Source organism: Stegostoma tigrinum, chromosome 15 (genome assembly GCF_030684315.1).
Source record: "Stegostoma tigrinum isolate sSteTig4 chromosome 15, sSteTig4.hap1, whole genome shotgun sequence".
Taxonomy (NCBI): Eukaryota; Metazoa; Chordata; class Chondrichthyes; order Orectolobiformes; family Stegostomatidae; genus Stegostoma; species Stegostoma tigrinum.
The window spans coordinates 72,003,086-72,131,499 of record NC_081368.1 but is presented as its reverse complement, the minus strand read 5'-3'; the positions used below and the strand labels follow the sequence as shown (position 1 = coordinate 72,131,499).

General features: G+C 43.1%; 4 protein-coding genes across 7 annotated transcripts in view; 1 reads left to right on the top strand and 3 right to left on the bottom strand.

Moving 5' to 3' along the window:
• Positions 1–8,076: 8,076 nt before the first annotated feature.
• On the bottom strand, positions 8,077–41,776 carry taf7 (TAF7 RNA polymerase II, TATA box binding protein (TBP)-associated factor). The gene is made up of 12 exons (XM_048544144.1): positions 41,422–41,776; positions 36,189–36,271; positions 32,572–32,650; positions 27,903–28,036; positions 26,303–26,423; positions 18,308–18,366; positions 17,714–17,786; positions 16,031–16,147; positions 15,379–15,573; positions 14,685–14,797; positions 14,001–14,060; positions 8,077–8,296 (listed from the first exon to the last, which is right to left on the bottom strand). The coding sequence occupies exons 1-12, from the start codon at positions 41,459–41,461 to the stop codon at positions 8,252–8,254; spliced, it is 1,119 nt and encodes a 372-aa protein (XP_048400101.1). The 5' UTR covers positions 41,462–41,776; the 3' UTR covers positions 8,077–8,251.
• zgc:101583 (uncharacterized protein LOC494104 homolog) lies at positions 41,775–64,834 on the top strand. Of its 2 annotated transcripts, none has more exons than XM_048544148.2 (6): positions 41,775–42,146; positions 48,045–48,192; positions 54,012–54,068; positions 55,358–55,448; positions 59,989–60,149; positions 61,427–64,834. In XM_048544148.2, exons 1-6 carry the CDS (start codon positions 42,126–42,128, stop codon positions 61,987–61,989), a joined length of 1,041 nt encoding a protein of 346 aa, XP_048400105.1. In that variant the 5' UTR covers positions 41,775–42,125; the 3' UTR covers positions 61,990–64,834. The 2 variants fall into 2 exon arrangements, with proteins under 2 accessions (XP_048400105.1, XP_048400103.1); XM_048544146.2 differs by having other exon boundaries at positions 61,370–64,834.
• timm8a (translocase of inner mitochondrial membrane 8 homolog A (yeast)) lies at positions 64,284–70,105 on the bottom strand. Its single transcript, XM_048544149.2, has 2 exons — positions 69,851–70,105; positions 64,284–64,685 (listed from the first exon to the last, which is right to left on the bottom strand). Exons 1-2 carry the CDS (start codon positions 69,965–69,967, stop codon positions 64,527–64,529), a joined length of 276 nt encoding a protein of 91 aa, XP_048400106.1. The 5' UTR covers positions 69,968–70,105; the 3' UTR covers positions 64,284–64,526.
• A 7,384-nt stretch (positions 70,106–77,489) lies between these two features.
• btk (Bruton agammaglobulinemia tyrosine kinase) overlaps positions 77,490–128,414 on the bottom strand; it is a 124,805-nt gene continuing 73,880 nt past the window's right edge. For 2 of the 3 annotated variants that reach the window (XM_048544452.2, XM_059651516.1), the window contains 14 exons: positions 127,781–127,909; positions 126,498–126,571; positions 121,271–121,443; positions 114,096–114,158; positions 111,215–111,269; positions 108,545–108,624; positions 95,772–95,899; positions 91,779–91,853; positions 86,988–87,159; positions 85,900–86,116; positions 84,842–84,906; positions 83,790–83,908; positions 82,866–83,023; positions 77,490–77,798 (listed from right to left, as the gene is read on the bottom strand). In XM_048544452.2, the coding sequence (XP_048400409.1) occupies positions 77,721–77,798; positions 82,866–83,023; positions 83,790–83,908; positions 84,842–84,906; positions 85,900–86,116; positions 86,988–87,159; positions 91,779–91,853; positions 95,772–95,899; positions 108,545–108,624; positions 111,215–111,269; positions 114,096–114,158; positions 121,271–121,443; positions 126,498–126,571; positions 127,781–127,909 (1,586 nt within the window). In that variant the 3' untranslated portion in view covers positions 77,490–77,720. The remainder of the gene's footprint in view (positions 77,799–82,865; positions 83,024–83,789; positions 83,909–84,841; positions 84,907–85,899; positions 86,117–86,987; positions 87,160–91,778; positions 91,854–95,771; positions 95,900–108,544; positions 108,625–111,214; positions 111,270–114,095; positions 114,159–121,270; positions 121,444–126,497; positions 126,572–127,780; positions 127,910–128,414) is intronic. The other variant, XM_048544454.2, reaches the window with a different exon arrangement.

The following is a 128,414-nucleotide window of genomic DNA, read 5'->3' as shown; positions in this document are numbered from 1 at the left end:
AGGGAATAGGGATAATCCTACGAATTACAGACCAGTCAGTCTTACTTCTGTGGTGGTCAAATTAATGGAGAGGATTCTGAGATAATTTATGATTATTTGGAAAAGCACCGTTTGATTAGAAATAATCAGCATGACTTTATGAAAGGCAGGTCATGCCTCACAAGCCTTACTGAATTCTTTGAGGATCTGACAAAACAGGATGAGGATCGTGCAGCTGATGTGGTGTATATGGATTTTGACAAGACACTTGATAAGGTTCTAATGGTAGGCTCATTCAAGAAGTAAAGAGGTATGGCATTCAGCGAAGTTTAGCTGTCTCAATATAGAATTGATTGTTTAATAGAAGACAGAGAGTGATAGTAGATGGAAGGTATTCAGCCTAGAGCTCAGTGACCAGTGGTGTTTCACAGAGATCTGTTCTGGGAGCCCTGCTGTTTGTGAGCTTTGTAAATTACTTGGATGAGGAAGTGAAAGGGTGGGTTAGTAAGTTTGCTAATGACACGAAGGTTTGTGGAGTAGTAGGCAGTGTGGAGAGCTGTTGTAGCTTGCAGTGGGACATAGACAGGATGCAGAGCTGGGCAAAGAAGTGGCAGATGGAATTCGACCCGGAAAAGTGTGAAGAGATCCATTTTGGAAGGTCGAATTTGAATGTAGAATTCAAGGTTAACGGCAGGATTCTTGGCAGTGTTGTGGAGCAGAGGGATCGGGAACACGTCTATCGATCTCTCAAAGTTGCTACCCAAGTTGACAGGGTTGTTAAGAAGGCATATGGTGTGTTGGCTTTTATTGGCAGGGGAATTGAGTTTAAGAGCCGCAAGGTTTTGCTGCAGCTCTATGAAACCCTGGTTAAACTACACTTGGAATATTGTGATCACTTCTGGTTGCCTCATTATAGGAAGGACGTGGAAGCTTTAGAGAGAGTGCAGAGGAGATTTACCAGGATGTTGCCTGGGCTGGAGGGCAGGTCTTGAGGAAAGGTTGAGGGAGTGAGGGTTTTTCTCTTTGGAGTGAAGAAGGATGAGAGGTGACTTGATAGATGTGTACAAGACAATGAGAGGCATAGAGTGGCTAGCCAGAGACTTTTTCCCAGGGCAGAAATAACTATGATGAAGGAAAATAATTTAACGGTGTTTGGAGGAAGGTATAGGAGAGATGTCAGAGGCAGGTTCTTTACACAGAGAGTGGTAGGTGTGTGGAATGCGCTGCTGGCAGTGGTAGTGGAGTCAGATACATTAGGGGCATTTAAGCAACTTTTGGATAGGCACGTGGATGATAGTAAAATGTAGGGTATGCAGGATAGTTTGATCTTAGAGTAGGATAGTAGGTTGGCACAACAATATGGGCTGAAAGGCCTGTACTGTGCTGTATTGTTCTATGCTCTAAACTGCAAACCTCTCTCCGAAATTCTGTTGAGATTTTTGGGTATTCGTTAGAATTTACGAATACCGGTGCAATAAAACAATGCGATAAAGCCGGAAGGGGTGGACTCTGACCAATCCTCAACAATTTAAATTCAAGTACTACAATCAGAAACAGACAATGATCAGTAATCTGCAGTTGAAGCTGCAAGTTGCAATCTGCAGCTTCACCAACAAGAAATGCAGTCATGATAAGTTATCTTACCCTGTCATTTGTTTCCAGACCCTTTGCCTACAGTGGTTGCACTTTTTCCCTTTTTTGTTAACTAATACAATAGACAATAAGCAATGAACAATAGGTGCAGGAGTAGGCCATTTGGCCCTTCGAGCCAGCACCACCATTCATTATGATCATGGCTGATCATCCACCATCAGTATCCTGTTCCTGCCTTATCCCCATAACCCTTGATTCCACTATCTTTAAGAGTTCTATCCATCTCTTTCTTGAAAGTATCCAGAGACTTGGCCTCCACTGCCTTCTGGGGCAGAGCATTCCATATATCCTCCACTCTCTGGGTGAAGAAGCTTTTCCTTAACTCTGTTCTAAATGGCCTACCCGTTATTTTTAAACTGTGTCCTCTGGTTCTGGACTCACCCATCAGCGGAAACATGCTTCCTGCCTCCAGAGTGTTCAATCCCTTAATAATCTTATATGTCTCAATCAAATCCCCTCTCATCCTTCTAAACTCAAAGTGTATACAAGCCCAGTCACTCCAATCTTTCAACATATGATAGTCCCGCCATTCTGGGAATTGACCTCGTCAGCCTACGCTGCACTCCCTCAATAGCAAGAATGTTCTTCCTCAAATTTGGAGACCAAAACTGCACACAATACTCCACAATACCATCATCTCTACAGAGACTTGTCATCTTGTATAACAAGGTGTACAGCTGGGTGAACACAGCAGGCCAAGCAACGTCAGAGGAGCAGGAAGGCTGACGTTTCAGGCCTAGACCCTTCTTCAGAAAATGTCATCTTATCATCGTGTTGTGTTAGTGTGCTTGCAGAGAGGTTTAAGGGACATAGTTTAATTTTGATCATAGTTAACATGCTCACCAGAGTTTGCCATTCATTTTAAGAATAATTTTGTTCATAATGAACAGATCACTTTGAGTTCATTAAAGAAGCCTAGTGGATGTTATCACAAGGAATATTGAAGAGAAGCAATTGGCCATTTTGGTAACTGAGTCAACAAATTTACACTAATGATGCAGTGAACATTGATAATCAGCTGATTACTTCCTGCACCAAAGTAATGTAATCCTCTATTAATGCTAATAATATTTCCTCCAACTTCACAAACCCCTACCTTCTATATTAAACTTTGCTGTGACACCTTACAAAATGCTTTTTGGAAATCCAAGCATACTTCTATTGACTCTCCTTCATTTGCCCTTCTAATTACATCTTCAAAAATCTCAAAGTCTCCTTTTTGTAAAATCATGTTTGAGCTTGTCTGACCATACTTTAATTTTCTAAATCACTCTTAATACTTGCTTAATTAGATTCCAGGACTCAACTAACTACTAAGTACTGGGAGAAACACATAGGCCGGTTAGTCTGACAGAGTAAAATGTAAGGAAACCCAGCTAAGAATGCAGTGGTATAGTAAAGTCACAATGTACCAAAAGTATAAATGGGACTTTCTGCAGCAGACGAGCTAGGGCAAGGATAGAGTTGGCTGCTATTAAAGCCATTTTAGTTATAGGACAAATATGTGGTTGGAAGATACATGTGGAGTCAGATACATTAGGGACATTTAAGTGACTTTTGGATAGACATATAGATGATTGTAAAATGTACAGTCTGCAGGATAGTTTGATCTTAGAGTAGGATAAGGAGTTGGCATGTCTTATGGGATCCCAGCACAGAAGTGGACATAAGAAGGATGCTTCCTCGAGTGAGGGATTTCAGAATTAGGGGTCACTGTTCAGCTTTTTAGGACAGGAATGTGTTGGTACCTTTTCCTCAATGATTTGTGCGCCAGTGAATTTTAGAATCGTAGAATCACACAGCACAGTAACAGACCCTTCCGTCCAGCTCATCCGTGCAGACCAACTTTCCTAAACTAAATTAGTCCCATTTGTCTGTGTTTAGCCCGTTTCCCTGTAAACCATTCCTGTTCACGTACCTTCCAAAGGTTCCTTCAAATGTTGTAACTCTACCCACATGTACCACTTCCTCTGGCAGTTCATTCCACATCTGAATCACTGTCTGAAAAAGTTACCCCTCAAATGTTGATCCAAATGACACATTATTTTAATCCTAATAACTATCCTGAATGCTTTAATTGAACCTGCCTCCACCACGTTTCCAGGCAGTGCATTCCACACCCTACTTGTTGAGTGGAAATACTTTTTCTCATGTCACCCTTGCTTTGTTTTCAATTCACTTTAAAAATTGCACCCTCAGTTTCTTGTTTCTTTTATGAGTGAGAACAGTTTCTGCCTATCTATTCTATCCAGTCCACTCATGACTTTCAAACCCTCCATCAGATCTCCTCTCAGCCTTCTTCAGTCTTGGGGGAACAAACCAATTTTTCCCTTCTACCTATACAACTGAAGTTTCTCATTCCTGGAACCATTCTTGTACCATGTTTCTGCACAATTTCCAAAACATTCACATCTTTCCCATAATTGCAAGAATGGCTCCAGGAATGAGAAGTTTCAGTTGTTAGGATAAATTGAAGAAGTTGGGCCTGTTCTCCTTGAAGAGAAGATGACTGACAGGATATTTGAAAATTAGTTTCAAAATCATGAGTGGGCTGGTCACAGGAGAAAGGGACAAGCGGTTCTAGCTCATTCAAAAAACAAGAATGAGAGGGCATAGATTTAAAGCGAGAATCAAACAAAGCAGGAGTGATGTGAGAGAAAAACTATTTTGCTCAACAAATAGTTAGGGTATGGAATGCACTGTGTGGAAATGTGGTGGAAGCAGGTTCAATCGAGGCATTCAAGAAAGCACTGGATGATTACTTGAATAAAAATGGTGTACAGAGACATGGAAAAGGTAGGAGACCAGCACTGGGTAACAGAACTGGTGCAAGCATGATGGGCCAAATGGCCATCCTCTGCACTGCGACAATTCTGTGATTCTGTTGCACCCAGCACTGTACAAAATACTTTAACTGTGGTCTACCAAGTGTTTCATAAAAAGTTCAACATTACCTCTTTGTACTTCATGCCCCAGTAAGAGTTGGGAGCACATGTGCTTTATTTCTTGCTCTCTCCACTTGTCCTGCCACCTTCAATGTTCTGTACATATGTACACCCAGCTTGCTGATGCTGCTGTCTCCACTATAGTATTGTACCCCCTACTTTGTGGTAGCTGTCCAACCAGCCTATGCTAAACAGAATCCCAAACTAGTTCCACCTGCTCCTGGTCCATATCCTTCCAAACTTTTCCCCCTTTGCTTCTACTAAAATGCATCACGTCATATTTTTCTGCACTGAATCTCACCTGCAACCTGTCCACCCATTCCAACCTGGCAGCATCCTTTGAGTTCCACACTGATTTACAATTTACACCTCTTCCAAACATTGTGTCATCTGCAAACTTTGAAACTGTCCACTGCACAAAAAGATCTAGATTAGTGTACATCAGGAAAAGCAAGAGTTCCAATACTGACCCTGAGGAATTTAATTGCAAATTTTTCTCCAGCCTGAAAAATAGCCATTAATCATTACTGTTTCCTATCACATTACATACATGTTGTTTGGCCCATTATAGATCATGGAAATAATGTATTTTGCAAGTCTGTAGTGTGTCAGTGTATTAAATGCCTTCTGAAAATTCATGAACACCAACACCATTATTATTCCTCCACCATCAATATTGTTACCACATCAAGCCTTTCTATCGCCTCTTCAAAACAAAACTCACGTAAGTTAGCTAAACAATTTCCCCCTTTGCAATCCATGCTGATACTTCCTAATCAGAGATAACAAGGTGTCGAGCTGAATGAACACAGCAGGCCAAGCAGCATCAGAGGGGCAGGAAAGCTGACGTTTCGGGCCGAGACCCTTCTTCAGAAAACCCAGGTTTTTCCCTGTGACTTGGTTCTATCTGAATACTATTCTCTAGAACCTTATCCACCACTGAAGTTAAACTGATTAGTCTGCAATTCCATAGAATACCTTTACGACTTTTCTTGCACCATAATGCTTGAAAATTTCCAGTCCCCAGCCATCTCCCTTGAGCACACCAAAGACTGAAAGCTTAAGACCAGTGCACCTGCAGACCCAGCAGCATCACAGGAGCAGGAAAGCTGACGTTTCGGGCCTAGACCCTTCTTCAGATGGTCTAGGCCTGAAATGTCAGCCTTCCTAATCCTATGATGCTGCTTGGCCTGCTGTGTTCATCCAGTTTTACATCTTGTTATCTTAGATTCTCTAGCATCTGCAGTTCCTACTATCTCCTTCTTGGTTCCACATCAGCCCAAATCGTCCTTTCACTAGTCATGTAGTCATACAGCATGGAAACAGACTGTTCTGTCCAACCTGCCTAGGCTAAACAGAATCCCAAACTAGTCCCACCTGCTCCTGGTCCATATCCTTCCAAACCTTTCCTATTCACGTACTTATCCAAATGTCTTTTAAACACAGTAATTATACACACATCTTTACTATTTGTACACCCATTGATGGCTTTGGGGCAACATTTTTTTAATGTTTGCTGCCAGGCTTTTCTCAAATTCTCCTTGTTTCTCTTTTTGCTTTTGTTTTTGAAAAAAATCTTACTTCTGAACCTTCAATATGCCTCTTGGTACTTAACTTTATTTTCTACATGAAACTTGTCATGACCTATATTTTCTTCTCTACCTGAATTTCTATTTCCTTTGTCATCTCATTTTGTCAGGGAGCTCTGGAATTTTTATCCCATCTTTTCCCTTTGAGGGAATATACGTTGTCTGTATCTGAACCAAGTCCTCTCTGAAGATAGCTAATTGTTCAGTTAGTTTATTCTACCAACCTCGCATTCCAGTCAGTCCTGCCTAGCTCCATTCTTGTCCCCTTTGACGTTTGCTGTCTTTCAATTGGTATTTCTCACTCTGGATTAATGTTTGTCATTCCCTACCATCATCCTGAACAAAACGATACAATGATTACTGTCTTCTAAGTGTTCCTTCACTGTCATTTAATTGACTTGGCACACCTGAATTGCAACAGCCAGGTACAAAAGTGCATCCTTTCTCATTGAACTGGACCCATACTGCTGTAGAAAACTCTCTTCCACACAATCCAGGAAGGCCTAACCCTCTCTGGCTCTTACACTATCTCTGTCTCAACTTGTGTAACTGAAATTATAAGCACTCCATAACACTGGAATACACATCTGCAAGTTCCCGGCAGATTTATTCCTCTACATTCTTTTTCCAATAGTTTGTGATCTATAGATTACACCTAGAAATGTAATTCTACCCTTTTTGTTTCTTCACTCTAGCTAAATTGATTTTGTTCTTGGACTCTCTGATCTCTTTGTTCTGACTCTTTCTCCAGCACTGCAATGCTCATCTTAATCACCTTTCTTCTTTCCTTCATTTTCCATCTTTGCTGAACAATTTACAGCCAGGAATATTTAACAGGCAACCCTGCATTTCCTTGACCAGCTTTGTTATCACCACAACATCATAATTCCATATTACAATTTATGCCTGTAACTCCCCAATCCTACTTACAATATTCCCTGAATTCTCTTTTACTCTAACTCACTCAATTGATTGCTATTCTCCATGGTAGTCAGTTACATCTGTAAACATTTTGTGAAAATTGGGAGATTTCTAAGGCAGAGATAGATAGATTTTTGATACTTAAAGGAAGTAAAGGTTATTGGGACCAGATGGTAATGGGGAATTCAAAATACAAAGTAATCATGATCTAACTAAATGGCACAGAAGGCTTGAAGTGCAAAGAGTCTACATCTACTCCTCTAGGCAATGGCCTAGTGGTATTATCACTGGACTGTTGACCCAGATAACATTCTGGGGACCTGGGTTTGAATCCTGCCATGGCTGACAGCGGAATTGAATTCAATAAATATCTGGAATCAAGAATCTAATGATGACTGTGAATCCATTGTTGATTGTTGGGAAAAACCCATTTGATTCACTAATGCCCTTTATGGAAGGAAACTGCCACATTCCCTGGTCTGGCTTACATGTAACTCCAGACCTGCAGCAAATATGGTTGACTCTTAACTGCAATAAATGCTGCCCTGGCCAGGAACACCCTGCTCCCGTGAATAAACAGAGTGGAAAAAAAAAATTGTATGTTTGTAACAGTGAGGCTCAGCTTGAAAGATGAGATCAGATCAGGCAAAAGGGTCAGATGCAATAACTTCAGTCTTCCTGGTATTTAATTGGAGGACGTTTCTGCTTATCAAGTAGAAGTCACAAGCTATCAGTCTGATAATTTCAGACAACAGAGGATCGAAGGGTGGCAGTGGTATGATTCAATCAAGTGCCATCAGCTCAAGTTGGACATGAATTGCCATCCATTCAACCTCCTTGGATCACACACCTGGATTCATGACATTCATCACATAGACGTAGCCAGTCTATAAGCTTTATTCTTACCTTCTCAAAGCAAGTTTAGGAAGGACAATAAATGCCAGCTTTTTGCAGTGGTTTCCATATAAGGGTAATGACAAATGCAAACATTTACTGTTAAAAATTACTAATGGTACATTTATTGAGGTTTACATTCACATTTATGTACAAGTCACACATGGTTTGCAACACTGATTCTGATCATGGGCATGTCTAGTCATGCAAGTTGCTTGCACCCCACACAATGTGGCATTGTCCTGGTGAAAAAATTTTGTGAACAGTCCTTCATTTATTCAGCAGGTTGTCAAGCTGTGTTTGTAAAGAAGCCAACTGGAAAAGGAAAGGACAGTGTGTTACATCCACAGTCTTGATGGATATCGATTATGCTTGGATACAATGGCACATAATTGAAACAAAATCAAACTGACAGGAGCTGTCTGCACAGTGGTGACAGCTAACGTGAGATCTTATAGTTCCTGGTGCAGTGAACAGCGACACTTACTGTTCAGGAAATGGCTGCAACTAGGGATAACGTATGGACAAATCTTAAGCACCTTCCTCACACCTTTATCCACGCCATGCAGTAAGGGAGGAATGAGCAAAAGCTGGGGGAGGGTTGGGGATGGTGCGGGAAAGAGTTGGTAGTGATGGATGGTCAGTATAGAGTGGGGAAATTGTACAAGGATGATGAGAGTGAGAAACAATGAGGTGGTGATGAGGGGAGAAAGGAGGAAGCACAGAGCACCAGCAGGAATAATTGAACCGGAAGGATGATAAACACAAGGTAAGTCAGGAATCAGAGACTCTGTAAAATGGCCCGTCGCTCCTTGCTGTTTGGTTTAGAATCTGCATTACCATGCACTGGTCACCCATGCTTGAGACATTCCTAAACAATCTCAATCACCTTAAAGACCAACAGAACTTCAGAAAACAGTTTTTTTCTTCTCAGAATGTCCCAAAGCATTTCACAATTAAATATTTTTTAATTACTTATTGTCAGTGTTGCAATATCCCTAAGAAACACAGATACCAATTTGTGGATAGTAATTCCCAAAAACAGGAATGTGATAATGATTAGATAATCTATACTGGTGACGATTCTCAAATATTAAACTTTAGTCAAAGATGGACTGAATCTAACCTCTCGTGAGGGAATGCACCTACTACAATGCAGCACTGGGTCAGTCTACTTTGAATATGTGTTCTGTAGTGGAACTTGAACTATGGCCTTCTGACTCCTAGGCGAGAGCGAACACTGAGACCAAGCTGTCAAATACAGAATGCTATATGATTCAAAAATTCTATTTTGATACAAATATATTAAGCATAACAAGGGGGCCAAATTGAGCTGGTTTGGAGGATCTGCAGTTGAACTCAGTAGGAACGCTCGCACTATGGTCCCAGCGATGTCTGGGAGGATACCCACACCTTTCCCCAGGCCCAGGTGATTTCCAATACCAGTGTCCTCTGGGCCCATTAAACTCCATACCATCTCCTAGTTTCGTGTCTCCCCGTAATTTCTTTAATACCTTTCACCTCGCTATGTTCCTCCAGTAATGAGAGTGAGAGTGCGCGCAGACGGTGTACAAGAAAATTTAAATGTTCATTCTGTACAAATCTAATAACTGAGTTTAAGAATGAGTTGAAACTGTATCCTCAACAAATCAGATAGGCTTTTGTGTTAGGAACAGATAGAAAGCATCAAACTTATATGACTTGCCACTTGAGTATCACTAGGGTGCAGTGGTATTCCCTATCTTTAGGACAGGAGGTGTAGGTTCATGGTCCATTTGTCCCTGAGGTGTGTCATTAACATGTATAAACAGGTTTATTGAAATAACTACAATAGAGTGCCGTTGTCATGTCCTTCAGGGAATTACAGAGAAGGAAGGGAAAGGGTACTGTTGCTAATCGAGGGCCGAAGGGCTGTTTTGCGCTGTACTGTTCTATGTTTTATGCTTACTCTGTTACAGGAGAAGAAGCTGGTCAACTGGAGTGTCTCTGGTATATAATTAAGGTTTATTCTATTCCAAAGTTTCAAAATAGTTTAGCAGCTGGTGGCAAAGTTAATTAAATATATTAACATATATTTAAATATAAAAGCGAAGAAAATAATTAAATAGTTCCACAGAACAATTAAGGGTAGTATGACAGATTGATGCGGCACATCAGCAGCATGTCTAAGTTCCTTGATATCAGTTTGGTCCACACCAAACACTACTGCAACAAATATTGATTCATGTATGAGGATCCCCAAATCATTCTGTGCTGAATTCCATTTTCCCATTTAAAATAATATTCCGCACTACATTCTTCCCTCAAAGTGCAATAATCTCACATTTCCAAATGTTACATTCTACCTGCCAAGTTTATGCCCGCTCGCTTATCTGTCTATATCCCCCCGCAGACTTTTCCTCAGCTCTTGCCTTCCCATCTATATTTACATAATTTGCAAACTTTGCAACAGCAAATTCACTACAAAATATAGAAATAACCTAGATGATGGAAAATAATTGCGGTCCTGGCACTGTGGCATTCCACCAGTCACAGGTTGCCATCCTGAAATGTAGCCCCATACCCCAACTCTGATTTCTTTTAGTTGGCCAATTCTCTATCCATGCTAAAGCAGTAACCCTGATACCATCAGCTTTTATGTTATAAAGCAGCCTTATGAGTGGTACCTCACTGAATGCCTTTTGGACAGCAAAATATATTACATCGACTGGTTCCCCTTTATCCACTCTGTTTGTTGCCTTCTCATAGAACTCTAATAAATTTAGCAGGCACAATTTCACCTTCATGAAGCCATGCCAACTCTGCATGATTCTATTATATATTTTCACATCCTATGCTATTAGATCCTTTATCATAAACTTTAACATTTTCAGTGACAGATGTTAAGCTATCTGGCCTATTGATACCTATTCTTTGCTTCCATCTATCTTTGAATAAAGGTGTTACATTGGCAGTTTTCCAATCCTCGCGGGCTTTTCCCAAAATTTAAGGGTTCTTGTAACATTACTATCTGAGCAACCAACATCTCTAACTATTTTTTTTAAATCATAGCATGCAACCCATTAGGTATATGGTACCCAATAGCCTTTAATGTCATGAATTTCACTCATCCATTTGTCTAGCAATAGTTATTACATTTATTCCCTCACTACTCCCCTCTCCCGCATTATTTTAGACTCTTGATTTTTCAGTATTTTTGTAATACTATTACTGCTCTCTAACATGACAGCTGATAGAAAGTATTTACTCAACTCTTTTGTCTTCTCTCGCATCTGACTATTATGTTGCTAGCCTCATTCAGAGGAGCATATGTTCCCTTTGCCTCTCTTCTTTTTTATATATTAAAGAAGATTCCTACTGCCTGTTTATATTTTACTTGCTGGTTTGCTCTTGTTTTTCTTTTGGGTAAGTTTTTGTTAGCTTTTAAAACTTTCCCAATCTTTTGATTTACCACTAATCTTTCCCCATTTTATGTTTCCTCTTTCAATTTGATACTATCTTTAACTTCCATGGTTAACTATAGTCATTTTATCCCATTCCTAAGATCCTTGTTCCTTACTGGCATGGTACTTTGATATGAATCATTAGCTATTTTCTTAAATGTTCATTAACCTTCTTTGCTGCTTAACTCCTTTCCCAGTCCTCTCCAGCCAATTCAGCCCTCAATCCCATATAGTTACACTTACTTAAGTTTAGCACAGTTGTTTCAGTGTCAGGTTTCTCACTCTCAAACTGAATGCTAAATTGTACCATGTTGTGGTCAGTGCTCCTGATGGGATCTTTTATTGTGAGATTACTTATTAAACCTGCTTCATAACACATCACCAAATCCAAAACAGCCTGATCACTGACTGAACCCACAACATACTGTTCTAGGAAACGCTGAACTACACTCTGACATTCCCTTGTGGCTATCTCTGACAATATCAATTTCCCAATCTACAAGTCACACATGATTAATGTAATTTTTATATGCTCTCATTACCTTCTGGATTGTTCTCTGTCCTACAGAACAGCTAACGTTATAAGTCAAAGAGTCATATAGCACAGATACAGACCCTTTGGTCTAACTTGTCCATCCCAACGTAGCCTAGTTCCATTTGCCAGCATTTGGCCGATATTCCTCTAAGCTCTTCCTATTCATATACACATTCAGATGCCTTTTAAATGTTGTAATTATACCTGCTCAACCACCTCCTCTTGTACCTCCTTCCATACATACACCACCCTCTGCATTAAAAGGTTAACCCTCAAATCCTTTTTAAATCTTTCCCCTCTCACCTTAAACCTATGCCTTCGAGTTTTGGACTCCCCATCCTTAGTAAAACAACCTTGGCTATTCACCCTATCCATGCTCATGATCCTACAAACCTCTATGAAGTCACCTCTCAGTCTCTGATGTTCCAAGGACAAACAGCAAATCTACATGACTGCCTTGAAATTATCCAAGTGACCTGCTATAACTTCTTTAGTAATAGCTTCTAAAGTTTTCCTTATGACAGATCTGAAGTTAACTGGCATATAATTTCCTGCTTTCTATTTCTTTCCCGTTTTGAACGAAGGAGTTATACAGTCTATCATTCAATCTAATCGGACCAAATCTGAATCAAGGCAGCTTTAGCAAATTAAAACCAATGCATCAAATATTTCATTCATTATTTCTGTTCAGTGCCTACAATGAAGTCTATCATGTCTGATCAATCAATTGGAGTTCTTTGAGGATATAACATGTGCTGTGAATAAAAGGAAACTGGTGGGTGCATATTGTTTTTACTTTTCTCGGAGGTATTGCTATGATGCCACGTCAAAGGTTACTGTAGAAAATAAAAGCTCATGATGTAAGTTATAGCATAGTGGCATTGATGTAAGATTGGCTGACTGGCAGGAAACAGACAGTTGGCTCAGATTGGTAATATGTAACAAGTAGTGATGGCACATCAGCTGCTGGCAATCTATGTCAAAGACTTTGATCAAGGAATGGAAGGTAAGGTTGCCAAATTTGCTGAGGTTACAAAGATAGAAAGGAAAGTAAGTTGTGAAAAGGACACAATAGGTTACAAAAAATATGGATAGATTAAGCATATGGGTAAAGATATGGCAAATGGAGCATAATATGAAGAAAATATGAATTTGTCCATTTTGGCAGGAGTTTTTTTTTAGAAAGCATATTATTGAAATGATGAGAGATTGCAGAACTCTGGATGAAGAGGGATCTGGGTGTCCTTATTCCTGAATCATAAAAGGTTAGTACGCAGGTACAGCACAGAGTTAGGAAAACTAGTAGAATATTATCATTTATTGCAAGGTGAGCTAAATATAAAAGGAGTTATTCTTCAATTATACACAGCACTACTGAGACTGCATCTCAATTATTGGAAATAGTATAGGTCACTTTATTTCAAGAAGGATATAAACTCATTGTAGACAGTTCAGAAGAGGTTTACTAGATTAATACCTGAAGTGTGCAAGTTATCTTATGAAGAACAAAGGCTAGAAAAGCAAGAAGTAACTTGACTGAAACACCTAATTTCCCGAAGGGTCTTAAGAGGGAAGATGCGGACTGAACATTTCCTCAGAAGAGAAAACGTAAAATCAGGAACACTGTTTAAATATTTGGGCCTCCCCACTGAAATCAGAAGTGAAACAAAAACAACACTTTGAGGGTTAAGAATGTTTAAAGCTCCCTTCCTAAGAGTGGTAGGAGCAAAGTCTTTGAATATCTTTAAGGTAGAGGTAGATAGATTGTTGGTAAGAGGGTGAAAGGTTATCAGGGTAAATGGGAATACAGATTTGACTTTACAATCAGATTAATTACGATTTAATGGAATGGCCAAGCTGGCTTGAAGGGCTCAATGGCCCACTCCTGTTCCTGTTGCAATTCTAAGAGAGTCTGACTATGAGCATGAGAGTGAGGGAGAGATTATGGCAGTAAGAGCAAGGGACAGAGTTCGAGAGTGTGACAGATCATGACCTTGCAGTGGGGGGTTACAGCATGTGAGAAAGTGAGATAAGCTTTCACCTGTAATTTCTCCTTCTCCTCCTGTTGTTTGATCTCATCAACCACAGCCTGCAGACGATTCTGAAAGAGAAACACAGGCTCAGTGAACCTACCGGAAACATTTACTTGTGGTGCTCTAACATGGCTGGGATGCTAAAAGCCACACCCACTGGTCCATAACAACCAGATCTAGACTTGATTGAGAGTTAGAGGTTAGGAAGGTGCTGATTGTTTCCCAGCTTTCCCCAATCTTGCCACATCTGTAGACTCTTATTTCCCTGAAGGTGCTGAAAACACTCTCTCCCACACCGAAGGTGCTGACACTCTCTCTCTCCATCCCCCCACCGAAGGTGCCCACTCTCTCAGCCCCCGCCCCCTGAAGGTGCTGACTCTGCCTCTCCTGAAGGTAAGGGGGTTGGTTCAGCTCAGTTGGGTGGACAGCCATTTTGCGATACAGAGTGATGCTAGCAATGTTCAATTCCCACACTAGCTGAGGGTACCATAAAGGATCCTCCTTCCCAATTTCTCCCTTCCCCTTAGGCATGGTGACCCTCAGACTAAATCGCCACCAGTTGCCTCTCTCTAATGAGAACAGCCCTATGTGCTGTTAAGACTGTGGTGAATTTATGTTCACTTTTAGCTCACCTGAAGGAGGACAAGAAGTAATTTTTAACTGAGACATCTGCCTAATGTCCCTCCACTCACCTTCAGTGCCAAATTCTCAACCTTCATAATAAGGTCCTCCTGTCGCTTCCTCTTCTCCTGGGTTTTCTGCAATGTCTCTCTCAGTTTTTCAATCTCATACTGGAATTGCACCACTACCAGGAGACAAGAAGGAAGCTGTTGAAATCACACTACTCAATACACGCTCATCCCTTTGTACTCCCTTACCTCCACACCATAATCCTCATAAGAAAGAAGCCATGTTGACTCATCTCTGGTAAAAAAGAGAGTATCATGCTGTGATTCAGACAGTATACATGCACAATGAACAGAAATAACTGGTCAGATTAATCTGGAGCACAGTAAACCCAATGATATTTCACACTCACCAGGGACTAAATTGTGGGCTTGTTCCGTTTAGACCCTGTGCTTATCAGCACTGAGTGCCCCTACACAAGCAGGTGCTGGACAGGGTTAGGGTTCAGGTTAGGGTTCAGGTTAGGGTTAGTTCAAGCAATAGTAAAGGAGAGGGTCTCATCCTCCTGGTGGTGAATACTTGCCAGCCTGGCTACACAGCAACTAAGACATGCGCAAACAATTGTGTGTTCGAACTTGTGCAGCCTGCTATTCTGGCCTGACACAATGGTCTCCTTCTTGCAGGGGGAATAGAACTACAGGGCAGAAGAGTAGGTGAGTGGCCTATTGTGTGTCAGCCAGGCACATCATTTGACTTTACCCATTTGGTTGGATTCTTGCTTTGGCTGCATTTGGGCATCAGTTTCTTCCAGTTTCTGTTGCAAACGTCGGGCCAGGTCATCCTCTGAATCAATGATGTTCAGGTTCTCGTCATCATGGCGATCACCTTCATCTTCATCCTCCTCGCTGCTGCTGCTGATGTCATTGAAGATCTCACGCAGTTCATCTCTCTCCACTGTAAAACATATTGAGCGGACATGGAGCAGATGCACCAGAGCTCAGGCCTCTCCTCTTCCTCTAAGTCACTGACCAGGACTAGCCCCTTACAGGCTCTTACAACAAATCCCATCTGCTGGCCTGTCCCATTACACCACCTCTGTCCCTGCTCCCTCTGTCCTTCCTTTGCTCAGTCTTTCCCGGCTCCCAAACCCTGTTTACCTGGCCTTCTCTATCTCTTGCCTCCATTCAACTGACCATTCTCCCACCCAACTCCCCTTATATCACCTTATCACCCAATCTCACCCTAACCCATAGCCTTACCTCTCCTCCCCAAATCTCCCACCCTTCTCACTGCAACCACAACCCCAAAATCATGCTCCCATCCCAGGTTCACATCAGTTTCCAGCCCTTCCCTCTCCCCCTGGGTTCATTCCTCATTTGCTGCCTCAGTAAGACCTTTTTCATTTATGTACCTGCAGAGGTGTGGCCTGGCTTGTGCCCAGATGATCCTGGTGATAAGCTGTCGAGGTTTGGCAGTGAGCCCTGGTTCTCCACTTCCTTTGTTTCATCCTCCGCTATAACCTCCCACCCTGCCCACGGGCAGTGTTAAGGGACATAATGCAGAGGCCAATGTCAACCAGACTCGAGCATCTTCCCTCAGCAAACAATGGAGGAAATTCAAGCTGCTCAAGTGCTGCAATCTCAAGAGCAGAGGTGAGTAGACCATGAGGACTCACTCTAGCGGTGGCTGTAAAGACGTACGCAGCAGGCTACTGTTTGTGAAGGTTTGAGACATTATTCTTCCAACTGCACTGGCTGAGCTCAGTTTTCACCTCACAGCAAATGGAAGAAAAGCAAATTTTTTAAATAATTAATTTGTGGGACGTGGGCATCACTGGCTAGCCAGCATTTATTACCCGACTCTAGGTGCCCTCAAGAAGGTGATGGTGAGCTGCCTTCCTCAACCGCTGCAGTCCACCTGCTATGGGTTGCCCCACAACGCCATTTACAGGGGGGAATTCCAGGATTTTGACCTTGTGACAGTGAAGGAATAATGATATCTTTCTGAGTCAGGATGGCGAGTGGCTGGGTAGGGGAACTTGCGATGCATCTTTAGTGGTATTGCAACGTATCTGCTATTCTGGTTCTTCTAGATGGAAGTGAGTATGGATTTGGAAGGTGCTGTCTAAGGATCTTTGGTGAATTTCTGCAGTGCATCTTGTAGATAAATACACACTGCTGTTACTGAGCGATGATGGTGGAGGAACTGGATGTTTGTGGATGTGGTGATTGCGATGATTTAAAATGCCAAGGCCCGTGTTACAAAATTTAAATAAACACTCGAAAATTATCCAATCCTCCACTTGATGTTTGTCCTGTCCTTTACAAACCATCTATCAACTTTATAAATATTCAGCAGCGATCTCAACATTTCCTCTATCCTCAAATTGCCTGAGCTCTCTTCACAGAGTCATGCCCTGCACAATCAATATGCTGAAATCAAGATTCTGTGTGTTGTTCCCCACTTAACTCACTGATAAAGCAGAAACCACACAGCCCTTAATGTCACTTTGCTGCATGTGCCACATATGAGGCTTTAAGCCTTCGGTGATTACTATGTGATAACAGAAACAGCCAGTTAAATCAGAGGGAAGCTGACTAGGGTTCACTTCAGACTGGTCACTCAAGTGTGTTTTTTTCCCCCATAATGAACACTGATCAAACTATTTATGCCATTCCCTAGCCACTCAGCAGGCAATCCTTCAGGATGCTTGGAGAGATATGAAATCACTGGCTTTAATCTGAGTTGCCTACACCAAATTGGGAGAAGAACAAAAGACTCACAATAATACAGCAAAAAGGAGCTCAATGTTTACAGGGAGTGTTCAATCAGAAAAGGACAGCACCCACTATGACCAATTTTGAAGAAGGGAAGAGAAGTTCTCACTGATCTCTTAAAACACATCAGGCAAACATATGCCAGCACAACAAACAGATGACCAGCCATTTACTGCTTTACACAGCCCTGCAGGGTGGAAACTGGCTGCCATGTCTCCTACTCTGCAGATTATGAAGTGTTTTGGAAATCTCTGTTGTCACGCATGATGATACACACATCGGTAGGCACTACTTTCTGCCATAAACAGAAAGGATACGGACACTGACAGCCTCAGCATCTGTGCTCAGCAGCCTCTTCACTTCCTTTTCAACATCTGGAGACTCAATGTACTAGGAACAAAAAATAAATAAATGAGGCTTCACTGTTGCATTGTATCGGTTGAGAACAAAGTTTTAATTTCATTCTGCACAAGCCACCAAATTCATCTCGCACTGTGCGTAACCTTGTACCACATGCCACAGATTACGCTCAAAGTAAAGCTTCCTCTAAACTGAAAATGAGATCATTGTTTACACCATCCACATCAAACACTCCAAGGGTAGGTACAGCACAAGGTTAGATACTGAGTAGAGCCCACTCTACACTGTTCCCATCAAACACTCCCATAACAGGTAGAGCACAGCGTTAGATACCAAGTAACTCACCTGAAGTCAAGGTTTTAAGTCAGTCACGATATTTTTGAATGGTGGAGCTGGTTGGAGTGGCTGTAGGGCCTATTCTAGCTCCTGTTTTTTATATTGTTAGGTATACTATGAAATCAAACATCCTTAGGATTGATTTAACACAGATTAGATATACACATTATACACTCCTGCAGCTATAAGAGATTGATTGTTTTTCAAGTCCTTACCTTCTTCTTTGCAGTTTTCCTGAATCGTCTTTTCCGGACATTCTTCAGGGGGCACGTGACTGAAATCGAAGGGAAATGGCAGCAGGTCAGTCATGGTAACAAAAGATTGCCATTTGTCCCTCAGCAAGAGGTTCTACTCTCCTGTGGAACTCCAGAATGATGGTGGTCTTGATCCCTTTGTCAAAGCTATTTAAACTTTAAATCCACTAAAGATATTACACTACTCTTCTCCAGCCTCCATTTTGCTGCAGCTTCTGTACTGAACAGGATGAGGAAACAGATGTTCTGTTCTTCCTCCTACATTGCTTACACAAGATGTCAGTATAAGGACACGTTCTGGACAATAATTAGAGAGTGAGGCAGTGGAATTAGTTTTAGATTCATAGGATTGTAGAATCCCTACAGTGCAGCAAGAGGCTATTTGGCCTATCAAGTCAATACCAAATCTCCAAAGAGCATTCCACTCAGCCCCATCGCCATCGCCATCTCCCTCTCTATCCCCATAACCCCAGCATTTGCCACAGTCCACCTAGCCTGGACATCTTTGGACTGTGGATGGAAACCCACGCAGACACAGGGAGAACTTGCAAACTCCACACAGACAGTTGTCCGAGGGTGGAATCGAACGTGGTCCCTGGCAATGTGAAGTGTTGTGCTTCTTCTGTTAAAGTCTGCTGCACCTAGTATTCCCAGGTGGTATCCCATCAAGTACTAACCAGGTTTGAGTCTGCTTAGCTTCTGAGATCAGGTATTTTCAGACTATAGTGGGAAGCCAGGTAGGAGATGAACCTACAGTCATCTGATTGGTACAGGATTGAGGAGAAAAATGGGTATATAGAATTGGTTACTGGATTATTAGGTCAGTGACATAACCCCTACACTGGGGTCTAAACATCAAACAACAGCCTGGGTTACTGGATTATTAGCCCAGTGATCTTTTGAAGAAGGGTCTAGGCCCGAAACATCAGCTTTCCTCCTTCTCTGATGCTGCTTGGCCTGCTGTTTTCATCCAGTTCTCTACATATTGTTATCCCTTATTACAGAATTGGTTCCTGATTGTATAGTTCTGTTCTAAGCGAACAAGGCATTTGCATTAGTTGGGATTCAGATTGGGTTACTGAGCAAAGACGAGACAGTGGGATCACTTTGAGAATGAGAACAAGTTCGGATATATGAATTAGGTATTCTTACAGGGCTATGAAGGGACAGCAGGTTAGTGGGGTTAGTTCAGGATTGATTCAGATTTATGAATGAATCCCACTACACAGCTCATTCCTGAAATTTGATAGAGACCTATAAGGAAACAATGAGGTAGTGGAATAAATTCAGGATTGACTGAGCAGGGTAGTGGGATTACTTTGGAATTGATACAGGTCTTGAGGAGAGATTGGGGCAGTAGGCTTGATTGATCGATACAGGGCTATAGGGATTGGGTTAGTTTGGGAATGAAGCAGGGTTCTGGGGAGACAGCAGAACAGTAGAACTTTTTCAGGCTTGATGCAGTACTATAAGCACAGTGTGAGCCAGCTGAATTTGATTGGATTGTCATAGTGCTATGGGAGACAGCAAAGCAGTGCAATTAGCTCAAACTTGATTTGAGGCTACTGAGAGAGAGTAGGGCTGTGTGATTAGTTTAGGATTGATGGAGGGCTTCGGGAAGACTACAGAGAAGTAAAATGTTTGTATTTCTCCAACAAGGAACTAGCTAACAGATTGAGACAGTAAGGTGTGGAGCTGGATGAACACAGCAGGCCAAGCAGCATCTGAGGAGCAGGAAAGCTGGCATTTTGGGTCTAGACCCTTCTTCAGAAATGGGGGATGGGTAGGGGATTCGGAAATAAGTAGGGAGAGAGGGGGTGGCAGATAACGGAGAAGACAGGTGGAGAGGAGAAGACAGGTCAATAAGGCAGGGTTGAAGCCAGTAAAAGGTGAGTGTAGATGGGGAGTTAGAGAGGGGATAGGTCAGTCCAGGAAGGACAGACAGGTCAAGGAGGCGGAATGAGGCTGGTAGGTAGGAGGTGGCGGTGGGCCTTGGGAGAGGGGAGATTTTGAAGCTTGTGAAGTTCACATTGATACCAGTGGGCTGCAGACTTCCCAAGCTAATTATGAGTTGCTGTTCCTGCAACCTTCGGGTGGCATTGTTGTGGTAGTATAGGAGGCCCAGGATGGACATGTCGTCCACGAAGTGGGAGAGGGAGTTGAAATGGTTGGCACCTGGGAGGTGCTGTCGTTTATTGCGAACCGAGCGTTGGTGTTCCACAAAGTGGTCAGCGAGACTCCGCTTAGTTTCCCTGATGTACAGGAGGCCACATCGGGAACAGCCGATACAGTATACCATATTAGCAGATGTGCAGGTGAACATCTGCTTGATGTGGAATGTCTTCTTGGGGCCTGGGATGTGGGTGACGAGGGAGGTGTAGCTCTTCCTGCAGTTGCATGGAAAAGTGCTGGGGTGGTGGGGCTGGTGGGGAGGGTGGGGCAGACAAGGCAGTCACGGAGAGACTGGTCCCTTCAGAAAGCAAATAAGGGTGGGGAGGGAAAAATGTCTTTGGTAGTGGGGTCAGATTGCATTTGGCAGAAGTGCCGGAGGACGATACATCGGATCGGGAGGCTGGTGGGGTAGTATGTCAGGACGAGGAGGATTCTGCTTTGATTGTTATTGTGGGGAGGGGATGTGAGTGATGAGTTGCGGGAAATGCAAGAGACACAGTTGAGGGCGTTTTTGACTACTGTAGAAGGAACGTTGTGGTCCTTGAGAAACGAGGACATCTGGAGTGTCCGGGGAATTGGGAATAGGGGATTGCATTTTTGCAGGAAGGTGGGCGAGAGGAGGTGTATTCCAGGTAGCTGCAGGAGTCGGTAGCCTTGAAATGGATATCGGTTTCCAGGCGGTTGCCAGAGATGGAAACAGAGAGGTCCAGGAAGGAGACAAAGCTATCGGAGATGGTCCAGGTGAACTTAAGGTTGGGGTGGAAGGTGTCAGTGAAGTCAATGTACTGTTCGAGCTGTTTCCTCGAAGATGACATATCATGTTGTCGTCACTGCTCCCTTGGGCTTACTTTACCTTAAGCTCCCTAATCAAGTCTTCCTCATTGCACATCACCAAATCAAGAACTGTCTCACGAGCTCTACCACAACAGAATATATCAGGAGATAAAAAAGGCATGCAAGAAAGACACTAATACAGTAAATCATGGAGTCTTCAATAAGCAGGTGGACTGGCAAAACGTGGTTGATAGCAGATCTTAAGGAAAGGACTTCATGGAATGGCTTACCAGATTTTTTTTGGAGCACCTTGTGGTAGAGTTCATGAGACAATTCTGGATTTGGTGATGTGCAATGAAGACGACTTGATTAGGGAGCTTAAGGTAAAGAAAGACCTAGGGAGCAATGACAACATGATAGAATTCACCCTGCAATTTGAGAGCGAGAAGTTGGAATCGGATGTAACATTATTACAAATGAGTAAAGGTAATTACAAAGACACAGGGAGGAGCTTGCCAAGGGTGGATATTGGATGGCTGGAAAATGAGGGGCCAGTAGTAATGGAGTACAAAGAAATGGAGGAGAAACTGAATAGGTACTTTGGGTAATACCAATAACATACCAATAGTTCAAGAGAGTTGGGGGCTGAGGTGACTGCAGTAGCCATTGCTAAGGTGAAGGTGCTGGGAAAGCTGAAAAATCTGAAGGCGAATAAGTCACACAGGCTGGATAGACTACACTGAAGGATCTGAAGGAGATTGTAGAGGCATTAGTGGTGATCTTCAGAAATACTAGAGTCACTAATGATCCCAGAGAACTGGAAAATGGCTAATGTAATACCCCTGTTTAAGAAGGAAGGGAGGCACAAGACAGGAAAATATAGGCCAGTTAGGTCATTGACAAGATTTTATACAGTCCATTATGAAGATTGAGATTGCAGAGTATGGTTGAGAAATGCATGGTAAAATAGGATTGAGTTAGTATTGCTTCATAAAGGGAGGCTATGCTTGAATAATCTGACAAACTTCTTTGAGGTGATAATGAGCAGGTTTGACAAAGGACAGCCAGTGGACATAATCTATTTGGATTTCCAGAAGGTCCTTGACAAGGTGCCACACAGGATGCTGCTAAATTAGAGCACATTGTTTGCTTGCCCCTAACACCATATAGTGAAGATTAGTGGAAATCCGGAGGATTGGGAAGCCTTTGAAAACCAGCAGAGAGGGCAAGTGAAAAAGCAACTAGGGGAGAAGATGAAATATGACAATTGCATCGCTAGCATGGTTGGAGGTTTGGCGGACTAGCAGCATGCAGAGAATGGGTATCAAGGGGTCTTTTCTGGGTTGGCAGCCAGTGACTAGTGGAATTCCACAGGAGTCAGTGTTGGGACCACAACTATTCACATTATACATCAATGATCTGGACAAAGAGACTGAAGGCATTTTTGCTAAGTTTGCAAATGGCACAAAGAAGGTGGAAGGACAGATAGTGCAGAAGGACTTGGACAGGTTAAGTCAGTGGGCAAAAAAGTGTCAGATGGGAATGAGATGTGGGAAAGTAGGAGGTTATGCACTTTGCTGGGAGAATCGAGGCCTAGACTATTTTCTAAATGGGGAAAAGTCTTTGCAAGTTTGAAGCACAAAGGGATGTGGGAATCCTAGTGTAGGATTCTCTTAAGGTTAACATGCAGGCTCAGTTGGCAATTACAAATGCAAATGCAATTTAGCATCATTTCAAGACAACACGAATACAAGAATAAGGATGTACTGCTGAGACTCTACAAGGCTCTGATCAGACCAAATTTGGAATATTGTGAGCTGTTTTGGACCTGTATGTAAGGAGGGATGTGTTGGGCTACCAGAGGAGGTTTACAAGAGTGATTGCAGGAATGAAGGTCTTGTCATGTGAGAAGCTATTGAGAACTCTGGGTCTGTAGTCGATGGAGTTTAAAAGGATGGGCGTGGATCTGATTGAACCTGGAGGTTAGATAGACCTTAGGTTTAGGGTAAAAGTTCGGCACAACATCATAGGCCGAAGGGCCTGTACCGTGCTGTACTGCTCTATGTTCTCTGTTCTTATCAAATATTGCGATGCCTGGATAGAGTGGACATGAAGAAGATGTTTCTACCATTAGAACAGATTCAAGCCTGAAAGTGCAGCCTCAGAGTAAACAAATAACCCTCCATTACTGCAATGAGGAAGAATTTCTTCAGCCAGATGATGGTGAATCTGAGGAACCTGTTGCTGCAGAGGGTTGTGAAGGCTATATCATTGAGTTTAAAGAAAGAGAGAGATAAGTTCTTAAATAGTTAAGGGATCGTTGGTTATGGGGAAAAGGCAGGAGAATGGGATTGACATCCATGATCCAATAGCAGAGCAGCTTCAATGGGCCAAATGGCTTAATTCTGATCCTGTAAATTATCATCTTATTCTCTGCTGTGAACCGCTCACTGATTCCCCAATGCAGCAGTTCAGTCCCAGTATTTCACATTGAGAACTATTCTCCACAGACAGCCCAGGTTTAGAACAACAAAGTCTAGAATTATACTGCTGAATATCCTGAAGAAGGGTCCAGGCCTGAAACGTCAGCTTTCCTGATCCTAAGATGCTGCTTGGCCTACTGTATTCATCCAGCTCCACACCTTGTTATCTTGGATTCTCCAGCATCTGCAGTTCCTATTATCTCTTTTTGGGAAGATTTTTCTTTTATTTTCCCTGAAAACATTCTACAAATTATCCTAAATGTGTCTCCTGGTCAATGACCTCTTCACTAGGTCAAACAAGTTTTTCCTATTGACTATACTTTGGCCCCTCGGTATTTTGTACACATTGATGAAGTCACTCCTTTTCAATTCTAAGGGAAACAACACTCGCCTGCTCAGCATTTCCTCATTGTTGCCATTTTCAAGCCCTGACCACCTTATTGTAAAATTACTCTGCATTCACTCCAGAATAATTACGTCCTTTCAGTAATGCAGTGACAAGAACTGTACACAAACTCCAGCTGCAAACAAATTAATATTTTACACAGTTCTTGCATTAAGCCAAAAGGCTCACAGACACAATGGGCCAAGTGGCCTCTTTCTACACTATAATTTCTGTTTTGCATTCAGTTGAGTGGGAGAAGTAAAAAATAGAATTTAACCCAGACTACTATGAGGTTACATCGTTTTTGGTGTTTAATACATTACCAATGAACAGAAGTGTTCCACATGCTTTCTTCATCACCTTATCTAAATGTCCTGTCACCTTCATAGACCTGTGGACATGCACTCTAAGGTCTCTCACTCCCTATACTCCTCTCAATTCCGTTCCCCGCAACCCTGTTTGTTCTGTTTGCCTGCATGAATGCATAACCTCACATTTTTCTGGATGAAATTCTATCTGACACGTTTGTCTATTCACTCAAACAAATCGCCAGAATTGTTACCATGCAGGAGATGACCATTCGGTGCACTGCATCTGCACCAGCTATCTGAAAATTCTGACATAAAGCCAAACGTCTGCCTTCTCTCTATAACCACGTTTCTACTTAAATAATTATCTCATGCTCCCTCGAATGCTGCAATTGAAACTGCCTCCAACACAATGCCAAACTACTGACATCATTCTGCAATTAACAGCTATTCGTTTCACTATCAAGTACCTGGCCAATTTCAGTGTCATTTACAAATTTCCCAATTATGTCTCATACAATTAAATCAGAATCATTATTACAAATCACAAAAAACAAGAGACTCAGCACTGAAGCGTATGAAATACCACTGGAAACTATTTTCCATTCCCAAATAGATCCAACTACCATTGTTCCCTGTCACTGATCCACATTTTCTGTCTAGGCCAATGTGAGACCTTGCCAATTTCCTTTCCAAATCTACTAAATTAACTTCATCAATCCTCACTGTCACTTCCTCAAAAATGAAAGTTAGTAAGACACAAATTGCCCATAACAGAACCACGCTAACTCTCCCTAATTACTCTGTGCCTTTCTCAGTAACAGTTTATCTAACTCTCCGAATTGATTAAAATAATTTGCCGACCACAGAGTCAGACTAAATAGCACATAATTGGCCTATCCGTCAGACCCTTCTCAAATAATGGTTCAACAGTTGCAGACTTCCAACAGTCTGATATCTCAATTGTATCTATTCAGAATTGGAAAATGACCTTCAAAGGATCTATTATTTCCTTTCTGGCTTCCTTCAACAGTCTGGGATCCAAATCATCATGCCCTGGTGATATATTCTCTTCCAAGGTTAGTTCCGCCAGTACTTCCCAACTGATTACATTTCACTTATCAAAAATTTCAGACACCTCTTCTCTATTTAGAACACTTAAATTATCCTCTCCTTTGTGAAGGCAGAGACAAAGAACTAATTCAGAAGCCTACTTACATCTTCTGCAGACCATGTACATCTCTGATACCCTTTTCTTAGTTATATTCTTGCTTTTAATGTAGTGACAGAACATATATGGAATTTCTTTGACTTTATTGGCAATAGTTTTTCATGCTCTCTTTGCGCTTTCTGCATCTCATTTCTTACTTCACACCTCTGTATTTTCCATAAAAACCAAAAGAACTGCAGAAGCTATAAATCCAAGACAAAAATAGAAGTTACTGGAAAAGTTTAGCAGGTCTGGCAGCATCTGTGGACAGAAATCAGAGTTAACGTTTCGGGTCCAGTAACCCTTCCTCAGAACTGAGGTTTCTTCCAATGTTCTGCTCCTACAGAGGAAGACCTACTCAGGCCAGCTGATGACTCAATGCTATTCAAGTGGCCGTTCCCGGTGATAAAGTCAATATAAGAGCAGATATTTTGAATACGTGAGGTATCACAATCAAGCCTGGCGCTTGCCTTCATATTCACAGATGCACTGCATCGATGGAGTCACTGGAGAATAGTCAGGACTAGTAACCCTGCCTGAATATTTTCTATTCACTGCCTAAGGTACTGAGACCCACTATAATTTCTCTATTATGGCATAAACTATGAGCATAACGTGACTCACTGCTGTGGTTCCACAGGAATTTCTTCTCCCTGTCCTTGTCCTTCTTTTTGTTTTTAGGATCAGCAGGTACAGGTTCTTCCTGTGGAGGGTACAGCTCCCCATCAGTGGAACACACCAACATCTAGAGCAACAGGGACAAGAAATAATGCAGCTGAGACACATTTCAATCCATAGAATGTCGCTATGCACTTTAACACCCAATTTTCTCCTCTGACTGATTCCTTGCTTCAGCATCCCACTCACACCCTTGGCCTCCCATCCTCCATGGTTGTAGCCATCTCCTCACTCACCTTCAGCCCCCATCTTTCCTTGCCTCCTCAGCCGTGCCACCATTTATGTCATCAGCCATGTTTCCTTTGGCCCATCCACTACCCAGCAGCACCCAGAGGGTAGCCACTCAAGCACAGGGCGAACGTTCAAACTCCACACAGACCACAAACACCCAAGGCTGGAATCAAACCGGTGTCCCTAGTGCTGAAAGGCAGCAGCGCGAACCACTGAGATACTGTGCTGCCCCTATCTTTTTGTAGTAAAGGATAAGTGATGTAGTTCCAAGTCAGAATGGTGTGAGAGACTTGGAGGAGAACATGCATACGGTGGTGTTCCCACTGTTCGCATGACGCTGCTATCCATCTCTTGCTGTTAGGTGGTCACGGACTTAAAATGCATTGGCATAGGATCCTTGCTAATTTGCTGCAGTGCACCTTATAAATGAAGACAGTGCTGCCACTGGGTTTTAGTGATAAATAGCATGAATGTTGAAAGTGGTGGATGTGGCGCCAATCAAATCGTTGCTTATGCTGGATGGTACTGAGCTTCTTGAGCATTGTTGCAGCTGCACTCACCAGGCAAGCGGATTACTCAGGAGGTGGGACCTGCTGAAGTAGCCACTGTATTTAGATGTCTGGTCCAGTTCCGTCTCTAGTCAGTGGAACCCAGGATGGTGATTGTGCAGGATTCACTGATGTAATGCTACTAAATATCAAGGGATAATGGTTAGATTCCCTGTTGTGGGTGATTGTCACTGCCTGACACTATTGTAGACGCAATACTACTTGCTACTTACCAAACCAAGCCTGAATATCGTCCAAATCTGGCTGTATTTGAATATGGACTGTTTCAGTATCTGAGGAGTCACATGTGGTGCTGAACATTGCACAATCATGAGCGAACATCCCTACTTCTGACCTTATGATGGCGGGAAGGTCATTGATGAAGCAGCTGACTCCAGTTTTGTGAGGACTCTAGGATGCACACTTGGTCAAGTGCTGCCTTTTTATTAAGGGCAGTCAGTCCCATCTCACCTCTGGGGTTCATGTTTAATACCACTTTCTACTCTGGTCCCATTAACAAAGTCCAGCATGTTGTATGCTTCATTAACCACTCTCTCAGCCTGTCCTGCCAATTTCAATGATTCCTTCTCATCATACCCCTTGGAATAAAATTAACAAATGACAGAATAAATCCTATCAATAGTGGAAACAAATAATCTACTGTCTTTCAGAAAGAGGGTCCTTGCTGCTCATTATAGCTGGTTCTGATCTGAATCCAGTGTGCAGAACTTTGCTTTTTGTTGTGAAAAATAATGTGATAACCAAACCTGACACAGGTCAGCAGTTTTGTAGAACGTCTTCTTATCAATGGTCTTGAGGGATTCAATGATACATGGCAGATCAACTAACTTGGCAGCCAAGGGTTGCTTGTCGACTCGCACAATGCCATGCCGGCCATCCGCTGTGAGAGTGAGAACAGAAACCAGTCTTACACATCTGTACTACTGCACTTACACTCTCCTCCAAATACCCACCCTCAAGTTCCTCAGAGTCTCATAGTTCCACCAAGATTGAGTGAAGTTGTGGAAGTGAATCCTAAAGTGACACTGAATATTAACATGGCGTTGTTAGAGAAAGAAATTGGTTGCTATAAGCAGCTGTTGACGCAAACACTGAAACAGGATATAAAATATTCTGAAGAGTCAGACCAGACTGAAAACATTAACTGTTTCTCCCTCTACAGATGCTACCAAACCTGATGAATTTTTCAGCATTCTCTAGGTCTGAGGGCATAAAAGGGAGCTGGATAAGGATTTGTAAAGATAGAAATGGATGTGGGGCAAGATCCAGGTTATACGTCGGTGTCTTCTTTTCCCAGAGGTTAACCTGGATGAAGTTACCAGTCTGTGTGAATAGTGGTAATTCATTGTAAATGACAAACGAAAAAGACATAAGTTCTTACCCAGTGTAAAGATCTCATTTTATAAGAGGCAGATGGAAGGTCAGGTAATACGAGCGTGGGTGCAGTCATCTGGATATACTTTTGATTGCCTAGAAACTCGGAAAGGAAATTCTGAGTTTTACATCTTTGACTGGGTTTTTAATCTGCTCTCTTCTGAAGATTTGCATTGTGGCTTGGTGTAAATGCTCATTAATACACATTAGAAACCGAACCGTTGTTGACACCAATTGTGTTGCTACTAATAATGGCCATGAAACCACTGGAGTGTCATTAAAACTCATCTGGTTCACCAAGGAGCTTTGGGAAAGAAAATCTTCTGTCGTCACTTTGTCTGATCTGCACATGACCCCAACGCACAGTATTAGGGCCCTCAACTATCCTTTCGAATGACCTAGCAAACCATTCAGAGATAACCAGGTGTAGAGCTGGATAAACACAGCAGGCCAAGCAGCATCAGAGGAGCAGGAAAGCTGATGTTTCAGGCCTAGACAGTTCTTCAGAAATGAAGGGTCTAGGCCCAAAACATCAGCTTTCCTGCTCCTCTGATGCTGCTTGGCCTTCTGTGTTCATCCAACTCTACACCTGGTTATCTCAGACTCTCCAGCATCCGCAGTTCCTACTATCTCTGCAGCAAACTGTTCAGTTATATTAAGCTACTCTGATAACAAATTGTTATACAGTTGTTCAAGATGATGACTCCTCGGAGTCATTAGGGATTGGCAATGAGTGTTAAACTTGCTGGCGGTGCCCATGTCCCATTCATAAAAATGCAAGAGTGAAAGAGGACTGTTGACACTTCCTGTTCAAAGTGGGAGAGGTATAACTGTGGGAATGACAAATTTGGCAGTCAAATGTGGACGGTGGGTAAATCTTTAAGGTCGATAATTGGAGCTAAATTTAACTAAAAAGCCGAAAGAACTGCAGATACTGTAAATCATGAACAAAAGCAGGAGTTGTTGGAAAAGCTCAGCAGGTCTGCCAGCATCCGTGAAGAAAAAAATAATCAGTTAACGTTTCGGGTCCAGTGACCCTTCCTCAGAACTGTTCAGAGATTTTCTAGCAATTTCTGTTTTTGTTTGTGACAAATTTAACCGATGCTGGGAAAACACAGGTTAATAAATGATGGTGAGTAGGGATTATTTAAAGGCAAATGGTGCTTGCTGAACATGATTGGGTTCTTTAGTAAAGACAGAGACTGATGCATTGAGATTCATGTTGTTTTTGAGAATTTTCAATAAATGTGAGAAAGTGCCAGAGATTGACCTTGATAGCAAAACTGAAGCACAGATTTTCAAAGGCATAATGGTTACGTGAATATAAATATGTTCCAAAAGACACGAGCAGAAAGTAATAGTGAAGCAAACACAGAAAATGCTGGAGAAACTCAACAGTCTGGCACATCTGTGGAGAAAGAAACAAACAGAGATAACGTCTTGTATTATGCTTCCTCAGAACTCATTCTCCTTTTATTTGAGTAATGGTGAAAGGCTGTTTCCAACACAAGAGGGAAGTGTATGGGGGATGGCCTTCAGGAGTCTGCAACAGGTTCAGTTACTCCTTTTGATACCTTAAATGACCTGGGTTTGGCGGTACAAGGCACAAATTTGCATGTGATTCAAACTATGAATTGTTGTAGACAGTGAGGAGGATAGTAGCAGTCTAACCACATGTTAAACTTAACATACAGAGGTATGAAGTGATGCACTTTAGAATGACAGGCAATATCAATGACAAAATACAATTTTAAGGAGAGTACAGGAACAGAGGGACTGGAAGGTCACATACACAAAGCGATGGTCAAGCTGCAAAGCTCGTTAAAAAGGCCTTTAAGACCTTTGATATTATTAGTGGAGTGTAAAACATACAATATAAAACCAAGGACCTTATGCAAAACCTTGAGAGTACTCATTCACCCTCAGCTCCGTTACGAACATACAAACATATGATCAAGGAATGAGAGTAAATCATTCAGCTGTTCCAGCTTGCCCGGCCATTCCATGGCTGCTCTGACTTTAACCCCAACTCTATATTCCGGCACATTCCTGATAACTTTTCACTCCAATGATCATTCGTAATATAATCAACTGCTGCCTTAAAAATACTTACAGGCTTTGCATCCACAACCTTTCATGGAAGAGAATTCCAAAGACTCACAAAGAAAAACCCTTAACCCCCAGAAACAAAAAAAATCCCCACCTGTTTTAAACGGAAGGTCGCTTATTTTTAAATTTCTGAACCCTAGTGCTAAATTCTCTCAAGAGAAACATCCTTTTAACATCGACATTCAAGTCCTCTCAGAATCTTTTATGTTTCAATTAAGACATCTCTGATCTTTTTGAACTTCCATAGGATAGAGGACAAGCCTGTCCTGATAAGGCAATCTGCTCATTCCAGATATTAATTGAGTAAACCTCTAAATTGCTTCCAACATATTGGCATCTTTTTGTAAATATGCCGACCTGAACTGTACACAGTACTCCAGATTTGGTCTCACAAATGCCCTCTATAACTAAAGCATAACCTCCCTACTCTTGTATTTAATTCCCCTCACAATAAACCATAACATTTCATTAACTTTCATGATTACTTGCACTAGCCTTCTGTAATTCATGCATTAGCAAACACAGATTTCTCCAAATCTGAGCTTTGCAACCTCTCACCACTGGGATAATATCCTTCTTTTACATCCATTCTGCCAAAATGGACAATTTCACATTTTCTAACATTGTAGGCAATTTATCAATGCACTTAATCTATCCATATCCCTCTGTAAGCTCATTATTGAAATAACTCCACAGAGGCCAGGGTCCCCTCACCAGGTCACCCTTCATTTACACATTGCATAGTACTTGACACTGGTTTGGCTTCTCTCGCAGTGAGCAGAATCTGACACTACTGTTTACATCTATCAGCCAGTGCTCCCTGATTGGACCAAGTTAACAGTTCCAATCAGGGAAGTCAATTTCAATGAGGTCCACCTAGCTGACCTTATTAAATCATTACACTTATGTCCTCTTCACAACTCACTTTCCTACCTACATTTGTGTCATTAACAAATTTATCCACCGTACCTTTAATCATTTATATAAATTGTAAATAGTTGAGATCCCAACACTGACCCCTGTAGCACACCACTTGTAACATCCTGCAGCTTGAAAAAGAATCACTTAATCCTTTGTCTCTGAAATTTTCCATGCATGCCACTGCATTATCTTCTACATCATGAGCTTCTTTTTTCCACAATAACATTTGTTTTAGGCCCCTTATCAAATACATTCTGGAAATCTAAATACAATACATCCATTGATTCCCCTTTGTTGACAGCACGTATTACTTCTTCAAAGAACGCCAATAAATTAGTTACACAATTTCCCTTTGATAAAAACATGTTGGTTTTCCCTGATTGCCTTGAACTTATCCAAGTGCCCTGTTTTCATGCCATTAGTAGCATCTAATATTTTCTCTTCGACAGATGTTAAGCTAATTCCAACCACTGATGACATAGGCACAGGAGTAGACTATTCGGCCTCTCAAGCTGTTCCAGCATTCAATGAGATCATGGACAATCTATGGCTTAACTTCAGATACCTGTATTTGGCATCCCTTAATACCTTTGCTCACCAAAAAAATTATCTGTCTCACATTTAAAATTAATAACTGATCCAGCATCAAATGCCATTTGTCGAAGAGTGTACCACTGTATTTAATATTTAAATATGACCTTGATATGTCTCCAAGTCAGGCAAGCTAACTTTGATTCAGACGTACTGGAAATGCCTGAACGTTCTACCATTATTGGGTGCGCAGCTCTTGGTGGCTGAAAAGCACACGGACAATCATTGCCCCATTGGAAAGAAAGTACCAGGAGTAACACAGTAGGCACTGGAACGGGAGACTAGTAACAGCAGAGTAAACCAAGTTGGAAGAAATAAAACTTTTGCCAAGATTGAAAAAACCAGCATGAAATAGAGCACAACTTGAAAGAGGAGATAAATGGTGAGCAATTATGAACATATTCAGCCAAAAATACTTACGGTGTAATTCGATGGTCAGTCTGTCCCGAAGGTTAATATTTCCAGATTGTACAGCTCTCCGCACGGTGGCTGCGTGTTCCTGCAGGGAGAAAGCACAGACTGAAAACTACGCAGTGTGCATAATTCATAACCACATTTACACAGACACATGGAACTTCCACAAATCTTCCATCTTATTCAAACTGAAAAAAAGCATGGAACTGAAGACAACTGAACCAATAGGTTAGAGAATTCATTGTATGGTTGGAAATGCAGGTGGAACAATTAGTGAAAAATGACTAGGGGTGAGACATAGCAAGGGATGATCCACAGGGATGTGTAATGGGACTTCAAATGTTTATAAATGACTTGAATGATTATAAAAGGAAATCCACCTATGTCAATGTACTAAGTTGGTAGGAAGAGCAGACCATGACAATGGAAGTTACAAGTTGCAAAGATGGGTAGAGTAACTTGGCAAAACCGTGAAGTTCAGTTAGATGGAGTTTATTGTGGGTAAGTTTGAAATCATCCACATTGATACAGAAAACATAGATCATAATATTTTCTATAGAATGGGATGTAGAGAAGTGCAGAGGTGCACAGAGACTTCAGGGTCCAATGAAAGAAGTCATCAACACTTGATAAACAGAGAGAAAACCAAATGATATATTAATGAAATATTGGCCTGTATCTCAAAGAGATTGGAATATAAAGGGTATGAAGTGATGGCTCAGTTGAATGTAGCTTTGACTCGAGCCCATTTAGAGTACTACATGACTTCAGTTCTGAATGCTAGCAGAGTAATGAGGATGAGACCACAGCAACAAAGGTCACATATCTTTGGGCAGGTTGCATAGACTAGAACATAAAAATTAAGCAATGATCTAATTAAGATAATTAAAGGAGGTGACAGCGTACAGAGAGAAATATTTCTCATTTTGTGCCACTATCTAGAACAAGAGACTGATTGATATTACAGTTAGGCTGTTCATACGTAATGTCTAGATGTACTTCTTCACAGAGAGGGCATTAGAAATGACCAACTGTTCTGTTGTAACTGCTGGTCAGCTTTCTTATTTTCATAGGTGCAGGTGATGTTTGTAAACTTCCTAGTAAAATGTATAACCTGCCACTTACTGATGTTCACCTTAATTAATACCCAGACTGCAAGTTTTCCAGTACTGTTTATGTTATCCTGTATTCTTCCTCAAACACAAAATCCAAACTGAATTACTCTGATTACTGATGAACTCCCAGAACTAATCTTTGCGAAACATGATTTCTGCCTTCCGCTATTCTGAATAACTTTCCTTGAATTAGCTTTCTGGTTTAGCCAATTTATTATCCATTTAGGTTTTGTCCTGAACTTCCCATATATTTGCCATGAGTGTACCATGTGGTACCTTTTCCGAAGCTTTTGAAACAGATGGCATTTTCTTTACAGAGATAATGGAAACTGCAGATGCTGGAGAATCCAAGATAATAAAATGTGAGGCTGGATGAGCACAGCAGGCCCAGCAGCATCCCAGGAGCACAAAAGCTAACGTTTCGGGCCTAGGCCCTTCTTCAGAGAGGGGGATGGGGTGAGGGTTCTGGAATAAATAGGGAGACAGGGGGAGGCGGACCGAAGATGGAGAGAAAAGATGATAGGTGGAGACGAGAGTGTAGGTGGGGAGGTAGGGAGGGGATAGATCAGTCCAGGGAAGACGGACAGGTCAAGGTGGTGAGATGAGGTTAGTAGGTAGGAGATGGAGGTGCGGCTTGGAGTGGGAGGAAGGGATGGGTGAGAGGAAGAACAGGTTAGGGAGGCAGAGACAGGTTGGACTGGTTTTGGGATGCAGTTGTTAGAGGGGAAGAGCTGGGCTGGTTGTGTGGTGCAGTGGTGGGAGGGGACGAACTGGGCTGGTTTTGGGATGCGGTGGGGGAAGGGGAGATTTTGAAGCTGGTGAAGTCCACATTGATACCATTGGGCTGCAGGGTTCCCAAGCGGAATAGGAGTTGCTGTTCCTGCAACCTTCGGGTGGCATCATTGTGGCACTGCAGGAGGCCCATGATGGACATGTCATCTAAAGAATGGGAGGGGGAGTGGAAATGGTTCGCGACTGGGAGGTGCAGTTGTTTATTGCGAACCGAGCGGAGGTGTTCTGCAAAGCGGTCCCCGAGCCTCCTCTTGGTTTCCCCAATGTAGAGGAAGCCACACTGGGTACAATGGATACAGTATACCACATTGGCAGATGTGCAGGTGAATGTCTGCTTAATATGGAAAGTCATCTTGGGGCCTGGGATAGGGGTGAGGGAGGTGGTGTGGGGGCAAGTGTAGCATTTCCTGCGGTTGCAGGGGAAGGTGCCGGGTGTGTTGGGGTTGGAGGGCAGTGTGGAGTGAACAAGCGAGTCACGGAGAGAGTGGTCTCTCCGGAAAGCAGACAAGGGTGGGGATGGAAAAATGGCTTGGGTGGTGGGGTCGGATTGTAGATGGCGGAAGTGTCGGAGGATGATGCGTTGTATCCGGAGGTTGGTGGGGTGGTGTGTGAGAACGAGGGGGATCCTCTTTGGGCGAGACCAAGCGGAGGCTTGGGGACCGCTTTGCAGAAGACCTCAGTTCGGTTTGCAATAAACAACTGCACCTCCCAGTCGCGAACCATTTCCACTCCCCCTCCCATTCTTTAGATGACATGTCCATCATGGGCCTCCTGCACTGCCACAATGATGCCACCCGAAGGTTGCAGGAACAGCAACTCATATTCTGCTTGGGAACCCTGCAGCCCAATGGTATCAATGTGGACTTCACCAGCTTCAAAATCTCCCCTTCCCCCACCGCATCCCAAAACCAGCCCAGTTCGTCCCCTCCCCCCACTGCACCACACAACCAGCCCAGCTCTTCCCCTCTACCCACTGCATCCCAAAACCAGTCCAACCTGTCTCTGCCTCCCTAACCTGTTCTTCCTCTCACCCATCCCTTCCTCCCACTCCAAGCCGCACCTCCATCTCCTACCTACTAACCTCATCCCACCTCCTTGACCTGTCCGTCTTCCCTGGACTGACCTATCCCCTCCCTACCTCCCCACCTATACTCTCGTCTCCACCTATCTTCTTTTCTCTCCATCTTTGGTCCACCTCCCCCTCTCTCCCTATTTATTCCAGAACCCTCACCCCATCCCCCTCTCTGATGAAGGGTCTAGGCCCGAAACGTCAGCTTTTGTGCTCCTGAGATGCTGCTGGGCCTGCTGTGTTCATCCAACCTCACATTTTATTATCTGGCATTTTCTTTACACATTGTGATAAAATCTGGTCTGTGCTGTTCGAAAAAACAGTCGAAGTTCACTCACGAGTAATAGCAACAGTGGATTAGATAAATAGTGCAAAAGGTAAAATTTGCAGCACTGTCGGACAAGAACAAGAGAGTGGGATTACTTGGATAGTTCTTTCGAAGAGACAACACAGGAACAATGGGCCGAATGTTCTCATTATTGTGGTCAAATTCTACTATTACCGTATCTTCCGTTTAATATTTCCACAAAGCCTGCAATACTCATTTTCCTTCTTTGTTGAAGCCATTTAAACATCTGAATTGTCACTCCAAGTTTTGGCACATGAACCCATACCTCGCTTTATTGAACAGAATGTGAAACACTTACTGATGGCAGCCTCAAAATGTACTGACTCTCTAACTCATGAGGTGCATCCTCTTTGCTCTTTGAACCTTGCTTCTGTCCTTTGGCTGTAAGGAAAAAAAATAGTACAGCTAGATTAGCGAGGAATGAGATAGAAAGCAAAGCTGAGCAATTCATAATTCTGTCGACAATAAGCTCCAAACATTCCTGGAGAGACGGAGTGTGTGTGCATATATGTGAATGTGTTCGAGTGTGTGTGTCTCTGCGTGTGCCAGCTATCTCCGAGATATCACTTACTTGCTGGATACAGTTTACCTGTTTGGTCAATTGCCCTAGATCAAACATGACTAACCACTCACCCAGTACACGCATCTTCTAATTCCCCATAATCAGCTTGCAATCCCACTATGAACCCCTGCAATCCCAACCCTTTCATGAGGCTTTGAATCTTCTGCAACCTTCAGATACTGATCTTGGTCAAGATACTCAGTGCGCCAATTTTCTTTGACCCCACCTGGCTCCTCTCCACACCCCAGCTGTAGCAGTGTTATAGATCTATCTGACTGACTGCTATGCTGCCTCTCAATCTGGCTGGCTACAGCCTCAGAAGGGAGTCAGAAAGAAATGTCAGCCAGATATTGTTATTAAATTTGGTCGAACCCAAGGGAAGCCCGTCATTCTGAGTTTCCTATTTTCACAGCAATACCTTCTCCACCTCTCCACGCATACTCTGCCTGAGTTCACACTGAATAGCACTCACAGACTGAGAGAGATCGGTGAATGAGAATAAATTAAATGATGATCCACAATCATTTTCAGCCTGAAGGACTGGGGCCAATTAATAATCCAGGGTGCAGGATATTTAGTCCCAGGCACAAACTTTCTGCAAGTCCATATAGAAAAGTTAGGGGACCGAAAGAGGCCATTCAGCCTTTTGAGCTGGCAAGGAGTAAAATCTAACATATCCTCATCCATTAACCTATTCTTACCTTCTACAAGCCTCAGCATGTTTGTAAGGCATGGCCTTTCTCGGAAGCCATGCTGACAATATCAGAAGGATCCTTCCCTTTCTACTGATCATACAGCGCACCCTTCTTAGGATCATTAATATTGTCTTTACAGTAGGTAGAGGGCAGGCTGACGGCTGAATACTCCCCTGATTAAACTTACCCCATCTTCATAAAATCAGTACACAAGCTTTATTCCAAACAAATAGAAAGGTCTCTAACTCTATTGAGCTACAAATAATCGTAGAATTCCTACAACGTGGAAGCAGGCTATTTGGTCCATCGAGTCCACACTTACTCTCTGAAGGCTAACCCACCCAGACCCACCCCTCTACCCTATCCCTACAACCCTGCATTTCAGCTAGTCCACCTAGCCTGCACATCCTTGGACACTATGGGCAATTTAACATGGTCAATCCCCATAAACTGTGGGAGGAAACACATGCAGAAATGGGAAAATGTGCAAACTCCACACAGGCAGTCACCAGAGACTAGAATCAAACTTGGGTCCCTGGCATTGAGAGGCAGCAGTGAGCCACTGTGCTGCCCCATATCAAAGAGCTTGTACTTATGTAGCATCTATTGTGATTTCAGGATGTCTTACTGCAGTTAACAGTCAACGAATAACTTTTGAAGTCTTGTGGTAATGCAGGAAGCGTAACAGCTAATTTGCACACAGCAGACTCAACACGAGCAACGGACTAACAACCAAATGATCTGCTTTTCTATTTTTGCTCAAGAACCCTGCAATAACTCAAATGCCCTTCAGCCAAACAGTGCCATGAGATGACTTGCATCCATACAAGAGGGAAGACACAGGACTTAGTTTCCCATCCTGTATAAAAGACCAGTAGTGTAATAAAGCATTAGGCTTGATTTTTGTGCTTGCATGAGACCTCAACCCGTACCTTTGTGACTAAGAAACAAGCAGGCTCTCAACACAGACAATGGACCCCCGCCTTAATTGCACAGACCAATGAACAAGGCATCCAAGGGTTGGAAACAGAGTGGTTCAAGTGGTACTACAGCAGACATACAAGCTTAATGTAGAAGCTCACAGTATTTAAAGTTGTTTTCCACCCACCCCAGAACACCTGATTTCCCTTGGTGCTCAGCATTAAAACTGTGGACTAGTTATAGCATAGGTGGAGGCCATTTACCATAAAATCAACTCAGCTAATCCTGTATGCCGAGTCTTTTCCTTGTTGTTCCAAAACTGTTTATCTTCAAATAATTATTCAATTCCAATTTGAAAGCTGCAATCTGATTCCACCATATTTTCAGGTAGAGCATTCCAAATCCTGAAACCATTTTCATACTCTGATAACCCAAATTTAGCAAGGGCATGAAGGCATTGGAAAAAGTCTACATATGTTGTGTTTCCAAGAACAGTTCCAGGGATGTTGGATGTCAGTTTTGAGAATAGACTGGTGAAGCTGGAGGTGTCCTCCTTGGAGGAGAGAAGGGCATGAAAGATACAGAACGTGGGGAAATAAATAGCAACGTCTTGAAAAATATCCATATTACGGGGGATGGGGCATTTTAAAATATATAAAGATAGATAAATCTCTGGGATATGATCAGATGTACTCTAGAACACTCAGAAGCAAAGGAAGTGATTGCTGGGCACTTTGCTGAGATATTTGTAACATTGATAGCCACAGGTGAGATGCTGGAAAAGCAAAGGGTAGCCAACGTGGTGTCGCTGTTCGATAAAAGTGGTAAGGAAAAGCCAGGAAACTATAGACCGGTGAGCCTGACATCAGTGGTGGTCAAGTTGTTGGAGGGAATCCTGAGGGACAGGATTTACAGGTATTTGGAAAGGCAAGGATTGATTACGGATAATCAACATGGCTTTGTGGGAGGGAAATCATGTCTCACTAATGATTGAGTTTTTTGAAGAAGATTGATGAAAGCTGAGTGATGGACATGATCAATATGGACTTCACTAGGGCATTTGACAAAGTTCCTTATGGTAGACTGACTACCAAGGTCAGAGCATACGGAATATAGAGAGATCTAGTCATTTGGATACAGAACTGGTTCAAAGGTTGAAGACAGAGGGTGGTGCTTTTCAGACTGGAGGTCTGTGACTAGTGGTGTGCCACAAGGATTGATGCTGGGTCCACTGCTTTGTGTTATTTACATAAATGATTTGGATGTGAACTCAGGAGAAATGCATGTTCGTAAATTTGCAGATGTCACCAAAATTGGATGTGTAGTGGACAGCAAAGGAGGTAGCCTCAGAATAGAATGAGACCTTGGCTGAGTGAGCCAAAGAGCCAAGGAGTGGCAGATGGAGTTTAATTTAAATAAATATGAGGTGGGGCATTTTGGAAAGGCAAATTAGGGCAGGACGTATACACTTGATGGTAAGATCCATGGGAGTACAGCTAAACAAAGAGACTTTGGAGAGTAGGTGTATAGTTCCTTGAAATTGGAGTCATAGCCAGACAGGATAGCCAAGGAGGTATTTGGTATGTATCCCTTTATAGGTCAGTGCATTGAGTATAGGAGTTGGGAGATCAGGTCACAGCTGTACAGGATGTTGATCAGGCCACTTTTTAAAGACTGTGTGCAATTCTGGTCTCCTTGCTATAGGAAGGATTTAGTGTCTCAGAAATGATTTACAAGGATGCTGCCAGGGTTGGAGTGCTTAAGCTACAGGGAAAGGTTGAATAGGCTGACACTATTTTCTCTGGAGCATCAGAGGCTGAGGGGTGACCTTATAGAGGTGTATAAAATCATGAGGGGCATGGATAGGGTGAATAGCCAAGACCATTTCCCAGAGCGGGGGAGTCCAAAGCTAGAGGACATAGGTATAAGGTGAAAGGGAAAAGATTTCAAAGGGACCTAAGGGGGAAATTTTTCACAGAGGATCATGCAAGTACGGAATGAGCTGCCAGAGGAAGTGGAGGAGGATGGTACAATTACAACATTTAAAAGGCTTCTGGATGAGTGTATGAATAGGAAAGGTTTAGAGGGACATGGGATAACACTAGCAAATGGGACTAGATTTATTTAGGATATCTGCTATGAGTTGGACGGAAGGCTGTGTTTCCATGCTGTACAGCTCAATAAGTCTAAGAGCAAATCATGGGGAATCTGGACAGAACAGAATCAGTGAACTACTTCCCATTAGTGGAATAGTCAAGAACCGGATGACAATCAGCACTCCAAACGATCCCAATGCAGGGAATTTATTTTGCAGCAAGTGGTTAGGAGCAGGGATGTCCAAGAGTGCAGGAGGCAGTTTCAATTACGGTGTCAAGACAGAACTGGATATTTGTCTGAAATTTGCATAGCTGTAGGGAACAGGCAGGTTAGTGGGACCAAGTTGATCCTGGAGAGAGTCATCACAGAAACAATAGGTTGGATTGCCTTCTTCTATGCTATGACCATTCTTCAATTCTAAATCTTTTCTGAGTCCTGTCAAAAATTTTCTCATCCTTCCTGGATTTTGGTACTCAGACTGGGCATAAAACTCCAATTGAGGGCAGACTTTTTTTTAAAAAGGTGTCATAATATCTATGCTTTTGCACTCCAAGCCTCAATTTATAAAGCCCATTGTGCTTTTTCAGCCAGAGTTTTAAGGTGCTGTGCCACATTTAATGATCTGTGTGCATATGCCCCCTCAGGTCTCTTTGCTTCTGCAATCTCTTAGAATTGCACACTTTATTTTGCATTACATTTCCACATTCTTCATTCCAAGTTGTTCCTCTTTGCATTTGTCTGAATCAACTTCCTTCTGCTATATGTCTGCCTATTCCACCAGACTGCTATTTTTCTCACTGTTCAACCAAGAGGTTTCCAGTGGTGAAGATCACATCTCGTGAATAAATATAAGAAGAACTTGTGATATTGCATCTTGGACACCCAAGTCTAGGGTCATTAATATAGATAAAGTGACAGTCATAATAGTAACTTCGGGGAAGTACAATTTTGATCTTCAGACTGACAAAGGTTCACCACTGCACTGAGTGACCGCTGCCTTGGTCCCTTTTATGCCATAGGCATCAACCTTGTCGGTAAGCTAGTGATATGTCTCTACATGAAGTTAGTGCTACACAGTTTAGCCTAAACAAACTATTTCCGGTGTCGAGCTACCCCTTGTTATCTCAAATTCTTCAGCATCTGCAATTCCTACTATCTCATCCCCTGATTTAACCAGACTTGTGCAGCGTTTGTGGGGGCTGGCCTGGGGTGACAGAAACAGGAGGCGGCCAGGACCACAGGTTGAACTTCCTCACCTGTCATCTTCTTCCAGGACACGGAGCCTTTTTTATCCATATTCCTCAGGCCCGTCCGTCAATCCATCGGCCGCAGTGCCCAAGGCTCAGGATCACAAGAGACAGGGAGTGTCCAAAGGTCACAGCCCGTTGGAGGGGAGGAGGCATAGAGCAGCCCGGACTTGATTCTCGTCTCCTGGTACACAGCACTGCCCTCAACCTCGGAAACCTTCTCCCAGGGACAGGCCCAGCCAAGTTCCGACAACTCCGTGGGCGATGGGGAAGACTATTCCTGCTGCATTCGGTGGAGAGGATGGTTCCGGAGCGTGTGCGTGCGTTGTTAGGGGGTGAGGAGGGAAGTGGTCAAGTGACGGACCGGAAACGGAAGTTAGGGCGGAGCGGAGAGGGAGGTGGGTAAATGCAGCGAAGGTGAGAGTTAGAGTGGGCGGGAGAGACTGGAAGGAGTGTTAGTGAGCGGGTAAGGGTTAATGAAAAAGGGAGAGTTTGGTCGACGGCTAATGAGGAGAGAGAGGGTTTGACAGTGAGCCTGTAGAGGTGGGTGGGGTTAGCAGAGAGACAGTGGCAGCACAGTTTCTATTGGGTCTGTGAGGGCATGGAGGTGCTGCCTGTCAGTTTCGCTTCAAGCTCTTAGCTGGTCAGATATTGACCCTTCCTCTTAGAGTTCCTAAGATACTGCTTACAAAATCTATCCACTGCCAGGACCAATGGCTTCCTCTTTACCACGGGTAGGTGATGTGACATTGCATTACACACAGATTTAACTTATTGATATTTTCTAATTAACCTGTTCAGAGATATTATGGCACAATTTTCAAACAGGTGGAACTTGAATCCAGGCCTCCTGGCTCAGAATCCCCTATTCCTGGGCATTGTCCAAAGCCTGTCAAATTGACAGTCAGTAGTTCTGGTGAGATATATTGTTTACATTGAAACTCCTCTTGCAAAGTTTCTGATCTATTTGTTTTTGTTTTGCACAATTGAAATGTTTTCCTTTCAGTTTTATCCAAAAAATGTCACTGTAGAGTTGAAGATTGGTTTTCAAATGGTATGAGATCATAATTTTACTTATTTACAGTTACCTGATGTGTAACTTTATTGTGAAAAAGTTGAACCATGGTCTAGGGAAGAACACACTCACTATTCCGGACACTTGAGCATGCAACCCTGGCTAACACATAATGCAATTCTGACTGATGCTGCACTCTCAGGAATGCTGCCCTTCAGATGACATATTAAACCAAGGTTCTATCTACTGTCTTAGATGAATGCTAAAGAACCATGAACCTATTTTGAAGAAGTGAACACTGACAACATTTCAGTAACAGCACTGAAAACTTGTGCTCCAGAACTTGTCACTGAGTTCACCAAGTTATTCCAAGACAACTATAACACTGCTGTGTACTGGACAATGTGGAAAATTGGCCAGGTATGTCCTGTACACAGAGGCAACAAACCCTAGCAACCCCATGAGACTAATTTCAAACACCAGCAAGTTGATGGAAGAGGTTATTGACAGTTTAATCAAGCAGCTATTGCTTAGCAATACAGGCAGTCCCCAATTTAAGAATGACTAACTTATGAGTGCTTGTAGCTGTGATCACAATACCTTACAGGGGTGAATTAATATTAATTTTGAAGATCCAATATGTGAATATTATCTCGTCCTTAGGAATGGCTATTTTATATCATCCTGCATTATGTTCTGACTTGTGTACAAATCGACCTGTGACAGTATTCAAGAACAAACTCATTCGCAACCCAGGGACTGCCTGTGACTTGTTACCTGTCATTGAGTTTAGGATCATCTGGGGCCACTCAGATCCTGACCTTATTACAGCCTTCATTCTGACAGAGGCACAAGAGCTGAATTCCAGATGTGAGATGGGACTGTTTGCCCTTGACATCAAGGTTACAGTTCCCTGAGTGTTACATCAAGAACTCCTTACAAAACTAGTGTCAATGGGAATCATAGGGAAAATCTCTCACTGGTTGGAGTCATTCCTGATACAAAGAAGGGTGTTCATGGTTGTTGGAGGTCAGTCATCTCAGCTTTAGTATGTCTGTACAGTAGTTCCTCCGGGTGCTGTCCTCGGCCCAACCATCTTCATCTGCTTCACTGATGATCTTCACTCCATCGTAAAGTCAGAACTGGGGATGTCTGCTGATGTTTGCACGATGTTGAGCACTATTTGCAACTCCTCAGATACTGAAGCAGTCCATGTCTATATGCACAAAGTCCTGAATAATATCGAGGCTTGGGCTGATAAGTGGCATAGTCTGGTACTTAACTGTCATTAGCCACCAAGAAGAGCGAATCCACCTACCTCCCCTTAACTTTCATTTCTTCTACTATCAACTTCATGGGGTTACAAGTCACTGTAGAACATTACAGCACAGTACAGGCCCTTCGGCCCTCGATGTTGTGCCGACCTGTCATACCGATCTCAAGTCCATCTAACTGACGATATTCCATGTACATCCATATGCTTATCCAATGACGACTTAAATGTACCTAAAGTTGGCGAATCTACTACCGTTGCAGGCAAAGCGTTCCATTCCCTTACTACTCTCTGAGTAAAGAAACTACCTCTGACATCTGTCCTATATCTTTCACCCCTCAGTTTAAAGCTATGCCCCCTCATGCTTGCCGTCACCATCCTAGGAAAAAGGCTCTCCCTATCCACCCTATCTAACCCTCTGATTATTTTATATGTTTCAATTAAGTCACCTCTCAACTTTCTTCTCTCTAATGAAAACAGCCTCAAATCCCTCAGCCTTTCCTCATAAGACCTTCCCTCCATACCAGGCAACATCCTAGTAAATCTCCTCTGTACCCTTTCCAAAGCTTCCACGTCCTTCTTGTAATGCGGTGACCAGAACTGTACGCAATACTCCAAGTGCGGCCGCACTATAGTTTTGTACAGTTTCACCATAATTTCTTGGTACCGGAACTCGATCCCTCTATTAATAAAAGTTAAAACACTGTATGCCTTCTTAACAGCCCTGTCAATCTGTGTGGCAACTTTCAAGGATCTGTGTACATGGACACCGAGATCTCTCTGCTCATCTACACTACTAAGAATCTTACCATTAGCCCTGTACTTTGCCTTCTGGTTACTCCTACCAAAGTGCATCACCTCACACTTGTCTGCATTAAACTCCATTTGCCACCTCTCAGCCCAGCTCTGCAGCTTATCTCTGTCTCTCTGCAACCTACAGCATCCTTCGTCACTACCCACAACTCCACCGACCTTAGTGTCGTCTGCAAGTTTACTAACCCATCCTTCTACGCCCTCATCCAGGTCATTTATAAAAATGACAAACAACAGTGGACCCAACACCGACCCTTGTGGTACACCACTAGTAACTGGTCTCCAGGATGAACATTTCCCATCAACTACCACCCTCTGTCTTCTTTCAGCAAGCCAATTTCCGATCCAAACTGCTATATCTCCCACAATTCTATTCCTCTGCATTTTGTACAATAGCCTATTGTGGGGAACCTTATCGAATGCCTTGCTGAAATCCATGTACGCCACATCAACCGGTTTACTCTCATCTACCTGTTTGGTCACCTTCTCAAAGAACTAGTCACCTCTCAAAGAACTGATCGCCTTCTCAAACCAGAAATTGAACTGAACAAGTCATATAATACTGTGGCCATAAGAGCATGTGGAAGACTTGGCACCCTGTGGTATGTGGTTCGTCTTTTTAAATCCATTTGTGGGCTAGGCCAGCATTTATTACTCATCGCTAATTGCCCCAGAGTGTAGTTAAGTTCAGTCACATTGCTGTGGATCTGGAGTCACATGTAGGCCAGACCAGACAATGATGACAGATTTCCTTCCCTAAAAGGCATAGTGAACCTGATGAGTTTTTATGACAATCGACCGTGGTTTCATGGTCATCATTAGGCGCTTAATTCTATATTCTTATTGGATTCAGTTTTTGCCATCTGCCATGGGGGATTTGAACCTGTGTGAATGGAACATTGTCTGGCCTCTGGATTAACAGTTCTGCAGTTCTACCACTTGGCCATCACCTCCCCACCTAGTAACTCCTTAAAGCTTGTCCACAATCTACAAGGCGCAAGTCAGGGGTGTGAAGCAATACTGTCTACTTGCCTGGATGACTGCAGCTCTAACGCCCAAGAAGCTTAACACCACCCAGGACAAAGTTGCCCAATTGATTGGCACTAAATCCATAAACATCCATTCTCTCTCCACAGTCGATACTCAGTAGCAGCAATCTAACACTTAAAAAATGCACTGTAGAAATTCACTAAGACTCTTTAGACCACCTAGAAGGCCAAAGGCAGCAAATGCACAGGAAGATCACCATCTACAGCTTACCCTCCAAATGACTCTCTATCTGGTTTGGAAATAGATTGCTGTTCCTGCAATGTAGCTGTGTTAAAATCCTGGAACTCCTTCCCTGACAGCACTGTGGTTGTCCCTAAAGTAAATTTACTGTAGTAGTTCGAGAAAGTAGCTCATCGCCCTCTGAAGACCAATTAGAGATGGACAGTAAATCCGGCCCAGCCAGCAATGTCCACATCCGTGAATGGATTTGTAAAATCAAACGCACTTAAATAAAAAGAGAAAAAGCTGGTTACACCTAGCCAGTCTGACAGCATCTAACAGAAAGATATAATTTTCCAAAAAAAGTTACTTTCAGCTCAAAACAATAACTCTTTAACATCCATTGATGGTGGATTTAATTCACTTTAAAAGTTTACTATTACTCTTCGCTGGAAGGATGTGACTTTCTCTCACCTATGTCAGAGTTATTTGAGCACTTGCTGTTTTATTTCAGATTTCTGATATCCACAGTATTTTGTTTTTATTTCCGATGTAGTTAATCGCCTATAAAACCATCCTTTGGTTGTTTTTCATGCCACAGATTTAGTCCTCTTTCCTTCCCACTATTTGGCATAGAGCAGGTGCTCTGTTGCTTTTCATTCCAATCAAGCAGAATTTTTATCTGAACCTTCGACCACACGCTCCATCTCCAGTAGATTAGATTACCTACAATGTGGAAACAGGCCCTTTGGCCCAACAAGTCCATGCCGCCCCTTGAAGCATCCCACCCAGACCCATTCCCCTATAACCCACACACTCCTGAACACTATGGGCAATTTAGCATGGCCGATCCACCTAGCCTGCACATCTTTGGATTGTGGGAGGAAACTGGAGCACCCGGAGGAGACCCACGCAGACACGGGGAGAATATGCAAACTCCACACAGACAGTCGCCCGAGGCTGGAATCGAACCCGGGTCCCTGGTGCTGTGAGGCTGCAGTGCTAACCACTGAGCCACCGACCCACCCTAAAATTATCGTAGTTCTTCTGATTAATAATGCCATTCACTGACTTCTTCCTTTTCGCAGCTCTGTGATTTCATAGTAACAAGGACAAGTAAATTCCTAATTCTCTGTTTCTTTAAGCCAATTTGTGGCATTGCCACCACATCACAGTCACCAGTGGTAAGTTGTGCCTGCAGCTCACCCACTTCACCTACCACTAACATTGATACACATGCCTGTATATCATTTTACTCTGCTTTGAATTTTCCCTATCCAATCCTTCCCATTTCTAAGCTATTCGTTATGCTGGAACAAAAACAGAATTTGCTGGAAGTTCAGCAGGTTCTGCAGCATCTGTGAAGAAAAAATCAGAGTTAAAGTTTTGGAGATAATGGGAACTGCAGATGCTGGAGACTCCAAGACAACAAAATGTGAGGCTGGATGAACACAGCAGGCCAAGCAGCATCCCAGGAGCACAAAAGCTGACGTTTCGGGCCTATGGGTTGGGTGACCCTTCCTCAGACTCAAAACGTTAACTGATGATTTTTCTTCACAGATGCTGCCAGACCTGCTGAGCTTCCAACAACTTCGTTTTTGTTCCTGATTTATAGCATCCACAGTTCTTGCGAGTTTTATTCGTTATGCTGCTTGTCTTTGGGCCCCCTGTGTGTCTTAATTTCCCTGTCCCACAGCAGCAGATAAGCTCCTTGTGAAAACATTCATCATAGGCTTATTGCAGAAATCCCTCCTCAATCAGAATTGCTCACCTCAACAAGTGCCATTTCTCCAAGTAGGTAATAACGTTACGGACAGCAGTGAAAGAAGCCATCAATAAGCCTGAGTTGAAAGGTGAAGCAAGATGCCTGGCCCCTGTAGTATCTGCATGATACTGAGCTTTTTTATTTTAATCATTCATGAGTTGTGGGCTTTGCTACCCAGGTTAACATTTATTGCCCATCCTTAATTATCATGAGGACAGTAACAAGGCACCTGCTTTGCTGTGGGTTTGGAGTCAGGTATAAATCAGACTAGGCAAAGGCAAGGGATTTCCTTCCCTAAAGAACATTAGTGAACCAGATGGATTTTAGATGTTTGACAGTCGTTAAATGATTGCCATTATACTAGCTTCTTAATCTAAATTTCTAATGAATTCACCTTTCAGCATCTGCCATGGTAGATTTATAACACATATACTGAACTTGTTGTTCTATATTACCAGTCCAATGACTTTACCTCGATATCACTGCTTCCCCAGGCTAGATCTCCCTTTATGCATGCTGAAAGCAGTAAGTGAATGCCCTATCCTTCTGTCCTGCAGCTCCCCGCCATGGACAATGCCGCTGAAGGTTATCATTTTTACATTGGGCTTGCTCTTGCCATCAGTTCCAGCATCTTCATCGGAAACAGTTTCATCCTGAAAAAGAAGGGGCTGCTACGCCTGGCCAGCAAGGGGGTGATCAGAGCAGGTAAGAAAGCAGCAGACAACCCTGACCATCGTACAGGTACCAGCAAACAACTGGGAGAGCTGGCTCTCAGACATAGTTTTGAAGTAGAAATTTACAAATACTTTTCAGTTTCACCTTTACTCCATTCTACTGCCGTTATGCCATGACATTGACCCATTTCCCCATTCATCAGTTCCTTGGTGTTCTGGAGAACAGGTACTTGCCGTCACAAGAACATGCTGTGACTGAGTTCTCACACAGCAACATTGTAAAAGACGTAGATGCTGACCCTTTATCAGCTGACTTGCTGCATTCAGACTCTCACTGTCCCATCTCCCTGAAGGTGCTGACCCCCTCTCCCCTTATAACGAAGGTTCAATCTGTTCTGCTGCTCGCCCCTCCCTCAAATTGCTTACTCCATACCCCTTTGCTGAAGGATTTGGGACTGTGCTACTAAACCCAGGGGCCTCTCTTTGTATTTAAATTTGATAAGCTGTTCAACTTGGAAAACATTACTGTTGAGCCCAGTCCTCATTCAGCAGTGAATTCTGATAGTTAATCAGCCTGGAGACAGACCCTTTGGTTCAACTTGTCTATGTCGACCAGGTATCCTAAATTGAAGTAGTCTCATTTCCTGCATTTGGCCCATATTTCTCTCAACCTTTCCAATTTATGTATCTGTCCAAATGTCTTTTAGATGTTGTAACTGTACTCACCTTTACCACTTACACTGGCAGCTCAATTCATAAAAAGTTGCCCCTCAGGTCCCTTTTAAATTTTTCCCCTCCCACCTTAAACGTACAGTGCCCAGTTTTGGACTCCCCAAGCCTTGGAAAAAGACCCTAAGCTATTTGCCTTCTATATGCCTGTCATGATTTTATGACCCTCTATTACATCACCCCTCAGTTTCCTGTATTCCAGGGAAAAATGTCCCAGCCTATCCAGTCTTTCCTTATAAATAAAATCCCCCAGCCCTGGCAACATTCTTGCGAATATTTTCAGTACCCTTTCTACTTTAACAACATCTTTTCTATAGCAGGGCAACCAGAATTGTTTGGGATATTCTGAAAGTGGCCTCACCAATGTCCTGTACCGCCGGAACACGACATCTAAACTCCCGCACACACAGGTCTGACCAATGAAGGTAAAAGGCCTTCTTTACCACTCTGTCTACCTGCAACACCACTTATAAAGAACTATGAACTGGCACCCCTTGGTCCCTCTGTTCAACAACACTCCCCAAGGTCCTACCATTTACTGTGTAAGTCCTACCAGTGTTTGTCTTACCAAAATGCAACACCGTGCATCTATCTAAATTAAACTCCATATGCCACTTCTCAGTCCATCTAATCAAGATCTTGTTGAACTCTTAGACAACCACCTTCACAGTCCACTATACCACCAATTTTGGTGTCATCTGCAAGCTTACTAACCACACCTATGTTCTGATCCAAATTGTTGATGTAAATGACAAACAACAGTGGACCCAGAACTGATGCTGTGGCACACTGCTAATCACAGGCCTCAGTCCAAATAACAACCCTCTACCATCACACTTTTTTGTCTTCTACCATCAAGACAATTTTGTATTCAATTGACTATCTCTCTCTGGATCCCATGTGATCTAACTTTACTAACCAGTCTACCATACGGGTCCTTGTCAAAGACCTTGCTAAAGTCCATGTAGACAATGTCTACTACTGTGCCTTCATCTGTCTTCTTGGTAACCTCTTCAACATTCAGTTTCTCACACTGAAAGCCATGCTGACTATCTCGAATCAGTCCTTGCCTTCCCAAAAGAATGTAAACCCTAACTGTCAGAATTACCTCCACCAATACACCAACCACTGTCAGATTCACTGGCCTCTAGTTCCCTGGCTTTTTCTTGCAGCCTATCTCAAATAATGGCACAGCTTTAGCCACCCTCCAGTCTCCGAGAACGTAACCCATGGCTGTCGATGATACAGATATCTCTGCAATGGGCCTCACAATCTCTTCCCACATTGTTCTGCAGTACTTCTGATTGAGTAGCTGGAGCTTGGTCTGAATTCAGAGTAGTCAATCCTTTCCCAATGACATTATAACTTCAGTCGTGGCTTTCCATACCTTGATATCACAATCATGATGTGGAGTGAGGAGCTGGAAATCAAGCCCCACAAAGCCATGATTTGTCACAAGTAAGAAATATGACCAGTTTAATCTCTAGTATGTTTAATGCTTTGACTGTGACCAATGTCTGACATAAAAGAAACTTGATTAGATTCCCCTACAGTGTGGAAACAGGCCCTTCGGCCCAACAAGTCCAGACCACCCCTTGAAGTATCCCACCCAGACCCATCCCCCTATAACCCACACACCCCTGAACACTACAGGAAATTTAGCATGGCCGATCCACCTAACCTGCACATCTTTGGACTGTGGGAGGAAACCGGAGCACCCAGAGGAAACCCACGCAGACACGGGGAGAATGTGCAAACTCCACACAGACAGTCGCCCGAGGCTGGAATCGAACCCGGGTCCCTGGCGCTGTGAGGCTGCAGTGCTAACCACTGAGCCACCGTGCCGCCCCTTGCACAAGGTTTCAATAATGATTAAGAAAATCAGATACATTTATTATATCAAACTTATCATCTGATATGTGGCAAAAGATTATTAATGATTAAATGCAATCTTAAATCATATCCCCTTTAAATCTAAACACTTACTTGTGCAGACACATAGGATGGATAGACCGATGAGGCAAACCTTATTCAATAATATTGTGGTGGAAAATATAGGCAAAAAAGACAAAAAGTCGAAAGACCAAAGTCTCATCCAAATGGAGCGGAATTAGTGAATTCTCAGTTCGTTTTCTGGGGATCATATATTCGCTGTGATAAATCTTAATTCCCTAACTGGTCAGCTGAACCTAGGTCATGGCTTGAATTACAGGCTTGCTTTCTCTAACTAATCTATTAACTTTATTTTTAGTTAAAGAGAGAGAAAGATCCTGCTAGCTTTATAGGCTTTTTGTAGGTCTGAGCATCTACTGCTCCTCAGACCTGTTATAACATGCACTTAAACTAATCTACAGCTTGTTACAAAATAAGATTTTTTTCTCTTTTCAAGATAATCAATTCCAGTTCCCGTGCGAGAACACCAACACACAGTTCCACTTTCCTTCAAATTATAAATAAAACAATTAATAATCAAAGCTTCCAGTTTCTGGTTTATATTTCAAAATAAATTATCTGTAATCCATTCATTGAACTGAGGCGACTGACAATGGGGCATTGTCATGAACATGGATCATAAACCCTGATTGTCTGTAGACCCATCTAACTTCAATTACAAGATAACAAAGTGTGGAGCTGGATGAACACAGCAGGCCAAGCAGCATCTCAGGAGCACAAAAGCTTGGGTCTAGGCCCGAAACGTCAGCTTTTGTGCTCCTGAGATGCTGCTTGGCCTGCTGTGTTCATTCAGCTCCACACTTTGTTATCTTGGATTCTCCAGCATCTGCAGTTCCCATTATCACTTCAATTACAACATGCTTTTTCTTTCAAAATTAAAAGGGATATACAGGGAAGGATGTATCTCATATGTAAATTCAGTGGCTGTCAGGGGATAGAGAGAGACTGAGACTCTGGAATGCTGTTAAAGAAGCTTGAAAGGGAGAAAATGCACTGCAACCTGAACTTGTGACTATTGCTACATGGAGTAATACAACATAGAAAGAGGCCCTTCACATTGTGTCCATGCCAATCATAAAGCACTTATCTACTTGCATCCTATTTCCTAGCACTCGGTGCATATCCTTGTATTTTATAGTGCTTCAACTTTCATCTAAATATTTCTAAAACACTTCACTTTTTTTTTCTGGACCCAGAAGTGAGATGTCCAGTATGTCATGAGACATGGCCTTCCAGTCACAAAAGCAACCTTAAGTCAGCACAATCTTGCCACTAATCCATTCAGGATCCAATTTGTCATATTGACTGGATCTCACAGACCCTCACCTACTTGACCAGTCTGCCATGCAAGATCTTGCCAGATGTCTTACTGACGTCCATTTGAACCACATGCACTGCACAATCCCCATCCACATGCCTGGTCACCTCCTTAAAAAAATTCAATGAAATTTGTGAATCACGATTTTCCTCCTAGCCATGTTGACCATCTCTAATACATCCTTGTCACTCCAAGTAGAGAAACGTTCTCTCCTTCTGAATTTTTTCTTAAAGTTTCTCTCCCACTGATATTAGATATAGAACATAGAACAGTACAGCACAGAACAGGCCCTTCAGCCCACAATGTTGTGCTGACCATTGATCCTCATGTATGCACCCTCAAATTTCTGTGACCATGTGCATGTCCAGCAGTCTCTTAAATGACCCCAATGGCCTTGCTTCCCTGCAACTGCTGCTGGCAACGCATTCCATGCTCTCACAACTCTGTGTAAAGAACCCGCCTCTGACATCCCCTCTATATCACGTTAACTATATTGAAATCTTCTCGCACCTCACCCCAAACAATCTGAAAATTCATATTGGAGCCTGTTAATTTCTCTCCCCACCTCGCCCTCAATCCCCCTCGGCTCCCACAGTAATCTCCTGAAAGTCTGTCTGAACGTGATAGTAAAACAGTTGGCATTCTGAATGAGAAATATAATTGATGTTGCCTATTTTCCAGAATAAACAGGCTGCTCTAATATATGTGTGTTTGTGGTCTAACACACTCGTATGTTGATTAGTGTGCTGTGAGAGGCACACACTTATACAATAAAACACCTCTGCACTGCAGGTCAAAGATAAAGGAAGAGACTGTAGATTTTCGTGCTGCTAGCTGCTGAAAGCGAATCAGGACAATGATGTTTCAATCACCGACAAAGTTAAGAATCTTGAAATCGACTGTTGAGTTCCCAAAGTTAACACTTGCAGTTATTTCAGGAATGTTTGCTTAAATTTACTCCTCATAAAGCATAAGTTCATTTGAGTCTGGGAGAAAGGGAAGGGATTCTTTTTAAGTTAAACTTAGTTCAGTCATCTGAGGGGAGTGGTAGAGGAGCCCGTTGATTCCTCCTCAGCTGGCAACTTGGTTTTGAGGTATCGCACCTGAAATTGTGTAGTAAACTGGAGTGCCTTGCCTGAGAACTGGTCGCAACGGAATTGGATCTGGCTTCCAGTAAGCCAATGAGGAAAGCAATCTTCATAACGAAATGTGCCCTGACAGTTCCTCCTGTCGTGAAAGAAGTAAGGTGAAGACTTATTGGGGTATCAGTGTAAGTAAATGGTCGTACACTGTAACTCTATACCATTTGATCATTCGGACAAAATGTTATGAGAATAATACAGAGGGTCAGTTTTTAACTAGCTGACTGACTCATATCCTTTCTTTTAAAATTGGAATTCTTGAGATGTCCAGCCTCCTCTGTGATGACACCTCTGCCAATAACAAGATAATGATTAAGGAAAAGAAAGAAGACAAAAGGAAAGAGAAGGGAGGATGCAGCACTTGAAGCGGAGGGGGTCAGGTGCTCGAACACTACCTACCATTTTGGCACTGCCATCTAATATTCTAATCTGCTAAACTTGGCAGACAAACTGAAACTGAGCATAGTCAGGGTTCCACATTTGGAGAGGGTGGCACATCAGACACTGCCTATCTCCTGAGTGTCTCTGCTTGGCAGTGGCAGCAGATCCCTTACTCGCTGCCTTGGCAAGGGGTGTGGATGTGTACAGGAGCATATGTGTAATGTGTGACCAGGGTAGATGGTGAATGACTGGGAGTTGTAATGATGCAAGCTCTCAGGCCGTGCTGCTCTATGTGGTTTGTTTAATTATTCTGTCCTCTTCCCACAGGTCAGGGTGGCCATGCGTATCTTAAGGAGTGGTTGTGGTGGGCTGGGCTTCTCACAAGTGAGTTTTGCACATGGTCCCAGGCAAGATATTTTAAAAACACATTTGGTGACACATTTTCCTCTGCTGGGGCATGCTAAGGAGGGTCACAAACTCAGAGGTTTAGGGGTGCTGAATATGGTTCACCTTAAACAGGAGTGCCCACATATGGAAGGACCAACAGAACACGACCCATTTCTCTGTCTCCTTTATTCCAACTCCCCTTTGCATTCTCAGCTCCATCACTGCCTCCTCAATGTCTGCCTGCTTGTCTTTCTCCTTCGGTGTCTTCCTGGTCCCACCCACCTCCCTTAGTGTCTCCCTTCCCCTGTTACAAGCTTTACAAAGTCCTATTTTGAGACTGTCTTTAACCTGGTTAAAAAATGAAGTTCAGAAGTCTAATAACAGGCCTGGACAATGTAACTGTTAAAGATTAAAAGACGGCCCTGGTCATTTTGCTGAAAAATAATTTAAGGCGATCACACTTGGGAGACATTTGCAGCAGTACCTGTTGCAAAAGGTGTTGAAGATGCCAGATTGTAAAGTTATGCTTGAAATATGAAAATAAGTGGAAAATTTAAAGAGATTGTGGGGTCTTGAGAATAACTAATAACCATTTTTCCCTGAATACAAAGTCCGTGTGGGAGGTGGCATTGAGAGGATAAATCCCTGAAAACCCATAGGCACAGGCAGAAGCTAGAGGCTAAAATTTTGTATGGTTCACCATGTAGGAATGCAGGCAGAAATTCACACATGGATGTGAATTGTGAAGATTTGGAATTGAGGCTGAAAGATGTGCCTGGCTTGAGAGAAAGTGGAAATCGCCAGGTAAATCCACAGCATGGAAGATCTTTGGTTAAAAATGTCCAGGTGCAAATGCACCTGGATCCAAGAATATTGAATAACTACTTATGGTTCCATGCAAAGTATATCCATGAAGTGGATTTTTGGTTGCATTAAACATTTTTTTTTAAGTTTAATTGTTAAACTCTTAAAACATGACATTTTGTCATGGTAATTCTTTTAGCTATCAATCCAAAGTTCACATTATCCTCTGCAGAGATTGTAATACCACTTTGTATCTCCCTGCTTTTCCCCCCACCTCTGTTGTGTCTTATAGCTTTCCCTCCTCATCCCAGAGTGTCTCCCTACATATCCTGTGTATAATTTAGTGGAGCTTGTGGCTGCAGTCGGTGATATTTCCAGGCCATGTCACACCTTGTGAATCATGCTTTACCTAGTATAGGTCACTATTGCTGGTGCTCTTGGTCTCTGATTCATTCTCTAAAATTGTCTGTCCTGTTTTGCAGTGGGTTTAGGAGAAGCTGCCAATTTTGCTGCCTATGCCTTTGCTCCAGCAACTCTGGTCACTCCACTGGGAGCCCTCAGTGTCCTTGTGAGGTGAGTGACCATCTGACGTCACTTGGTTCCAGCTCCAGTATATCTCTACCTTTGCCTCCTGTCTCCCTGCCAGTCCCTCAAATATATAGTTATTTGTGGTGTTCAGATCAATGAATGCAAATGGTTGTTCTGCCATGGAAGCAATGCAGTCAAGAGTAATATCACTCAATCTTCAGATTCTTATCAGTACAGTTTACACGAGCTGGTGCTGTGCAGTCAGCACTAGGCAACTGTCTTCTCCTGCCATGACATACTCCCACTCACTCCCTCCAGTTCAGTGACAACAGGGTGTCTCAACATCTGAGAATTGAGTGACATCAGGAATAGGCTGGAATCCAGGAACATGAGAGTCACCTAGCTTTACAACATGGAAAGAGGCCCTTCAGCCCATTGTCGGAGTATGTTTTTAAACACAGCAGGGTACGTATAGCATGTGTAGAGTAAAGCTCTTTGTACCTATTAAGAAATGAAGGTAAAGCTCTCTCTTTTAAACTAAAACTATAGCTTCCTCTTTTCTAAATAGAATATCACTGACCCATCAAATACTCTTGGGATGAGTACAGCACAGTAGAGTAAAGCTGCCTATTCTTTTAAACTGGTTGTAGATCCAGGATAATAGGGAAATTAAAGGCTAGTGGGCCTTACGTCAGTGGTAGGGAAATTATTGGAGAAAGTTCTTAGGCTTAGGATTTACTCCATTGGGAAAATAAGCACTAATTAGCGATAGGCAGCATGGCTTTGTCCAGGGAACATCATGTCACACAAACTTATTTTATTTGAGGAAGTGACAAAAGATGATTGACAGACCGGTACATGTTTGCCGATATGGACTTTAGGATGATCTTTGATAAGGGCCCTCATGGCAGACTGATATAAAATGTGAAATCACATGCGATCTATGGTGATCAGGAAAGTTGGATGCAGAACTGGTTTACTCATAGAAGACAGTGGTGGCAGGGTGTTTTCAGATTGGAAATCTATGACCAGTGGTATTCTGCAGGGGTCGGTGCTAGAATGCCTTTTGTTTGTTATATAATGATTTGAAGGGACACGTAAGTGACCTAATTAATAAGCTTGCGGCAACACAAACACTGGGAAACTAAGGATAGTGAGCATGATTGCCACAGGGTAAAGCAGGATATAGATAGACTAGAGACCTGGTCAGATAAATGGCAAACGGAGTTTAATCCATTCAAACACAAGGTGTTGCATTTTAGATCTTAGAATCCCTACAGTGTGGTAACAGGCACTTCGGCCCAACAAGCCCTCACCGACCCATCCCCCAATAAGCCACTTAATTTACACATCCCTGAATACTACGGGAAATTTTGCATTGGCCAATCCACCCAGCCTGCACATCTTTGGACTGTGGGAGGAAACTGGAGCACCTGGAGGAAACCCACGCAGACATGGAGAGAACGTGCAAACTCCACACAGCTGCTCAGGGTGGAATTGAATCTGGGTCCCTGGCACTGTGAGGCAGCAGTGCTAACCACTGAGCCACAATTCTAGTATATATAATGCAGAAAGGAAGCATACATTAAATAGCAGAACCCTTAATAGCATCAAAAGACAGAAGAATCTAGGCATACAAGTCCACAGTTCACTGAAAGTGGTAACAGAACGGATAAAATAGTATCAGAGATAATGGGAACTGCAGATGCTGGAGAATTCCAAGATAATAAAATGTGAGGCTGGATGAACACAGCAGGCCAAGCAGCATCTCAGGAGCACAAAAGCTGACGTTTCGGGCCTAGACCCTTCATCAGAGAGGGGGATGGGGAGAGGGAGCTGGAATAAATAGGGAGAGAGGGGGAGGCGGACCGAAGATGGAGAGTAAAGAAGATAGGTGGAGAGAGTATAGGTGGGGAGGTAGGGAGGGGATAGGTCAGTCCAGGGAAGACGGACAGGTCAAGGAGATGGGATGAGGTTAGTAGGTAGATGGGGGTGCGGCTTGGTGTGGGAGGAAGGGATGGGTGAGAGGAAGAACCGGTTAGGGAGGCAGAGACAGGTTGGACTGGTTTTGGTCCCCCTCGTTCTCACACCCCGCCCCCGCCACAACCGCCCTAAGAGGATCCCCCTCGTTCTCACACACCACCCTACCAACCTCCGGATACAACGCATCATCCTCCGACACTTCCGCCATTTACAATCCGACCCCACCACCCAAGACATTTTTCCATCCCCTCCCCTGTCTGCTTTCCGGAGAGACCACTCTCTCCGTGACTCCCTTGTTCGCTCCACACTGCCCTCCAACCCCACCACACCCGGCACCTTCCCCTGCAACTGCAGGAAATGCTACACTTGTCCCCACACCACCTCCCTCACCCCTATCGCAGGCCCCAAGATGACATTCCACATTAAGCAGAGGTTCACCTGCACATCTGCCAATGTGGTATACTGCATCCATTGTACCCGGTGCGGCTTCCTCTACATTGGGGAAACCAAGCGGAGGCTTGGAGACCGCGTTGCAGAACACCTCCGCTCAGTTCGCAACAAACAACTGCACCTCCCAGTCGCAAACCATTTCCACTCCCCCTCCCATTCTCTAGATGACATGTCCATCATGGGCCTCCTGCACTGCCACAATGCTGCCACCCGAAGGTTGCAGGAACAGCAACTCATATTCCGCCTGGGAACCCTGCAGCCATATGATATCAATGTGGACTTCACCAGTTTCAAAATCTCCCCTTCCCCTACTGCATCCCTAAACCAGCCTAGTTCGTCCCCACCCCCCACTTCCCCCCCCCACCCACTGCATCCCAAAACCAGTCCAACCTGTCTCTGCCTCCCTAACCGGTTCTTCCTCTCTCCCATCCCTTCCTCCCACACCAAGCCGCACCCCCATCTACCTACTAACCTCATCCCACCTCCTTGACCTGTCCGTCTTCCCTGGACTGACCTATCCCCTCCCTACCTCCCCACCTATACTCTCTCCACCTATCTTCTTTACTCTCCATCTTCGGTCCGCCTCCCCCTCTCTCCCTATTTATTCCAGCTCCCTCTCCCCATCCCCCTCTCTGATGAAGGGTCTAGGCCCGAAACGTCAGCTTTTGTGCTCCTGAGATGCTGCTTGGCCTGCTGTGTTCATCCAGCCTCACATTTTATTATCACAGAATGGATAAGATGGTCAAGAAGGCATATGGCATCCTTGCCTTCATCTGTCATGGCACAAAGCATGAAAATGGGCAAGTCACATTACAGGAGTGTTGAACTTTAGATAGGCCACATCTGGAATATTGTATACAGTTTGTGTCACCAGAAGGAAGTGAATGCTTTAGAGACAATTTAGAAATCGTTTACCAAGATGTTCCCTCTAAAGTCCCTCAGAACTGTCTGTATCAAGCACTCAAGATAGGAACAGCATGGGGTTTGATGCAGAGGAAAGCTGTTTCTACTCTCTTAAACCAAAAATAAACCTTCCTTGACCCTTTTAAACTGAAAGCAAAATTCCCTCAATGATGTCCCCATCAAAAAATCCCGATAGAGACAGCACAGGATTAAATACAGAGCAAAGCCACCCTTTCTTTTAACATGAAAGTAAAACTGCTGTTATTTTTTCAATTTACCAGTGCAGTCCCAGGAGAGGTACAGGACAGAGGTAGATACAAATTACATCTCCCTCTACTATTTTAATCTGAAAGTAAACAGAAATTAAACTTCTCTTGACACCACTCCCATCAAACACTCCTGGGACAGTATGGGATTAGATACAGAGTAGAGCTACCTCTATTCTTTTAAACTGGAAGTATAGCACAGTTGACATCAAGCACTCCCAGGACAGGCATAGTACAGGGTTAACTACAGAATAAAGCTTCCTCTAAAAAGTTGTTCACGTAGCTTAAAGAGCAATTACTATCTCTGCCGTACACACAAGTGCAACCATTCAGTAGCTGCTACTGGGGAATTTGTAGTTTGACTTTAGATCTCAGGCATAGTAGTTGTTTCTGCCTCTCACTATTTTGTGTCTACAATTTAAGATAATTGGATGTAGTCACTTGAATTTCTTCCAGACCTTTTAGGCTTTTATGCTGTAACCCCAGGATCAGGTCAATTCCTAGTCAGTTGTCATTTTTATGTTTTAAATAATCAATGTACCTTGACTGTAAAAGTGAGCTGTAAGCTAGAATTCCTTCTCTAACAGTCTTGGGGTTCTAACTGCAGCACCTGAACTTTGGTGGTTCAAGAACACAGCTCACCACTACCTTCTCAAGGGCAACTAGGGATAGGCAATAAATGGTGGCCAACAAGTAACACCTGACTTCCCACAAGTGAAAAAAATAGCACGGGACATAGTGCAGTGACTTCTGCTGTCACGGATGGTGTCAAGTCCAAATTTAAAACTTTGTTGTTTGTTGGAGCACGTGAAAACTGAGAGATACAGAATTTCAGGGAAAGTGGGTCTCTGATTTTGATACAATATGCAGGGGATGAGATTAGTTAGATGTTTTGATGTTTGAGATTTTTTCTATGTTGACTGTTTCCTGCAGGGGCCTTTCATGTGCTAATCAAAAATCCTTGCTTTCTTCCCTCTCTGCAGTGCTATGTTATCCTCTTATTTTTTAAACGAGCGCCTTAACCTTCATGGGAAGATGGGCTGCATCCTGAGTATTTTGGGATCGACAGTGATGGTAATCCATGCTCCCCAAGAGGAGGAGGTTGGCACCTTGACTGAAATGGTGGAAAAGCTCAAAGATCCAGGTAGGACAAAATATTGCAAAGTAACACCTGATAGACTTTCTTTAAACAGTCGTCAGTCTGCAAAAACTGTCGAGCTTAGTTCCTCCCTGTAAAGTTGTTTTAATTATACTAAATCATGCCAATTGGCCATATATTCCTCCAAGTAGAATGCATTATATATGAACAATGAGCAGGACCAGACTATTCAGCCTCTCGAACCTGTTCTACCATTCAATAAAGTTAAATCTGATCTTAATGTAACCTCAAATCCATATTCTTTCCTACCCCTATTAGAATCCAACACCACTGGTTAATGAGAATTTACATACCTAAGCTTTAAATATGTTCAAGGACTCTGTGCTACTTTTTCTAATAGAGTTCCAGAGACCCACAACGCTGAGAGAAAAGAAATACACCTAATCTGTTTTAAATGGGTAGCCCCTTAATTTGTGAATCCTAGTTCTGGATTCTCCAATGAGAGGAAACATCCTTTCCACATTAACATGAGCATAATTCCTCAATCTTGTGTTTCAATAAAGTCACTTCTTATTCTTCTAAATTCTAACAGACATTAGCATAACCTGTCTAACCTCTCATAAGAGGACCTTGTCATTCCAGATGTTAATATGGTAAACCTTCTCTGTACAGCTTCCAGTGCATTTATACCCTTCCTTAAATAAGGTGACCAGTACGTACGCAGTACTATTATTCCCACAGAGGCAGAAGCACATGGTAATGGCACAGGACCTTTGATCCAGAATCCCAGACTCATGTTCTAGCACTACAGAAAATTTGAATTCAACAAAATATCTGGAATAACAAAATGTATAATGGCAACATATAACCATTGTCAATTGTCATAAGAAGCCATATGGTTTATTAATGTCATTTTAGACAAAGAAATCTGTCTCCTTACCTGGAGTGGCCTATGTGTTACTCCAGATCCACAGCAATATGATTGGTTGACACTTCCCTGACCTCTGGGTAATTAGGAGTGAGCAATAAATGCTGGCCTGGCCACTGATGCCCATATCCATATTAATCCCTTTTGATAGTTACCATTCAACCTGCTTCATATCCCTGATATCCTAATTAAAAACAAATACATTTCTCATCCTTCTATCTGCCTGTTTGTTCTATTTCTTAATCCTATTCACAGTGTGCTGATGTAGTTCAGTCACACGAGAGCCATCACTTAAACATTTAGTACCATGTAAACCCAACCTGTGTCTGGCTTGCAGGTTTTATTGTGTTTGCAGTATGTGTTGTCACCAGCTGCCTGACCCTCATCACTGCAGTGGCCCCCCGCTATGGACAGAAGAACGTCCTGGTCTACATCCTGATCTGTTCGATCATCGGCTCCCTCTCCGTCTCGTGTGTCAAGGGCCTGGGGATTGCCATCAAGGAACTGTTTGTGGGTCGTCCTGTGCTGGTGCAGCCAGTCACCTGGATCCTGCTGGGCTGCCTGGTAATCTGTGTGAGCATACAAATTAATTACCTAAACAAAGCCCTGGACATTTTTAACACCTCCATTGTTACACCCATCTACTATGTCCTGTTCACCACTGCTGTCATGACCTGTTCAGCCATCCTGTTTAAGGAGTGGTATCACATGACCATAGACAACATTGTGGGCACTATCAGTGGGTTTGTCATCATTGTACTTGGGATCTTCTTGCTCCATGCCTTCAAAAACATCAGCTTCACCCTCAGTACTTTACCCCCATTCCTCAGGAAGAGTAAACCTGGCACCATGTGGACCAACATCAGGGAGCAGCAGCAGTATCCAGGTCTGCCTGAGCAGGAAACTGAAATCCTCATCTGCCCAAGTGAAGCTGGGATGCTGCATGATTTCACCTGAGACTTTGTTTCAAATGAAACAGGGCTGAATGGACTATCATTGGATACGATAGGCTATGGAGTAAGTTCAGAACATGCAAGATTCCTCTGCAAAAATCCAACTCACGAATACTCACAGTTAAAGCCTGTGCAACTTGCCTTTTCTTCCAGCCAGCATGTGCCATTAACATAATTCATTTCCCTTAATTTGGGTCATAAACCCATTGCAGCTTGAATTGGTGCTGTATGAACAGCTGTGGTGCTGTTTGATCAACACCACTTCATGCAATTGCATCACTGTGCTTTGCTAATGACAGACCTTGAAGGAATGTGTTGTTTCCTGGTACTAATAAGCTGTGAGATGTAAATATGGTGATTCAAATACACAAAAAGGTGGAGCAGTGGAATCTCAGCGCAGAACCATCTTGTTCATGCTAAGCTTGTGCAAGATCCCCTATCAAAGTTCTGCAGGCTCTGCCCTACACAGTTGCATGACTTGTACACCTCATCTCTGTAATACTGTATCACAGATACAAGTTTAACAGGGCAAGAAACATTTTATTACTGTGTATTGTAACAAAAGTAATGTATCAGTCAGCAGGGCACAAATATCACAGTCTGTTGTCTTTCACCAAAGACACTGTTTACAATGTATTCCACTAAATCGGAAAGTATGAGCAAACAGGACGGTTTGAGAAATGCCACTGCTGTCATGAATTATTTTGCTACCAGTACATTTCCAGTTTATATTATTTGTCATAAACACCAGTCATCCCTAATCAGCAGCCATGGTGGTACATTCCACTAAGAGATTGTCTATCCCAACACAAACCAAACTCAGTACAGCGATTTCAGCCCAAAGCTTAAATGGAGCTGTGTGCTTTCCTCTGCAAGAAGCTATTACAGAAGATCTGCTACAGTGCAGTAGCAGTCCCAGAAGAGTTTGTTGGAACAGTGCAGAAGGAGCTTTACATTGTCCCCATCATCATTCCTTGACAGGGCCAGCATGGGGTTAGATACAGAACACAGCTCCTCTATACTGTCACCATCAACCACTCTTAGGACCTGTACAGCAAGGGGTTAGATATACGTGTAGGAAGAGCTATACTTTATATTTAACCCCAAGCTATACCTATATGAGAATGTTTGATGGGTCACTGAAGAGGCTTACTCTAACTAATCTGTACTGTACCTGCTCTGGGAGTGTCTGATTCTGATATTGTATTATACTCCTAGAATGTGTTATACGCTCATTGCTGACATCTGCCTGACCGCAATGAATAGTTTTGAGTTATCAGTCACAGGTTGTGTCCCCCTGGAGCTGGGGGCTATGGGAGTGATATGACATAAGCAGCGATGAAACGGAGGGTGATGATGCTATGCCAGAGGATCACACGAGTTATTCCAACAGTTTAATAAAACCGAGAATAACTCTGAGTAACTCCCTAAGTACACATTCCTTTGGAAACATCAAAAGATGCTTTTACCCTCTAATTACATTATCACTAAGTGAAGGCATTGTACGAATCTGATTACAAGCTCAAGTTAGCTCCCACAGTCTTGTCACTTCGTTGAAAATAGAATAAACAGCTCACCTGTGGCTAGGTTCTGAGGTTGCTCCTGATCGTTTCAGATTCCCAGCAATTGAATTTAACTTGCTTGGGCTGTGACAATTCTGCACTTACCTGCTTTAATTTCAGTTCCAATAACGCCTACTAAATTTTTAATGAAAATTGTTTGGGCAGCAGTTTCTCAACTCAATTTAATGGGGCTCTGTTATTTCAGTAGAACATTGTCTGAAGGTGTCTCTAAAGTATTCAGTTTTTTCAGCTTGTGAGCAGAATGTTTCGATTGTTATATTCAGACCATCTGGTCATGGAATGAGGAGCAAAGAGACCCTTACCTCATGACAAGTAAATCAGACACAGCACGTCGAACCTACATCTAATTCTTACATTGTGGGAAAACTACAGACATGGATTCCCTATCCCATTCTCTGACTGAAAAATCACAGGCATGGAGCCCCATCCTGTCCTGTCACCAATCACAACGTATATTCTCTCTCCCATTCATCCTTTGTGAAAATCACAGACATGGTTTCCCCAAACTAGTTTTACTGTGTAAGTCAAAGACACATGCCCTCATTTTGTTCTGTCACCATGTGAAATCAGATAAGAATTCCCCCATCCAGTTCTCTCACTGTGAAAATCATTAATCCCACTCCAGACAATTTATCTTGCATATCAAGACTCAAATTTTCATGCTGAAGACAGCATTTAGCTCACCCCCATTGTGTTTTATTGTATTGAGTGCATATTTATGTTAAAAACACCACCGTGCTTTATTTCTGGATGGTAAGACGATCATACAGGAGACTCAGAATCAAGGACATAGTTGCCTGAGTTAAGGTCCTTCCGAGAGCAGTCAGGGGCTAGCAGGTCCCATGGAGCTGTGCCCCAGCAATGCTGCCTGCCAATGCCACACTGTGCCTGACACACACCGTGATGTATGTTATGGCAAGTCCTTTGTGCTGCTGTTCCATGGTACACTCCTGCTCATTCAGTCACTCAGGCTCTCTGGTGACATCCTGCTTTTTTGTGTCTGTTCTAGTCGATTGAGGATGAACTGGCTGGTGTCGATAAAACGTTCCACACAGTTCACAAAGCAGGTTTCAGTTCTGCTGTCGAGCCGTGGACCTGGTTTATCCATACATTTATCCTGCCAAAGAAGAGGAAAATCAATTATCAGCAGGACAGGAGTGATGTGTTGGGACCTGATCAAATTTGTCATGTCAAAGGAATTGGAGGGAAATGGGGAACATTTCTGGCCAGTGGTGATTACTTTCAAATATAGACAGAATAAACTTGCTCATTACAGTTTCATTAATTATATATAAAGGAGGCATTGCAAAATCTTCAACAAAGTAATTGGAAGCAGTCGAGAGAAAGTAACAGACATGAAGTGGTACAGACCATCTGATCCCTTGGCAGTGCTTCACGTTTAAAGAGCAGAGCTGACCTTCTATCTCACCCCTTTAAAATGATCAGAGGATTAGATAGGGTGGACAGTGAGAGTCTTTTTTCTGAGGATGATGACGTCAGCTTGTACGAGGGGGCATAGCTACAAATTGAAGGTTGGTAGCTTTAAGAAAAATGTCAGAGGCAAGTTCTTTACTCAGAGTGGTAAGGGTGTGGAACGCCCTGCCTGCCAATGTAGTTAACTCTGCCACATTAGGGGCATTTAAACAGTCCCTGGATAAGCAGATGGATGATGATTGGATAGTTTAGGGGATAGGCTTAGATTAGTTCACAGGTCGGCGCAACATTGAGGGCCGAATGGCCTGTTGTGTGCTGTATTGCTCTATGTTCTATAACCCCACTTTCCTGCCATATCCCATAATCTTTAACACACAAAGCGCAAGAAAAACCATGAACAACAATCAGTGAAGAAACTCAGGAGGTCTGGTATCATCTGTGGATAGAAAGCAGAGTTAATGTTTTGATGCTGGTGACTCTTCTTCAAGATAGTTTTTTTTTGGTTTTGTTTCAGATCTTCTGCATCCACAACTGTTTTACTTAACATAAGAAAACGTTAACTTTTCACATATTTATACTTTTTTAAATATAAATCATAAGAAGAATTGACTTTAAGAGGACATGGTTAGGTAAGAGAATGGGCAGGCTCATGACAAATGTAATTTAATGCAGTGTGAGAAGTGAGGCATCTTATGAAAGAGATAGGGGAGTGTAACAGAGGGACTTGAGGTAGACAAACAGCAGGCTGGAAGAACACGGCAGGCCAGGCACCATCTGGAGGAAATGAGCAGTCAATGTTTCGGATATTACCCTTCTTCAAGACTGGATGTGGGGGTGGGGGGGAAGGGTGGAGGCAAAATGGTTGTAGGTATGACCTGGTTGATCAATGGAAGGGATGAATCCAGTTGGTGACTGAAAGGGAGGAAGGAGGGCTGGAAGGGGAGGCGGGGAATGGGTGGCAAGCTTATTTGAAATTGGAGAACTCAATGTTGAGTCCTCCGCTATGTTGGGTGCCCAGGTGGAAGACAAGGTGTTGTTTTTCAAATTTGTGTTCCTAAACGCTGCAACATTGGACGATGCCAAGGACGGACATGTCAGAGGAGGACTGGGGCAGGGTACTGAAATAGGCCGTGACCAGGAGGTTAGGTTGGCCATTACCAGCCAGGCAGAGATGCTCATCGAAATGGTCACCTAGTTATGTTTGGTTTCACCAATGTAAAGAAGACCACATCAGAAGCAACCTAATACACTAAGTTGGAGGAAATGCGAGTGAAGCCCTGTCTCATTTGGAAGGGCTACTAACAGCCTTGAATGGAAGTGAGGGAGGTGTGTGTGGGCAGGTGTTGCATCTTTTACGGTTACAGGGGAAGGTACTAAGTGGGTTGGAGTGGTTGGTGGGGAGTGTGACGCCAACTAAGGAGTGGCAAAGGGACCTCAGAGTCTACGTGCAAAATACATTGAGAGTCTGGTTAATATTGCATACTGGATCTCATCATAAATAGAGATGTTGAGTACAAAAACAGGAATTTATGCAGAACCTTCATTATGCTCTGGTTAATTCACAGGAGTATTGTGTCCATATATGGTCACGACACAAAGATCGATGTGAATATCCTCAAATGAGTGCAGAGGAGAGTTGCCAGCATGGCTGAACAGATGGATGTGATGGATGTGAGGGATCGGTGGTGCATTTTAGTTACTGGGTCAGTTTGGAGAAACTGGGTTAATTTCTTCGGAGCAGAAAAGTTTGGGGGATGATTCATGCTGGATTTTTAAGCTTTACGCAGATCATCAGGAACACTTCAACTTTTAGATTCTTTATCTCTTACCATAAAAGTATTGGATTCTTTATTTCCAATTCTACTTTTCACTGTCAGTTTAAACATCCCCTCCGAATACTGTGAATGATGTTCCTCTCCCATAAAGAGGCATCCAGCCCTACCCTGTGAATACTGATGTAAACCCAGGGCAGCCTCCCTGTGAATACTGACCAACTCCCAGACAGCCTCTGCAAATCAAGAGCCTCTCTGAGATCCCCAATAATTTTGTAACAATCCTAAAGCTTCCTTATAAAGCACAGGGTCCTGGGATCCTGCAGAAATATGGAACCCAGTCCTCCGGGAGCACATTTAACTCCGAACTCCTAGGGAGTTCTTTTGAAAATTGACATTTCCATGCAGTGTCCTGTAAGGACAAATATACTCTGGTGGAAAACCCTTTTAAACATTGATATTGCTCACAGCCAAAGAGTTCCTCTATCTATTGACACTTCAAACTCCTCACTGCTGGACAGTTCCTGACCTAACCCAATCTGACCATCCCATGCTGCTTTTGACAGAAACTCACTTTAATTCTGGAATTTGATCTTATGTTAAATATTAACCTTCACAGCTAGCAGAGCATAAAACAAACACACAACTCATTGCTTCCACTGAACACAAATTCTTCTAGACAATGCTATAACCCTGGTAGCTGGCATTTGCTGATTCAGACTGCTCAATCTTCTGATGCACTGCTGTCGCTTACAATCTGGAACAGGCTATTTGGACTCCTGCAGGAATGCAGATAAGGGCAAGATTGGCCCAACATGCCTTTGCCAGGCCACATCCACACACAAGTTCAATTCTTTCGGCTGAGGATATGGGAACATTTCAGCAATCAGGCTCAGTGTTCCATGAGGCCATGTTTTTCACCTTGTATACGTATATACCCCATATACACTCCAAACCAATCCTGTCTCCCCGGAATCCAAATCCAAGTTTCAGCACAGCCAAGATAGCAGAAAACTGCTAGTCACAATTGTTACAGTGCAGAGGTGGTAATTTGGTCCATCTTGCCTGTACTAGTTCTTCAAACAAGCATTGTTACCTAGTGCCTATCTTGTTTTTCCCCTATACCCGTGCACATTATTTTTAATCCACATCATTATCCACTGCCCTCTTGAATACTTCAATTGAAAACTGCCTCCACTACACTTTCAGGCAGTGCATTCCGTAATCTTAACTACACACTGTGTGAACAAGCTGTTTCTCGCATCACAATTTGCTTCTTTTGCAAATCATTTTATATCTATGCCATCTAGTTCTGACCACCCTGGTTAATATGGCAACCTGATGACGGCTTACTTCTCCCCCAAACCCTCCCTCTACTAGTTCTTACTCCTTTTACAAGCAGTAACAGATTTTCCCCACTTACCATATCTAGACCACTGATTTTAATAACATCTGTCGAATTTTCTCTTAGTCTCCTTCTCTCCAAGGAAAAGACACCCAACTTCTTCAATCTATCCTCAGAAGCAACATTTCTTATTTCTGGAACCATTCTTGTCAATCATTTCTGCACTCACTTCTATACATTCATTCTGAATGTAGTGCCCAAAACTGTGCAGAATATTCAAGGTGAAGTCTAACAAGTGTCTTATGGAATCATTCTGGCACTAAGGGAGGTTGGTGATTGGATTCAGTATGGTAATTTGCATTGTGCAGAATAATCATTGGAAAAGAAGAAAAAAACAAATAAGCGAAAGAAATTGAAATAAAGGAACAGTCTGCAATGAAGAATCTTTCCTCCAAACCAAAATATCTTGAACAACAAGGTGGACCCATGGAGTATCTCAACCTAGGTGAGGCAACTCCATCCAGTTTACCTTAGGCTGTGGCTCCAATCTGAGTACAAAATCATGGTGACTGACTCATTCCTGTCTCCAATCCCTTCCCAAGAGCCCATGACAGGTGGTGATTAGCACAAAACCTTACTGCTGACACCAACCCTGTCCCAGCTTGCTCCTCTTTCATCCTGCAGTCCTAGTTTAAATGGTTCTGTTCTGAAGAAATCATAACAGACTGGAAATGTTAACTTTTAACACAGCACCAGGGCGCTGGGTTTAATTCTGCTCTTGGATGACTGCCTGTACAAAGTTTCCCTCTCACAGTTCATAAGATGTTAGGTGGACTGGCCATTCTAAAACTGCACATTGTGTCCAGAGATGTGAAGGCTAGCCATGAGAAATGCAGGGTTTCCGGGGACAGGGCAGGGGGTTGGGTCTGGGTGGGATGCTCTTTGGAGGGGTCAGTGTGACCCAATCGGCCAGATGACCTTCTTCCACACTGTAGGGATTCTGTGATTCTATATTATTTTGCTTTTATTCTGACTTAAATATCATTGGTTTGCAGGTTTTCTTATACTCCCTGTATCTTGGATAGCTGCACAAAGGACACACATTCAAGTTCTGTCCAAAGCAAAGACACAAGTACTCTTGAGTGTAAGAACAGTGCTGAAGACTATGTACTGTACAGCTGATAAGTGAACTGAATGTACAGGGTCACAGGTATTCACTAAGAGTGATAAGGGCCACAAGATCACACTTTTTCTGTGAAATTCTAGCGGTTAAATCAAATAGGAAGCTGAAAGAATTGGAGAAGAGGTGAACAGCAGATATCCCTATTGTGACAGCACGAGCCTGCTTCTACCTGAGGCAGTGTTCACAGGCTGAATGGAAATCATGATAGAACATTGTGGGCCAAGGGCCAGACAGCAGCTTCTCAATGTTACAAGCTGCAGAGTCTGAATTGTGACACATCCCACAAGATACATCACAGAAACAGGGTGAGAGGTAAAAACGAGAGTCAAGCCACAGAAAGAGATACCTGGACTGATCATCGAAATATGTGTCAGCAGCTCTTCTCTCAATGAGTTGAGATTTGTGAAAGACTATGCTCTGGGTTGGATCATTAGTTAAGTACTAGTTACGTTCATCTATCAGCGTTAACCTGCCGGGTTGAGTGAGACCATGCTCTGGGTCAGTTCACTAGTTAAGTACTAGTTAGTGCTAACGATGTTGAGTCTTACCCAGCAGAGCTCCGTGAGGCCGTGAACCAGTTGCTGGAATTTCTGCTTCTGACTCTCCACCTCGATGAACTGCTGTAAGTGCGGGTCAGCGGCGAGGGCCTGAGCCTGGGACTCCATTCCCTCCGCAGCCGAGCCTGCTTGTTGTGTGTTCTGGCCTTGATCGTCCCTTCTCCTTGTTCCCGCTCCTGCTCCGACCTTCAGCCAACCCCGGGCAGGATCCCGGAACCGGAAACATCCGCTCCGCCCTCTCGCCACAACATGGCCGCGGCCAGTAGACACGTGCTACATCCGGGTTCACCTCCTCCCTCCCCCAGTACTGGGCAACCTGTCCAACGTCCCTCTAGCATCAGCAAAAACAAGTTGCTGGAAAAGCTCAGCTGGTTCTGTAGCATCAGTGATCAAAAAATTCACAGTTAACGTTTCTGGTCCAGCGACCCTTCCTCAACTCTGCAACTTCCACTCCCACCGAATGTTGATAGAATCCCTAGTGTGGAAACAGGCCATTCAGCCCAACAAGTCCACACTAACCCTCAGAACATCCCACCCAGGCACATTCCCCAAACCCACCGAATTTACACATCCCTGAACACGATGGGCAATTTAGCATGGGCAATCCATCTAGCCTGCACTTCTTTGGACTGTGGGGGGAAACCCACGCAGACACGGGGAGAGTGTACAAAGATAATATGAACTGCAGATGCTGGACAATCCTAGATAACAAGGTGTGGAGCTGGATGAACACTGGGCCAGGCAGCATCTTAGGAGCGGGAAAGCTGACGTTTCAGGCCTAGACCGTTCATCGGAAGAGGGGTAGGCAGATTGAAGATGGATAGAGGAGAAGATAGGTGGAGAGGAGACAGACAAGTTAAAGAGGCGGGGATGGAGCCAGTGAAGGTGAGTGTAGGTTGGGAGGAGATAGGTCAGTCCAGGGAGGACGGACAGGTCAAGAGGGTGGGATGAGGTTGGTAGGTAGGAAACGGGGGTGCGGCTTGAGATGGGAGTAAGGGATAGATGAGAGGAAGAACCAGTTAGGCAGGCAGGGATGAATTTGGTTGGTTTTGGGATGCGGTGGGGCAGGGGAGATTTTGAAGCTTGTGAAATCCACATTGATGCCATTGGGCTGCAGGGTTCCCAAGCGGAATATGAGTTGCTGTTCCTGCAACCTTCAGGTGGCATCGTTGTGGCATTGCAGGAGGCCCAGGATGGACATGTCGTCTGAGGAGTGGGAGGGGGGTTGAAATGGTTCGCGACTCAAAGGTGCAGCTGTTTATTGTGAACTGAGTTTGGGTGTTCTGCAAAGTGGTCCTCAAGCCTCTGCTTGGTTTCCCCGATGTAGAGGAGGCCACAATGGGTACAGCGGATATGGTATACCACAATAGGAGATGTGCAAGTAAACCTCTGCTTGATGTGGAAACTCTTCCTGAGGCCTGGGATAGGGGTGAGGGAGGAGGTGTAGGGGCAGTTGTAGCACTTCCTGCAGTTGCAGGGAAAAGTGCCAGGTGTGGTGTGGCTGGAGGGGAGTGTGGAGCGGACAAGGGAATCACGGAGAGAGTGGTCCCTCTGGAAAGCAGACAAGGGTAGGGAGGGAAAAATGTCTTTGGTGGTGGTGTCGGATTGCAGATGGTGAAAGTGTCAGAGGATGACGCATTGGATTCGGAGGTTGGTGGGGTGTTATGTGAGGTCAAGGGGGTTTCTCTTTTGGTTGTTATTGTGGGGACAGCGTGTGAGGGATAAATTGCGGGAGACACGGCTGAGGGAGTTCTCGACCACTGCGGGGGGAATGTTGTGGCTCTTGAAAAATGAGGACATCTGAGACGTACAGGAGTGGAGTGCCTCATCCTGGGAGCAGATGCGGTGGAGGCAAAGGAATTGGGAATAGGGTATGGCACTTTTGCAGGAAGGTGGGTGGGAGGACGTGTATTCTAGATAGCTGTGGGAGTTGGTGGGCTTGAAATGGATATCGGTTTCTAGGTGGTTGCCTGAGATGGAGACACGAAGGACCCAGGAAGGTGAGGGAGGTGTTAGAGATAGTCCAGGTGAACTTGAGGTTGGGGTGGAAGGTGTTGGTGAAGTGGATGAACTGTTGGAGCTCCCCGTGGGAGCATGAGGCGGTGCTGATACAGTCATCAATGTATCAGAGGAAGAGGTGGGGTTTAGGGCCAATGTAGATGCAGAAGAGGGATTGTTCCACGTAACCTACAACGAGGCAGGCATAGCTTGGGCCCTTGCGGGTGCCCACGGCCACCCTCTTTGTCTGTAGGAAGTGGGAGGAATTGAAAGAGAAGTTGTTGAGCTTGAGGACGAGTGTACAAACTCCACACAAACAATTGTCCGAGGGGGAACTGAACCTAGGCCTGTGGTGCTGTGAGGCAGCAGTGCTAACCACTGAGTCACCGTGATTACAAGGTGTGGAACTGGATGAACACAGCAGGCCAAGCAGTATAGTGAAGCCACTGTGTCACCTTCTGTTTTTGTTCCTGATTTACAGCATCCGCAGTTCTTTCGGTTTTTATACTCCAACATCACTGGGTCCTGTGGTGCAAGCCACCCCACTCCGGGGCCTAAGGTGACAGGAGACATACCAGCTCATGAGGGCAAAGATAAGGGCACTTTGGTATATAGTGGGACAGTTGTGGAGTGACCAACCATCCAATATCATCTGCGGCCACGCGCACCTGAGGTCAGTTTCTCTGGCTGTTGCACGCTCAGATGCCCAGACCCCGGACGCATGTGGCTATGGATGTGGTTGGGATGGACTCAGGACCTACCTGTTTGCCCTACTTGTGGGGAGTCACAGTAATGTGGTCTCTGGGCAGAGTATGGATGTTGCAGGTTCCAGGGTTTAGATCTTTCATTAAGGTCAGGGAAGGTGGTAAAAGAGGGGAAGGTGTGGCTTTGTTAGTCAAGGACAGTATAACGGTGGCTGAAAGAACTTTTGATGAGGACTTGTCTACTGAGGTTGCCGAAGAAGGTTTGTTGACTGAGTCAGTATGGGTGGTAGTTAGGAACAGCAAGGGAGCAGTCACCTCATTGGGGGTTTTCTACAGACCCCCAAATAGCAGTAGGGAGATCGAAGAACTCATTGGCTGGCAAATTGTTGAAAAGTGCAAACGTAGCAGGGTTGTTGTTATGGGTGACTTCAACTTTCCCAATATTGGATTGGAACCTCCTTAGTGCAGATGGTTTGAATGGAGCCATTTTTGTCAGGTGTGTTCAGGAGGGTTTCCTTACTCAGTATGTGGACAGGCCGACGAGGGGAGAGGCCATCTTGGATTTGGTGCTCAGCAATGAGCCAGGACAGGTGTCAGATGTCGTGTGGGAGAACACTTTGGTGACAGTGACCCCAACAGCCTCACATTTACCATAGCCATGGAAAGGGAAAGGATATTTAACTGGGGAAAAGGAAACTATGACACTATCAGGCAGGAGTTGGGAAGTACAGATTGGGAGCAATTGTTCCACGGAAGGGGCACAACAGACATGTGGAGACTGTTTAAGGAGCAGTTGTTGCGAGTGATGCATAAATTTGTTCCTCTGAGACAAGTAAGAAGGGGTAAGATTAAGGAGCCTTGGATGACAGGAACAAAGGTGCTCCTCGTCAAAAAGAAAAAGGCAGCTTATGTAAGGTGCAGGAAGCAAGGGTCTAGCACAGCTTTAGAGGATTACAGGCTTGCTTGGAAGGAGCTCAAAAGTGGACTGAGGAGGGCCAGGAGGGGGCACGAAAAAGGCTTGGTAGGAAGGATTAGGGAGAACCCAAAGGCATTTTACTCATACGTGAGGAAAAAGAGAATGATCAGGGAGAAGGTAGAGCCAATCAGGGATAGCGTAGGGAACTTGTGCGTGGTGTCTGAGCAGATAGGGGAAGCCCTAAATGAGTTTTTTGCTTCGGTTTTCATTAAGGAAAGGGACCTTGTTGTGAATGATAACTTTGAGGAGCAGGAAAACAGGCTTGAACAGATCGAGATTGAGGAAGTTGATGTGCTGGAAATTTTAGCGAACATTAAGATTGATAAGTCCCCAGGGCCAGACCAGATTTGTCCTAGGTTGCTCCGGGAAGCGAGAAAGGAGGTTGCTAAGCCGCTGGCGAAGATCTTTGCTTCCTCACTTTCCATGGGAGTTGTACCAGATGATTGGAGGGAGGCAAATGTTGTTCCTCTTTTCAAGATAGGGAAGAATGCAATCCCTGGAAATTACAGACCAGTCAGTCTTACGTCTGTGGTCAACAAGGTTTTGGAAAGAATTCTGAGGGATAGGATTTATGACTATTTGGAAAAGCACAGCGTGATTAAATGGAGTCAGCATGGCTTTGTGAGGGGTAGGTCATGCCTCACAAATCTTATTGAGTTCTTTGAGGAGGTCATGAGACAGGTTGACGAGGGTCGAGCAGTGGATGTAGTGTACATGGACTTCAGCAAGGCATTTGAGAAGGTTCCCCACGGCAGGCTCATTCATAAAGTCAGGAGGTATGGGATATAGGGTGATCTGGCTGTCTGGATTCAGAATTGGTTGGCTGACAGGAGGCAGAGATTGGTTGTAGATTGTAAGTATTCTGCCTGGAGGTCAGTGCTGAGTGGTGTCCCGCAGGGCTCTGCTCTTGGGCCTCTGCTCTTTGTAGATTTTAGAAATAACTTGGATGAGGAGGTTGAGGAGTGGGTTAGTATGTTTGCTGATGACACAAAGGTTGGAGGTGCCGTTGATAATATCGAGGGCTATTGCAGGCTTCAGCGAGACATTGACAGTATGCAGAGCTGGGCTGAGAAATGGCAGATGGCATTCAACCTGGATAAATGATAGGTGATGCACTTTGGAAGGTCGAACTTTAATGCTGAATATAAGATTAAAGGCAGGATTCTCGTCAGTGTGGAGGAACAGCAGGATCTTGGTGTTCACGTGCATAGCTCCCTCAAAGTTGCCACCCAAGTGGATAAGGTTGTTAAGAAAGCATATGGTGTTTTGGCTTTCATTAACAGGGGGATCAAGTTTAAGAGCCGTGAGGTTATGCTGCAGCTCTACAAAGCCCTGGTGAGACCACGCTTGGAATATTGTGTCCAGTTCTGTTCGCCCTATTATAGGAAAGATGTGGAGGCTTTGGAGAGGGTGCAAAGGAGGTTTACCAGGATGCTTCCTGGACTGGAGGGCTTGTCTTATGAGGAGAGGTTGACTGAGCTCGGACTTTTCTCTCTGCAGAGAAGGAGGCAGAGAGGTGACCTGATCGAGGTGTACAAGGTAATGAGAGGCACGGATAGAGCCGATAGCCAGAGACTTTTCCCCAGGGCAGGATTGACTGCCACGAGGGGTCATAGTTTTAAGGTGTTAGGAGAAAGGTATAGAGGAGACGTCAGAGGGAGGTTCTTCACCCAGAGAGTTGTGAGCGCATGGAGGATAGTTTGCCAGTGGTAGTTGTGGAAGCAGAGTCATGAGTGACATTTAAGCGACTGCTGGACATGCACATGGACAGCAGTGAAGTGAGGGGAATGTAGGTTAGGTTATTTTATTTTTGGGTTAGGATTATTCCACGGCACAACATCGTGGGCCGAAGGGCCTGTACTGTGCTGTACTTTTCTATGCTCTATGTTCTATAGTACTCAAGGCAAAGAAGTGCACACTCAACCATAAGACTACAGACCGCGCCCCCCCCACCCAAAACACACACACACACACACGCACAAAACAACATACAGACTGATCCAGAACTGCATACAATGTACAGTTTCTTGAAGAGATAATGGGATCTGCAGATGCTGGAGAATCTGAGATAACAAAGTGTGGAGCTGGATGAACACAGCAGGCCAAACAGAATCTTAGTTACACAAAAGCTAATGTTTGGGGCCTAGACACTTCATCAGTAAAGGGGGAATGGGGAGAGGGTTCTGAAATAAATAGGGAGGGGGGTGCGCATCGAAGGTAGATAGAGGAGAAAATAAGTGGAGAGGAGACAGACAAGTTAAAGGGACGGGGATTGAGCCTGTGTTGGTGAGTATAGGTGGGGAGGTAGGGAGGGGATAGGTCAGTCTGGGGAGGCAAAGAGGCAGGCACAGCTTGGGCTTCAAGGACCGCAACTTCCCCCCTGCAGTGGTCGCGAAAGCCCTTGACTGTGTCTCCCGCATTTCCTACAACTCATCCCTCTCACCCTGTCCCCACAATAACCGCCAAAAGAGAATCGTCCTCGTCCTGACATACCATCCTACCAACCTCTGGATACAACGCATCATCCTCCGAAACTTCCGCCATCTACAATCCGACCCCACCACCAAAGATATTTTTCTCTCCCCACCCTTGTCTGCCTTCCGGAAAGACCACACTCTCCAGGACTCCCTTGTCCGCTCCACACTCCCCTCCAACTCCACCACACTTACCCCTGCAACCGCAGGAAGTGTTACACCTGCCCCTATACCTCCCCACTCACCCCCACCCCAGGCCCCAAGATGATTTTCCACATCAAGCGGATGTTCCCCTGCACATCTGCAAATGTGGTATACTGCATCTGCTGTACCCGTTATGGCTTCCTCTACATTGGGGAAACCAAGCGGAGGCTTGGGGACTGCTTTGCAGAACACCTCCACTCGGTTTGCAACAAACAACTGCACCTCCCAGTCGCGAACCATTTCAACTCCCCCTCCCATTCCTTGGACGACATGTCCATCCTGGGCCTCCTGGAGTGCCACAACGATGCCACCCGAAGGTTCCAGGAACAGCAACTCATATTCAGCTTAGGAACTCTGCAGCCCAATGGTATCAATGTGGATTTCACAAGCTTCAAAATCTCCCCTCCCCCCACTGCATCCCAAAACCAGCCCAGCTCGTCCCCACCTCCCTAACCTGTTCTTCCTCTCACCTATTCCATCCTCCCACCTCAAGCCACACCTCCATTTCCTACCTCCTAGCCTCATCCTGCCCTCTTGTGCTGTCCATCCTTCCCAGACTGTCCTATCTCCTCCCTACCTCCCCACCTATACTCACCTCTACAGGCTCCATTCCCACCCATTTAACTTGTCTGTCGCTTCTCCACCTATCTTCTCCTCCATCCACCTTCGTTCCACCTCCGCTTCTCTCCCTGTGTATTTCAGAACCCTCTCTCCATCCCCCTTGTCTGTTGAAGGGTCTAGGCCCGAAATGCCAGCTTTTGTACTCCTAAGATGCTGCTTGGCCTGCTGTGTTCATCCAGCTCCACACTTTGTTCTTACAGTTTCTTGAAGACTAGTGCACCATGAGGAAAGACACCCCAGGTCTTTACAATGTTTTCAGAATTTCCCATATTTAACAATATGCAATCAGTTCTTGACTTCCCCACTCACTCTTGACTGTGTGCAGAACTGGGGGACTCCTGGTGGTTCTGGCTCCTCCTGGAATTCCAGATTTCCTTGATTTCCAGACTTGACCTGGTTGCAGCTCATATTCTGGAATCCCACATTTCAGTCAGATTTTTGGATGCCTGTGCCCTGATTCTCTCATCAGCTGATTCTCTTAGGATTACTGACAGTGCTGCCTCCCTGAATTCTGGATCAAGGCCCTTAAACCTTTAGTTTCTATACTTTCCTAAGTTACTAGCATGTTTCAACTCGACTAGTAGTTTTCATATAAAGAACACACTGCTCACAGTTTTAAATAAGAGAATCAAAGATTTATTTCATCTGTGCCTGTATGCATTGGTGTGCATTTGTGTATATGTGTCTGTATACATGTGGCTATATATATGTGTGTCTTTATGTATATGCATGGAGAAGAGTCCAGTTTGAAAAGCCTTTCGACATTTATTTTTAAATCACTGTGCGGGAAGTTTGCAAAAGGGAAATACATTGAATTGGCAAAGAGGGATTGTGAAATTTAAAAGCTCTTAAAGCTCAATAGGATAAGACAATGAAGACTTCCTTCATGCCTGACTGTCATCTTCCACCAGCTCCTGGATACTGCTCAGCAGCATGTTGAAAGAGGGACGATTATCTGCTTTCTGCAACAGATGGCAAGAGAAAACATGAGTCAGAAACTGCATAAAATTATGTCAAGAAAGAGCCCAGTATTACTTCAGAACATAATCGTCTTAAATGTTAAACAAGCAGCTATCACACACCATGCCTGAAAGATTTAACTGAGACCCAGCAACAAATAATCAACATTAATTGGTGCTTTGTTTTTGATACCCACATTCTAGAAAAATACTCCTTTGCAGTGCCAATGAATGCTGCTTGGTGTATGTATGGTTTCTGCCAGGCTGTCTGATCCTAGGTTACATCATACCCTGCCAGTGTGGACCCCGTTAAAACTGCTGTTTGGTGCTAGTTAATCCCCAGCTTCATGGTCATCTTCAGTCCAATGAAAATTGACAAGAATCCTGATGGGGGGAGAAATGAGTTAAACAATTCACAACTGGATCCTGCCCTCATCTGCCACTGGACAACTGGCAGCTACACTTCACCACAAACCATTTCCTTTAACCTCTCTCCCCTACCTTCTCCACCTTCACCTTCAGCAACAAATTTAAGGAGCTCATCAATCTGTTGTCGTGGAGAACGAGGTGATTTGATTGACAGTGAGGATGAAAGTTAGGGATGGCAAGATCCAGGAACCTTGGATGACAAGAAAGATGTTGAAATATTATTTAAAAAGAGAAAGGAAGTGTATGTAAAGTTTAGGAAACTGAAATCAGACAAAGCCCCAGAAGATATGAAGGAAGGAGAAATAATTTAAACAATAAATTAGAAGGGGCCTGAATGCCTTTGACATGCAGGATTATGGAGAATCCCAAGGCATTTTATACACATATTCGGAGCAAGAAGGTAGCTAGGGAAAGGGCAGGTCCACTCAAGGACAAAAGAGGGAGTTTATGTATGGAGCTGGAAGAAGTGGGTGAGGTCCTTCAGGAGTACTTTGCATTGTTTTTCACCAAGCAGAAGGACATGGATGATGGAAAGTTTAGAAAGGGGTATGTTGATCCATTGGGACATGTCGATATTGAGAAGGAAGTGGTGTTGGGCATTTTCAAAAACATTTAGATAAGTCCCAGGACCGGATAGATTCTGTTCCAGGATACTGCAAGAGGCAAGGTCACTGGGGCCTTGACAGAGATCTTTGCATCCACTTTGGCCACAGGCAAAATCTCAATGGCCTGGAGAATAGCCAATGTTTGTTCCTTTGTTCAAGGATGGCAATAGGGATAATCCAGGAAATTATAGGCTAGTGAGCCTTACATCAATGGGAGGGAAATTATTGAAGAAGATTCTTAAGGGCAGTTTTTACTCACATTTGGAAAAGCATGGAGTTATTAGGGATAGTTAGCAGGGTGTTATACTTATGGTGGAGGTTGTCTTAATAAATATGATTGAATTTTTTTGAGGAAGTGACTTAGATGATTGATAGGAGGAGGGCAGTGGATGTTGTCCACATGGACTTTACTAAAGCATTTGACAAGGTATAATAGGCTGCTCCACAGATTAAGTCACATTGCATCCATGGTGAGTTAACAAGTTGGATACAAAATTGGCTTGTTCGTAGTAGACTGGGGGGTACTTGTAGAGGGGTGTTGATTTGACTGGAGGTCTGTGATCAGTGGTGTTCCACAAGGATCAGTTCGGCAGCTATGTTGCCTGTAATATATACAAATGATTTGGATGAAAATGTAGGTGGTCTGATTACTAAGTTTGCAGATGACATGAAAATTGGTGGAGTTGTGGAAATTGGGAAGATTTTCAAAGGATGTAATAGGATGTAGATTGGCTGAAAAGTTGGGCAGAGAACTAGCAGATGGAGTTATTTAATGCGGACGAGTGTGAGGTGATGCATTTTAGGAGGTCAAATGCAAGAAGAAAGTTGGCAGTAAATGGCAGGACCTGGAGGAGCATTGAGATACAGAGGTATCTTGGAGTGCAAGTCCATACCTCCATGAAAATTGGCAACACAAGTGGATAAAGTGGTAAAGAAGAGATATGGAATGGTTACTTTCATTGATCAGGGCATTGAGTATAATAATTGGCAGGTTGAGTTGTACCTGTATAAAACTTTAGTTAGACCACATTCACAGTATTGTGTACAATTGTGGTTGCCACACTGTAGGAAGGATGTGGAGAGTGCAAAAGAGTTTTACGAGCATCTTCCTGAATTGGAGTATTTACCTATAAGTAGAGGTTGGACAAACTTGGATTGTTTTCACTCGAGCGTTGAAGACAACCTGATTGAAGTGTATTAGTCGGAATCTTTTTCACAAGGTAAAAATGTCAAATACTAGGGGGCATAGGTTTAAGATAGAAGGGGAAAAGTTTCAAGGAGATATGTAAGGTAAGTTTTTTTTTACACAGAAAGTAGTAGGTGCCTGGAATGTACTTTCAGGGGAGGTGGTAGAAGCAGGTGTGATAGCAATGTTTTACATTTAGACAGGCACATGAATAGACAGAGAACAGAGGGATATGAACCATGTGCAGGAATAATTTAGAATGGCATTGTGGATGGGACAGACATGGTAGGCTGAAGGGTCTGTTCCTCTGCTGTACTGTTCTATGTGATATGACTGCTTCTGCCACTTCCTTCTCTTCACCTAGAGGTCAAATTAGCCCCAGGTTTGAAGAGCTGGAGAATTGTCCCTCTCCTATTCTGTCTGTGAACTTCCTTTACTTTCCTATTTCCCTTCTCTGAACTGGTCATGTATATGAAACATATCTCCGATTCTCTCACACTTATTGCTCACCCCCATTCAGTTTCCTTGTTAAGCCCTGTATTAGCTCTTATGGTTTATGGTCACCTTCCGTTCTTCTTTCCTTACTCCCTTCACAAAAAAATACCCTTCATCCCATATTCTTGCAAATTACACAAACTCCAGCCTTTCCAGCCATTCTTCTTGGAGATTGCCACTTCCTGCCATGCCCCTTTTTTCCATGTTTCCATGTTTCACCCTCTCCAAACAGATTTCTGCATCTGCCCCTGCCCTGAAATAATGTCACTAAGAAACAAACTGTACTCCATCAACTCTTCCTTTGTTGATTGGAGTGGGTTCTGTACCTAGTTTTGCACTTAATTATCCAGTTATGAACTGACAAATTGTACACCATCTGCCAAACTTTTGTCCACTCACTCAACCTATACATATCAATCTGAAACCTCCCCAAGCCAATTTCACAACATACCTTCAATCCCCTCATCTAAGTCATTGCTATAAATTGTAAAAGGTTTACAGCCCAGCATGGATCCCTGTGGGACCCCACTTGTCAAATGCTGCCATTCTGAAAAAGACCTATTCAGGAATATTCTGTTTTCTGCCAGCCAGCCAATTGCCTAGTTAGGCAAACATGTCACCCTCTGCAGCATGAGTTCTACACTGTAAATGTGGAACCTTGGTCTTTCTGGAAATCCAAGTATACCCCACTTCAATGGACTCCCGTTAATCCACAGCATTTGTTGCTCCTTCAAAGAATCACAATAAATTGGCTAAACAGGACTTCTCTTTCGCAATGCTGACTATTCTTGATTACCTTGAGTTTTTCCCCGTATGCCATCAGTACCTCCTTAATGAATGATTCTAATAGATTTCCCATGACTGACATCAAGGCCTATTGTTTTGTGTATTCTGCCTCCTCAGAGGGGTTAAATTTGCTGTAAAGAAACCTTTGCAAATTCTAACCAATTTTGGAAAACTAACACAAACGTATCTAACACCTCATGAACTACCTCTTTTTAAACCCTACAATGAAGTCCATCAGGACCCATTTCCTTAGTCATTGTAATTTCACCAAGCCTCTTCTTCCTTCAACCTTCTGATATACACCGATTATTGCAATTCTTTTTGTATCCTCAAAATTGAAAATAGAAGAAAAATATTGATTCACAGTAAACATCTTTTTTATTATCTAAATAACTCTCCTGTCTCACCTTCCAGAGGACCAACACTCGCTCTACCTCTTCTTTACCTTGTACCTGTAGCAATATAGGTCTAGAGATTCCAAGAAATGGAAATGTGGATTGCCACTCCCCTCATCCTCTTTCTACAAGAACTGAGCTCCATATTTCTAGCCAGGAATTCTGATCCCAGCTCCTTATCACTAAGTAAAGCTGTCACCCATTTTGTACTGTAACACTTTTCTATTTACATCTGTACATATTGGTTCTTCAATACAGCTCTCCAGTGTGGTGCCTATACACATTCAGTCTGGTTTCTTCTCTTACTGATGCCAGAATCTCGTGATCAGATCATTATGATTTCCATGAATCTCACTGTACCACACAAAAGCTGATGAGGAGCGGAGAAAGCAGAGACAGGAGTTACAGGGTACAGGGAGATAAAGAGGGCGATAATGTTGGAGTGGATGTAGGGAGGTTTGGATGGGAAGGCACTCCTTATTCCTTCAGCGGGGCACATGCACCATTAAGCAGAAAGGCAGACAGCTCAACTCTTGCCCAGTCAACCTGATCCTTGCTTGCCATTCAATCCACCCAGTGGCAGGGTGCAGAAGCCAAATCCATCATTTTTATCCCTACTTCTCTTGGTGGCTCAATCTGGTGATCAGGGGATCAGCTCATTTCCAAACATATATCCCATCCAATCTACTGATGTTTTGGGCCTAGACCCTTCTTCAGAAATGTTAGGGTCTAGGCCCGAAATGTCAGCTTTCCTGCTCCTCTGTTGCTACTTGGCCTGCTGTGTTCATCCAGCTTTACACCTTGTTATCTCAGATTCTCCAGCATCTGCAGTTCCTACTATCTCTGAACCAAGTTGTGCAAGCTGGTTTAGGGACAACTACAGGCTTGGCTACTGGGCAAACTCACCTTGTTCTGCAAGGGTCTTTGTAGCCACCTGATAGGGCAGAGGGCCTTCACTTTAATTGTACCTCCAACAGTGCAGTGTTCCCTCAGGAATGTGCCAATCTATAATTTGTGGTTAAGTGTTGGGGGTGGGATTTGACCTCATGATATCTACCTCAGGACTGAGATGAACCAAAGTAGCAATAGTTGATGAGGGGTGATTTCTCAATACTCTGATGATCACCAGCTTCCTTTTCTAAGAAGTTAATTGATAAATATGTTGGAGACTTACATCATCCCAGCAGCTGTACATGATGCTGTAGACACTCTCAGAGGCCTGTTGAGGTCTGTACAGCCGGCGACCCTGGAGTATGTGATCTACCACATCAGCATTGCTGAATCTTTCATAAGGCGTTTTCCCCAAAGCAAAGGTCTCCCACATCAGGACCCCTGTGTTGAGGAGCAAAATCATCAATAAAGATGTGAATATTAAAACACTAGAGACACAAAACACACAGGAGCAGGAACAGCTACAGGAAAACTAGTAACACTTAAAGAACCACTTCCGTCTGTCCTCATTCAAGTACAGTGTCCTTTCATTTTTACCACAACCCCTGATGGAATTAATAATGTGCTAGCAACAGGCTATTAGCCCATCAGTATCTCTCCACATGAAGGACCCAAAGTAATTCCACATTACCTCTCAGCTCTCACATCCTTTAATGTATCCTTTAAAGGATACAGGAAGTGGATTAATGCATTAATCCACTTCCTGTATCCTTTAATATCCCACCTAGTGTAATCCCATTCTTTCTTCACCTTTGCTAAGGTTGAATTTGAAACCATGTCCTACAGAGAATTAGGGCGTCTGGATTATTCATCCAGTGATGTTACCACAATGCTGACATTTCTGCCTCTGAGAATGGATTTTTGTCTGCTGCAGTTGTCAGATTTTCTTACTGAAACACAGATGTCTCAAAAAGTTGTTAATGAGAAGGATCAGGTGATTTGTGACCACACCGGCTAATATGGCAACCTGATGAGGCCTTCCTTCTCCCGCTGACCCTCCCTCTTACACTGCATTTCCCTGCTCTCTTTGACCTTTCCTCATTAAAGCAGAAATGCCCAATCTCTCTGTCTATCCAAACCAAAGGCACTTGTGCCAGTCTTAGCTAAGAGCTCACAGTGTTGGCTCCAGAAGAGGTTACATACTCACCAAAGGCCCACACATCAGACTTGCTGCTGAATCGGGCAAAATTGAGAACCTCAGGAGGAGACCATCGCACAGGAAACTTAGAACCTTGTGAACTTGTGTATTCATCATCAAGGACGTACCTAATAGAAATCAAATATAGTCTGGGGTTCTGACTTGACCTTCACACATGTTTACAGTATAAATAGACCTCAAATAAAGAACCATTTGCAGTTTGATAGGATCTGTTACAATATCAGGATGTTTTCAAATGCTTAAAAACCAATGAGTTGTGTGTGAAATGTAGGAAACATGGTAGTCCGTTTATATACAGCAAGCTCCCACAAACAGCAACATGATAATTTTGCTGTTTCAGTTGAGTGATAAACATTGGCCAGGATATTAAGGAGAACATACTAGGTATACTTCAAATAATGCAATGGAATCATTTACCTCACCCAGAGGAGCTAGACATGGTCTCAGTTTGACATTCATCTTAATAAGGATTTCACTTACAGTGCTGCATCCCTCAGTACTATGCTGGAGTTCTAGCTGAGAGCTCCAATCACAGATTTCCTGTAGTGCACTATCCTGCAATTATCTCTCCCAGTTTGTTTGTGCAAAGTCTTAACCTAAGCACCTCCCAAAACACTCAAACTCTGCCCACAAATAAGTCCCACCCCGCCTACACCAACACATGGACCATTCAAACCCTACCCAACCTCCATTCACATTTGCACCAGTCCCCATCCAGATCATTCAAACACTACACAATCTTATCCCAAACTCCATCATCACCTAGCCCTACTCCCCAGCTCCACCCACATTTGAGTCCACACATAAATGAAACCCCACCCAATCCATGAAACACCTACAAAACCTTACCCCAAACCCTGTCCTACTTCTCTGAGTCAGGATGAGTGACTATGCCAAACTAGAGTAATCGAGGATGAATAAGATATTGTCTCAGTCTCTTATAGAGAAGTTTCCATTCTGCTGCAACTGATCATTTCCCAATGATATTAACTGTCTCAGCACCAAGGTCATGATTTATGGAAGTGGACGTGACAACTCACCTGCTTAGACCAAAGTCTGATACCTTCACAGTTCCCGCCTCATCAACCAAGCAGTTCCTGGCAGCCTGAGATAACCAAACAGCAGACAGGGTGAGTTAGAAACTTTGACTGTTTGTGCTAGTTTAATCAGTTTCTGCACATGTTTCAGACTCCTGCACCAGTAATCAAGAGGTTTGTTCTAGTAATCCTGACCTGGTAAATCAGGGGTTTATCCTAGTAATCTTGGTTTAGTAATCCTGAAACCTGACCTGTTATCCAGAAGGAATTTGGTTCAGATTGCAAACTGACCGTGAAGCTGTTGGATTGTAAAAACCAAACTTTTGTTTGGTCCTTTGCAAAAAGAAATCTTATCTGATCTATATGTTGACTCGGACCTAGTCCAACATGGTTGACTCATCCTGCTCTGTTTAAGGGGAATAGCAGGCCACTGAGATATTTAGAGCTCCTCAGCTGTTTAAATAAAAAGGGCCAGCAGTCAGCCATGATTTTCAGGGATTGTCATTGACGTTAACAGTCTTGCCATTGACATCTGAAAATTAGCTTTCATTATCTAAATTTGGCTTTAGGAAGCTGAGTTCTTGCTCTGTCTGCCAGCAGTACAGGCTGTCAGCAAGGTGCCCTCGAGGCTGTCGTTCTTCTGAAAAAAACACTTCTAGTGTTGTAAATGATACACAATCTATCCATTTTTAATTCTTTACCAGCATACCAATTCCTCTGACCAGTAATACCAAATTTATGATTCAGTTTAGAAACTTGTATCAACTCAAAGATTTGAAAGGTTGGTTACTTAAGAGTTAGAAAGGTTCAGAGGGTGCAGCGGAGTGGTTGCTATAATTTATGATATGATTTTCCCATGAAAGGTCCTGTTTTTTGGGCCTACAGTTGGCAGATTTTGTCTGTAGTTCTGGCTTTGTATTAATGACATGTGTCTCCTCACTAGATGTTGTGAGGTCATGAGGTGCCTCTTCAGTGATGGCGAATAGAAGGTGAAGAGTACTGCAATCATTCCATGTCATTGTAAGTGGTCAATGCAACAAGTTGCTGATCTTCGTCCTTACAAGGTCTCTGTGCAGGAATCGATGTGACTCAAGATATGCCATGGCTTCACACACATCCTTGGTCATCTCCAGCAGTTGTAAGCTGCTCAGCTTTTTCCCTTGTTTCTTCAAGTAATCCAGCAAGCAGCCATTTGACATAAACTCAGTGACAATATAGATCGGTCGTTGCTTTGTGCAAACACCATATAGCTGCACCAACTTGGCATGTTTCAACATCCTAATATAACAAGGGAGGTACAGAGAGAGAGGTCATTCCCCACATCAGCTGACATTTTTATCCTCGCATATCAAGCTTATTTACACTTTGCAGTGTACAACATTAAACACTCCCGGAACAGATACAATCACGGTACTAGATATAGATAAAAGCTGCTTCTACACTGTCCTCATCAAGCACTCCCAGGACAGGTACAGCATAGGGTTAGATACAAGTAAAACCTCCCTCTATTCTTTTAATCTGAAAGTAAAGCTCTTACTACACTGTCTCCATTAAATACTTGCAGGGTAGGGATAGGATGGGGTTATATACAGAATAAAGCTGTCGTAATTCTTTTACATTGAAAGTAAAGATCTGCCTGCAGTGTCCCAACACACAGTCTCGTGGCAGGGACAGCATGGTTTATGTAACAGCGTAAAGCTTCCTCTACTCTTTTAAACTGAAAGTAAATTGTAATTAAGGTTTCCCTGACACTATCATCATCAAACACCCCCCAGGACAGAGCAGCATTGGATTAGATACAGAGTAAAGATCTGTGTATTCTTTTAAAATGAAAGTTAAGCTAACTTTATACTGTTTCCATCACACATTCTAGGAGACAGACTGCATGGGAGTAAATCTCTCTTTACTCTTTTAAACTGAAATCACAGTTCAATTCACACAGTCTTTGTCAAATATTCCCAGAACAGGTACAGCATGTTGCTAGATACAGAATAAAGCTCCCTGTGAAATGTTCCCATCAAACAGTCCTAGGATATGTAGAGAAGAATACAGTAATAATACAGTATATGTATCATATTTACAATAATGAATTGGCTAATTGATAGCTAAAGCTTCACATTCTATTGTTTCCCTGATATCATTTGCTTACATCATTGTTTCAGCCTCATCGATGAAGTCATCCTCAGACATGGAGCCCTCTTTGATCATTTTGATGGCCACTTCATACTGCCCTCGCCATTTACCATGTTTCACGACACCAAACTGTCCATTCCCTAATTCCCTCAGGAATGTTAGGTCGACAGGATTGATCTCCCAGGCACCTAACAAGAAAGAAAAAAATTGTCAGCCTGGAATCCAGACAGAATGTGCACTGGGAGAAGGAAATCAGGAGAAGATTCTACATCTTCATTGGATAGATTCCATTACATCAAACAAATTATATCCAAAATTGGCTTCATATTCTGAGGGGAGTGCTATTCTGACTTGTATGAACAATGCCTCCTAGTCTCCATATAAAGAACTGTCTCTTTATATGGTGCATACCAGCATTATTCTCTCCAAGAATATGAGGGGCTAACTTCTCTAGCGCATTCATAGGACATAACTGAAATTCAACCTCAGATTTTACAAGTTGGATCCAAATACATAGAGGAAAAACAACACTGGACAGACCCAAATGGTCTTGACATGGTCTCTTGACATTTGGAGGAACACAGTCTATTGCCTTCAGGACATTTGGACGTGGTGTGAAGCTAATGTCTTTGTCCATCCCTCTAGAGCTGCCATTATATTCAGTAATTATAATCTGTTCCGAAAATCAAAAATCACTAAAACACAACAAATCTTTTTTGATGCACACTCAAGTGTCAGAACATCAGGCGAATCAATCAAGACAGGATCAGCTTTCTCTAATAAAATATGCAGGAGCTGTTCTCGCCAATACACATAGACTCCTGGCTAAAGTACATAAGAACTGCCATCCTCTACATAATTAACATAAAATTGATACTTTCTAAAATATACACAAAAATAACTGTTCTCAGAAACTTATGTTGGGACTTCTATCATACATAACATACATAGGAGTCTGTACTGGAAGGCAAAGGCTCTAGTAGTATTATTGCTAGACTAATAATCCAAAGAACATAAGAACTAGGAGCAGGAGTAGGCCTTCTGGCCTCTCGAGCCTGCCCCGCCATTTAATAAGATCATGGCTGATCTTTTTGAGACTCAGCTCCACTTTACCGCCCACTCACCATAACTCTTAATTCCTTTACTGTTCAAAAATTTTTCTAGCCTTGCCTTAAAAACATTCAACATTCACTGGGCAGGGAATTCCACAGATTCACAACCCTTTGGGTGAAGAAGTTCCTCCTGACTTCAGTCCTACATCTGCTTCCCTTTATTGTGAGGCGATGCCCTCTAGTCCTAGTTTCACCTGCTAGTGGAAATAACCTCCCTGCCTCCACCTTATCTATTCTCTTCATAATCTTATATGTTTCTACAAGATCTTCCCTTATTCTTCTGAATTCCAGTGAGTATGATCCCAGTCTACTCAGTCTCTCCTCATAATGCCAGCCTCTCAATTCTGGAATCAACTGAGTGAATCTCCTCTGCACCCCCTCCAGTGCAGGTATATCTCTTCTCAAGTAAGGAGACCAAAACTGCACACCGTACTCCAGGTGTGGCCTCGCCAGGACTCTATACAGCTGCAGCATAGCCTCCCTGTTTTTAAACTCCATCTCTCTAGCAACGGCAGACAAAATTCCATTTGCCTTTTTAATTACCTGCTGCACTTGCAATCCTACTTTTAGCGATTCATGCACAAGGACACCCAAGTCCCACTCTTCACAGCATGCTGCAATTTTTTACCATTTAAAACATAGTTCATTTTCTTGTTGTTCTTACCAAAATGCATGACCTCACAGGTATCAACATTCTACTCCATCTGCCAGGCCTTTGCCCATTCACTTAGACTATCTATATCCCTCTTCAGACTTTCAGTGTCTTCTGCATGCTTTGCTCTACCACTCACTTTAGTATCTTCTGCAAATTTTGACACACCACACTTAGTCCCCAGCTCCAAATCATCTATGTAAATTGTAAACAATTGAGGTCCCAACACTGATCCCTGAGGCATCACCACTAGCCACTGCCCGCCAGCCAAAAAAACACCCATTTACCCCTACTCTTTGCTTTTTACTGGTCAACTAATCCTCTATCCATGCCAATGCATTACCTGTAATACCGTGGAACTTTATCTTATGTAGCAGCCTTTGGTGCGGCACCTTGTCAAATGCCTTCTGGAAATCCAGATACACCACATCCACAGGTTCCCCATTGTCCACCATGCAAGTAATGTTCTCAAACAAAGACCTGGACAATGTTCTGATACCTGGATTCAAATCCCAGCAGAGTAGAGAGGTGGAATTTGAATTCAATGAAAATCTGAAATTAAGAGTCTAATGATGACCATGAAAACATTGCTCATAGTCAGGGGGAGAAAAACATCTTCTTTACTATTGTCTTTTATGGAAAGAAATTGTTGTCTCCTCGTGTCTGCAGTATGCCGTGGCTCCCCCCAGTGTCTTCAGCAGGAGACACAGAGGGGACATCTTCTGTGTACACTGGTCAATAATAATCCTGTAATCATCTTCACAATGAGCTGGTGATCTGGTGATTGTCACATTGCCGTTTGTGGGATCTTGCTGTATGCAATTTAACTGCTGTGCTTCCTACATTGCAGCAGTGGCCACACTTCCAAAGGATTTGATTGACTGTAAGTCTAGTGAGTTTTGAGAAGATTTGCATGTCCTATGGTTCTGAAAGGTGTTAAATAAATGAAGCCTTTTTCACTTAATCGATTGCTCCAGCACTGCCTGGGAACACGCCAATGTGCACAGTTTGTGGTTTGTTCATGTGTTATTGCTGGTTTAACTAGAACTATTTATCATTACAATATTGCAGCAACTCAAAGATAGGGGATCTCTGCTGCCGTAAGCCTCTGAGGCTTTCACACTCATTCCTTCTTCGCAAACTACTGAGCTGGCTCAGAAAACCCCTTAGTAAGTTGAATCAGAAACCTCACACAGGAAAGGAGAACTGGGTGACTGCTAGGTTACAGAAGGTCTGAGTGAAAGTGCACAGCATATTAAAAGTTTTGTGGCCTTGATCTTGTTTATGTGTATGAGAGTCTAACCATGTCACACGAACAGAATCTTTATTTGTAAATTTCCTGTGGCTTGTCTTATTGATTAGATTTCAGCATACCTTTAAGACAGCCACATGATTCAAAACGTGATGACGTTCTGTAATAAAGATCCTCACTTTCAGTCAATTCTGCACATAAAGTTAGTATTGTGCGTTTATTCAATCAGTTTTATACACAAAAATTTAATGTAACAGTAATAGTAATTTGTAAGCGACAGTGTAAGTAGTTTGTGTTGTTCATAAACCTAAATATATCTGTCTCACTAAGAGCCCAGACCTTTAAGTACATGATAGATGAGCTAACATATAGGGCAATGCACAGTCATATCTTACTGGCAGTGATGTTTCACCCGAGAAACTATGTCACAGTGGCAGCAAGTGGGCACAAGAAGCTGGTGGCAGATAATAGTGGCGGCTAGTGATGATAAAAGGTGATAGTAGCAGTGAAAGTTGTGAAGAGTTCTTTATCCTAACAGTTATTACTCATTATCCACCTGAGATCAGAGCTGAAATTTACAAGCATACCCAAATCCAAAGTACATTCAATCTCTTACAAAGGAGAGGGAGATCATGATGTGTCTGATTTAAGAAATGACAATTTACAAGGGGCCCAGAACAGCTCCAATTTGACAAAGTGATTTTAGAATGAAGTTCAGCCCAAAATATGAGAAAAAAACTCTACATCTTGTTTAATCATTTATCAATTCCACCACTTCATTTTTCTTGTAAATGGCACAAAAGCTGGGTGGGGGAGGGGACAAAAAAAGCATCCAGTGCTTTACAGGTGCAGATGTCATGTACAGGAAGTGCCCAGCTTTTCCTTACAAAAGGACAAAATATATAAAGAAAATAAAAGTACCAACAAAGAAAGAAACAAAAGAGAAGCTAATAAAGCAAAACAGCAAAATCTTTATACAATGATTAAGATGCTCATACTTACATTTTAAAGAGCATAAAACCACAAACAAATGTGGAAAATAAACACCTAAGCATGAATTGGCACACTGTTGACAACCTCAGAATTTCAATTATTTTAAGAAATAACTGTGACTGAACTATGACAGTTTGTTAACAAATGCTGCCAGGCAAACTCCTCTTTGGATTGGAAAACAAAGGGTTAAGAAAAGGAAAATCCTTTGGCATTTTAAAAGATGACTGTAAAGATCCAGACCGAATTTTCCAGGTTTCAGAAGATGTAAAGACAGCAGAAATAAAGGAAATAGAAACACTGGAGAAGATAAATTGGATCAAAAAGAGTCATACCAAGTGCACAAAATTAAGCATATCATGAAAGAATTGACAAATTGGGTCTCTCTTCCATAGAAAAGAAAAGGCTAATTTGTTATAAATAATTAAGATAGTGAAAGGCCTGGTTAAGTACATAGAGACAGAATGTCTCCTTGTGGAGGGAAGAATGTAACTGGAGGCAACTGACAGAAGACAGTCACCAAGAAATCCAACAGAAAATGCAGAAGAAGCTTCTTTCTCAGAGACACCTGAGAATGTGGAACTCAGGGAGTGGTTGAAGTGAATAATATTGATGCAGTTAAATGGGAAGTCAGACAAATACATGAGGGAGGGGGGATAGAGGGTTGCAGTATCAGATTTGATGAGGAAAGATGCTAGTGAATTGAATGGCCTGTGGGTGTGCTGTATACTCTTCATTATTTTACTTAATACCATAACTGAATCCTAGGCATAACTAAATTATACCATTACGAAATCTTACCGTAACCAAATCCAGCTGTCAATGGAGCCTTCTTGCTCTGCTGTGACACTGGGTGCCGTAACCTGGTAACAAGCCCTACAACAGATGAATAAAGATGATCTATTAATAAAGTATTGTTAGGTACACTGAGAGCCATGTGGAAATAAATTAATCATGATAACCTTCCTTGCTGAGTACAATGCTCCTATCCCCACCAACATAATGATCATTATGTGCAGTTACTGTTAACGGTGTTTCTCATTGGTGGGTTCTGTCACCGAGAAGTCAGTATTGTGAGTGAGATTACTGCCAGTTAATTAGAACATTAGAACATTAGAACATTACAGCACAGTACAGGCCCTTTGGCCCTCCATGTTGTGCCGACCTGTCACACCGATCTCAAGCCCATCTAACCGACACTATTCCATGTACGTCCATATGCTTACCCAATGACGACTTAAATGTACCTAAAGTTGGCGAATCTACTACCGTTGTAGGCAAAGCGTTCCATTCCCTTACTACTCTCTGAGTAAAGAAACTACCTCTGACATCTGTCCTATATCTTTCGCCCCTCAATTTAAAGCTATGCCCCCTTGTGCTCACCGTCACCATCCTAGGAAAAAGGCTCTCCCTATCCACCCTATCTAACCCTCTGATTATTTTATATGTTTCAATTAATTCGCCTCTTAACCTTCTTCTCTCCAATGAAAACAGCCTCAAGTCCCTCAGCCTTTCCTCGTAAGACCTTCCCTCCATACCAGGCAACATCCTACTAAATCTCCTTTGCACCCTTTCCGAAGTTTCCACATCCTTCTTATAATGTGGTGACTAGAACTGTACGCAATCCTCCAAGTGCGGCCACACCAGAGTTTTGTACACCTTCACCATAACCTCTTGGTTCCGGAACTCAATCCCTCTATTAATAAAAGCTAAAACACTGTATGCCTTCTTAACAACCCTGTCAACCTGGGTGGCAACTTTCAAGGATCTGTGTACATGGACACCGAGATCTCTCTGCTCATCTACACTACTAAGAATCTTACCATTAGCCCTGTACTTTGCCTTCTGGTTACTCCTACCAAAGTGCATCACCTCACACTTGTCTTCATTAAATTCCATTTGCCACCTCTCAGCCCAGCTCTGCAGCTTACCTGCGTTTCTCTGCAACCTACAGCATCCTTCGTCACTATCCACAACTCCACCGTCCTTAGTGTCGTCTGCAAATATACTAACCCATCCTTTCATGCCCTCATCCAGGTCATTTATAAAAATGACAAACAACAGTGGACCCAACACCGACCCTTGCGGTACACCACTAGTAACCGGTCTCCAGGATGAACATTTCCCATCAACTACCACCCTCTGTCTTCTTTCAACAAGCCAATTTCCAATCCAAACTGCTATATCTCCCACAATTCCATTCCTCCGCATTTTGTTCAATAGTCTGTTGTGGGGAACCTTATCGAACGCCTTGCTGAAATCCATATACACCACATCAACCGGTTTACTCTCAACTACCTGTTTGGTCACCTTCTCAAAGAACTCAATAAGGTTTGTGAGGCACGACCTTCCCTTCACAAAACCGTGCTGACTATCCCTAATCAATTTATTCTTTTCTAGATGATTATAAATCCTATCCCTTATAACCTTTTCCAACACTTTACCAACAACTGAGGTGAGGCTCACTGGTCTATAATTACCAGGGTTGTCTCTACTCCCCTTCTTGAACAGGGGAACCACATGCGCTATCCTCCAATCATCTGGCACTATTCCTGTAGACAATGATGAGTTAAAGATCAATGCCAAAGGCTCGGCAATCTCCTCCCTGGCTTCCCAGAGGATCCGAGGATAAATCCCATCCGGCCCAGGAGACTTATCTATCTTCATCCCCTGAAGGATTTCTAATACCTCTTACTTGTGAACCTCAATCCCACCTAGTCTAGTAGCCTGTATCTCAGTATTCTCCTCGATAACATTGTCATTTTCTAGAGTGAATACTGTTGAAAAATATTCATTTAGCGCTTCCCCTATCTCATCTGACTCCACACACAACTTACCACTACTATCCTTGATTGGGCCTAATTTTACTTTCATCATTCTTTTATTCCTTAAATACCTATAGAAAGTTAATGCCCACCCTTAAGTCTATCCTGTTCCTTTTAAAGAGGGGGTGGAAGTCTTGGTGTAGTTGTTGGAAATGGGGATGTGATATCCTTTATCCAAAACGGGAGAGAGGCCCTCCTGTTACAAATGAAAGGTAGTGCGTGAGCAAATTTTTTTTGGTTTTGATGAGATTCCCCACCTCATTCTTCTAAATTCTATTTTCTAAAATTGACACAGCATGAAGTAGAGTCAAGGGTGGGAGGGGAATACAGGTGGAGGGAGATATAAGGAAGTGACCAAAGCTGATCACATCTGGATAGGATGGGACATGCAAGACCATGTGTGAAGGCAAAGTCAAAAAGTCTTGTTGATGGTCCCATGCTGTTGGTGCAAGCACAAGACGATATAGCTTCTGTCTCTGACTCCTCCCTTCCGTTCCTCAACATCTCTATCTCCATTTGTGGGGATAGGCAGGCTACTATTATCCACTGAAAACTCACCGAGTCCCACAATTCCTTTAACTACACATCCTCACACCCTGTTTCCTGTAAAGACTCCATTGCATTCTCCAAGTTCCACTGTCTCCATTGCATCTGTTCTGATTATGCCAATTTCAACAAGGGAGCCTCTGAAATGTCCACCTTCGTGCTCAGCTAAGTATTCCCCAGCACCATTGTTGACAGGGCCCTCAGTCACGCATGACCTATTTCCTGCACTTTGGCTCTCACCCCTTCTCTTCCCTCCTGCAACAGTGATGAGACCCATTGTCCTCACCTACTGCCCTAACAGCATCCTCATCCAGAGGATCATTAGCAAACATTTCTGCCACCTTCAGCAAGACACTACTACCAAACACACATTCCCCACCCTTTCCTTGCTGACCTTCTGCAGAGACTGTTCCCTCTGGGATACTCTGCTCCACTCTTCCTTCACTCTTCCTCCTTTCTCACATTTCCTTACCCCAACCCCCACACACCAGGCCTTGTTATCACAGTCTGCTATTACACACAATACATTGTTAGCCACTAAACAGTCCCCAATTACAGCTATTCACCCTGCTAGCCAGATTGTTATCCACTCCTTTCTCTGTTCAACTGTTCTTCTCTCACTTTGGACTCTATCTCCATCTGTTGTTTACTCCTTACTCCCTCCTCCCACCCTATCTTCTGCATATAAAGTGACATTTTCCCAGCTACCATCAGTTCTGAAGAAGGGTCACTCAACCCGAAACATTAACTCTGATTTATCTCCACAGATGCTACCAGACCTACTAAGCTTTTCCAGCAATTTCTATTTTTGTTAGCAGTATCCTGCTGTGGAACCCATGCTGCACTGTGCAAGGTTAAGTGAGGGTTTAGCTCCAAAGTGTCACCGGTGTCATCAAATCAGCATTAATGCTGATACTAGTTAATACCTACCTGCTCTGCATGCATCCAGTGGATATTCACTCAAGACTTACCCGCTCTGCAAACACCCAATGGATATTCACCATCTAGCTATCTGCTCTGCATACATCATTGGATATTCATTGCTTGCATGCAAACAGCTGAACTGAATGGTGTTCAGCCTGATTCTCACCCACAACCAGCCCAGAGTGTGCACTCACACCCCACTTTGGAGCTCTAAGGGTGCTTGTAATACCCAAAAGCAGATACTACCCAACCACATTTCATTTTAAGTCTGGGCAACTCGGCTCAGACCACAGAGCTAGTAACTCTGCTGCTGCAGTAAACAGTGTGTGTAAGTTAACGTGGTCAGTGCTGTTACTGATTGCCTCACTGGACATTATACAGCTTCAGTACTTGAAAACAGAGCAACGAGGAGACATAATCAATCAAGCCTGATCTCTAATCCAGTAATTCCCTCTGTTGACCCCTACTCCTCCTTACCCTCCTCCAAGACAGGCCATACCTGCTGCATTGTGTTGGTGGTAGTTGATCAGTTCTGGAATTGAATTGAAGGTGTGTTTCTCCGCAAGGTAGTACTGGTTGGACAGGGTCACACACACTGTGTAGTGTTTGACTTTTCCACTCTGATCCCTGGTGTAGCAGAGAGCACAGCATGAAGTTAGCTGCAATACTTTAGTTTCATTTCAGTCAAAAGACCTTATTAAAACCAGTTCCACCACTTGTACCATAAGGAATCAGGAGCATGATGGAGTACTCCCCATTTGCCTAGATGGGTGCTCCAACAACTCTCAAGAAGCTTGATACCATCTAAGGCAAAGTGGACCACTTGATTGATATCCTATCCACAAGCTTTCACTCCCTCCACCCACTGACATGCAGTAGCAACAGTGTGTACCATCTACAAGATGCACTGCAGAAATTCACCCAAGACTCCTTAGACAGCCCCTTCCAAACTAAGGACCTCTTCCATCTCAAAGGACACTGGCAGCAGATACATGGGAACATCACCACCTGAAAGTACTCTCCAAACCACTCACCATCTGACTGGGAAATATAACACTGTTCTTCACTGTCACTGGGTCAGAATCCTGGAACTCCCTTGCTAACAGATTTATTGGTCTACCTGCATCACATGGACTACAGCAGTTCAAGAAGGCAGCTCACCACCTCCTCAAGGACAAATAAGGTTAGGCAGTAAATGCTGGCCAGCCAATGAGATCCATGTCTCATGAATGAAAAAGAAAAGAAAATGTAATTCTGTCTTTCAACTAATAACTGGTTATGGGTTCATCAACTACTAAAGACAGATCCTCTTTATTTGTTATATCACCCTTTCCCAGGTTTTGAACAAATCTTTCCTGGACTGCCTCTGTTCAGAACACTGCAAATCCAGTCTCTTCTAAGAACTGAAATCTTTCATTGTTGATTGCAGACTAGTAAGTCACTTCTGCACCCCTTCCAAGCCTTGACCTCCTTTCTGAAGCATTCTGGTCAGAATTGATCACAACACTTCCAGTTGAGACCAAACCAATGTTTTATTGAAGTCTGACATGAGTTCAGAAAAATGCTGAAGGGTTCACCGTAGCAGACAGCATTTTTTGGACAGTGAAAGAGTGTCAATGTTTACTGTCAATTACCTTTCTTCAGAGGATCAGAGGACAGAAATGTAACAGGTTTTGAGTGTGTAAAGAGAGAGGAACAATCAAAGAGAAGGTCTACCAGCTGAGAAATTAACTAACAGACAATGTTATGGCACAGAAGGTGCAGGGAGTGATAAATGGTTGTAGTAAAGAAACATGAAAGATTTGCTCAGATGGGATATGAATGGCAGAAAAAGGAACAGTTGTATCTGTAACATGTAAATCAAGATTACAACCGCCAACGCAAAAATAAAAGAAACAAAATGGTGTGGCAGAGTTCACAGTTTGGAGTTGTTGAATTCAGCATTGAGTGCAGAAGGCTGCAAAGTGATCTAATTGGGAGATTAGATGCTGTTCGTCTAGCAACAGTAGGATAGAATAGAATTGAATTGAATAGCAATTTATTGTCATTTGTATTTATGAAAATACAGTGAGTGAATTAATCACCACAATTCAGCATCATTTTAATTACAGAAATTATAAAATGAAATAATTGAGACGAAGCTTTTGGAGTAGATTTGTAGCTCGGATTGTGGGCGTTGAGGTTGGTTGGCTTGCCGAGCTGGTTTCTTGTTTCACAGATGTTTCATTACCATGCTTGGTAACATCCTCAGTGCAGCTTCCGATGAAGTGTCATTGTGCTTTCCCACCTGGTCTTTAAACTCTGGGGTCCGTTGAGAGGGATTGCCTCACTTCCAGTTTTCCTTCATGGTGGAACGTATATGGGATCGAGTTCAATGTGTTTATTAATAGCATGTTTTGTGGAGTACCATGCTTCTAGGAATTCTCGTGCCTGTCTCTGCCTAGTCTGTCCCAGGATCTTGGTGTTGTCCTAGTGGTTCTCCTTGTTCTGTGTGGATTGAGATGAGTGAGTATTGGTCGTGTCTTTTTGTAGCCAGTTGGTGTTCATGTACTCTTGTTAGTTTCCTTCCTGTTTGTCTGATGCAGTGTTTCTCGCAGTCTCTGCAGGGAATCTTGTAGCTCACCTGGACTAAGGACCCATTCCCCGCCATAGACAGAATCAATGTCATCTCTGCCTTAAAAATATTTAAACATTCTCCATCCACTGCCTTTTGAGGAAGGAGTTTCAAAGACTGACAACCCATTGAGAGACAAAAAAAATTTTCTGATTAAAAACTGAAAGAACTATGGATGCTGTAAATCAGGAACTAAAACAAAGTTGCTGGTAAAGCTCAGCAGGTCTAGCAGCATTTATGAAGGAAAAAAAAGTGTTAACATTTTGGATCCGGTGACCCTTCCTCAGAACAGAGGAAGGGTCACCGGATCCAAAACATTAACACTGTTTTTTTCCTTAACAGATGCTGCCAGGTCTGCTGAGATTTTCCAGCAACATTGTTTTAGTTCCAAAGTTTCCTGATTTCTGTATTAATTGAGTGACCCTTTATTTTAAACTCTGACACCTAGATTCTTCCACAAGAGGAAACATCTTTTCAACATCCACCCTCAAATTCCCTCAGAATCTTTGGGCAAGACAGTGGCTCAGTGGTTGTCACTGCTGCCTCAGAGCACTAGGAACATGGGGTTTGATTCCACTCAAGGGTGACTGTGTGGAATTTTTACATTCTTCACCCATCTGCGTGGGTTTCCTCTGGGTGCTCCATTTTCTTCCTACAGCCAAAAGATGTGCAGGTTGGATTGGCCATGCTAAATTGGCCCATAGTGCCCAGGGATGTGAAGGCTAGGTCGATCAGCCATGGCCAGTGCGGGAATAGGGTGGGATACCCTTTGGATGGCCCAAATGGGCTCTATTTTGATGAGCAAAATGACCTGTATCTGCCCTGTAGGGATTCTACACTTTTATATGTTTCACTTAAGTCCTCTCTGACTCTTCTAAGCTCCAGAAGATATGCGTTCTGCCTATCTAGCCTTTCCTTACAAGGCAATCCACCAATTCCGGTATTAGTCTAGTAAAATTTCATTGAACTGCTCTCTACGCATTCATGTTCTTCCTTAACTACAGTGACATGTACTGTACACAGTGGACCAGATGTCACCTCACCAATGCCAAAAAAACTAAGGCATAACCTCCTCACTCTTGCATTCAATTCCCCTCACAATAAACCATATTATTCTGCTGGCTTTCCTGATTACAAAATCTGTGTACCCGATTAAGATATTTGGTCATTGAACCTAATGATGTCCTTCTTTTCAGTCTGATGGGAATGTTTCACATCTGCACCTGATTTCTGCCTTGTCTGGGAGCCTCCAAATGATTGTTTGCAGTTTTTTAAAAAGATGTTTATGTTTATAAAAATGGACACTGTAGATTTCACAGTTGTTTGAGTTTTAACAACCCTGTCTGGCCACAGTAACCTGGAACGAACAATGTCTTGATAGATTGAAATTTTTATTGTTTGTTTGCCACTTTAAACTCAGTGAGGAGCTCTATTTCCCAGAGTGAGCCTGGGCTGGATTTAATGCTCACCTATTGACAGGTTTGAAGATTACCTTGAAACTAGCAGAAAGATTGCCAGCTGCTCAACCACCTGCTCCTGCCCCCACCCAAATTATACCAGTTCTGGGACAACCAGTATGGACAACAACTCGTCAAGAAGCAAAATATTGCCTTTAACAGGGAAATTAATGCCCAATTAGGGCCTCATTCCCACTATGAGCTGTATTTATCAGGCAGTGGGAGAGGTCCAGACAAAGTGACTCGTATAACTCAGGCCACAGTACAAATTCGGAAACTGCCATTTCCCTACTTCCTTCTGAAATAACAAACTCCACCACAAGGTGATGCCAGATATCCAGCTGACACATTCATTGATAACTGTCCCTACTTTCAACAGCTGGGTGAACTGTTTTCTGAAGACGAACTGGAGAGGTGGTCCTAAAATCAGGAGGGATCTCTTCCCGCTATGGGAGCTGTCGGTTTCCCTATGGAATTTTGTTCTTCTCAGCTCATTGCATATGGATATATGGGTAAATGTAAAAAAAACTTACAAACAAGAACAGCACCCCACGCTGTCCCCCACAACCCTAGCCAGGACTGCCCACACTCCAAAATCCAGATGTCATATTTAAAAGGTAGCACTTCATTTTCTGCAACCCAGGCCCTCACTCAACCCCTGCTCATCACTGCCACCCAGCCGTGGAGATGTTGGAGATCAGGCAGAAAAGTGACACCTCCCTGGAGGTGCCCCTGAAGGCTGTACTGGAGAGAAAAGGATGTTCTTTTCCCCGTGGGTGACAACAGGAGGCCATTTTGACAGGGTAATGGCACCTGCAGAGGTCAGTGTCTGAGGAGTGAGAAGAGAACGTGTTTCCTGTGCCACAAAGGAAATGAATGATCTGTCCCACACTGCCAAGCAATGTGCCAGCGTCTGCTCAATGTTTCATGCCCCTTCACTGTGAGATAGCAACGTGAGGTTGCTGCTGCAGAGGCCAATCACACTGGCGTTTGGGTGCTTGGCATCTCCATGTGATCGTCACGTGCAGTCAATGTCTGTTGTTCATCACAGCTACCTGGGATGTGCTTGGGGCAGAGAGATGGTTCCACTTCTCGCTCCTCCTCCAGGTTCACACAGTCAGTAGGTCCCACGCATTAGTTCGCTGCCCTTTCACCACAGCTTGGAGAATGTGCTGACAACTTCTCACCAGAGCTTGCATGGAACGAGGACACAAACACAAAAAGATGATCTATAGAGCTGAGATAGCACATTGTGGAGCTGGAGGAACACAGCAGGCCAGGCAGCATCAGAGGAGCAGGAAAGCTGACATTTCGGGGCCCTTCTTCAGAAATGGGGAAGGGGAGCTCTGAAATAAATCGAGAAAGGAGGTGTAGAACTGGGGAAGGTGGTTGGGATGGTGATAAGTGGGTGCAAGTAGGCAGTAATGGGCGTTGGTCAGTGACGTTCGAGGAGCAGATAAGTGGGAGAGAAGACGGACAGGTCAATGAGGCGGGTATGAGAGGGAAGGCTGTTGGCCGGCAGTGGGGAGATTTTGAAACTAGTAGAGTCCACATTAAGACCATTTGGGGTGTAGGCTCCCAAGGCATAATATGAGCTGCTGCTCCTCCTGCCTGTTTCCGGGTGACGTCGTTGTGACACTGGAGGAGGCCCAGGATGGACATGTTGTCCAGGGAGTGGGAGGGGGAGTTGAAGTGGTTCACAACTAGAAGGTGTCATTGTTTGTCATGAGCAGAGTGCAGGTGCTCTACGAATCAGTTTCTGAGCCTCCACTTGATCTCGCAGATGGAGAAGGAGGCCACATCGGGAACAGCAGATGCAATAGACCACATTAGCAGATGTGCAGGTGAACATCTGTCTGATGTGAAATTTTTTTTGGGTCCTTGGATGGAGTGAAGGGGTGAGATGTAGGAGCAGGTGTAGCACTTCCTGTGGTTGCAGGGAAAAGTGCCAGTGGTTGTTGGGCTAGCAGGGAGTTGGACTGGACCAGGGAGTTGCGGACAGAGCGGTCCCTATGGAAGGCGGATACAGGTGGGGAGGAAAATTTATCCTTGGTTGTGGGGTCAGATTGCAGGTGGCAGAAGTGGCGGAGAAGGATATGTTGAATCTGGAGGTTAATGGGATGATACATGAGGACAAGGGGGATTCTGTCTTTGTTTTTGTTGCGGGGAGGTGTTGTGAGGGCTCGGGTGCAGGAAATGCAAAGATGCGGTCAAGAGTATTTTCGACCACTGAAGGGGGGATGTTGTGGTCCTTGAAATGAGAGGACATCTGGGATGTTTGGGAGTGGAACACCTCATCTTGGGAACAGGTCTGCTTTCCTGACCTGTTTTACATTTATTAGCGGACTACAAATACTCAAGCTCACTGGAATTACGTTCAAAAGCACAATCCTACTAGCTAAAGTTGGGAAACACATCTGTTCATAAACCTGGACATATACAAGAAGCAGGTATCTAATATCTATTTCAAGGAGGAATTGGCGGTAGGGATCGCATTCTTGTAGGAAGATGGGTGAGAGAAGGTGTAGTGTGGGTAGCTGTGCAAACCAATGGGCTTGGAATAGATATCAGATTGTATATATCCAGGTTTATGAACGGATGTGTTTCCCAACTTTAGCTGGTAGGATTGTGCTTTTGAAAGTAATTCCAGTGAGCTTGAGTATTTGTAGTTGCTAATAAATGTAAAACAGGCCTGAACATAGAAGTTAGAACAGTACAGGACAGGAACAGGCCCTTTGGCCCATTTGTGGTTGTACTGATGATGATGATATTCTAAACTAATCCCAAATCTCTCTAATCCGCATCCCTCTGTTCTCTGCCTGTTCACTTGTCCCTCTAAGTACCTCTTAAACATTGCTATCGTATTTGCTTCTACCAAGAATCCATGACAGTTTTAAGGTCACCAACACAGAAATGAGATTTCTACCCCAGATTTACTTATCAATTTAAAATTTCACCAATTTAGCCCAATAACCCTGAAAGGTACTGAGAACTCAGTACCATAACAGCTTGCAGTTAGATGTTTGCTTTCTGCATTTTTAAAACCTTTGGGTGGGCATGGACAAATCTGCCCACTATGACTGGGAAGAAGGCTATAATACACCTCCTTCCCTCTCCTTGATGGCAGCTGGTATGACAATGGGTTTCGGTGGAGAAATAGGAACATCCAGCATCCTAATATCTGTGCAGTATAAATTTTCTGTTCCTTTGCCTGAACTTGTCAGTGTGAGAGGTGAAGTTGGGATTTCCATCATCTACAAAGCCGGACTTCTGAGTATTGGAGTACAGATGTCTTGCTGAAGTTATACAGGGCCTCAATGAGGCCTTACCTTGACTATTGTGTGCACTGTCAAAACACAGAGCATAGAACTGTACAGCAGCGATGGGCTCTTTGGCACACGATGTTGTGCCGAACATGATTGCAAATGAAACTAATCCCTTCTGCCTGCCCTTGGTTCACATCCCTCCATTCTTTACATATTAATGTGCTTATCCTAAAGTCCCTTAAATGCACCTATTGCATCTGCCTCCAGACTCCTACCACTCTGTATGTAAAAAACTTGCCTGTCACGTCTCCTTTGACGTTTCCCCTCGAACCTTAAATGCATGCCCCCCCAGTATTAGACATTTCAAATCTGGGCAAAAGATTCTGACAGCCACCCCTATCTATGCATCGCATAATTTTATGGACTTCTAACAAGTGTCCACTCAGCTTCCACTGCTCAAGAGAAAACAACCGAGTTTTTTGCAGGTCATACCCTCTAACACAGGCAGCAATCTGGTAAGCCTCCTTTGCACACTCTCCAAAGCCTCCACATCCTTTTTGTAATGTGGCAACCAGAATTGAATGCAATACTCTAAATGTGGCCTAAGCAAAGTCTTCTAAAGCTGCAACATGATATTCTGACTCTTGCATCCAATTTCCCAAACAATAGAGGCAAACATACCGTACGCCTTTTTTATCACCATATCTACTTGTGTGGCTATTTTCAGGGAGTCATGGACTTGAACCCCAAGATCTTTCTGTACATCAGTGATGTTTGGAGTCCTGCCAGTAACTGTATACTTTTCCTTAACATTTGATCTCCCAAAGTGCAGAACCTCACACTTACCCAGATTAAACACTATCTGCCATTTCTCCACCTATATCGGCAACTGATCTCTGTCCCACTGTATCCTTTGACAACCTTCTACACTATCCACAACTCCACCAATATCTGTGTCGTTTGCAAACTTACTAACCCAGCCATCTATTTTTCCTGAGTAATTTATATATATCACAAACAGTGGAGATCTCCTAGTATGAGGAAGGACATTCTTGCAATCGAGAGAGTCTAGCAAAGGTTCACCAGACTGATTCCTGGGATGGTAGGACTGACATACGAGGAAAGATGGGATCGACTGAGCTTGTACTCACTAGAATTTAGAATAATGAGGGAGAAGTCTCATAGAAACATACAAAATCCTGATGGGTCTAGACAGGCTAGATGTGGGAAAAATGTTCCTGATGTTGGGAAAGTCCAGAACTAAGGGTCACAGCCTCAGAATAAAGGGTAAGCCATTCAGGACTGAGATGCGGAAGGATTTCTTTGCTCAGAGTTGTGAACCTGTGGATTTCTCTCCCACAGAAAGCTGTTGGGACCAGTTCATTAGATACATTCGAGGGGGAGCTGGACGTGGCCCTTTTGGCTAAAGAGATCACAGGACATTGAGAGAAAACAAAAATGAGACTTTGGGATTTTAAGATCAGTCATGATCATATTGAATGGTGATGCAAGCTTAAAGGGCCAAGTGGCCTACTCCTGAACCTATTTTCTATGTTTCTGTGTTTCAACACCAGTTTCAATATAACAAAGCAGACAGTCACTTACAGCCAGGGAAAGCAGCCTGCTAACATCTCATTTGTAAAGCTGTTCTGGCTGTAAACTGCTGAACGCTCTCCCTTCCTTGAAAACCTATGCAAATAACCCAGTATGTTAAGGTCAAAGAGAACAGGCATGGTGGACGTGACAATCAGTTCATGCCAATCCCACAGTTGGTAAGGCTGTTGTTTGGGAAGAAGGACAGACTGCTGGAGGACAGGAGGCACAGAGCATTCAGAACACATTAATACATTGCCTGCCAGCCTCCTGTGGCACAGCAATTGACTTGAATCTAATTGGTTGCTGCAGAAATGGCCAGTTTGTTGTAGTGATAGGCATTGTCCCCTCAACTGAAACAGTGGCATGAAGTATCAGCGTTCACAAACAGAATCAGAAAGGATTTAGCCAGCCTCAAGCCCATTGTCGGCTACATACCACATTCCAATTTCCTCATGCTTTGATTTTATGATATACATACACCCTGCAGTGTTGCTAATGCTGCTGTGACTCGCAATAAGCCTCAGTATGAAGTCAGCAGTTCCACTTCCCTTTTACACTGTCTGCTGTCCCTTCCAGTTACAGCAGATAACTAGCAAGCTGCAGCTAATGGAGACGAACAGAACCTCAGATTCACATCTGGAGTCTAATATTAGCCACTCATAACACCCGGATACAAATCAAGATTATTTTTGGTGTTTATCAAGGTGAGGATTCTCAACAAGATACAACACATTACATTACAGGATATCTGTGTCAGCATCAAACATACTCAGGGCAAGTACAGCGCAGGGATAAATACAGTGTAGAGCTCCCTTTACACTGTTCTCAGCAATCATTCCCAGGACCGCTACAACACAAGGACAGATACAGAGTAATGCTTCCTTTAATTGGCCTCATCAAATACTTCCAAGACTGGTACAAGATGGTCTTAGATACAGAATAAAGTTCCCTCCACATTGCCCCCAAACACTGTAGGATACAGACAGCATTACCAACATCTTTCCACTTCTCATTCTTGACCTGAAACCTGAGACTGAACCTGAGAATTTTGACATCCTAGCTGTATCTACTTCTTGGTTTTATTGCGAATTTAACATTTTACTATTTAAGTACTTGCATTTCCCATTTAGTTTGCAACTCTGAAAGAATATATATTTTAATGTCTTAAAACTGACATCATATGGTCAGAAGCCCTGAGGAAATAAAGATATTCTAATCTCAGTCTCAGGCTGTGCCATCAATCTTCTGCCCAAAGTAGGCTTAGCATTGACAAAGTAGTTGTGTGTGCAAAGTGGATCTTTTAATCATAAAACATGGCAACTGCCTGCAGTGAAAGAGGGTTGTGGTTTGCCTTCCCTAAGACTATTCTATACTGTGAGGAACTGGTCAAAATGGAAGTACAGCTTTGCGTGTGTAAAGATCCTAGATTGGATTCTCCTCTCAGAAACCTAAAGCTCTTTTTTAATATGAAGAAAAAGTGAAGTAGCAATCTGAGAGTGATTGTCACTCCTTGGTAATTCTGGCCCGTAATTCTTTTGTGAAAGATATTGTTTTTGAGTCAACTCTCAGGTCTCTATCATTCCTCAAATGATCGGCAATGAACTGGACTCAGGCTTACCTTAATGACTTTTTGAAATTCTTAGATTTATTTTTAGTTTCATTTGTGATCACAGAATGGTAGTATCGCTGGCTATGCCAACATTTATCAGCTATCCCTAATTGCCCTTGAGAAGGTGATGGTAGTGAGCAAACTTTGAACTTCTGCAGTCCATGTGGCATTGGTAGATCCACACAACTGGGCTTGTATTAACAAGAATATTTTTGGGTTCAATGTGGTTACAGCTCTGTGCATTGCCGTAATTTTAATTGTCCAGAGCTGAAAAATGGGAATTGTGAATTGATGGTCTGTTGTACTTTGCCTTTCCAATCAAGTTATTTGAAGGACAGATTGACATGGGTAGAAACTGCTTGAAAGATTCAATAACTCACATAATCTAGCCGTACCCAAATTTAAAAATATATTAGTCTGAACATTTTTCAATTTTTGGAATGTTTTGGTGAATTTTAACTCCTGTTGGAACAGAGGTCCTCCACATATCCAACGTCAAACCCTCTTTTGGTGCACACAAAAATTCAGAAGTAAGACTGTTGCATCTCCTATCCCAATTAAGACACCCATCTCTTCACACAAGACCATTGTTTGCCTTCTGCTACGTTCCTTAATATGGAAATATTGGTGCTATGCCACAGACTAACTGCTTTATTCCATGCAAATTGACTCTCCACCGTTACATGCAGTTAGAAACTTAGTTGCATAGAATCAACCAAATTTAGGAAACTTGGGAAGTAATAATGTAAAGCAGAGCAGCGTAAAACATGGAGATTTAGGGAAGGAGGCACACTGAAAGATTGGACAGGACAAACACAAGGGAAACTAGCTTGGTGAAGAGAAACTGGAAATGGGAGAAAGTGCAGAGGGAATCGTCATGGACAGCTCGAAGCTGAGAGTTCATTCTAAATGTTATCTTTCAGTCATGTTTGGATTGTGTCATTAGCGATGCTAACTTTTACTATCCATTAAGAAATGCTGATGAATTTTTTTGAGCTTTCACAGCAGTTGGTGTGGTGCAGACCCTCTGAAACTGTTGTAAATACTTTAATGAATATGGCTTGTTTTTTTGTTGTTTCCTTGAAATAGTAATCTTGATTTATAACTAACTAATCTTGACTTAATCTTGACCTGTCACTCACACAGCTTCTGCAAATTTGATTTTCCTAGTCTATATGAAAATTAATGTGCCCATGATTACTCTGTTATCCCAAACACACACACTACTAATTTTCTGAATCACATTCAACCCTAAAACCCTGACTACTGGGAAAAAAAACTCTAAATAGGTACCATCACCTGTTTGCTGCCTCTTCACTGTTTCATAGCTCCATATAAACTAATTTCACTTTTTTAATCATTTTTTTAGCTAAGAAACTTTCTCTCTCTCTCTCTCTCCCTAACACCCTCCCTCCCTCCCTCTCCCCAACCTCTCTGACTTTGTCATTCTTTATTATCAGGGAAAGCAATCCTTCTTTTCCAGTTTATCTATCTTTTCTAAAGTACTCCCCAAATTTGGATACTTTACCAGCGCATCTAATGGTAATTCAATCAAAGCTATCTGTGTTACTAATTCATCCAGTTTTTCATGAATGTTTCACAAAGTCACATAGCTTTGTTGTATGTTTGGTTTTCTTGATGTTTCCTGAGTGACTATTGCCTGATTAATGTTGTTACTTTCATTTGTTCTTTCATGACCCTCTCCACTTCACTTTGCCCTAACCACTGTTCTGGTCTACAGCCCTGACCTTTCCCCTGCTGCTTTTCAATTTACTCGCTCCTGGATCTCACCATCTTCTCATTATTAGTTTCCTGCCTCTTAATATGCCTATCACCAACGATCAATGGTGCCTACACCTAGCAGAGTCCATCTGAATGGAACAGATTCCTCTTATCCTTGTTTTTCAGGTACTTCAATTGCCTCCTCCACTCTCTCCCTGTGATTTCTGATTCCCTTCAATGGCTGACTTGCCTTTGGCTGACTTCAGGAGAATGTGAGCAGAACTAAGGGATGAATTCTGGGATTGAATGGGGGTAAATTCAAATGAATCTGTCAAAATTTCACTGAGTGATGCCACTCCCTAGGGAAAAAGTAGAAAAATCTAGTTTGGATAAGTTCAAATATAAGTTAAGTTTCTTTCTGAAAAGAACATGCTGAATGGAATATTTGATTAATTTGGGATCCGCTGTGTGGTGAATGTAGGAACCTTGAGAGGAATGAGTGATTTTAGATCAATGGTTCCCAATCTCTCTCTTACTGTGGGTTTCCTTCACCCTCTATCTGGGACTTTAGTACATTGGCTGGTAAAAGAATGATCACACTGATTAGTCAACAATCAATTATCATTGTATCTGTGTACTACTAGAATGCTTGAGGTAAAATGTTTAAGATGTTGATAACAGTTATGCTGGTGGTGTCTATCATCAGTGATGTGGGCTGATGTCAGATCCACTAGAAACAAAGGGAGAGAAAAACATCCTGGAACATATATATAGTCAATGAATATTCTTCAGTTTCTAACTCGCTATGATTTCCAGCTCACTTCAATTGAAGACATACAGTCCCTGGTATAGTAATGCTCAAGTATTATTGCAGATGGAGTATAGTCCATTTTTATTCAACAACTTCTTCAGTTTCAATGTAAATGGAGCAGGGAGCTTGCTGACCAATCTCCATTGGTCTGAAATTGGTTATGCTGTTAGACAATGCAGGAGCAGAGTTTGACCTACCCTGGTGCTTTGCTGTACACAGACATCGTATATTTTCCAGCCTGGCTTGAATTCCTGAGCAGGAATGCACCTTCCTTACCCTACAAAGGAAACATAAATTACTGTATTAATAGGCAAGAGGATAACATAGAAGACAAAATATCTTCACAGTTCAAGAGTTTGTTTTTTTTTTAAAAAAGCAACAATAAAAAGCTTTAAAGGCAAAAAAGATTTTCAATAAGAATGAGGAATAGAAGCAGCAGTAGCCCTTCAGTTCTGCTTTGACATTAAATGCAATCGTGGCTGATCTTCTCCCTGAGCTGTGTTAAAAGGGGGGCAGTGGTGTGGTGGTAATCTCACTAGACTAGCAATCCAGTGTCCCAGGTTAATGTCCTGGAGACATGGAGTTGAATCCCACTGTTATTGGACAATGAACAAATTGATAAAGAGGACTCAGGAAGTCAGGTTACAGTTGTTTATTTCATGCGGGGACAGCCAGCCTTATCACCATGAAAAATAATACTCATAGTGCTGTATTACAAACACTTCCATGCTTGAAACATCCATTTACTTCTACATCCATGTAACCCTTAACTAAATGAAACCAATTCAATCCCACCACAGCAAATGATGAAATTTTCAAAGAATTAAAAATATGAAATTAAAAAGCTAGTCTAACAGTAACTATATAATCAATGTCAATTGTTGTAAATACTGATCTGGTTATCTATGTGCTTTAGAGAAGGATATCTGCCAATTCTATCTGGACTGGCTTACAAGCTAACTCCAAACCCACAGCAATGTAGCTGACTCTTAACTGCCCTCTGAAATGGTCAGCAAGCCACTTGGTTCAAGGGCAGTTAGGGAAAGACAGAAAATGCTGGCCCAGCCAATGATACCCGTGGCCACAAATGTTACAAATCTTTGCTGCCCACTCTCCTTACCCCTCAATTCCCTGACAGGCCTAAAATCTTTCCCTCCCTATCATTAACGTATTGAATGATGGAGCATTTCCGACCCTCTGAGATAGGCAATTCCAAAAGATTGACTTCCAGCTGAGGGAAGAAATCTTCCCTCATCTCTGCTTTAAATAATCTCCTCTTTTCCTGAGACTGTGTCCCTGCATTCATGATTTTCCACTGAGTAGAAACAATTTCTTAGTGTCTAACCCGTCAAGCCCCTTTATAAACTTTTATTTTCAATGAGATTAGCTCTCATTCTGTGAACTCCAGGGAATGTTGGCCCAATTTACTTTGTTTCTCAGAACAGGACCATGCACACTATCTGATCTTGGCTACCAATCTCATGGATTGAAGGGCCTTTTCTGTGCTGCATAAATCTGAGTCTAAAACAACATGTAGGATGCCTGGTTTAGATTAGATTAGATTCCCTACAAGGTGGAAACAGGCCCTTCACCCCAACAAGTCCACACCGCCCCTTTGCAGCATCCCACCCAAGCCCATCCCCCTATAACCCACACGCTCCTGAACACTATGGGCAATTTAACATGGCCAATCCACCTAGTTTAATCTCACTATTGTCCTGTTCAATTGCTGCAAAACTTGTTCATTCCCATACTCTAATCCTTTGTAATAAAGGCTAACACGCTATATGCCTTCTTAATTGCTTGTTTGAACTGCATGCTAACTTCTGGATTAATAATATGATCAGACCCTTTGAACAACAACAACATTTACAAGCATTTTTTCTTTTTAAAAATGTTCTGCTTTTTTTTATTCTTATTAAAGTAAATAATGTCACATTTCTGTGCATTGTATTTCATCTGCATCTTATGACTCAAGATGTTAACCTGTTTGCAGCTTTTTTGTGTCCTTCCCACAGTTTACATTATCACCTCACTTTGTTTGTAGTAAAGTTGGATAATGACACTCAATATCTATATTCATGTCACTAATATAAAATACAAAATACCTGAGGGCCCATCACTCCTTCTTACAGCACCCCACTTGTTGTAACTTGTACAGTTAGATCTTCAAAGATAAAGGCAAGGGCTTGTGTGATCTAATGTAGCACAAAGGTAATGAAGGTGATCTGACAATCACAGGACGGAGCATTTCAACCCTTCTCCTGAAGATTAGTCCCGGTGTTACAAACTGGACCGCTCTAGGATCAAATTCCAAAGAGAGAAGTACGAGTACCAGCAAGTAATTCAATTGACTGGATTGTGTTGTGGTTAATCACTTGTATTGGTCAATCGACTGCACTTAACAGGATATATTCATAGGGTAGGGGCTCTGCAGCTCTCAAGTCCTGATGTGTTTTTAGGAACAGTATCTTTTATTTACCCTCATGCTGTACCTGTCCTAGGAATGTTTGTTGGGAACAGTATAGAGAGCTCTTTACTCTATACCTAACTCTGTGCTGTTCTGGTCATTGGAGTGATTGATGGTGACAATGTAGAGGTAGCTTTACTCTGCAGCTAACCTCATGCTGTACCTGCCCTAGGAGTGTTTGATGGGGATGTGTACAGACAACTTCCCTCTATATTTAATTCTGTACTGTGCCTGTCCTGGACAATGTAGAAGGAATTTCCAGCTGTATCTAACCCTGTGCCGTACTCATCCTGAGTGTGTTTGGTTTGGTGATCTCTGAACGACTCTTTTGCATAATGAGACTGCTAGGTTTTGATATTTTGTATTGTGATAGTGAAGAGTGAAAAATAATCATTACCTCCTGTTTCAGCAGCTCCTCTGCTTTGCTCCTTGTGATTTCTTTGTTGTACCATCTGTGTGACAACAGGACAATGGTGAATATTTCTGTTCATTGCAAATCTGTTGCTTGCTCGCTTGCATTTCTTATTGATTTAATTGGTATGGTTTTTCTGTGAGTATCAATTCTATTGGAAGGGAATACAGAGCCAGTACCAGGGCCAGTGGTCCAGAAGGCATTGACTGGATCCCTTGGGCTAATCCTCAAGGTTTACTCCTTGAGATAATGCTACATAAACTGTCAGCATAGGCAACACTCCTGCCATGAAACAGTTTAAGTCAGTAATGTGCCTTCTGCCTACCCAAGGTAGATTTATCATCTTCAAGGCAGAGGTTTACCCATGCACAGTGGAGCAGTGTGTACGATTGACAAGATGTACTGCAGCAGCACACAAATTCACCTCTGACGGTACTTTCCGAAAAAGCAGGACCATGTCGATCTAGAAGGACAGGGCAAAAGATACATGGGAGCAGGACACCCTGCAAGTTCCCCTCCATGGTGCACACCAATCTGTCTTGGAATCCCGTTATTTCACTGGGATAACTTGCTGGAATTCACTCACTAACAACACTGTAGATGTATCTATACAAAATGGACTGTGACAGTTCAAAAAGGTCATTCAGGCCAACATTCCCATGGCAGATGCCGAATTAAAGCTGGCCTAACCAGTAAAGCCCACATACCATGATTGATAAAAGAGATTGACTAATTATAGAAACTTGGTACAAAATCCGGCATGATTTTAATCCCTCCAGTTCTGAGAGAGTTCTACACTGTCGGAAACTCAGTACTGTCAAAGTGCTGCATTGCCAGAGGGTCAGTACCAAGGGAGTGATGCCCTGTTACAGAGTCAGTACTGAGGCAATGCTGTATGATGGAGGGTCAGCAATGAGTGCTGCAGAGTCAGATGATTTATAAAGATATTGCCAGATTGGAGGGTTTGAGCTATAGGGAGAGGCTGAATAGGTTTGGGCTGTTTTATCTAGAACATCAGAGGCTAAGGGATGACCTTTTTGAGGTCATGAGAGGCATAGCAAGAAGTTTTTTTTCCCCAGAGTGGGGGACTCAATTACTAGGGGTCACGATTTCAAGGTGACAGGGGAAAAGTTTAAGGGAGATAAGCATGGAAAGTTCTTTACCCAGAGGGTGGTGGGTGCCTGGAACACATTGCCAGCAGATGTGGCACAATAGCATCATTTAAGATGTATCTAGACAGATACACGAATGGGCAGGGAGCAGAGTGATACAGATCCTTGGAAAATAGGTGACAGGTTTAGATAGCGGATCTGAATCGGCACAGGCTTGGATGGCTGAAGGGCCTGTTCCTGTGCTGTGATTTTCTTTGTTGTTTATAAAATCATGAGGGGCATGGATAGGGTGAATAGTCAAGGTCTTGGGCGGCACAGTGGCTCAGTGGTTACCACTGCTGCCTCACAGCACCAGGAACCTGGGTTTGATTCCACCCTCGGCAACTGTGTGGAGTTTGCACATTCTCTGGGTGCTCTGGCTTCCTCCCACAGTCTAAAAATGTGCAGACAAGGTGGATTGGCCATGCTAAATTGCCCATAGTGCTTTGGGATGTGTTGATTAGGTGGGTTACAGGGGAATAGGTCTGGGTGGGATGTTCTGAGTGTAGGTGTGGACTAGTTGGGCCAAAAGACCTGTTTCCACACTGTATGGATTCTCTGAAGCCTGTGGAGAAGCCTTTTCCCCAGAGAAGGGGAGTCCAGGACTTGAGGTTATAGGTTTGAGGTGAAAGGGGAAATATTTAAAAGGGATCGAAGGGGCAACTTTTTCACACAGAGAGTGGTGCGTTTATGAAATCAATTGCCAGAGAAAGTGGTGGAGGCAGATACAATTATAACATTTAAAAGGCATCCGATGGGTATATGAATAGGAAGGCTTTACAGGGATATGGACCAAATGCTGGCAAATGGGACTAGATTAATTTAAGATATCTGGTTAGCATGGACGAGTTGGATCAAAGGGTCTGTTTCCATGCTGTACATCTACGTGTACTGAGGGAGCACTGCACCGATGGAGTATTCGTACTAAGGGAGTACTGCATTATTGCAGGGTCTGTACTAAGGGACCACTGGACCATTGCAGGGTAAGTGCTGAAGAGTTGCAGCACTTCGGAGATTCAGTACCGAGAGAGTGTTGCACTGTCAAAGGGTCAGTAATGAGGGAGTGGTACAATGTTAGAGGCCAGTACCAAGGGGGTGCTGCAGTATTGGATTGTCAATACTGAGGGAGTGCTGCACTGTGCTTTCCACCAAAACAATCCACTAACTGATGTTTTAAATCTATTTGCTTAAATTTAGAAATGTTCTTTACCTTCAGCATTTGCTCCGAGCTGGAAATTAGTCACTGTTGGATATTTTTTTCTCAGCCATTTTATATTGTCCAGCAATCAGTGATTATTAATGTATAATCTGTATTGAGATTCCCATTATACAGAATTGCAGTTAACTTCAAGTGAATTTTATTTCCACTGCTTCTACAGAAAAGTGCCTCAATATCTGAGTACTTTAAGCAAGCCTATTTATTTCCTTGGCTTTCCAAAATGAAAGACCACATTTTCAATTTCATCCAAAAAAGACATAAGACCAGTTGCATTGAATAGCCATCAGCAAGAGTTGCACGTGACGTATCTTTAAAGTTAAGCAGGTTTATTAGGTTATCTGAGGAAATACAAGGGCACATTTTCCTAGTACCCATTAATATATCCTTTAGCCTGATGTGTTTCGTTGAAGCGCCTATTTATGACATGCCAACACAAGTCCCATCCCAGTGTTTCATTGTGAATTAGAATTGTGGTTACCTCTACTAGTCTACTTACTCGTATGTTTCAAGCTTGTTCCCGGATTCCACCACGTAATTGCTGGGAATGAATCCTTCCTGTCTGCAAAGGAAATGAATGAGACCAGTCAGCTATTTTCAACATCCTATCCACCTTATGCTAATACCAGAGATAGTAGGAACTGCAGATGCTGGAGAATCTGAGATAACAAAGTGTAGAGCTGGATGAACACAGCAAGCCAAGCAGCATCAGAGGAGCAGGAAGACTGATGTTTCAGGCTTAGACCCTGCTTCTTTTCTGAAGGAGGTCTAGCCCCTAAACGTCAGCCTTCCTGCTCCTCTGATGCTGCTTGGCCTGCTGTGTTCATCCAGCTCTACACCTTGTAGGGTAATACCATGCAGATATCTGTCAGGGTAGATCAGTCTATTAGCCCTGACATTACCCTCTGTTTCTGCCTTTAACTCGTGCCTTTGAACGTGATTAGGTTCTATACAATGTCTCTCCCATTACTTTACATTGCATGCTAATTTCTACCACGTCTTCCTCAAAGAGGTACAATGTTTTTTGAACTGCTCTCTTCCTTTCATGTAATTTTATCATAGCTCTTACAATCTTTTATACTACTATTTATTTATTCTCTCAAAATCTAGTTTTTCCTTTTTTATCAACTTTTTAGTTGCCCATTGCTGTTTCTGAAACATTTCCTCACTGCAGACTTACTATTTTTTTTGCAACATTGTAAGCCACGTCAGTAATTATGGCAGAAACAGAGGAAAATCTGCAAAGAATTTTAGACATGGTTGTAACAAACAGCACCACATGGATTATCATTAAACAGCACAAAACAGTGTGCACATATCGAAGAAAAGGATTTACACTTAGAGGCAAAATAAGAGCAAAATAAAGAACCCAAAAGAGTAGAATTATTTTGAGTATTGCTGAAAAACACATTTTATCATAACTTTGATTTTGCACATATCAACTTTTCAGTTGCCCTTTCCTAGTTTCTGAACCATTCCAAATCTTCAGGCTTGATATTTTTCTTTTGTAATATAATAAGCTTCTGAAGCATTGATAGTAGATGTTGACATAGATGCGGCATGGCTCAGTGGTTGGCACTGCGGCCTCACAGCGCCAGGGGCCTGTGTTTGATTTACCCCCCAGGCAACAGTCTGTGTGGAGTTTGCACGTTCTCCCCGTGGCGGTGTGGGTTTCCTCCGGGTGCTCCGATTTCCTCCCACAGTCCAAAGATGTGTAGGCTAGGTGAATTGGCCATGCTAAATTTCCCACAGTGTTCAGGGATGTGTAGACTAAGCGGGTTTGGGGAATGGGTCAGGGTGGGATTCTCTAAAGATCGGTGTGGACTTGTTGGGCCGAAGGGCTTATCTCTGCACTGTCAGGATTTTATGGATAAATCTACAAAGTATTCTACCATAATTCTAATAGTTTTATATCGTGATGGAAAAGGATAGACTGGATCTAAAAGTTGAAGTTCTAAATTGGAGGAAGGCCAGTTTTGACAATATTAGGCAATAACTTTTGAAAGTTGATTTGGGGCGATGTTCCAGGTAAAGGGATGGCTGGAGAATGGGAGGTCTTCAAAAATGAGATGATGAGAGTACAAAGACTGAATGTTTCTGTTAGGGTTAAGAGCAAGGCTGGTGTAGGAAATGCTGGACGACTAAAGAAACTGAAGTTTTGGTCAAGAAAAAGAAGGAAGCATATGTCAGGTATAGACAGCAAAGATTGAGTCTTCGAGTATAAAGGAATATATTTAAGGAGGAAATCAGGAGGGCAAAAAGGGGTCATGAGATAGCTTTGGTAGATAGTGCTAAAGAGAATCCAAAGGGATTTTATGAATACTATAAGGACAAAAGGGTAACCAGGGACAGAATATGGTCCCTTAAAGATCAGCAAGGCCACCAATGTGCAGAACTACAGGAGATGTGGGAGATACTAAACCAATATTTAGCATCAGTGTTTACTGTGGAGAAGGATATTGTAGATAGCGAACATGGGGAAATAAATAGCAACATCTTGAAAAATGTCAATATTACAGAGGATGAGGTGCTGGATGTTTTAAAATGCATAAAGGTGGATAAACTCCTGGGACCTGATCAGGTGTACCCTAGAACTCTGTGGGAAGCTAGGGAAATGATTGCTGCGCCCCTTACTGAAATATTTGTATCACTGATAGCCACAGGTGAGGTGCCAGAAGACTGGAGATTGGCTAACGTGGTGCCACTGTTTAGTGAAGATGGTAAGGAAAAGCCAAGGAACTATAGACCAGTGAGCCTGACATCAATCGTGGGCAAATTGTTGGAGGATCCTGAGGGGCAGGATTTACATGTATTTGGAAAGGTAAGGATTGATTAGGGACAGTCAACATGGCTTTGTGAGTGGGAAATCATGTCTCACTAACTTGATTAAGTTTTTTGAAGAAGAAACAGAGGTTTGCTGAGGACAGAGTTGCTGACATTCTATCTGGACTTCAACAAGGTTCCTCACAGTAGACTGGTTAGAACGGTTAGACTACTCTGAATAGAGGGTGAACTGGGCTATATGGATACATAATTGGCTCAAAGGTGGAAGACAGAGGGTGGTGGTGGTGGAGGTTTGATTTTCAGACTGGGTGCCTGGGACCAGCTGTATGTCACAAGGATCTGTGCTGGGTCCACTGCTTACTGTTGTTTACATAAATGATTTGAATATGAGCATAGGAGGTATGGCTAGTGAGTTTGCAGATTACACCAAATTTGGATATGTAGTGGACAGTGAAGAAGTTTAACTCAGAGTACAATGGGATCTTGATCAGATGGGTCAATGGGCCGAGGAGTTTTATTTAGATAAATGTGATGTGCTGCATTTTGGAAAGTGAAATCAGGGCAGGACTTATACACATAATGGTAAGGTCCTGGGGAGTGCTGAATTAATAAGGAAACCTTGGAGTACAGGTTCATAGTTCCTTGAAAGTGGAGTCACAGGTAGATAGGATAGTGAAAAAGGCATTTGTTATGCTTGCCTTTATTAGTCAGTGCATTGAATATAGGAGTTGGGAGGTCATGTTGCAACTGTGCAGGACATTGATTTGGCCACTATTGGATACTGTGTGCAACTCTGGTCTCCCTGCTATAGGAAGGATGTTGTGAAACTTGAAAAGGTTCAGAAAAGATTTACAAGGGTTTGGGGGGTTTGACCTATAGGGAGGGGCTAAATAGGCTGGGGTTATTTTCTCTGGCACGTCAGAGGTTGAAGGATGGCCTTATAGAGGTTTGTAAAATCATGAGTGGCATGGCAAGGGTAAATAGACCTTTTTCCAGAAGATCTTTTCCCAGGGTATGAGAGCCCAAAACTAGAGGGCATAGGTTTAAGGTGAGAGGTGAAAGATTTAAAAGGAATCTAAGGAGCAAATTTTTCATGCAGAGGGTAGTGTCCATCTGGAATGAGCTGCCAGACAAAGTGGCAGAGGCTGATACAATTGCAATATTTAAAAGGCAGCTGGATGAGTATATGAGTCGGAAAGGTTTACCGGGAAATGGGCAAAATGCTGGCAAATGGGACTAGATTTATTTTGGATATCTGGTCAGCATGGATGAGGTGGACTGAAGGTCTATTTCTGTGCTCTATATCTCTACAACTCTACTTTTAACAACATCTCTTACAAACCAAATTCCACTTGTCGACCACCCAGCACTCTCCCCTTAACAGTATAACATCTGCTTTTCCTGTAAATTGGAATTCTTGCAAATTGAGCTCATGAATGAAAGATGAAAAGCTTATCAAAATATGTCCTTTTACAAATTCTACACTAATAAATAATTACGCAAATAATTTTCTTATCTGCATAGCCTAACAATATCAAATGGGAAAACTGATGAAGACATCAGGAGTTTTGTAACACAAATATTCACAAAAATGGCATACCCCTTCAGAAATGCGAGCACCTGGAAAACAGTGTGAGTTTAAATCTACACCTGATTGATTTTATTATGTGGATGTGCAAGTCAGAATCTAAACAAGACAATGGACGATGAAGTGTACAGAGACGTGGTTACCTTGAACCATGGTGAGGGCTAACAAAAAAAAAAAGTGCTGGAGAATCCTTGTAAGGTTAGCAGCTTCTGTGGAGAGAGAAACAGTTAACATTTTGAGTCAGTAACCCTTATTCAGAATGAGACTCAAAACTTTAATTCTGTTTTTCTCTCTGCAGCTGATGCCAGACCTACTGAGCTTCTCCAGCACTTTCTGTTTTTGTTTCACAACATTAACTGTTCTTTGTTTTATATTATGGTGAGGGTTAGTTGGACAACATACATGGCTAATAAGGAAGTTTTATTGGAGAAAGGAACACAACAAGAGCATTTGTAGATGATCACTAATAGACTCTTTGGTGATGTACTTAGCAGAGAGAAACCAGAAGGTCTGTAGAGACGATTGAAATTCTGGGTTTAATGGAGCAACCGAGAACCAAATGAGGACATACATTAACAGCTTAAGAAGCAGAACAGATACACCACTCAAGAACAACACCCAGATAATAGCTTTTATCAAATACTGTGGGCGTTGAGAGCCATGATCACCAACATCGTAAAATATAATACCAGAGGATAAGCAAAGTAACCTCTTAATTTAACCTAATGTAGCAATAAATTGTCTCATCATCCACAGACGAACGTACTTGACAATTAAGCATTAACTGCGTATTTCATGAACAGATTTCAAAAAATGTACAAACTTTAATGGAGCTAATTTTTCATTATGTCAGTCTCACTGGATTGATCCTTTATTCTGATTATGTGCTCCCTAGTTCTAGATTCCTCAGCCATGTAAAATACATTCTTAACATTTATTCTTATCAAACATTGAAGAATTTGATAAGTTTCATTGAGATTACTTTTCATTTTTCAAAATTCCATGGAATATAGGCCCAGTCTCTTCAATCACTATCTGTAGGACAATCTAGTCAATTCAAGAATCAGTCTCGTGGAACTTTGTAACCTTCCTCAAGGACAAGTATATCTTCCTTAAGTAAGGAAATAAAAAATGTAGACATTACTCTTGGCTGTGGTTTCATCAAGGCCGGCCAAATTTGTAAAAAAGATTTTGCACTCATATATGACAAGACTTTTGTAATAAAGACCAACATTCCCTTTGCCTTCCGAACATGCTGTAACTGCCCATTAGCTTTCTCTGGTTCATGTCTGGTGATTCCCAGCTCCTTCCAAAATATTCTGTTTTTCTACTTTTTTCCTACCAAAGTGGATAACTGCACACACAGGGGCGGTTGGGATGGGGATTGGGATAATGAAGTAGTGGCCGTGACACTGGCATAATAACCAAGGGGCCCAGAATAGTGGTGCGGTTTTATATCACACCGTGGCTTCTGGTGGTATAACGTATAACTTTCTCAAAACTCACTATAACTTATAAATGTGAAGCTAAAGACAGTTTTTGTGATAATGACAACTAATAGGTATAATTGTTAAAACTTGTCTGGTTTAACTAATACCCTTTTGGGGAGGAAATCTGCCATTCTTATCTGGCTTGGTCTACATGTGACCCCAGTCCACAGCGGTGAGCTTGACTTCTCAGTGCCCCTGGAAATGGCCTAAGAGAGCACTTCCTAAATGTTTCCCACATTGCGTCTCTATTTCAGGGCTTGAAAACTACCATGAGCTCAAAGTGAGGACTGAGCAACTGGAGTGGAGGAGAAGGGTTGTGGGTGTGGATTATGGAACTTACTTTTTCACAAAACTTTTGGAAGCGGGAATCAGGTCATGGATATTGGTCAGTTAGGCCACATCGTTAAAATATAAGGATTTAAAGGGGCCTCACAGCATTTGACTGTAGTTGGTGCCATTGCAGTCTTTGAGTTTACAAAACCCCAAACCTTGTTCCATCACCCCTCTAGGGGACCATGATCTGTTTACTGGATCATGGCATAGTAAGTCATTCCATCTGAGGGCAGTTCAGGGTGGATAGCAAGAAGCTTTTTTCCCAGAGTGGGGGACTCAATTGCTAGGTGCAACGGTTTCAAGGTGAAAGGGACAAAGTTTAAAGGAGATATGCGTGGAAAGTTCTTTACACAGAGGGAGGTGGGTGCCTGGAACATGTTGCCAGCAGAGGTGGTAGAGGCAGGCATGATAGCAACGCTTGAGATGTATCTAGACAGATACATGGATGGGCAGGGAGCAGAGGGATACAGATCCTTGGAAAATACGCTACAGGTTTAAATTGAGGATCTGCATCGGCACAGGTTTGGAGGGCCGAAGGGCCTGTTCCTACACTGTAATTTTCTTTGTTCTTTAATTAGGAATGGGTAAGAAATGCTAGCTATGGCAGCGACATGTACTGTTGAGTTGTTTTGATGAGTTGAGTTGTTGAGGAGATTTCAGACCAGATACATGACATTGCAACATATGTTACAGCATAAAAGTACCCTCCTACCGTCAGACACTGTCTCTGTATAATGGAATCAGTGTAGTGATATCAGTTAGTTAGCTGTGTTATCTAATGTACACTAACATCAGTGAGCACAAAATCCAGACCATGTGTAAATATGTGATATTATAGCAATGTAAATAGTGTAAACAAACTTCAGATCACTGATGTTAAGAACTGAGTGTTTGTGGTACATGTAATGTAAGCTAATGCATGGGGCAGCACTCAGATCATATTCACAGGGGCACTGCTGTTTAATTCAGGAAACCAGATCATGGGGGCACATGTCCCATGTCTCACGAAAGAAAAAAATAACACAACACCACATTATCTGCCATATGTTTGCCCATTCACTTAGCTACTATTTAGGATTCTCCCTCTCTCACATCCCCCAGTGGACATTACCATTAATGTAGCTTCAGGAGAAAGAGAAGAATCTCCAGGCTACAAAAAAAACCATAAAACTAGAAGTCAGCAATAAAAATGTAAGAAAGGAGAAGAAAGCAGGACTACAAATCCTGGTCATGAGTTCCATTCTCAGCCTCACTGAGTTTGGAGAATGTTTCTCCCAGTACAATCCTGGTCAACACAGAGGGTCAGTCACACCCAGCTCCACAATGGCCACCGAGGTGTCCAGTAGCATTGTGTCCGTGTGGAGCTGTGCCAGATTTTCAAGTCGATGGGTGCCTGTTTTCCTCCAGCAGACATTACAGCTTCTGTAGCTCCAGCCACACACAGACCGTTTGGACAATAACCTCTGGATCACCTCTTACCCGCGCATGTCTCTAGCCTTCCACCAATGTTGATCCCAGTCATCCAAGACAACATATTCTTCATCTTTCCGGAGAGACAGATCGTCAGGATTCATCATGTGGTAATCATATAGTGCAACAACAATTTTCGTGGGTGCGGAGCTAGGTTGGGGAGGTGGAGCTCGTTTCATCTGCTGGAATACAATAAGTAGAACCATTACCAAGTCAACATTGACTGGTCAGTTAACAATATCTGACTAATCATCATTATCTAGATGGGAGGATATTATTGACAAGTTGGTCGACAACCAGGAATCAATGACTGTGTTGTGTGATTGTTTATTATTCATTCATGGAATGTAGATGCATTGGCTATCCTTCAAGAGGTGGTGAAAGTCTGTTTTCTTGAATTACTACAGGCCAGTATAAGGGTACCTGCAGTGCTTTTAGGGAGGAAGTTCCAGGATTTTGATCCTGTGACACTGAAGGAATGATGGTATGCAGCGTTGGAGGAAAACTTGCAAGTGGTGGTGTTTCTGGAGGAAAACTTGCAAGTGGTGGTGTTTCTGTGCATCTGCTGCTTTTGTCCTTCTATGTGGTAGAGTTTACGGGTTTGAAGGTTTAGAACATAAAGCAGTATAGCACAGGCATGGACTCTTCAGCCCATGATGTTGTGCCAAACATGACACCAAGTTAAACTAATCCCTTCGACCTGCTCTTGGTCCATATCCCTATATTCCTTGCATATTCATGTGCTTATCTAAAAGTCCCTCAAATGCCCCTGTCAAAACTGGCTCCACCACCGCCCATGGCAGTGCATTCCAAAGTCCTACCATGCTCTGTGTAAAAAAAAACTTGCCCCTCACATCTCCTTTGAACTTTCTCCCTCTAACCTTAAATGCATGCCCCGCCCCCAATATTAGACATTTCAATTCTTGGAAAAATATTCTGACCATCAACCCTATTTGTGTATCTCAAAATTTTATAGACTTCGATCAAGTTTCCCCTCAGCTCCTGCTGCTCCAGAGAAAACATGAGTTTTTCTAGCCTCTCCTTATAGCTCATACTGTTTAATCCAGGCAGCATCCTGGTAAACCTCTGCTGCACCCTCTCCAAAGCCTCCACATCCTTCTTGTAATATGGTGACCAGAATTGTACATAGTATTCTAAATGTGGCCTCAACAAAGTCTTATAAAGCTGCAACATGACGTCCTTATTCTTGTACTCAGTTTCCCAATCAATAAAGGCAAGCATGTCATGTGCCTTCTTTACCAACCTATCTACTTGCACAGCTACTTTCAGGGAGCTCCTGACTTGAACCCCAAGATCCCTCTGTACATCAATGCTGTTCAGAGCCCTGTCATTAACTGTATTCTTTTCCTTAACATTTGATCTCCTAAATTGCAGCACCTCACACTTACCCAAATTAAATTCCATCTGACATTTCTCGGCTCTTACCATTTGGATGTTGATGTTGGTGGATGTGGTGCCATCAAATGGGCAGCTTGGTCATAGATGATGTCAAGCTTCTTCAGTGTTGTTGAAACTTCACTTATCCAGGTAAGTGGACCGTATTCCATTACACTCTTGACTTGGGCTGTGTAGATGGTGGACAGGTTTCAAGGAGCCAGGAGTAAGTTACTGAACTCAGAAAGCCCAGCCTCTGATCTATTTATATGCCATTTCTTGGGGGATAAGAGTGCCCATGCTGGAGCAAGGTATTGTACCTCTGGCCATTCATGTGGAAGGGGAGGAGGAAAAATATTTATCAGACACAAGGTGAGATGAGGTGCCAGTGACTTCCCTTGACAGCAAAGCTGCATTTGACCGAGTATGACATCAAGGAGCCCTAGCAGAACTGGAATTAATGGGAATCAGAGGAAACCTCTCCACTGGTTGACGTCATACCTAGTACATAGGAAGATGCTTTTGGTTACTGGAGGTCAGTCATCTCAGCTGAAGGACATCTCTGCAGATGTAGTGTCCTAGACACAGCAATCTTCAGCTGCTTCATCAATGACCTTTCCTCCATCATTGGATCAGAAGTGGGGGTGTTCGCCAACGATTGCACTGTGTTCAGCACATTCGCGACTCATCAGAAACTGAAACAGTGCATACTCAAATGCACCAAGATCTGGACAATACCCAGGTTTGGCTGACAATTGGCAAGTAACAGTTGTGCCACATAAATTCCAGGCAATGACTGTCTAACAATACAAAATCTAAACACGGCCCCTTTATATTCAATGGCGTCACCATAATTGAATCTCCCACTGTCAACATCCTGAGGTTTACCATTGACCAAAATCTGAACCAAATTGGGCACATAAATACTGTAGTTACAAGAGGAGGTCAGAGACTCTAAATTCTTTAGCTGACCCCCTGACTCGTCAAAGCTCATCCACCATGTACAAGACACAAGTTAGGAATGTGACAGAAAACTCCCCACTTGCCTGGACAGGTGCAGCTCGAACAACACTTCAAGAAACCTTACGCAATCCAGGAGAAAGCAGCCCACTCAACTGACACCGAATCCATACATCTCCACTCCCTGCGCCACTGGCCCTCAGTTACAGCAATGTCTGCCTGTGCAAGGTACACTTCAGAAATTCACCAAAAGTCCTGAGATAGCAGCCTCCAAATCTACAAACTCTACCATCTAAAATGATGCAGAAAGATGGGAACACCCCTACCTACAACTTCCCCTCCAAGCCACTCACCACCCTGACTTGGAAATGTATTGCTGTTCCTTCAGTGTCGCTGGTCAAAATCCTGGAATTCCCTCCCTAAGGGCACTGTGGATCAGCCTTCAGCATGTGGACTGCAGCAGCTTAGGAAGGCTGCTCACCAGCACCTTCTCAAGGGCAACTAGAACCAGGCAATAAATGTTGACCAGCCTGTGATACCCATGTCTCATGACTGAACAAAAAATAAATGGGGCTGAATCACTGTGTTGGAAGAAAGTAATGTGTTCACCAATCCAATGCCTATTTTTTTTGTTGACTATTTTTAAAGATCATCAGATGAAACCTGCTGGCAGCACAGTGTCTGGGGTTAGCACTTCCACACTCTCAGTGCAATGGACCCAGGTTCAATTCCAGCTTCGGGCAACTGTCTGTGTGAAGTGTGCACATTCTCCCTATGTTTGCATGGGTTTCTTCTGCATGCTCCGGTTTCCTCCCACAGTCCAAAGACGTACAGGTTAGGTGGATTGGCCACGCTAAACTGCCATAGTGTCCAGGGATATGTAGGTTTAGGTAGATAGCAATGGGAAATGCAGGGTTACAGGGATAGGGTAGGGGGTGAGTCTGGGTGGGATGATCTTCAGAGAGTCGGTGTAGACTTGTTGGGCCAAATAGCCTGTTTCCACACTATAGAGATTCTATGAAAATCTGCTGTGGTTGCTTCTCCTGACAGGAGCATGGTTAAGTTCAGTATCAGTGCTGCTTCGACAATGCTGGTGTGTCACCTAGTGAAGACCAAGAAAACACTGGTGGCAAATGGACACTCTGGTAGGCTTCATTCACTACCAGCTTCAGAAAACAGGTTGCTTGCATTGTGGTTGGTTTGGTAAGAATATCGCTTGCACCCTGTCCCACTCATGGAACTGGATCGTTGTAAGGTCTAGAAAGACTGCTGAATTCTTAGCTGTTGGTAGGATGGTCTTTTTATTTAACATTCTGCAGGCTATTTTCATGATATAAAGTGGTGTGCAAACAAAGCAAGTGTAAAGTGAGAATGAAACAGCAAGCAGTTAGGGTCTGGAAATGTGGTGGATGCAGTCTCTGTTGAGGTACTCAAGAGGGCACTGGATGATTAATTGAATGGAAATGGATACAGGGATATAGGGAACAGGCAGGAGATTGTCATTAGTGAATAGAGTCAGACTAGATAATGGAGCTGATGTAGGAATGATGGCCCAAATGGCCTGGTTCTGCACCATAATATTTCTGTGATTCTGTGAATAAGCTTAGCTCAAGGCAATACACAGAATCATCTGTCTCTGGGGTCAATAAATGTGGAGTTGGAAAAGCACAGCAGGTCAGACAGCATCTGAGGAGCAGGAAAATCAATGCTCAGGCCAAAACTGTTTGTCAGGCTGGGGAGAGGGAGGGGAGCCTGGGGGGAGGTAGGTGGGATGGAGATAGGTGGATGCAGGTGGGGGATGATTGTGGTTGGTAAGTAGGAAGGGGGACCAGATAGGTGAGGAGGAAGATGGACAAGTTGGAGGTGGAAACATTTTGAAGCTGATGATGCAGGTATGGGTTATTGCGGTTGGTCAGTGGAAAGGGTGGAGTGGATAGGTGAGTCAGATGATCAACAGGTTGAGGGAAGAGAGATTTTGAAGTTGAAGTCAATATTCAGGTCATTGAGCTGTAAGCTCCCAAGACAAAATATGAGGTGTTGTTCCTCCAGTTTATGTTTGGTGTCACTCTGACTGTGGAGAAGGCCAAGGATGGACATGTTATCAGGGAGTGGGAGGGAAGTTGAAGTGGATGGCACCTGGAAGGTAGGATTGATTGGTGCGTGCAGTTAGAAATAGACATGGAGGCACAGATGGTGGAAATAAACCTCAACATGGAGGACTCTCTGGAGTCTGCTGTCATGCAATCTCTTGCATCATGACTGATGTTTTGCATATTTGAGTATTTACCCTTTACTCTACACCCATCACCAATCACAAATTCTGGGACTCTCACCTTCCAGTCCTCCCTTACCCAGGGGCAATTAGATCTTCACTCAGTCTTCCAAGCTCGCTGGTTTAACAGACATTAGACCTCTGACCCACTATCGGGGCAATGTTCACCATTCAGATTCTGAGATTGTACCCAAGATATAATCAGTTATCCACCATCACCAAGATTTAGAGTGACAATAAAAGACAACATCAGAGGGAGAGTGAAAGACAGAAAGAATAAGTGAAAGTGAGACAGGGGCAGGCAAAAAGAATGGGCACAGAGAACGAGTGGGATAGATGTAACAATGACAAGTCACAGAATGAAACAGAGACGGAGGAGGAAATAAATTTGAGAAACTGATTAAAAATCATGAAGACAGAGAGGCAGAGGAACAGGGAGAGAAATACAGTCATCAAATCAAAAAGTGAGTGAGTGAGTGTGTGGGTAATTGAGTGTGGGTGCATGAATAAAGGTGAGTGACGGAGGGAGTATGTGAGTGAGTCAGTGAGTGAATAGGAAAAGGTAATAGAAAGGGCATTTCTGCCATGCGTGGTGGTCAGCTCACTTGCCTGCTGCTGTTCTTCCACTGGAGTTGGAGGAAGAGGCTTCCTGGATTTACGCCGAGAATTACCTGCTGAAGGAACTGCAATCACAGAGTTTAAAATGACTTTTCCACACATTGCCTCACCTAAAATACTACTTCATTTCCAACAAAGCCTACAGTAAGCTCCAACCTGTACAGGGCAGCTGTTGGCTTCGTTCTTCAGGTAGGAGTTTGAACCTCCAATGTAAGTGTATCAGCTGTGATCTGAGAGCTGAGAATCCAATTACATGTTAATGATTACATATTTCACATGAGGAGAACTGAGAGGCCCACTTCTTGTTTTGTTGGTTCACATAGCAATTTCAGGACATGCAGAATCACATCTGAATGCAGAATAACACTGCTATCATTGTGGTAACAGGCTTCCCACCATCAGACAAGATGTCAAACTGAGGCCCCATCTGCTCTCTCAGGTGCATGTCGAAAACTTCCATGGCACTATTTCAAAGAACAGCAAGGTACACTGCATCCTTGCTATTTTAGCCAACATTCATAACTTAAGCTATTAAGACAGATTATATCATCATATCACACTGCTTTCTGGGAACTTGCTATGTGTAAATTGGCCACTATAGCATTGATTAAACTTTGGAAGTACTTCATTGGCTGTGAAGCGGTGGTAGATCATTTGAAAGCCAGAAAAGTGCTTTTCAAAAAAGTAATCCCTTTCTTGGTCCAGGACTTGAGAGCAGAACTCCCTTACTCTCATTCAGCTACTGCTAAGGATGGACAGAACTTCACCTCCTCTGAAATACAGCACCTCCAACAATGCAGCACACCACTGGCACAACTTTGGAGTGCCAGCCTAGACCTGGTACTTGAGTCCCTGCAGTGGAATTAAACCCCCACCATCTAACACACCAATGAAAAGGCTATAAAGAGTCACAGCTACTAAATGCATTGTGGTGTTGTTCCTGGGTCCAGGGGTGGCTCACTGCACTTCGCAATCCCAGCTGGGACTCAGTACCTTCAACAATTAGCTAACAAGCAGTTTACCCTGCAAGAGTTCTGCTAATTGCAACCCTTGGTTTCGTCTGAAGGTCTGGCCTCAGCACCATTTCCATTCCTGAACATTGTCAGTACAGCAGAAAGCAAACCGCTGATGCCCTTCCATATTCGATGAGTATATATCTGGGGCCATACAGGGGGCTCCTTTGGAAAGGCCTGATATTATTTATGGATATACACCAAGGAGGGTCAGCAAAGACAAGGAAGAGAAATATTTCCCAAAATTTGTAAAGCGCTCACATGAATTCATGGACTTGATGATGGAACATCCAGGAGCATTTTTAGCTGACTGTTGACAGCAGGACCATTCTCCTTCTATCCAAAAACATGGGTGATATTTCTGCATCAACTCCTGATTGAACCGGATTCCTGGAAAACAGCATAAATTAATATCAGTACAAGGGGTAGGAAATCTGGAGGCAGACTTCGGAGAAGAGAAGGCTGAGAGGAGATTTCATTTGAGGTGTTAAACATCAGTAGGGTTCTGGACAGAGCTGGTGGAGACACACTGTGCCTATTGGTGGAAGGATCCGAGGAAATATTGAAAGGCATTGGTAAGAGAAGGAGAGATGAGGAGAAGCTGTTTCATGCAGCAAGTAAGTAGGACTGATCTGAGGTTGTGGCAGAGGCAGCTTTAACTAAAGCTTTCAAAAGAAAATTGAGTCAAGTCCTTTAATAGAGAAGCCTTTGCAGGGTGATGAGATAAAGGTGTGGGAGGAGGACTAGCTGAATTGTTCTTCTAGAGACCAGCAGGGACTTGATGATCTGAATGGTCTCCTTCTGTGCTGTGACCACTCTGCTTCTATGGTTCTATTAACTAATATCACATATTAACCGCCCCTATTACTAAACAGATTAATCCCTTTTCATTACT

Coding starts and splice junctions, on each gene's coding strand:
- taf7 (XM_048544144.1), bottom strand. CDS start 41,461: ATGGATAAAAAAGGCTCCGTGTCCTGGAAGAAGATGACAG. Junction 32,651..36,188: donor ACATTTTGAGGCTGCCATCA/GTAAGTGTTTCA, acceptor TTCTCCCTGCAG/GAACACGCAGCCACCGTGCG. Junction 8,297..14,000: donor AGGAGAAGGAGAAATTACAG/GTGAAAGCTTAT, acceptor TTCCTTTTCCAG/TTGGCTTCTTTACAAACACA.
- zgc:101583 (XM_048544146.2), top strand. CDS start 42,126: ATGGCTTCCTCTTTACCACGG. Junction 48,193..54,011: donor CAAGGGGGTGATCAGAGCAG/GTAAGAAAGCAG, acceptor CTCTTCCCACAG/GTCAGGGTGGCCATGCGTAT. Junction 55,449..59,988: donor GCCCTCAGTGTCCTTGTGAG/GTGAGTGACCAT, acceptor CCCTCTCTGCAG/TGCTATGTTATCCTCTTATT.
- timm8a (XM_048544149.2), bottom strand. CDS start 69,967: ATGGAGTCCCAGGCTCAGGCCCTCGCCGCTGACCCGCACTTACAGCAG. Junction 64,686..69,850: donor GCCTCACGGAGCTCTGCTGG/GTAAGACTCAAC, acceptor CTTCTTTGGCAG/GATAAATGTATGGATAAACC.